General features: G+C 35.7%; 5 protein-coding genes, 1 long non-coding RNA gene and 1 other non-coding gene across 37 annotated transcripts in view; 4 read left to right on the top strand and 3 right to left on the bottom strand.

The window, feature by feature from the left end:
• Positions 1 to 11,540, bottom strand: part of LOC127832279 (protein-serine O-palmitoleoyltransferase porcupine-like) — a 36,263-nt gene extending 24,723 nt beyond the window's left edge. The window contains exons 1-4 of one of the 2 annotated variants that reach the window (XM_052357679.1): positions 11,475 to 11,540; positions 6,228 to 6,434; positions 4,517 to 4,675; positions 2,204 to 2,417 (exon numbers count right to left, since the gene is read on the bottom strand). In XM_052357679.1, coding sequence (XP_052213639.1) covers positions 2,204 to 2,417; positions 4,517 to 4,675; positions 6,228 to 6,348 — 494 coding nt within the window. In that variant the 5' untranslated portion in view covers positions 6,349 to 6,434; positions 11,475 to 11,540. Of the gene's footprint in view, positions 1 to 2,203; positions 2,418 to 4,516; positions 4,676 to 6,227; positions 6,435 to 11,470 lie in introns of both variants that reach the window. The other variant, XM_052357680.1, reaches the window with a different exon arrangement.
• Positions 11,541 to 23,599: 12,059 nt separating this feature from the next.
• Positions 23,600 to 56,410, top strand: LOC127832278 (poly [ADP-ribose] polymerase tankyrase-1-like). Of its 5 annotated transcripts, none has more exons than XM_052357673.1 (14): positions 23,600 to 23,751; positions 24,392 to 24,536; positions 25,496 to 25,585; positions 25,934 to 26,155; positions 27,369 to 27,497; positions 30,125 to 30,214; positions 32,956 to 33,063; positions 33,701 to 33,820; positions 34,178 to 34,267; positions 41,831 to 42,001; positions 48,620 to 48,712; positions 51,638 to 51,760; positions 52,447 to 52,548; positions 53,132 to 56,410. In XM_052357673.1, the coding sequence occupies exons 2-14, from the start codon at positions 24,492 to 24,494 to the stop codon at positions 53,267 to 53,269; spliced, it is 1,521 nt and encodes a 506-aa protein (XP_052213633.1). In that variant the 5' UTR covers positions 23,600 to 23,751; positions 24,392 to 24,491; the 3' UTR covers positions 53,270 to 56,410. The 5 variants fall into 5 exon arrangements, with proteins under 5 accessions (XP_052213633.1, XP_052213638.1, XP_052213635.1 ...); XM_052357678.1 differs by lacking the exon at positions 41,831 to 42,001 and adding an exon at positions 35,912 to 36,007 and having other exon boundaries at positions 23,601 to 23,751; XM_052357676.1 differs by lacking the exon at positions 23,600 to 23,751 and adding an exon at positions 23,795 to 23,854 and having other exon boundaries at positions 24,083 to 24,536.
• On the top strand, positions 55,238 to 55,319 carry Trnas-aga (transfer RNA serine (anticodon AGA)). The gene has a single exon. It is a non-coding gene; the product is annotated as a tRNA-Ser (tRNA).
• Positions 56,411 to 60,381: 3,971 nt separating the features above from the next.
• On the bottom strand, positions 60,382 to 74,338 carry LOC127832273 (zinc finger protein ZFP2-like). Of its 2 annotated transcripts, none has more exons than XM_052357658.1 (7): positions 74,208 to 74,338; positions 67,312 to 67,875; positions 65,540 to 65,819; positions 64,501 to 64,708; positions 64,162 to 64,274; positions 62,567 to 62,656; positions 60,382 to 62,023 (listed from the first exon to the last, which is right to left on the bottom strand). In XM_052357658.1, the coding sequence occupies exons 1-7, from the start codon at positions 74,265 to 74,267 to the stop codon at positions 61,467 to 61,469; spliced, it is 1,872 nt and encodes a 623-aa protein (XP_052213618.1). In that variant the 5' UTR covers positions 74,268 to 74,338; the 3' UTR covers positions 60,382 to 61,466. The 2 variants fall into 2 exon arrangements, with proteins under 2 accessions (XP_052213618.1, XP_052213619.1); XM_052357659.1 differs by having other exon boundaries at positions 74,173 to 74,315.
• Positions 74,339 to 74,500: 162 nt separating this feature from the next.
• On the top strand, positions 74,501 to 121,061 carry LOC127832257 (F-box DNA helicase 1-like). 21 transcript variants are annotated; one of them, XM_052357606.1, is made up of 20 exons: positions 74,501 to 76,197; positions 78,323 to 78,450; positions 78,833 to 78,956; positions 79,315 to 79,508; positions 80,888 to 81,010; positions 82,397 to 82,494; positions 83,130 to 83,208; positions 84,904 to 84,993; positions 86,617 to 86,836; positions 87,171 to 87,336; positions 90,059 to 90,195; positions 92,818 to 92,917; positions 95,332 to 95,456; positions 98,055 to 98,127; positions 98,555 to 98,743; positions 99,838 to 100,020; positions 115,273 to 115,382; positions 115,969 to 116,094; positions 117,188 to 117,244; positions 117,934 to 118,061. In XM_052357606.1, the coding sequence occupies exons 1-19, from the start codon at positions 74,611 to 74,613 to the stop codon at positions 117,236 to 117,238; spliced, it is 3,903 nt and encodes a 1,300-aa protein (XP_052213566.1). In that variant the 5' UTR covers positions 74,501 to 74,610; the 3' UTR covers positions 117,239 to 117,244; positions 117,934 to 118,061. The 21 variants fall into 21 exon arrangements, with proteins under 21 accessions (XP_052213566.1, XP_052213576.1, XP_052213575.1 ...); XM_052357616.1 differs by lacking the exon at positions 117,188 to 117,244 and adding an exon at positions 117,771 to 117,795 and having other exon boundaries at positions 117,955 to 117,995; XM_052357615.1 differs by lacking the exon at positions 117,934 to 118,061 and adding an exon at positions 117,722 to 117,795.
• LOC127832329 (uncharacterized) lies at positions 87,374 to 89,175 on the bottom strand. 4 transcript variants are annotated; one of them, XR_008026799.1, is made up of 3 exons: positions 89,149 to 89,175; positions 87,983 to 88,035; positions 87,374 to 87,400 (listed from the first exon to the last, which is right to left on the bottom strand). It is a non-coding gene; the product is annotated as an uncharacterized LOC127832329 (long non-coding RNA). The 4 variants fall into 4 exon arrangements; XR_008026798.1 differs by lacking the exon at positions 89,149 to 89,175 and adding an exon at positions 89,096 to 89,122; XR_008026801.1 differs by lacking the exon at positions 87,374 to 87,400 and adding an exon at positions 87,691 to 87,717.
• On the top strand, positions 105,050 to 111,113 carry LOC127832293 (uncharacterized). Of its 2 annotated transcripts, none has more exons than XM_052357705.1 (3): positions 105,050 to 105,635; positions 106,169 to 107,154; positions 107,686 to 111,113. In XM_052357705.1, the coding sequence occupies exons 2-3, from the start codon at positions 106,653 to 106,655 to the stop codon at positions 108,033 to 108,035; spliced, it is 852 nt and encodes a 283-aa protein (XP_052213665.1). In that variant the 5' UTR covers positions 105,050 to 105,635; positions 106,169 to 106,652; the 3' UTR covers positions 108,036 to 111,113. The 2 variants fall into 2 exon arrangements, with proteins under 2 accessions (XP_052213665.1, XP_052213666.1); XM_052357706.1 differs by having other exon boundaries at positions 105,050 to 105,573.
• Positions 121,062 to 126,997: the final 5,936 nt, after the last annotated feature.

Raw genomic sequence — 126,997 nt, forward strand, 5'->3', positions numbered from 1 at the left:
AATCTAATCATAAATAAAGAAGTTATGGCAATTTTAGCAAAATTTAATAATTTGACCTTGAGAGTCAAGGTCATTCAAAGGTCAAGGTAAAAGTCAACTTGCCAGGTATAGTAACCTCATGATAGCATGAAAGTATTTGAAGTTTGAAAGCAATAGCCTTGATACTTAAGAAGTAAAGTGGATCTCAACACAAAATTTTACCATATATTCAAAGTTACTAAGTCAAAAAAGGGCCATAATTCCGTAAAAATGACAACCAGAGTTATGCAACTTGTCCTTTTACTGTACCCTTATGATAGTTTGCGAGTGTTCCAAGTATGAAAGCAGTATCTATGATACTTTAGGGGTAAAGTGGACCAAAACACAAAACTTAACCAAATTTTAAATTTTCTAAGTATAAAGGGCCCATAATTCCGTCCAAATGCCAGTCAGAGTTATATAACTTTGCCTGCACAGTCCCCTTATGATCGTTAGTAAGTGTTGCAAGTATGAAAGCAATAGCTTTGATACTTAAGGAATAAAATGGACCTAAACACAAAACTTAACCAAATTTTTCAATTTTCTTAGTATAAAAAGGACACATAATTCTGTCAAAATGCACACCAGAGTTATCTAACTTTGCCTGCCCAGTCCCCTCATGATAGTAAGTAAGTGTACCAAGTTTGAATGCAATAGCATTGATACTTTCTGAGAAAAGTGGACCTAAACGCAAAACTTAACCGGACGCCTACGCCAACGCCAACGCCAAGGTGATGACAATAGCTCATAATTTTTTTTCAAAAAATAGATGAGCTAAAAAAGTGAAGAAAATGATGATTTTAGAAAATCAGCAGATGACATTTTAGCAGATGACAAATTTCCCAGCATGCAAAGGGTTAATCTGGGAAAATGATTTCTGCCTACACTGGATTTTCTTGAGGAAGGGATTTCTTTTAAACAAAAAAAATAAAAGTGGAAAGTGTAATTCCTGATAAGCTTGTGTGGACTGCATCAGCTAAATTCTGGTTTTCCCCAAGTGTTTCTCATGTATGTGTTAACGAATCTCTTATAGTTGAAGAAATGAAGCAATTCCACCAATTTATGAAACAGCCTTCATATATTAATTAGATTGGAAAAAAATTCCCTAAGATAAAAAAACAATATAGGCACATATCTTTTTTTAAAAGGAAACAGATTTAAGTTTTCATTATAATAAATACTAGACTGATCAGACCCAACTGATCTGATCAGTAATTCAACAATAAGTGATCTAAAAATCATGTGTACTCAATACATTTTGAACAAACTAATCCATAACACACTGAAAGAAATAATAATAATACAAGAAACAAGGGCTGTTTGTAAAACATGCATGCCCCCCATATGGGCTCTAAGTTGTACTGACAGCCATTTTGTAAATATGTTTTTTGTCACTGTGACCTTGACCTTTGACCTAGTGACCTGAAAATCAATAGGGGTCATTTGCGAGTCATGATCAATGTACCTATGAAGTTTCATGATCCTAGCCATAGGCTTTCCTGAGTTATCATCAGGAAACCATTTTACTATTTCGGGTCACTGTGACCTTGACCTTTGACCTAGTGACCTGAAAATCAATAGGGGTCATCTGCCAGTCATGATCAATGTACCTATCAAGTTTCATGATCCTAGGCATAAGCGTTCTTGAGTTATCATCCAGAAACCATTTTACTATTTCGGGTCACCGTGACCTTCACCTTTGACCTAGTGACCTGAAAATCAATAGGGGTCATCTGCTAGTCATGATCAATCTACCTTTCAAGTTTCATGATCCTAGGCATAAGGGTTCTTGAATTATCATCCGGAAACCATTTTACTATTTCGGATCACCGTGACCTTGACCTTTGACCTAGTGACCAGAAAATCAATAGGGGTCATCTGCTTGTCATGATCAATCTACCTATGAAGTTTCATGATCCTAGGCATAAGCGTTCTTGAATTATCATCCGGAAACCATTTTACTATTTCGGGTCACAGTGACCTTGACCTTTGACCTAGTGACCTCAAAATCAATAGGGGTCATCTGTGAGTCATGATCAATGTACCTATGAAGTTTCATGATCCTAGGCCTAAGCGTTCTTGAGTTATCGTCTGACAACCACCTGGTGGACGGACCGACCGACAGACCGACATAAGCAAAGCAATATACCCCCTCTTCTTCGAAGGGGGCATAATTAAGACTCACCAAGCGACTAAATAAGCCACAATAAAGCAAGCCATGGACACGCCACAATAGTCCCTGTTCCTCCAGTTGGTGAAGACAAGAACCAGGTAACACAGGGTGCAGCACAGTACCAGGTAGAACAGGTTACGCTGGAAGAACATGTGCAGGGCCAGCAACCCAAGCATCAGGCTCGACAGGTGTATTAGCCATGGAGGTATGTCTTGGTCATCAGATCCTGAAGAGATAATTGAACTATTAGGAGTCCAAACAACAGGCTGGACAGGTGTATTAGCCATAGAGGGATGTCTTGGTCATCAGATCCTGTAGAGATAATTAAACTATTAGGAGTCCAAACAACAGGCTGGACAGGTGTATTAGCCATGGAGGGATGTCTTGGTCATCAGATCCTGTAGAGAAAATTGAACTATTAGGAGTCCAAACAACAGGCTAGACAGGTGAATTAGCCAGGGAGGGATGTCCTGGTCATCAGATCCTAAAAGGAACACTGAACTATTAGGAGTCCAAACAACAGACTGGATGGGTGTATAAGCCATGGAGGGATGTTCTGGTCATCAGATCCTGTAGAAAACATTGAACTATTAGGACTCCAAACAACAGACTGCACAGGTGTATTAGCCAGGGAGGGATGTCCTGGTTATCAGATCCTGAAAGGAACATTGAACTATTAGGACTCCAAACAACAGACTGAACAGGTGTATTAGCCAGGGAGGGATGTCCTGGTTATCAGATCCTGTAGAGAACATTGAACTATCAGAAGTCCAAACAACAGACTGGACAGTTGTTTTAGCCAGGGAGGGATGTCCTGGTCATCAGATCCTGAAAGGAACATTGAACTATTAGGAGTCGGAACAACAGACTGGACGGTGTATTAGCCAGGGAGGGATGTCCTGGTCACCAGATCCTGTAGAGAACATTGAACTTTTAGGAGTCCAAACATCAGACTGGACAGGTGTTTTAGCCAGGGAGGGATGTCCTGGTCATCACATCCTGTAGAGAACATTGAACTATCAGGAGTCCAAACATCAGACTGGACAGGTGTATTAACTATGGAAGGATGTCCTGGTTATCAGATCCTGTAGAGAACATTGAACTATAGAAGGAGTCCAAACAACAGACTGGACAGGTGTGTTAGCCATGGAGGGATGTCCTGGGCATCAGATCCTGTAGAGAATATTGAACTATCAGGAGTCCAAACATCAGACTGGACAGGTGTATTAGCCAGGGAGGGATGTCCTGGTTATCAGATCTTGTAGAGAACATGGAACAATGAGGAGTCCAAACATCGGGCTGGACAGGTGTATTAGCAATGGAGGGATGTCCTGGTCACCAGATCCTGTAGAGAACATTGAACTATTAGGAGTCCAAACAACAGACCCGACAGGTGTGTTAGCCATGGAGGGATGTCCCGGTCACCAGATCCTGTAGAGAACATTGAACTATTAGGAGTCCAAACAACAGACTGGACAGGTGTATTAGCAATGGAGGGATGTCCCGGTCACCAGATCCTGTAGAGAACATTGAACTATGAGAAGTTCAATGAAAAGTTGGTGTGCCTCAGTTCAGCATATTTTTGTGCAACAGTACACTACAAACCATGACTTGATTTTAATCCTTTACCCCATAGGAAGCAAAGTGAAAATGGCTTTTGCAACCAGCATAAAACTAGAACAGCCTGTGACTTACTCGCAGTCTGTTCAGGTTTTAAAACTGTTGTGCTGTTTGCTGCTTATCAACTACATAAGGGTTAGAAATGAAGCCTTTAAAACTCGAATCAAGTAAGAAAGGTCTTTAATTCAATTTTCTAAGGGACTACAAATGCAACAAAATACGTATCTAAGTGGTAAAGGGTTAAGACATGTTTGAGAAAATATGTCATAGGTTGGTATTGGATTTATAAATAATGCCTACGATAAGTGTTACATTATAACAAAAAAGTAAATGTATAATAAGTTTAACTGAATAGTCAATACAACAAGGATTTAAATAGATTTTGAAAAACGAGATTACAATGAAATTTTCAGGTGAAAAAATACTGAATTATAGAGTTTCCTTCAGCAGAATGATTAAATGCTCTGCAAATGTTACATTGAGTTTTTACATGTATATTACCTTTTCTGCAAGAAAACCCAGCAGCTTGATGTAAAATACTCTTTAAAATAACTCTTTGGTAACATTTACATCCAAACTATGCAAGGAAAATATTTGGTAAAAGTTAAAAGTGAGAAAATTGCAAAAAAAAATGTTTGAAACAAGAAGCAGAATTCTGCATAAATTGAAATCCATGAAAAACACAATTATCATGTTGGTCTCTACCTGATTTTGAGAATGAGCAGATCAATTTGAACACAAAACACAACAGCAGCAGTGGTATCAGGTTCTCAATGGTCTGGAAGAACGTTGGAGAGAGGCAGTTTTCCCACAACTCTTTCACGGATACTCGCGTCAAAGCTTCTGGGGCTTTTTGGCTATAGGCTGAAAAAGAATTTAAAAAATTAAGAATAAAGGTGGGTGGATGTTATATTGAATCATGTTAACATGTCGATAGACAATATCTATGTGCAAATCTACTTGTCCACTAGCAACAGTACAGATCCATAGTATGATAAATAAACAAGAGAACAAAAGGCCCCAAGGCTGTCACATGACACCCAAATAAACTTAACTTTTCCAACCTGATAATGTCTCACTATTGCATAATCAGGAAAGGTTCCACTCCATCCCCAACAGCTCTTGTTTAATGGACTGGGGCCCATTTTATGACTTTTCCCAGAAAAAGACAATTTGTTCTGATTAAGTTTCATAATCAGTGGGCAACAAATGTGACTTAAAGTGTGTTCACAAGATTTTATTTATGTGGTACACGGAAAACTTCACTGTTCCCAAGCAGCCATGTTTTCTATTGGACTGGAACCATTTTCAATCTCAGCAAAGATTATCATGTTTTGAAAAAGTGTAATGTTCATTGAAAACAAAGGTGACATCTACAGTCTTCACTTTGTTTTGCAACAGCCATATAATTAGAACTGCCACATTACCTGGCATCCTTTTTTATAACAGACTGAAACCATTTATTTACTTGGAATCACTTTTTTCTGAGCAAGTGCCATGGTGATTAGGAAAATTTATGATTGAGAAGGTACACAGGACTTCACCCCGCCTGAAGGCCATGTTTTTTAATATTAAGATTGTATGATACTCAGCTTCAGAGTGTTTGTAGACATGCAGTCTGGACGGCAGAACTTTACAAGGTAATTTTTTATATCAAATTCGCCCACACACAAAAATAAATTTTTGTTTGTTTGTGGGGTGGGTGGGTTGTGGATGTAAACAATATATGCACTTTCATGCACTCTTGAATGCTATAAGTAAGTTGTCTATTTAGTTGTTTTTTTTTTACTTGATTGTTAATCGAATGAACAATTATAACAAGAGATTGCCAAGCAATATGGTCCCCTACCGGTGAAACTCCACCATTGTCCGATTTTTTTGTTGTTGTTGCCATACATGTACATGTAGAAACCATTACAAAATGTATTATTGACATAGGAACAAAATGAAATGATGTGCATAATCTCCATATTGCCATCTATCCATGTCTTAAGTTTCATGAAAAAATATGAAGAACTTTTAAAGTTATCGCAGGATCCAGAAAAGTGTGATGGACAGACTGACAGAGCGCAAACCATAAGTCCCCTCCGGTTTAACAGGGAGGGGACGATAAATGAAAGAGCAGGATTCTTAATATATATTTTGTATTCAGTGATTTCAAATGGTGAAATAATGCAACTTATTTCAAGATAGATAAGATATAACAAAAAAACATGACTTCTCTATTATTTCTGCTCACTTTTCCTTAAATGTCAGTCAAGAGAGAAATGACTTCTCCCTAAAATTTGACCCAAGGCCGACCCCTGTTTTCACTACAGGAAAATAATTGTGTTACATGTAGATTTCATTATATTTTGTATGACAAGTATTTTCATTCAACATGTTGTTTCTATGCCAATTAATAGTTGGAACCTGCCTTTGAGCAACTCCTCTATTTCTGGGTTAACAGTATCCCCTTCCAAGTAAGCCCTAAGCACATCTTCATCAATTCCTGATATGTCAGGAAACTCATCTCCATAAAACATCTCATCGTCCATACTTCCTGTCAGCAAAGCAAAGTTATCAGCACTAGTTTACATCACTGCTAAGCCGTGTCCTAAGATCTCACTTGGGCATTACAAACCTGAAAAAGATTTTTGAATAGCAAAATTGTTGCTTTCATAATGCAGTGCATTTATAGGTCATCCTTGCTATGCATAGATTATTATGAAACTGACACGAGTGATTGTTGTTTTTCAATACTACCCTCAAATTTTATATAATTAAGCAAAAAGCAATCAAATATATCTTTTTAAAACATTATGTTTTTAAGCTGATTGTTCAAATGAAATTGGTCCGTTTTGCAAAATGTTAATTGACCACTAACCAGCTTTAAATCAAACTAATGTGTTACTCAATCAGATTCAACTTGTTGCGGTCACACGGTCTTACAAAGCGACTTTCAGAGTAATGAAATAAGCATTTTATATGAGAATAATGAACTGGGCGGAGAAATAACTTATTGGATGACAACTCAACTGATTTGGATATATTTATCATCATTGTGACGTTTATTCAGAAAAAAACTTGAAAGTGCTTGTGCTTTATGGACCTTCTGAATAAGTTGAATCACTATCAGGGCAAGTGAATATCACCTTTTGTCAACCATTTTAATTGGTTGATAACTACACTGTATAGCTTTCTGTACTTAAATGTCTAATGGTGGGTTATTATTCACCATTCGTACAGAAAAAAATCAAAGAGTCAAAAACTAACTAAAGAACATGTTTAAAAGTACTTTTTTTCTAATTGGTGTTGGGTTACAATTGGATACCATTTGAATATTGAATCTGAGGAGGGTTGTTACAATAAACCCTTATTACAAGTATACCATTTAATGAATTATTTTTTGTAAATGAATATGTTAAAAATAATCGCAGCATTGTATAATGATTGAAGATCTGTAAAGTCCAATCCACTAAAAAAAACACACCAAGCTTTTAAAATGAATTTTCCATGTTAAAAATGCAAGAAATATAGTGAACTAATTAGTTTGCAATTAAAGTGCTTCCATATATTGTATTGCCTTGAAGCATAAAAAAAATCAAATTTCACCTTAGTGTTCAGTTTACTCTCAATGTCAAACATCAATTATTTTAAACAATTATTGAGAGTAAAGCAAAAGAAGGCAGTGGAGAAAAAATACTTTCACATTGAAATATTGCTTAAACTAAAAAACACCATAACTGGCATAAGCAAAAAAAATGTGGAATATGGTAGATTCTTGTTGAGTCAAGGGTTCTTTTTAATCGATAAGTAATAAATTTGGTTGACAGTGTAAAACCGCCATCTTTAAAATAATGGTTCTTCTTGAGCCCTGGATTCTGATTATTTATCCAAATTTCAAGATTGCATGCTATAAAACTGATATCAGCGATTTTTTTGCCCAATTGGGGAAGCACCAGTACTAGAATTATTGAGAAAAAATTTGGGTCATGAAATTATCGGTTTGGGCATCATGGGTCTTTTAAAATGCTAGCCTAAGTAATGGTACTTAGTTGCACAAACCCATTTAAATATTCTTTTACATGCCTCTTTGTTTGAAATATTCATTTTTAGCCTTAATTTAAATTGTTCACTTGCAGATAATGCGCTTTTATTAAAAAAAATCACACACCTTTTCTTCCTCTTAGGAATTTTACAGATGGTAATTGGGAATTTTGCTTTTTTTTCTCAATTGGGAAAGTGTGTTTTACTGGTACTTTATAAAGAAGGAAAAAAACAGGGGAGGTTAATAATAATTTCTTGTAAAAAAATGTCAACAGACGTTGAAGCATGGAAAATACTCATAAATAAACGATTTTGTGTTACTAAAAAACACGACATGAGCAATACATAAAGGAGGAAATATTTTATACGAATGTATAGAGTTATGACCAATAAAACTATCTACCTGTTTGTGTCACATTTTTGATCAGCAAAAAAAAACAAGAGCTGTCAGAGGACTACCGCTATTTGAGTGCTTGACAGTATTATAACGTAAGCCATCATGAGGAAATTTTTCATATTCAATAATTTAATAGATGATCTTTCAAAATTAAAAAAAGTGAAAAAAATAAAAAATTTGGGGGGGTGGGGGGTGAGAGAAGGGTATAATGTGGGGTGGGGTCATTTATAAAATGATCTTTCAAATATAAAAAAGGAGAAAAAAATATTTGTTGTGGGGGGGGGGAGGGGGGGGGGGCAGGGATTCTGGGTTGGGGCATGGGGTATTGTTTGGGTGGAATCCATTGTAATATTCAGGTAAGAGTTATTTTGTCAAAGTATTAATAAAATCTGTCCATAAATAAAGAAGTTAAGGCAATGTACCTAAAGTAATATGCATATTATAATGGAAAAAGGGCCATAATTCTTACAAAATGCTTGATACAGTTGTCTGCTCTTGTTTATAGATTGAAGTCATGTTGGTAAAGAAGTTAGCAAAATATGAAAGCAATATGTCAAGGGACATTGAAAATATTTGAGGTGGTACGCAAACTTTAACAGAGATTTATCAATAATAAGCATAGCCTAAGTGGAAAAAGGGCCATAATTATTACAAAATGCTTGATAGAGTTGTCTGCTCTTGTGTATAGGTTGGGGTCATGTTGGTAAAGAAGTATGCAAAATATGAAAGCAATATGTCAAGGGACATTGAAAATATTTGGGGTAGTACCCAAACTTTAACATTTGCTGCATATTCTAAGTGAAAAAGGCATTTGCTGCATATTCTAAGTGGAAAAGGGGCCATAATTATTACAAAATGCTTGATAGAGTTGTCTGCTCTTGTTTATAGGTTGGGGTCATGTTGGAAAGAAGTATGCAAAATATGAAAGCAATATGTCAAGGGACATTGAAAATATTTGGGGTAGTACGCAAACTTTAATATTTGCACGCTAACGCCAACGCAGACGCTAACGCCGACGCCGGGGTGAGTAGGATAGCTCCACAATATATATTTCATATATAATAGTCGAGCTAAAAAGGTCACTGTGTCAAAACTTTTTTCATGCATTACCGGATCAGTTGTAGCCATAACAGATCACGTGACTAAAACTACTCAGGGGGCATCTAACACGCTATTTAAACTGTTGAAACATGAAATGTGTTGTTTACAATGACCAAGTTACATTGCCAGTTATAAATTATATTCATTATTTTGTTATTAATTCTTTTCTATATGAGATCTTGTATCCACACTTTAGGCATGGTGTTCTTGTGTGAATTACATGTATCTGTTGAAAATCCTAAAAAGATCAACAAGATATATGGGCATCTTATAAAACATGTAAATTATTTTAATCATATCTAATTATCGATATTGAACATGGAACATAAATAAAACATTAAGATTGAGACCATTTATTGTAAGAATCAACAAGATTTGCATATATTTAAATCCAATATTTTATCAATACGCATATTATCACACTTGATCCGTTATTGCCCTAATTTTTAATTTCATTTAAGGTGTTGCAAAATCTTAAACATGAATCAAAACTGAAATGGACTTTTGCAGGCAGAAAGTCTACTTAATGGCCTTTAAATTAATGCGTAAAGTTCCTACTTTCCAACATAGTTATAGCATTTGACCGTGAAAAAATGTTCAACCTCAATTTGGAAACGAGACGGAAGTCAACAAAGTGGTATATGTATACATGTCAGCAAAACATGCCGAAATGTTTGACACAGAGTAGCTCCGACTACGACTCAATCAGAGCGTTTTCAAGAACAGTCCTAGAAGATGCTTTAGGTAGAATATAATCTAACAAGAGCTGTCAGAGGACAGCGCGCTCGTCAATTCGAGTGCTTGACAGTAAGCCATCATGGAGGGGGGGGGGGGGGGGGGTATAATGTTGTGGGTTTGTGATCATTTAATAGATGATCTTTCAAAAATAAGAAGAAAAAAAAATGTGGGGGGGGAGGGTTGGGGGGGGAGAGGGGGGTATAATGTGGGTGTGTGATCATTTAATAGATGATCTTTCAAAATAAGAAGAAAAAAAAAATTGGGGGGGGGTTGGGGGGGGGGGGGTTCTGGGGGGGGGGGGGGGGGTTGTGGTGGATGGTTTGGGTGGAGTGCATTGTGGTATGTAAGGTAAGTGTTGTTTTGTCAAACTTTTACATAGATTTATCAAAAATATGCATATTCTAAGAATAAAAGGGGCAATAATTCTGTCAAAATGCTTGATACAGTTGTCTGCTCTTGTTTATAGGTTGGGGTAATGTTGGTAAACAAGTATGCAAAATATGAAAGCAATATGTCAAGGGACACAGGAAATATTTGGGGTAGTACGCAAACTTTTACATAGATTTATCAATAATATGCATATTCTAAGTATAAAAAGGGCAATAATTCTGTCAAAATGCTTGATACAGTTGTCTGCTCTTGTTTATAGGTTGGGGTCATGATTGTTAACAAGTATGCAAAATATGAAAGCAATATGTCAAGGGACACAGGAAATATTGGGGTAGTACGCAAACTTTAATAATATGCATATTCTAAGTATAAAAGGGCCATAATTCTGTCAAAATGCTTGATACAGTTGTCTGCTCTTGTTTATAGGTTGGGGTCATGATGGTACACAAGTATGGAAAATATGAAAGCAATATGTCAAAGGACATTGAAAATATTTGGGGTAGTACGCAAACTTTAACTTTTGCACGCTAACGACAACACAAACGCCTGGGTGAGTAGGATAGCTCCACTATATATATTTCATATATAATAGTCGAGCTAAAAATGTCAACTATTTATCGAGATACGCAGTCTTGAACATCAAAGTGATCCGGTATGGGTAATGATCCGGTAATGGTAACTTGACTGTACCACTTTGACTTTGTGTTTATTGGAAAAGTCAATTATGAACAAATTGACTGTCTTCTGCAGCCAAAGAAAATAATACAGAATAACAGATTGACACTAACGGTTAATCTTCGTAAAAATATAATTGAGTATTTATCTAGCTATATTGATAATGAAGCTCCTCATTTTCATGAAAATGATAAATCTAAAAATAAAAGCCGTGTGTTTAAATAGCAGAAAACGCGATGGCATTTGTGCAACTGACATGGATAAACTCAAACATATATAGTTAACAATTTCAATTCTGTATTGGCAAAAAAATTGGTTGCAAACATTACCAACTTTGCACTTGACAGATTTTCAAAACCGCTTCCGAACTAATTTTGTTTATACATGATTAAATGCCACACCCTACTGTACTGTATTTTAATTAGTGTATTTCACGGTTCGCTCTTATTCGACCCACTGCCGCTTTCTAGGGGTTTAACTAGGCACCTCCAAAATCTAAAACCAAAGCGCTGAAGGCACTGAAAATGTTCGCTAGTGCATATTTTAACACGCAATTCATTTTTCAAAATCACTCGCAAGTTTGAAATGAACACACGCCATTCAAATTTATAAAGTGTGTGTCATAGCGCACGGGTCGAGTTTTGTGTGCACTTTTTATCATCCTTATTATTTCATAGAAATATCTTAGACAAAATAAAAACAACATGGCTTTTTGGACGTTCTGAAAGCATAGATAGTATGATGAAAATGGTAATGAGAACTTAATATAAAGAAAATTTGCAGTCACCATCATATTAAAGCAATATTTTTGGAATAGCAAATAACTATCTCACCAAGAATATAAATTCATAATGAAAGTTCCGTGTACAAAACTTTTGATTTTTGACACCATATACACATTCAAAATATACAATAATCTGCGTATCTTGTATGTGGATGAATAAAAGTATATAAACATTGCTGTTTATGCTTTACTTGTTACCCGAGCAGTTCACACGGTGTCAACAACGCTGACATAAACATAGGTATAGAGCACTAATGCGCTTTTTAGGCATAGCTGTTTTACTCAGTTTTCATCTTAGTGACTTTTACATAACGCCAACAGACACGCATGAATATTTTCAAATATGTAATATGCTGATTCGAGATACAACCTCTGAATTTTTGCTACATCACTGTGTATGTGCTCAATTCAAAAGATGTAGCACTGTTCAGTGTAAGGAATTCCGGACTACTCTCTGTATGCTAAAACGACACAAATTGTGGCCCTGTTACAATTACGCGTTACAATCCATCTCGCAGAATTTCACTTTCGCCTCCAAGATGAGAAATTGTATAGCAAAATAGTATTAGTATTAGTACGATAAGAGAAAATCGTTTAATTATCATACCACAATGTTTGCCGTACTTGGTCAGCACGTCTGGAAATCATTCCTAAATGTGTGGATAGGCTGTCATTATTAACAAGTTTGTTATTTTGAATTCTATTTTGTATCAAAAAGCATTGTTCTTAAATGTGGTATTTTCAATTCGCAATGAGATTTGTAATGACCCTCGTCATGCGAAAATGGGTCTTATTCCATATGCGCCCATCACATAAATAGCCCACTCAGCTACATCTCCGTCTGGTAAGGAGAATCATAACATATTGAGTGATTTTATAGAAAACAGCATCGCCTATGGCCTGACTGCGCAAATGCACATGTTGGGTTTGAAAAACGCTTGCCAAAACGCATAAGACCCATTTTCGCATGACGGCGCTATGGACGTGTGATTTAAATGTGTCGAAAGAAAACTGCGTTTAAATCAAATATCAACATACGATATATTTCGATAGTGAAGAAAGATACTCATAACAAGGCATATGAGGACACATATAAAGTGCTCTCCCGTAGTATATTTTTTATCTACTCACACTAATGTGTGGTTTGACAATGCTAACACACATTTCATGCGGTGAATATGCAACTTACACGTGAAAAACACAACACAATAGTTTAACTTGTGTTTAATTGTATTTATTTATTTAGAAAACTAAATTGCAAATTTTATTTCAAAGTCAGCGTATACGCCGACTACATTTTTAAAAGATATTTATTGTTATAAATATATTTAATATAATATAATTTTTATTTAGTTGTTTTCGGTTTTAGCGATTATAAAGCATTTTCGAGGTAGCTTATAGTATGCCTGTAGTAATTGATGAACTCATATCCAACTGTCTATGTATTGATAACTGTGAATATAAACAAGCTTAACTTTTAACTAACCTTCTACTAATGCGTTGCTAGCACCCGTAAATACAAAAGATCGCCGCTATCTGTTGAGAACCAAAGAACGTTTTCCAGAAAAACCCGCTGTAGTAGCATGAACGAGGTTACGAAACAGGTCATTCGTATTATTATTATAAATTGTTTGTTATATTCGGGTTTAGCGATTATGAAACTTTTTTTGTTTATGTCTATCGTATCGCTGAAGTTATTGTTGAACTTATGTTCAACGTTTTATAAATTGAGAATATAAATAAGCGTAAACTTTTTCCCGAATCTATTAATAGCCTCAATTTACGAATGACCTGTACTACGTCATTGAGGTGTATGTGAGAGCGTAACCTATTGCGTTGTTATTGCCCGTGAACTTTCCTTTGTTTATCGACAGGCGCATCTATTAATAGCCTCATATAATGAATGGACTGAGCAAAAATACTGCGTCATAAAGACGCTGCAGAAAGTGGACTATTTTATTCATTCATAAACAATCTCCTCCGCGACACGTACAGTACGATCATTGTTTATTGCTTTTTTTTTTATAAAAGCACCGTTCGAAACTGTTGCATTTAACACGATATTAATATAATGTTTTTATTTGTGAATGAATAAAATTGGAGAACTCAAACCTCTTGCATAAATTATACAACTCTTTCTCGCGCGGATACGCGTAGTAAGCGGGTATTGGGCTCCTAGTAGCTAAGGCGTATCGACCTGAATTTTAGACTAACCACCTTGGACGGTCGCTAAGCGACCATCTAACAATGATAATTCAGTGTTTATTGATTGTAAAGATAATGAATAAAATTACATGATATTAAGATTTTGACAGTCCCTATTTTGAGCAACAAAGCTTCAACAGTTGTTGTTGTTGTTATTAAGAGTTTATTTACAGGTCCAGACGAGCCCCTTCACGGGGTCATTATGGCTGGACCTGCCCCTGTGACCTTTAAGGGGAAAAATATTAATTTTGAGCCAAAGTAGGACAAATTTACCCCGGCTGCCCGGGTATTCGTCAAAGATATCATTTAGATCCAAATAGACCAGTGCACGGTGGCCAATGAGACCTTAATGTGCACTGGTGGTAGACAATTTCAAGACAAATTTATGTCTGAACGCAGCTCCGCCAAGTGACTGCAGCGGACAGCTCTGCCTTTATGGCCACTCTCGTCGTCAACGGCTGTCGTCTTCATCCCCGAGACGGTTTCCCCAGTGCGTTGAGCGTACTGAGTACCGCCGCCACGGGGTCCCTCTATAAGGCCCTTCCTCGATGTTCATGGGACATGCATCCCCCGCGAAAGGCAAGCCCCAGGTCCGCCCCGTATGTCCTCCACACTGGTGGTCTCGCTGGCCCACTGTTCCCGTCCCTCTACAGACGGGACCTCTGGCAGGTCCGGGCCAGCGAACTCTCGACGATAAACAGCGGGTGACAAGACCGCTGCATCTTGGAGAAGACAGCAATCCCAGAAGTGTGGAAGACGTCCGGCTCGAGGGTGGCGGACTGAGCTGGATTAGCAGAGCCGCCCGCAGAAGTTCCCCTCTATAAGGAAATATGTACAGGTGAGAGAATCTTCTGCGACGACTCTCGCCTCGGTCGCGACGCGCACGCTCCAGCTGCTGACCGAGAAAGCTTCAACAGACTGCTATGAGGCGTAAAAATAGGTCACTCGAGCCAAACTAAGCACTAGAATTCCAGAGTACGTTTCAGTATATTGTCCGTACCAGGGGTACATTTAAGTATACTAAGGAGTACCCGGGGTACATTTAAGTAGTACCCGAGCCGACAATGACCAATCAAGCCAAACTGTTAAAAAACTTGCACCACAGCAGAACGGAGATGAGCTTAATAAAACACTTAATCTGCTAAGCTTTTAAGTTATTTTTGTTGCAAAGTTTGTGTTTGCTTCCCTTTTGCGAAGGCGCTGCGTGGATCGTCTGGATGCCTATAGCACTGTGTATGCAAGTCATTAGGGTTGTACGCAAGAATGGGTGGGGGCAAACGGAAAGGGTGCGGGAGGGGTCTCCCCTCCCTTTTTAATTTGCCACTTTTCAACGTGAATTTCAATATTTAAAACGTTATTTTGTTATATAAATTTATAGAATATAACAAGTGAATAAGCTCCTTTTTACATCATAAACTATTAAACATTAATTTCAAAAATCTTAAACTTTGAACTTTGGTGAAATTCACACCAAAGTTCAAAGTTAAAGATTTTATAAATTTATGATGATTGATGAAGAAGGAAAGCAAACTTTGAAAACCAGAAACCTTCATTAAGAAATGTATCATAAAGTATGACTGACATATAACCATAATAGTATTTTCGCTTTGAGTTCAAACCGCCTCAAAAGTTCCACAGTAAATGCATAATAAAGTGTTTATTATCTACCACACTTTTTTACTTTCACCATCATCAACACAGAGAAACTATCACAATCGTCTACAACTCCAAATTACATTAGACTTTCTCTATAATAACCGTTTACCTGGCGTTTTTTTTACGCAACGCTTTCAGACTCATACAGTGACGTCCGCACGGTATGCACGGTGAGCACATGCTCTGTGATTGACGCCGCATCAATTTGACCGCATGCGACATGGAGTAGCGGTGTTAAAGAGTTTGTTCCCGCGCTTATCGATAATAGCAAATCAAACGTATCTGAAACCATGCAAATTAAAGTAAATGAAGACGAATCATTCGAGAACTGTAGTGAAATAATGTAACTTCCATCAGCCTTTGCTGTTGGGCTAGCTTTTTAGCGACGCGGTTAAAGTGTCTGACTACCACTATGGAGGTCGCGGGTTCAATTCCCTGTTGGAGCTCAGGATTTTTCACTTTAATGGCGACGATGATGAGATATTCAAAAAGTGGGTGTGAATTGTTTAATGGTTTCTTGGTGGGCAATGTGGATGCAAGACACGCCGAGGCGGGCGTGCCTGGGCCTTGAAACATTTAAAGGGGGAAGAGTGTAGTGAAATAAGGTCACTTCCAACAGCCGTGCTGTTGAGCTAGCTCTTTAGCGAAGCAGTTGAGTGTCTGACTACCACTCTGGAGGTCGCAGGTTCAATCCCCCGTTGCTCAGGATTTTTCACTTTACGAGTGGTGATTATACTTGGAAAAAAAGCAGTTGCGATATTATGAAGTAGATGTTGATAATGGCAGGTACTTGATGGTTAGACCGTGTCCGGCTCGCTGTAATTGTTGATCGTAAGCAAAATACGGCTACATAAGACATTTTTGTAAATCTTTTTTTATTTTAAGTGATTGCATTATGACAATACATAGGCACAACCATATACGTGCAATAACCTGTTCATTGCAGGCAAAACAGCAATAAGCAAAAGTTCAATTCAGCTTTCCTTCAATGTAATTGCGAATGTCAGTGGTCCTCATGGAACATAATAAGAACGCTGACATCTTCGTCCCAACACAGAATCGGCATGTTTGAAAATGCATCGTGTTTGCCTTTTCACCAATCAGCATTGTCCTTATCTCCTGCAAGTGCTGCAACGCCATCATCTTGCGGTCCGTCTACATTAGCACCAGCCGTTATATCGGAATGCTTAGTTTGCTGAGATATTGCGCTCCTGGCGTCCTTTCTTGCACATCGATGAAGTCGCCTTTTGCGATCAGCATCGTTAACCCTTTGACGTTTCTTTTCCTTGATTGCTCTCTACTTTTCCCGTCGTTCAATTTTTGCCTTAATTTTTACAGTGTCGTGTGCAATCTCGTCTTTGTCTGTGTTTCTCGTCACAAGAACCCCGCCGCTGTATAGTCTTATTTTCTTTCCCATACTGCGATTTTACTACGAACGGGCGTCTCATACCAGGTGTGGAAGTTGCAGTTATGATTTCAACGTGATGGCGTCGTAAATACATACGTGCCAGACGCAACGTCATAAAAAGGTGAACATCATTTAACGTTTATTTCAATGCTACTCTTTTTAAAGCCCGGATTGAAGATTTTCGAGTACTCGAAAACTCAGACAAGTACACTGAACACTGTAACAACCCGTTTTGCAATAAACCCGTTTTGCAATAAATTTATTGCAAAACGGGTTGGAGTGTCTTATTGCAATTGGATTTTTTTACAACAACCCGTTTTGCAATAAACCCGTTTTGCAATAAATTTATTGCAAAACGGGTTGGAGTGTCTTATTATTTCAAATGGACTGGAAGAGTTAAAAGGGAGTTTCAAGTGTTGTATTTAAATAAAATTGTTATAAAAATAGACAAAACTGCGAGTTAAGACTTAAAATGCATGGAAGATGATGCATTTCGAGATTTAATACTAATTGTTTCATATTGATTTGAAACGGTATAACGGAAGTTTTAAAGTAGTCTCTAACGTAAATATGATAAAACAAGGCTGAATGTTTATATAAAGTGATGTTCACCAATTTGGAAATAAATTGAAGAATACCCAGTAGTGCATAATTTTATTGCAAAACGGTTTGCAGTGTTTTATTGCAATGGGCATTTTTATAACAACCCGTTGTGCATTAATCTCTTTTTGCAATACAATCGTTACACATGAACTTATTGATTCAAATTGATTTGAAACGCTGAAAAGAAAGATTCAAATGTCGTATATATGGAGTTTGTATACATATTATAAGACAGAGGTGTCAGATTCGACCTAAAATAAACAGACATTGAAAGTGACCAATTACATGAGTAAATGTGATAAACAAGCACAGAATGTATATATATATATATATATATATATATATATATATATATATATATATATATATATATATATATATATATATATATATATATATATATAAACAGTGATCTTAACACTTTCATGATTAAGCGAATTTAACCCAGAAATCCAATAATGTTATTGCGAAACGGATTGCAGTGTCTTATTGCGATGTAAATGAAGAAATAAAAGGCCGTTTTTGCAATAAACTCGTTTTACACTAATACATCACACATGTACTAATTGACTCCAAGTGATTGGACACTTTTCGAAGAAAGTCTCAAATGTTGTATATAAGGATTTTTTTTTTCCAAAATAAGACAGAGGTGTAAGATTCGAACAACAAATAAAAGGCAGTTAAAGTGATCAATTTCATGAGTAAATGTGATACAACAACACCGAATTGGTGTATAAAGTGATTTCAACCAATGCAATACTTAATTGAAGAAAATCGAGAAATGCAATAATTTTATTGCAAAACGGGTTAGAGTGTCTTATTGCAATTTGAAATTTCATAACAACCCGTTTTGCAATAAACCCGTTTTGCAATAATTTTATTGCAAAACGGGTTGGAGTGTCTTATTGAAATTTGATTTTTTTTTACAACAACCCGTTTTGCAATAAACCCTTTTTGCAATAAAATCATCACTCTTGTATAAATTAATTCAAATGAATTGGAAGAGTTAAAAGGGAGTTTGACGTGTTTTATTTAAATTAAATTGTTATAAAAAATACACAAAAATGTGCACTAAACTCTTTTTGCATAAACTCAAACACACATGAACTTATTGATTCAAACTGATTTGAAACGCTGAAAAGAAATATTCAAATCTATATATATAGAGTTTGTTTACATATAATAAGAGCGAGGTGTAAGATTCGACCAAAAATTAACAGACATTAAAAGTGACCAATTTCATGAGTAAATCTGATAAACAAACACAGAATGTATATAAATAGTGATCTTAACACTTTGAAGATTAAGCGAATCTAACCCAGAAATCCAACAATGTTATTGCAAAACGGGTTGCAGTGTCTTATTGCGATGTAAAAAAAAGAAATAAAAGCCCGTTTCACAATAAACTCATTTTGCACTAATACATCACACATGTACTAATTGATTCAAATTGATTGGACACTTTTCGAAGAAAGTCTCAATGTTGTTTATAAGGATTTTTTTTCAAAATAAGACAGAGGTGTAAGATTCGAACAACAAATAAAATGCGGTTAAATGTGATACAACAACACCGAAAATGTTTGTAGAAAGTGATTTCAACCAATGCAATACTTAATTGAAGAAAATCGAGAAATGCAATAATTTAATTGCAAAACGGGTTAGAGTGTCTTATTGCAATTTGAAATTTTCATAACAACCCGTTTTGCAATAAACCCGTTTTGCAATAATTTTATTGCAAAACGGGTTGGAGTGTCTTATTGCCATTTGATTTTTTACAACAACCCGTTTTGCAATAAACCCGTTTTGCCATTAAATCATCACTCTTGTATAAATTTATTCAAATGAATTGGAAGAGTTAAAAGGGAGTTTGACGTGTTTTATTTAAATAAAATTGTTATAAAAAATTGACAAATATGTGAGTTTAGACTTAAAATGCATGGAAGGTGATGCATTTCGAGATTTAATACGATAAAACAACACAGAATGTGTTTCGAAAGTGATTTCCAACAATTTAGTACTAAAGTTAAGATAACGCAAAATGCAATATTTTATGGAAAAACGGGTTAGAGTGTCTTATTGCAATTTGAAATTTTCATAACAACCCGTTTTGCAATAAACCCGTTTTGCAATAAATTTATTGAAAAATGGGTTGGAGTGTCTTATTGCAATTTGATTTTTTTTACAACAACCCGTTTTGCAATAAACCTGTATTGCCATAAAATCATCGCAAATTGATTTGCAATTATTTTATTGTAAAACGGTTTAGAGTGTCTTATTGCAATTTGATATTTTTATAACAACCCGTTTTGCAATAAACCGGATTTGCAATAATTTTATTGCAAAACGGGTTATAGTGTCTTATTGCAATTTGAAATTTTCATAGCAACCCGCTTTGCAATAAACCCGTTTTGCAATAAAATAATTACACATGTATAAATTTATTCAAATGGTTTGGAAACATTAAAAAGGAAATTTGAAATCTCGTATTGAAATAATAGTATTTCCAAAAATAGACAAAACTGTTAATTTCTACTAAAAATTAAAAAGCATTGAAGGCGATGCATTTCAAGATTTAGTACGATAAAACAACACATAATGTATATAGAAAGTGATATCAACCAATTTGGAGCTCAAGTTAAGATTGTGTGTAACAAACCGTTTCGCAAGAAAACCATCATATATATGCTCATTGTTTTAAATTGATTTGAAACGGTATAAAGGAAGTTTCAAATGTCGTTTCTAAAATGAATATGATAACACAAGGCTGAATGTATATATGAAGTGATGTTCAGCAATTTGGGAAGTAAGTGAAGAATACCCAGGAGTGCATATTTTTTATTGCAAAACGGGTTGGGGTGTCTTATTGAATTTAATTTTGTTTACAACAACCCGTTTTGATATAAACCCGTTTTGCAATAAAATCATCGAACTTTTATTTGCAATAATTTTATTGCACAACGGGTTTGAATGTCTTATTGCAATTTGATATTTTTTTTATAACAATCCGTTTTGCAATAAACCCGATTTGCAATAATTTTATATTTTATTGCAAAACGGGTTGGAGTGTCTTATTGCAATTTGCTATTTTTATAACAACTCGTTTCGCAATAAACCCGTTTTGCAATAAATTTATTGCAAAAACGGGTTGGGGTGTCTTATTGGAATTTGATTTTTTGGGATGGTTTGAAATTCGCTATGTTAATTAGAGGATCTAGTTATCGATGGCTTTGAGATGAAATGTTAAAAACAGAAACCTGTCAGGAAGAAGCAAGTAGGAGAAATAAATAAATTTCTGAATGTCTCAAAAAGGAATCAGCTAATCGTTAACATATATGATTTGGTGTTTTGTTCCACTGTTAACAAAATAAAAATAAAAACACATTAAAAAACAACAACAAAAAAAAACAACCTTTCAATGGTTTTCGACCTTGACGTGGTTTGCAGGCTTTAAACTAACAGGAAACCAAGACATCCTAAACGTGTGTATGAGTAACTCAACATTAAAGTAATTTATTATGCGCATCTAACAGTATATGCTATGTTTATAGGTGTCTATCGCAACCGTTGTTTATTTTTATTGTTTTCAATTCATTTACACTTATATTTGTTAATGCAGCATCAACATACTAAAACAATATCCCGGAAAGAGTAAAATAATGCATTTGAATATAAACCGTACTACGTTTTGACGCTAGAAATGATTCGATGTACGATGTGATTCTAAATCTAGTTTTAGTGCAGATTCGTACATACGAAACAAAGGCACACATTTGTTTTACGGATCACTTTAATTTCCTTCAACGATATCTATTCATACGACACACGGACACTAACTCCGATCCTAATAGAAAGACAGTTCGCTCGGCTTAGAGGACTGGGACAGTCATGTAAAATATCGAATATAATATATATTTTTTATAAACAACTGGTAGCAAGATGAGTTGCAGATAATAAGCCAGTTACCACATTTTAACTAAATATTTTGACCTGTTATTTTTTTTCAGCTCAATTAAACAGTGACACAATGCGCATAATATCACTTTAAACAAGAAGCAAATGTTTGGACAGTGTAAAAATAAATGTTAATTTTCTTTAAACATGTTTAATATGCATGTTTTGCCAATTGGTATCAATTGACGTGTGATGAGTTTATTTCAAAAAGTGTGTATTGCAAAAAGGGGTTATTGCAAAACGGGTTGTTAAAAAAAGTACATTGCACCAAGACACTGCAACCCGTTTTGCAATAAAATTTTTGCATTCCTGGGTTTTCTCCGCTGAAGTATGACATTGGTTGAGATCACTTTATATATACATTATGTGCATGTTTTATCACATTGACTCATGAACTTGGTCACATTCTGTATATTTAAATTTTTGGTCGAATCTTACACTTCTTTCTTATTATATACAAACTCCTTACAAACGACATTTGAAACTTTTTGTCAGCGTTTCCAATCAATTGGAATAAATTAGTAAATGTGTGATATGTTTATTGCGAAACGATTTTATTGGCAAACAGGTTGTTATAACCTGCAACCCGGTTTGCAATAAAATTATAGCATTTACAGGTTTTCTTTAGTAGTTCCCAAAGTGGTAATAATAAATTTATATAAACATTCTGTGTTGTTTTATCATATTTTTCTTGTAAACGACAGTTGAAACTTCCTTTACACCGTTTAAATTTATAATGTTTCAAATAAATGTGAATCCATTAGTATATATGTGATGGTTTTATTGCGAAGCGGTTGTTACACAACATTGACATTGAATAAGACACTTTTTACAAGTTAAGCAATACATTATTGCATTTCTGCGTAATAACAACTTAAGTACTAAATTGGTGAAATCACTTTTTAATACCTATTATGTGTTATTGAATCGCATTCAGTCTTGTAATTTCACCGCTTCCATGCCTTTAAATGTTTAGTCAAAGCTCACAGTTTTGTCTATTTTTTTTATATAATATTATTGAAATACGACACGTGAAACTATATTTTAATGTTTCCAATCCCTTTGAATTTATTTAAACGTGTGTAATGATTTTAGTGATAAACGGATTGTTGCAAAACGGGCGATTGGACAATTTTCAAATTGCATTAAGACTCACCAACCCGTTTTGCAATAAAATTATTGCAAAACGGGTGTATTGCAAACCGGGTTGTTATACAAATATCAAATTGCAATAAGACACCGCAACCCGTTTTGCAATAAATTTATTGCAAAACGGGTTTATTGCAAAACGGGTTGTTACAGAGCACCTATAACGAAAAAGGAAGTGTAACATTCAAAATAGTTTAACTTTTAATAGGTGATACGTCGTACCGGTATATTTGTATCTTGCAACAAAAAGATATGGGCCTATTGCGGTAAAGATAGTTGCTCAAGTGAGAATGTGGTGAGAATATTTTAGTTCACGTTGTTTTGCTTACTTTGTTTTCACAATAATGGATTTTCGTATGCATCTGGTCTAGTTTTGTTCAATTTACTTGAATTGCGAAAATTGACGTTACTTTTATTAATGGTGTGTGGATGTATATTTTGCATACTTGGCAGGCAAAATTATATGCGATAGAAGGGATTGCTTTATACTGTTCATACAAAACCGCCCAGTCCAACGGACACAACGTTTTTAAGGTAATTGTGTCCACTCGTGTGTTTGATGACACGGGCACAGCAAAATGGTTACACTGCATGATTACTAGATAAAGCGGTCAAGTGGTCATTTATTTGTTTATCTCTGAAGAACACACTTATCAATGCAAAACTGGTTAAAAGAATGGTAAACGTCTATCCAATACAGATATGAGCTCTGATAAGGACATTTAGATACACAGACACATCGCAAAGAAAGTTAACTGCGAAACCCAATGCATAAAATATTTACAACAGAGCTCGCCTGGCTTTAATGTATCGATTTGATTGGATTTTCGTGGGTAAACTGTAGTGTATCACAGGTAAGAACTAACTTCTTATCAAAAGAATGTCGGACATGAAGCGGGTCGCATTCAATGCTTAATCACGCTTTAAGTTTTACCTATAATTGGCAAACAGTTGGCGGTTTGTAATTCATGAAGAGATTAAGGTTTAGTGTAAAATAAAGAGTGGCTTATATTTGGGCAAATAAAGTGTGTAGTGGTAGATATGGTGGGACCACTTTAAAACATAGCAATATTGTAAACAGAGGAGATAAATAGTGCATGAGTTCTTTCAGTTTTATTTTGAAATAGATCTAGTTATATGTTGGATTTATATTACTGTTATATTTACTGGGGCTTTTTTTTACAGAATATTCGTTAAATAATAATATACAAATAACATAAAGACGTTATTAATAACAACCACGACGGCGGATTTTATGGAATTGTAGACCGTCTGTTTAAATAATATTCTTATTTTGATGGTTCCATTTTAATTTGATAAGATGATGTGATATTTGTGTTACATAATTCACTTTCAATATAACATTCTTATTGACTGCATACAAACGACAGACACATAAATAGTATAGAGCTACGTGCAAAGTTTAGTGCATGAAGACTTTTTAATTACATGAACTTGTTTCACGTGCATACATCATTATTTCGTGTTTGTTAGTCTTAGACATGTATGGATATAAAACGAGAACCGGAAAATGACGAAATGGAAACTTAAAGATAGATAGACTTCTGCGACTTACACCCAACCGATTGCCAACATGATGCTGGGAGTTTTCAGCGCGGAAGAGCTCAGTCCTGAACATGTAAGAAACGTCGAAAGGGCTTTTTCGTATGTTAACTAACATCTGCGTAATAATCATGTAATGCAGGGTCACGTATTTAAATAAGGAAATAAGCCATGGAATATCAAATATCGTAATAAACAGGTTCTTGTTCAACACTTAAACTACGAATATAATAAGAAACCATCTTACTAATGATCGAAGTTTATTGTATGCAGTTACTGAAGAGATTGCTGACTGACACAATGTTCATGCATAATTACAAAGGGTCTCACACAATATCTGGTCAGATTTTTTTAATGTTCATATTCAAATCTTATTGTAAAGACAGTAACCCCAACTTGGCCTACGTCCTCTTGACCGAAGCGGTGCCCCTACTGTAGTGATACACGTGCATAGCGTGCTAGACTCAGTCAATACACTCAACCAAACTTAGCTTTTGACATTTAAATTGTAGTTATTTCGACACATCACAATCTCTTGGAACACACGTGGACGCATTTTCAGTTATGAGTAATGTATGTAAACTATACTTAGTGAAACTTATCATTTGTATTAAATATTATACTATTATAGCCATACGAACAATACAATAAATACTTAATTGGATGCAATTGTAATGTTACTTCTTTAGTTCGGTACTTCGCTTTGTGAAGTAAACAACTACATGCCGAGGGATTTAAATGCGAGGTCGAGACCATAAATAACACCATCGGGAACTGTTATCGGCGGTGTCATTTATTTGCATGTTAAGTCAATAATGCAAAGGATCAAAGATCTATCATTTTGATTGGTGGATCTTTTATTAGAGAATGATAAAGCTTCGAATGATTGGATAGTGTTGTGTATTGAAATAGGCACGATTTCCAAATAATTCCTTAGTTATTTGAAGAATGTTAAAATCACAAAAAGTAATCCATACCGGTTTATCAAAAGTATTTTAAATAATGTGTTGTTTGTTTGGTTGGTTTTTGTTTCAGGCGAAGTTATATGAAACCTGTTTAAAGGGAAGCAGAGAGGATATAAGACGCTACTGTAACCAGGGTGGCATAGCATCACAGTTTATTAAGGTTAGTATCTATGTAGACATACGACATGCTAGTAATTATGCGCTGATCAAGACAAAAGATAAGGCTTACTTAGGTAGACGAAAGGGGATTGTTTTATATTATTAACTTTAACTTACAATTAGGCAAACTGATTTCTTTCCTGTCATTAACTTTTGCGGACATTTTCATAAATATATATCAATAAATATTAAATGTTGTATTGAACAATGAAACAGAATAAATTAGTTTGCTATTTCGAACAAAAAAATCAGCAATAAGACCTCCCAATCCCACAATTACGCGCCTCTAAATCGACCAAGCTTCTGAGATCAAGTCCATCATGATAAGTACGTTTTTCTTCTACTTCAGGATGGGATGAATCCGATGCACATCGTTGCGGTGGCCGGCAGGCCGGATGGTGAGGCGATCTTAGGAATAATGCTGGATAGTGGGTTCAACGTGAATGTGAAGACCAGGTTGGGAGAGGACACTGTGATGCACCTCGTTGTGGAACACATAGACGTCAAGGAGGCCTTCCCATTGGTGCTCAAAATTTTAGACTACAACCCGGATTTGACCATCAGAAACAGGGTGAATAGCAGTTCATAACTTTAATTATATTTCATATGACTGTGTCAATGTTTCTATGATAAAGATATGTGTTTGGGCCAACACAATACAACCTGCTGTTAGTTAATATTTGTGTCTAACTATAGAGCTTTTGAAGTGTCAGCCGTACCAATTATATAATTGTGATTGAGTCAAATATATCTGTTTATATTTCTAGTTTCAAGTAAATCCCTTTAGTAGATTTAGAGTTATGCTCTGGACAAAAATTTACCTTGAAATTCAATAAAGGGAGATAATTAAAAAACTTAGGTAGATATAGTTATGGTTCTTAGTCACTGCACTTTTCCTACTTGCCATCTGTTAATATTTCAAGTTTCAAGTAAATCACTTTAGTGGATTTAGAGTTATGCTCCGGACATAAATTTACTTTGAAATTAAATGAAGGGAGATAATTACTTCTTGCCATCTGTTTATATTTCAAGTTTCAAGTAAATCCCGTCTGTAGATTTAGAGTTATGCTCCGAATTTTTTTTACTTTGAAATTAAATAAAGGGAGATGATTCAAAAACTAAGGTAGATAGAGTTATGGTTGTTAGTCACTGCACTTCTCCTACTTGCCATCTGTTTTTATTTCAAGTTTCAAGTAAATCCCTTCAGTAGATTTAGAGTTATGCTCTTAACAAAGTTTCGGACGGAAGGAAGGACGCACAGATGCACAGACGGACGGGACCAATTAGTATATCCCGTCCGAAAAAAAAGTTGGCGGTGATAATAAAGTGCATATCTGAAAAAAATATTGTTGAATTTCATTTACTTATTTAATTTGTTGTATCCATCAATTACGTCATGTTGGGTGATTACATGATAACATGTATATTAAACGATATCAATGCCTTTGCTGTTTCATGGTTGCAGATATTGCTGCACTGTGGCATAAGCGGAGTATAAAAGCATTTTTATCAGACACACCTGATTCCATTATATCTAGGAGAAGGCCTGGATCAAATTGTACTGAAGTGCTTCCTGAGGAAAAACTGAAACTCAAATACTGCGCTGTAGTGTCTCAAATAATTGGACCCCAACGAATTTTGCAATAAAAACAGGGTTGAAGTGTTGGAATGCTCTAGAAATTACCCATAGTTTCAGTTTAGTTACAAACTCAAAACTTCACCTGTGACAAATGCCACAGCTTGTATCCACAATGATTGTTATCATTACTTTATTTTAAATACAGAAATTGCGGACTCCTTATGATATTGCCCTGGCCAAGGGTGAATTTGAGTTGGCAGAGGTTCTAGATGGGTCCATGACTCCACAGCAGGCGCGGGAATATTACACACAGAAAATTGCAGCAATATATGGGGTAAATACTTTGCACATAGCATTGGATTGTGTTTTGTTTTTTTTCAAAATACTTGTTATGCTATATCCTATTTATTGCGGTACAAAGACTATACATTTGAGCCGCGCTATCATAAAAGGGAGTTTTATGCATGTGCGGAAAGTGTTGTCCCAGATTAGCCTGTGCAGTCCGGGACGACACTTAAGGCACATGCATTAAACCCCTTTTTCACAGAGCACGGCCCATTTGTATATTTAGCTCACCTGAGCATGAAATGCACGCGGTAAGCTATTGTGGTCAGTCTATGTCTGGGGTCCAGCCTCTTGTGTTGCTTATTGTTAAGCTCTCTATGACTATAGAGACCAGATTTTATATCCAAACTTTATTAAACTGGGTAAGAATTTTATGTTGACAATATCAAGGCCCAGTTTAAATCTGGGTAACATGCGTTTTTATGACTCAACCTTTATGAAACTTAATCAGAATGTTTATATAGAAAGTAGCTAAGGCAAGTTCCATAAATATTTTTTCGGCGTAAGCTGTATTAAGCCAGCTTTTCACCTTAGCCTGACCTTTGTTAGCGTCCAATAGAATTCAAATAAAACTTCCCGCGGCCAGGTACAGATGAATACACTTCATTGACTGCATTGGCTGATTTGAGAATACGACCAGAACATTGGAAACATGTCCGCGTCTTTGCAACACTGTTTTACTGCGTGTTCAGCATGAAACAATTTTATATCTATTGAAAAGGCTTAATAGATAGAACAGTTTTACACTCAATCTCGACATCAATACAGTTTGTGCGTCCACCTTTTATTTTCAGAAGATTTTCAGCGCGAGAACGTTTGCACTTAAAGGCTATTTTCTCATATTTAGTACTAACTTCCATATTCCTGTCAACATGTTAACATGTTAAAGTGTAGAGAGCAGTGGAAGCGAAGACTCACTAATATTTACCTTTATCAACACGAACGACAACTCTGCTAGGAGAATGTTATCAATGAAAATCAACGAGCAATCTCCTACGCAGTGGCGAATGCCAAGGGAAGTAACTGAAAAATTGAGTTATCTCAATCGGACTGGCTCGGTCTTTTACATAGGTTCCCATTGTGAAGAATTTTTTTACTGGTTATCAAACCTTAGACGACGCTGTTCCAGCATCGTCAATAATGTAAAATAAGCCGCGAAAACTCCGCGTATCATCCCGTACTGCGTTTGCTGCAGCTAAGAACTGCACAGAAAAAGACATTCGCTATCTTTGATCTCATTCATTGAAGTCTTTACCTTTCATAAACTGCAACCACAATCAACGCCGTATATCTTTTTTAAAGATATTTCTTGTTTTTAATAATTGTGTCACCACTTTAGAAGCTACATTTATGACTCAACCTTTTTGAAACTTGATCATATTGATTTGAATGTTTATATTGATATGAGCCAAGGCTGATCAAGTGTGTCAAAACACTAGGTCACTAGGTCAAATCTCAGAAAACCCTTATAACCACTGTAAAATTTACATTTATGTCTTAATCTTTAAATCTTTTAAACATATTAAGAAGTTTCATCTACACATTATCAAGAGCATGTTTGAATTGTGCCAGTGGGGTAAAAAATAGGTCACAAAGTCATCTCTTGACAATTGGCATACCTTAAACTCAGATGAGCGTGCCAGGGCCATCAAATCCTTCTTGTTCTTAAATTTATTTTTGTCACACTAACTTTTTGAAAATCTTAAAGCAAACTTGTTATAATCACTTAAAAAGAGGTTGGTAAAAATGTGATATTAAGTGGGAAATATTTAATGTGTACGGGAAAATGTACTTTTTAGAACCTGAAACGAGAAATGTCCGCAAAAACCAAACGTATCATGCAGGTAATATATATATAGTACACATGTGTGGTTTTGTGGCAATTAAAAGCTAGCTGCATTAAAAATGATATTGTCTTACTTAAGGCAAGTTCATGGAAATTGGAAGAGGTTCTGCAAACCAGCTGCACAAAATAATTGGATATTGGTTGCAAAGTTTAGTTAATTTAAAATGCACTCTGTGTAGTCCCCTTATTTATATTTTTGGACAAAAGTGCAATATTAAATGCTAGAATGCTATGCTAATTTACTTGTTACAAGATTTTATAAAATAAAACAGTTAGTATATTAATGAGTAGTTGTATGCATAATATGCACAGGAAAAACATGTTTTTTCCATTCACCCACTCAGTATGCACACATGTAGACCTATTAGTTTATTTCAATAGACTTCCTAACGTTTAAAAAGGTTGCAATAAACATGGGAGTGTTATGAAGAAATTCTTTTTAGTAGCAAAATGATTCCATTAGATGTGCAGTTTTTACAATCCGTATAAATTTTCATAAAAATTGTGTTAAGACATTCCAAATGTATCTGTTTATGAATTAAAGTACCTAGTCATTTAAGCTCAGGCTTATGTTAACGGTTGCTATAAATTTGTGATGTGATGACTGCCAGCAATGATTAAGAAAATTTGACATGACCATTTCTGCGAAACAACAAATCCTGACTGTTAAATGCATAAATCAATACAGTGAATTTATTTGTTTAAAAAATTCATTGAAATGTTAGGATGCAGCTGATTAAACAAGATTAGAAACCGTCTATGTTGGACAGGCCAAGCTGGTGGATGCTGTGCTGAGAAGTAACGAACAAGACATTCAAGACTACATAAGGCTTGGTGCCGACCCAAATTATGTCAATGAGGTATGTATTCACAAACAAAACCAAAACTATGTCAATGAGGTATGTATTCACAAACAAAACCAACATTATGTCAATGAGGTATGTATTCACAAACAAAAACAAAACTATATCAATGAGGTATGTATTCACAAATAAAACCAAAATTAAGTCAATGATGTATGTTTTCACAAACAAAACAAACATTATGTCAATGAGGTATGTATTCACAAACAAAACCAACATTATGTCAATGAGGTATGTATTCACAAACAAAACCAAGACTACATAAGGCTTGGTGCTGACCCAAATTATGTCAATGAGGTATGTATTCACAAACAAAACCAACATTATGTCAATGAGGTACGTTTTCACAAACAAAACCAAAATAATGTCAATTATTTCAATGAGGTATGTTTTTACAAATAAAACCAACATTATGTCAATGAGGTATGTATTCACAAACAAAACCAACATCATGCCAATGAGGTACGTTTTCACAAACAAAACCAACATTATGTCAATGAGGTATGTATTTACAAACAAAACCAACATTATGTCAATGAGGTATGTATTCACAAACAAAAACAAAACTATATCAATGAGGTATGTATTCACAAATAAAACCAAAATTAAGTCAATGATGTATGTTTTTCACAAACAAAACAAACATTATGTCAATGAGGTATGTATTCACAAACAAAACCAACATTATGTCAATGAGGTATGTATTCACAAACAAAACCAAGACTACATAAGGCTTGGTGCTGACCCAAATTATGTCAATGAGGTATGTATTCACAAACAAAACCAACATTATGTCAATGAGGTACGTTTTCACAAACAAAACCAAAATAATGTCAATTATTTCAATGAGGTATGTTTTTACAAATAAAACCAACATTATGTCAATGAGGTATGTATTCACAAACAAAACCAACATCATGCCAATGAGGTACGTTTTCACAAACAAAACCAACATTATGTCAATGAGGTATGTATTTACAAACAAAACCAACATTATGTCAATGAGGTATGTATTCACAAACAAAAACAAAACTATATCAATGAGGTATGTATTCACAAATAAAACCAAAATTAAGTCAATGATGTATGTTTTTCACAAACAAAACAAACATTATGTCAATGAGGTATGTATTCACAAACAAAACCAACATTATGTCAATGAGGTATGTATTCACAAACAAAACCAAGACTACATAAGGCTTGGTGCTGACCCAAATTATGTCAATGAGGTATGTATTCACAAACAAAACCAACATTATGTCAATGAGGTACGTTTTCACAAACAAAACCAAAATAATGTCAATTATTTCAATGAGGTATGTTTTTACAAATAAAACCAACATTATGTCAATGAGGTATGTATTCACAAACAAAACCAACATCATGCCAATGAGGTACGTTTTCACAAACAAAACCAACATTATGTCAATGAGGTATGTATTTACAAACAAAACCAACATTATGTCAATGAGGTATGTATGCACAAACAAAACCAAGACTACATAAGGCTTGATGCTGACCCAAATTATGTAAATGAGGTATGTATTCACAAACAAAACCAACATTATGTCAATGAGGTACGTTTTCACAAACAAAACCAAAATAATGTCAATTATTTCATTGAGGTATGTTTTCACAAATAAAACCAACATTATGTCAATGAGGTATGTATTCACAAACAAAACCAACATCATGTCAATGAGGTACGTTTTCACAAACAAAACCAACATTTTGTCAATGAGGTATGTATTCACAAACAAAACCAAAACTATGTCAATGAGGTATGTATTCACAAACAAAACCAAAATTAAGTCAATGACATATGTATTCACAAACAAAACCAACATTATGTCAATTATGTATGTATTCACAAACAAAACCAACATTATGTCAATGAGGTATGTATTCACAAACAAAAGCCTAAACTGTGTAAATGAGGTATGTTATGGCAAAAGAAACCCAAAGTATGATAATGAGGTATATATTTACAAACAAAACCAACATTATGTCAATGAGTTATGCTTTCACAAACAAAAACCCAATCAATGTCAATAAGGTGTGCTTTCATAAACAAACCCCTTAGTATGTCAATGAGGTATACTTTCACAAACAAAATCAAACCAAGTCAATGAGAAATACTTTTACAAACAAAACCCATTCTTTGTCAATTATATACCGGTATGTTTTCACAATCAAAAGTTAAATACTGTTATTTTTTTACCCAAACACAAATAAACAAATTTAAAGTTTGTGAATGGTTCAATGTGGAAGTGGCAAGGCCTTGTTTTTAAGTGTGACAATAAAAAATGAATATCCAATTACATACAAATGTATGTACAATATATTGAAAAACCTACAACAATAAAATGAAACCACATGGAATTAAAATATATGTATATATAATATACATGATGTATTATGCATATAAGTGGTTGATTAAGTCTCCTCAGTTTCATTTTTGCTGAGAATTATTTCTGGACAAGTTTGCAGGTAATAGCAACTTGTGTTTGTCTTTTCATGATTTATGAAAAAACTACAGACTCTAATTTGTAATATGTAGGACAATAGTGTATGGTACGGAATAAAAAAAGTGTAAAAACTGGAACAGAACATACAACGTTTTAAAGAAAAAGAGGGGAAAGTAAAGCAATACTTTGAGTAATCTTGATATAACAGAAAATTCTTAAATAGTTGTCCAGTACTGAACAACATCCTAATTTCTTTCCATGCATTTGCAGCATAAAAATGGTGCAATACACTATGCCATAACACACTGTGCCCTGCCACCTAAGAAGACTCTGCAACTTTTGATTGATGGCAAAGCTGATGTCAATCTACAAGACGATGTAAGTGATGCAATGGATATTGGGAATGTTTGATAAATAATATAATACTTGTTCTAAAACTTTTTGTCATAAAACCCACTGTCAGGAGTACCCATGCATACAGAATAAACTGACAAAAAGGATATCAAATATTTGTTATAACACGAGCCACGCATAACGGCTGCCAACTCTTGGCTGCGTTCGCAGTTTTGAATAAATGAAAGCTTGTCAGAAGAATTTTTTTTAGAGGTCACAGTGACCTTGACCTTTGACCTAGTGACCCAAAAATGGGTGTGGCGTGTAGAACTCGTCAAAATGCAGCTACATATGAAGTTTCAAAGTTCTAGGTGGAAGCACTTTGATTTTAGAGCCAATGTTAAGGTTTTAGCACGACACGGATGACGGACGAGCTGGCTATGACAATACCTCGGGTTTTCTCCAAAAACAGCCGAGCTAAAAATTAGACACTTTATAATTGTAAAAATGGTAAAGAAAATTCTTTTGGAAATTCTTTTTTTGGAAGGATTATTACTTTTGTAATATCAGCTTATTATAAATCAGACCAATTTAAGCAAATTGTAGAATCTTCAACAACAATAGAATAGTGTCATTATAAATTTATAATCCTTATAACCTAAATACATTGTCCTCATTCAAGGAAGGGGATACAGCATTGAACCTTGTCATCAAGAGCAGCAAGCTACGGGACAGTGGTCAGATGTACACATGCTGTGAACTGTTACTGAACAATGGTGCTTTGTCAACATTCAAGGACTTGGTAAATGAAATCTCAGTAGTTTTGTACCACGTTTCATCATGCATGATGACATAAGTAATTATATAAAGAAACAAATGCAAAGAAGTATAAGTTTGCATGTAGTGTCAAAATATATAGCAGGCAGGTTACTTTTTTTTATCCAACAACTAAAATTATTCTACAAAGACATCTTAACTGTATGATACACTGTTTCATGTAAATCAAGTCTTAAAGGACACATGTATTATTTTCATTGTCTAAGGCTTAAAAAAATGATTGATCACATAAATAAAAAAAACACTAAGAATTACTGGAAAAGTATTAATAACATTTTAAAATAAGAACAATCAGTCTCATAAATTTCTTTTATTATTGCAGGATGGAAATGATGCACTAAGTTTAGCACAGAAAAGGAAATACGACGACATTGTCAAACTACTTAGTGGGCAGAGGCCAAAGCACATACAGGTATGCCTTCCTTCAGGTTGTCCGCGGAACAAAATTAATGAAAAATGCATACTTTTATTAAATATTTAAAGTAATCAATTTATGAACATATGGTAATGTGTAAAATGTAACTGTTTGAAACATTGTGAATACATACCTCATTGACATAATGTAGGATTTAACTTAATCAATCATAAACACATCTACTCCTTTCAATGCTTTTTCAAACTTCTTGAACCATTATGGTATAATAGATAATGAACAAGACAGTGTTGTATTCATGAATAATGTAATGGCTTATGCAAATGTGGAGTGTTGGTATGGCTAGAGCTAGCTCATTATTTTATTATCATCCCCACGCTTATTGGGGATATTGTGGTTATCTCCGCCGTCTGTCTGTCTGTCCGTCTGTCCTGGCCACTATCTCCTCCTACACTATTAGCACTAGAACCTTGAAACTTACATACATGGTAGCTATGAGCATATGAGCGACCCTGCACTATTTGGAATTTTGATCTGACCCCTGGGTCAAAAGTTATGGGGGTTGGGGTGGGGCCGTGTCAGAGATTTTTACTCATTTTTTTAGGTTATTTTACTATAATTTTTTCATTTCTACACCGATTGTCTTCAAATTGATACTGAACCTCTCTTATGACAATACGGTCAATCTCAACTATGTATGGCCCCATTACCAACCCTGGGTCGCCCCGCCCACATAGGCCACGCCCACCCAAAATTGCATTTTACAATAATTTCTTTATTTCTACACCGATTCATTCAAATTGATACTGAACTTCTCTTATGACAATATGGTCAATCTCAGCTTTGCATGGCCCCATTACCAACCCTGGGACGCCCCACCCACATAAAATTGCCTTTTACTATAATTTCTTCATTTCTACACTGATTCACTTCAAATTGATACTGAACCTCTCTTATGACAATACGGTTAATCTCAACTATGCATGGCCCCATTACCAACCCTGGGGCGTCCCGCCCACATAGGCCGAGCTTACCCAAAATTGCCTTTTACTATAATTTCTTCATTTCTACACGGAATTACTTCAAATTGATACTGAACCTCTCTTATGACAATACAGTTAATCTCAACTATGTATGGCCCCATTACCAACCCTGGGGCACCCCGCCCACATAGGCCACGCCCACCCAAAATTGCCTTTTACTATAATTTCTTCATTTCTACACCGATCATCACTTCTAATTGATACTGAACTTCTCTTATGACAATACGGTCAATCTCAACTATGCATGGCCCCATTACCAACCCTGGGGCGCCCCTGGGTCAAACATGCCGCGTGGGGATACGCGTCGGCCTATGCCGCGCCATTTCTAGTTGTTATTATTTCCAATATGGTAATCATATTCATTCAAGTTATTATTAAAAGTTGTTATTAATTCTTTTTGGGGGCATTTTTGTAACAAAATATTGCAGTTTTTTCCTGAACATGCATCACTGTTATCTTAAAACATTATTACCCAATTTCATGTATAGATATGCATGACACAAACATTACATTTTTCTATAACATCTAAAAAGATTAATTTCAACAGTCACCTGCATGTGAAGCACTCAGGTTACATAAAAACTGTATCATCACTTACGCCATAGACAAATGTTCTGTAAGATTTGGATTATAAAACAAGGATCCCAAACCACTCCTGCTCCCACTTAATGAAGAACCAGAGGAAGATGACCTTGACGACCTTGAGGAACCCCCACCCCCTGTGACCTCCCCGCAGGTACAATCACACCCAGAGTTGGTCCACTTTGGTGTAGGGTCATGGTGGTAGATTTTCCTTTTTGAACCAAGAAATATTTCTTTAGTTCTATTTCCAGCTGCTTGCCTGCACTGCAGTTATCCTCATAGAAAGTGCTTACATTATCAAAACAAGATTATATATGTGTGTGCATGCTGTATACATACATTTAGGAAAACATTCTTTAGGTGCTTGCATGCTTCTTATGTCTTTGTATATTACATTTCCTTTCCTTACAAAACCAAATGATTTTCTTCAAAGTTTACATTTATCCAGAAAACATTCTTTTTTCCTTTAAAACCGTTGTATGCTTCATTATGTACAGGTACTAATATCCTTAAAACAGACATCCAATTTCAGAAAACATGTAAGAGGGCACTAACCTATACCCACTTCTAAGGGTGAACACTTATTATTATAAAAATGTACAACAAATAACACATGCAGTACATGTACTACACAAAATATTAGTTAGGTCTCCCAAACATAATTAGTTACTCTTGAATGTATTTCTATTTGACCTTTCATAATTGCCACAAAACGTAAGGTTTGTGCCTGCAATTCACCTTTGTCTATGTGACATTTCTTTATAACATGTGAATGTAGAGAATAGCCTATTGCATTTGTTGCTACATGCTTACATACACACAAATTCTTAGATCTCCAAAGGTGTCACTTATATTACACCACTTAAATACAAGTTACTAATACATTTGTGTACTTCATATTCAACATACGTTCTTTGGTTCTGGGGTGTGTGTGTTTTTGTTACATAAAGAGATTTGCAACTTTATTTTATTGTAGAAAAAAAGCTTCAGCTAAGTCTTGGAGGGAGTGGTAGCAGAAATATTTTTAATTCTTGTCAACGATCGACGTTTCCATGCACAGTTTTTGTTTTCTTTTATTTCTACATTTTAGTGGTCATTTTTGTAAGTTTATATTTACCAAAATTATTGATTGATTAGTCCCTATGTCACAACATATACTGAAATATAAGCTAGACATGTGTCTGTAGGTAAAAAAGATCAACAGAACAGTCTTTAATCTGAAGCTCCCTTCAATTAATGTCATACAAAACTGAACCTCAAATACTCAGGTGCGCAAGTGCACCTGCGACTTGATATTTTCTTAAAGTTTCGATGTCTAGAATCAATATTTTTGAGCAACACTCGTTAAAAAGGGTCATTAAATCCACAAAAGTCCCAAAAGCTCACATTGTGTCAAAATGTATAAATTATCAGTAGTCAAATGAGCTAAATTACACTTCCGAATAAAATAAAGTGTTACAAATATGATTGTGTAATAGCTTATTAAAGTCATAAATCAAAATCATAAAAATCATAAAGCATTTGAAATTTTTTTAATCTCTTATTAAGCAAAAAGGTGAAATTACCTTTTCATTTTTAGCTAATAGTATAATTTTAAGTTCTATAAATTTGTAAAACAGAATAATTAAAACGCAAATAAAGTACAGTACCTCATTAGTAAAGTTTCCACCTGCTTTACCCAGACACTTTGTTCATTATAGTCTGCATTTACGTTTTTTGTATTTAAAACTGAAATAAATATAATAGACAATATGCAGCCAGACAGCAATTCATCAATCTTCTCTTAACATTGTTTGGGCAAAAACAAATGACAAGAAAACTTGCCTAATCATCTATTCTTGATTTATTCACTTATTTCATGAAAAGGGCATAGCAATTGTGGTTTTGTTTTTGGAATTTCAGGCAATAAAATATTTTGCTCATAACATATTATATATGTTACATGTATATATACTTAATACCTATTTTTCGGCGTAGCTGTATAACGTCACTTTTGACCTTAGGTGACCTTTAATCATCATTCATAAAAATGCCTGCGGCTAGACACAGATGAATAAACTTCATTTAGTCCATTGGCTGATTTGAGAAAACCACTAGAACATTGGAAACATGACCACGTCTTTCTAACACTGTTGTACTGCGTGTTCAGCATGAAACAATTTTATCTCTTATGAAAAGGCATGATAGATAGAACAGTTTTACACTCAACTGTTCACATCAATACAGTTTGTGCGTACACCTTCTTCTTACAAGCAACACAATATTTCATGAAATATATGGGTAAATGAGTGTTCAGCATGAATTTACTTTATCTCTTGTAAAAAGGCATGAGGGATAGAAAAGTTTCACATGCAATTCACTACATCAACACAGTTTACACTTAGAAGATTGTCAGCGCCATAGCGTTTGTACTTAAAGGCTGTGTTCTCATATTTAGTTGTTACTACCGTATTGCATTCTGTGATCACGTATAGTTTAGATAATATAAATATTGTTGTTTCCTATCCTGATTTTAGTTTTGATCAAAATATGTTAATTGTTTTCGAAACACCAAAAAAACATGTAAAAGTATAAAGCTTTGAACAATCCGTCGTTCCAGCAGTGAAATTGTTACCCCACTTTAATGCATAGCATTCCATCTCACAAGGTATAAAGTTCAGTTCGCGGTCAGTTCAAGACTCATTACATAAACTCTATCGCATAAACCCGGTGAACATGACCGGAAATATCTTAACTGCAGATATTCGGCGATATAATTACGGTATGTCAATAAAATATTTTTTCAATAATTCCATGATAAGTTTTAATTAATTTAATAAGAATTATTCCACCATAGCGATCAATTTGTTAAGCATGAGCGCGATGATTCAAGATACTCTTTACAAAAGAATCAGAACTATGTCCGAAAACCCACTTCAACATGTCTGTTCTAAGAACGTGCGCATTAATATTTCAAATATGTACGGTTGATTGTTGTGTGGCCATTGACTCATATATTTTCATTTCATTTTCATTCTTCTTGTGTATTTCTGTTATATATATATTTAGATATATGGTCAATGCTATCTAATAATGCGAAATCTGGCGCAACGCAATATTTGCATGTGATGCTGCTAAGAACTGCGCAGAAAAAGGCATTTGCTGTTTTATTGATTTAACTCTTTATATTTCATCAATCAAAACCACAATCAACGCCGTATATCTTTTTTAAAGATATTTCTTGTTTGTATTGTTTCAATCGTGATGGACTTAAGTGTTAACTTTTATTCTTCAGTGTGTGTTGTTACTTACGCATGTAAGGCAACAAAGTAAGAGATTTAGCACCTAAGTCATAGATTTTCTTTGCTAAGAAACAAATAATAAGCATGGCCTAAAAGTAAAAACGCTTCTGTAATAATAACATTGCGTAATACTCTAGTATTCAAAGCTGCCTATAAATTATTCTGATCTTGTTTTAATTTAGCATAAATATTAGATATACTTAAGACATTAACATATAAATGAATTTGCATGAATTAATTAGAAAAGCTTCATTAAAAAAACTGCTTATTATGAATTGTATTTTAATTAGATCAGTCATAGTGGAAAACAAACAATTTAAGGTGTTTAAAAGCTAATTCAGTAAGCTTTTTTCCTTAATAGTTTGGTGCATTGAAACCTACCTTCATAACTATCTATCAAAAAGTCATACTTTTCCCACAATCGAAGGCAAAATGTACCTTTATGTTACTTTGATGATAACAATTACATGAAAAAAGAAATCAGACAAAAAATGAGACTGAAAGTCATTTGGTTTTAATTAATATTATTTTGAGGTTAAAGAGCTTTAAAAGCAAAATTTATAATTTAGTCCCCTACCGGTTTCACCCGAGGGGACTTATGGTTTGCGCTCTGTGTGTCCATCAGTCTGTGAGTCTGTCACACTTTTCTGGATCCTGCGATAAATTTTTAAGTTCTTTATATTTTTTCATGAAACTTGAAACATGGTTAGATGGCAATATGGACATTATGCACGTCATTTCATTTGCTTCCTACGTCAAAAATTTTGATTGCTATGGCAACAAATAGACTAGAAATACTGCTGAAAATGGTGGTTTTCTGGATCCTGCGATAACTTTAAAAGTTCTTCATATTTTTTTCATCAAACTAGAAACATGGATAGATGGAAATATGGACATTAGGCACATCATTTCATTTTGTTCTTACGTCAAAAATTCTGGTTGCTATGGCAATAAAAAAATATTCTGACAATGGTGGAATTTCTGACAATGGTGGAGCCAGTAGGGGACTTTTATTGCTTGGCAATAGTCTTGTTATAACATAATAATCACAAACAAGACACCACAAATTTAACACAAATCAAGATTATTTACACATTGACCAAAACCTTACTGTCTTGGCATTTTCTCTTACAAGGGGAGGGCAAAATGTAAAATGTAAAATAAACAGAAAATGAGGAGATTCACATCTCCATCAAATGCCGTAGTTGTAAATATTATGTTTCAGACAAACTGACTGCTGCGCCTGGTTGTAAATAACCTTGTATGGTGATACAAATATCAAATTTACATCCATCTTGTTGGGACAGAAATCTTAAGCACAATTAATACAGTGATTTATTGAACAATGGCAGGATTGTTTGAAACGGACAGATATACACTGTATATTTAGACTGTTCTCAACATTGTGACTGTCAATCAAGAGAACCTTTTTGATATCGAGAATATATGAGTCCTGTTCTGAGAAAACTGTGCATAATGGATGTGCATAAAGTGTCGTCCCAGATTAGCCTGTGCAGTCCGCACAGGCTAATCAGGGAAAACATTTTCCGCTTGTATTGTATTTTTAGTTTTAAGGGAGTCCCTCCTTACCGAAAATCAAGTTTAGGCGGAAAGTGTCGTCCCTGATTAGCCTGTGCAAACTGCACAGGCTAATCTGGGACAACACTTTATGCACATGAATTATGCCCAGTTTTCTCAGAACACGACACATATTTTAACTAGATTGAGTTTATACATGTTTCTAAATTGTTTTATAATACTCCTCATCAGTGGCAACTAAACTGTTCTAAATTGTGGAGAAAGAGTCCTCCTCCCCACTTCCATGATGGATGTAGCAAATTAATGGTGGAGAATTAAAGGTAAATTACCCTGACTGCCTCCTCCCCACTTCCATGATGGATGTAGCAAATTAATGGTGGATAATTAAAGGTAAAAGAGTCCTCCTCCCCACTTCCATGATGGATGTAGCAAATTAATGGTGGATAATTAAAGGTAAAAGAGTCCTCCTCCCCACTTCCATGATGGATGTAGCAAATTAATGGTGGATAATTAAAGGTAAAAGAGTCCTCCTCCCCACTTCCATGATGGATGTAGCAAATTAATGGTGGATAATTAAAGGTTAAAGAGTCCTCCTCCCCACTTCCATGATGGATGTAGCAAATTAATGGTGGATAATTAAAGGTAAAAGAGTCCTCCTCCCCACTTCCATGATGGATGTAGCAAATTAATGGTGGATAATTAAAGGTAAAAGAGTCCTCCTCCCCACTTCCATGATGGATGTAGCAAATTAATGGTGGATAATTAAAGGTAAATTACCGTGACTGCCTCCTCCCCACTTCCATGATGGATGTAGCAAATTAATGGTGGATAATTAAAGGTAAATTACCGTGACTGCCTCCTCCCCACTTCCATGATGGATGTAGCAAATTAATGGTGGATAATTAAAGGTAAATTACCGTGACTGCCTCCTCCCCACTTCCATGATGGATGTAGCAAATTAATGGTGGATAATTAAAGGTAAATTACCGTGACTGCCTCCTCCCCACTTCCATGATGGATGTAGCAAATTAATGGTGGATAATTAAAGGTAAATTACCCTGACTGCACTCTTATACTCCTTATTATGCTATTCTATTATTTGCATTTATAAAAGTACGTGAAGACAGAATACATTGCGCCCCGACATGCACTTTTAGTCCCCACAGCCACCAATCACCCAGCCCAAGGTGACACAACCACCACTACCTCTGCCTCCGCCACAACCGCGACTAAAGCCAACAATACCGACGCCGAGGTTTGTAGTTCAACCAGACCTCGTTGAGGAGGAGGGGGAGGAGTCGCCGATACCACCCCCCGTCATGCCACAGGTTAACAGACGTGTTTGGACTCACACCGCATGCCTTGTTGTTTAACATGAACACCCATAACTTAGTTGTTAATGCTTTAAGTTCTAGTTAACCTGCTAATGTGGAATATTGCATGGAGCTAACTAGTGCATAATACTGGTATTATATATGCTGCAATTTATGAGACTTTTTTTCAGACTTAATGTGTGAAGTGTTCCATAATCATACAACCTTTATTGATATGGTACTAACAGCTAACATGGAACTGCATGGATCTTAAAGATACCAATCATATTGTATTCACTGCAGTGTTCAAGGTATTCTCCTCCTTGCCCTTGTTAACCCTTTGCATGCTGGGAAATTTGTCGTCTGCAAAAATGTCGTCTGCAGAATTTCTAAAATTAGCATTTTCTTCGATTTTTTTCAAAGAATACTATCAGAATAGCAAACAGTTTGGATCCTGATGAGACGCCACGTTCTGTGGCGTCTCATCTGGATCCAAACTGTTTGCAAAGGCCTTTAAAATTCAGCTCCAGCGCTTTAAGGGTTAAAAGTTGTGTTCCCCTGATTGTTGTAAAAGCTATGATACATGTAAAAAAGGAATTACAGGTTGATTATATTGAATATAGTGTCTAACTTCTAAACTGGACATGCATGCAGCAAGCAAACAAATAGTAGTGTACATTAAACTGATATTGAGGTTTTTCAGATGCCCCCATGTCTGTTGTTCTATTATAAAAACCCGTAACATGATTTCCCAAATTAGTTAATAATGTGAATTGCTGCTTACATGGAAATGAATTGCATTTACAATTAAGACCATTTTTAGCTCACCTGATTGCTCAGGTGAGCTTTTGTGACCGGTCTTTGTCTGTCGTCCGTCCGTTTGTCGTCCTTCCACATTTGTTCGTAAACACTCTAGAGACCACATTTATTGTCAGATCTTCATGAAACTTGGTCAGAAGATTTGTCCCAATGATATCTCGATTGAGTTCCAAACTGGGTCATGCTGGGTCAAAAACTAGGTCACTAAGTCAAAAAAAAGAAAAACCTTGTAAACACTGTAGAAGTCACATTTTATGCCCAATCTTCATGTAACTGTGTTTGCCTTAATGATATGTTGGTTCAGTTCAAAAGTGGTTCTGGTCCGTTGAAAAACATGGCCGCCAGTGGGAGGGGCAGTTTTCCTTATTTGGCTATAGAGAAACCTTGTAAACACTCTAGAAGTCACAATTTTTGCCCAATCATCATGAAAGTTGGTCAAAATATTGGTTTTATTGATATCTCGGAGGAGTTCGAAAATGGTCCAGATCGGTGAAAAAACATGGCTGCCAGTGGGCGGGGCATTTTTCTCTATATGTATACAGTTCAACCTGCCCGAGCGACCGCCTGTTAATAGCGACCAACAGTCAATAACGACCACACCGATTTTCTCCCGAACGATTTCACTATATATTGAACCTGCGAATAAAGCCCACCTGTCAACAAAGACCAACGACCACCCTTTTACATTCCCAAATCTCCATTTTGATAGCTTACAACGACCACTGCAATCATAAAAATCAACGATTTCGCAACTTTCAAAAAACAAAATGGCCACCAGGACGCTGCGTAGTCATGTGATACACATCTTACCTGTGGATTCGTCGGTCGCTATGGAGATATTGGCAAGTGACAGTTTATTGCACTCCATAGCAGTTGTTTGTTTATTTAACATGCATTGCTAATTGGTAGTCGCCTGCTTCTTTTATGCATTTGACATTTAAGATACCTTTGTATTTAAGTGACTCGCGATTAATGTACTAATTGCCGAAAATATCAAAGACAAATTTGGGGCTTTCATAAACTCATTAAGGAAATTAACGATGCATATTAAAGACAAACATTTTGATAGTCATTCTCTTCTTAAAACAATGGCCGCCATGATGCTGTGATAGTCACGTGATAAACATCTTACCAGATCACTGGTCGGTCGCTATAAAGATATTGGCAAGTGACAGTTTACTTAATTCGATAGCTGTTTTTGTCTATTTAACACACTTTGCTAATTGTTAGCCGCCTGCTTCTTTTATGCATTTGACCTTTTGTCGAAGGTGTAAGACGCTGCCAATTTATTTTAGTGGCTCGCGATTATTTATGTAATAGTTGCCAAAAATATAAAAGAAAAGTTTGGAGCTTATATCAACCTATTGATGAAATTTATGGTTTCGTTACAATTACGATGCCAATTACGCACATACATTTTTTTATTCATTCCTTTCTTAACATTGCTCCATGATACGACATGCATAGATTATAGATAAGTAAATTGTCAGTTAAAGTTAACCATTATGGCATCTAAGTGAAAGTTCATGACGTGAATTGAAATAATACATGTAAATATAAAACAAACTGTGCTTTTCAATCCTTTTTACATTATACATGCATTAGTATTCACGCAATTAAACAATAGAGCACATACACAGATACGGTACCAGTTAAAAACCTACTAGCATATTTTGAAAAGTTTCAATCGACCCTGCAAATAAAGACCACCTGTGAACAAAGACCACAACGACCAAATCCCTTGAGTGGTCGTTATTGGCAGGTTGGACTGTATAGTGAAAACATGTGAACACTCTAGAACTCATTTTTCTTCCAATTTTCATGAAATTTGGTCAAAATGTTTGCCTTAATGATATGTTGGTTGAGTTCAAAAGTTGTTTCGGTCCGATGAAAAACATGGCCACCAGTGGGCGGGGCAGTTTTCCTTATTTGGCTATAGAGAAACCTTGTAAACACTCTAGAAGTCACAATTTTTGCCCAATCATCATGAAAATTGGTCAAAACATTGGTTTTATTGATATCTTGTACGAGTTTGAAAATGGACCAGATCGGTGAAAAAACATGGCCGCCAGTGGGCGGGGCATTTTTCTCTATATGTATATAATGAAAACGTGAAAACTCTAGAAGTCACATTTTTGGCCCAATTTTCATGAAATTTGGTCAGAACATTTGTTTCGTTGATACAAGAGTTGAGTTTGAAAATGGTTCCGGTCAGTTGAATAACATGGCTGCCGGGGGGGGGGGGGGCAGTTTGTAAAAAAAGCTTGCGAACACTCTAGAACTCACATTATTTGCCCAATCATCATGAAACTTGGTGAAAAGATTGGTTTTATATAATGCTCAGATGAGTTTGCAAATGATCCCAATCGGTAAAAAAACATGGCCGCCAGGGGGGTGGGGCAGTTTTCCTTATGTGACTAGAGAGAAACCTTGTGATCGAACACTTTAGAAGTCACATTTTTTGCCTAATCATCGTGAAACTTAGTCAATACATTGGTTTTATTGATATTTGTGACAAGTTGGAAAATGGCTCAGATCGGTGAAACACACTTTTTAGCTCACCTGATTGCTCAGGTGAGGTTTTAGGATTGGTCTTTGTCCGCCGTCCGTAAACACTCTAGCTCTCACATTTCTCAAGCATTCTTTATCAAAGTTGATGAAAGATCTCCGTCAAGTTTGATAATGAGCAAAATCAATTAATTAATGCCATAATTATTGCCCTTAGATTGTTTAAATTTCATTATATCATACAAAATCCTTGTAAACACTCTAGAGGTCACAATTTTGTTTCAGATTTTATGAATCTTGGTCATAATATTTATTTTTGTAAGCAAATGTTGATGTTTGGTAAGGGGGGTCAGCTCAAAATATAGGTAACCAGGTCAAATCTTACAAAAACAAAAACACTCAATACGCCAGTGTTTTGGTTCAATAATGATGAAACTTAACCAGGATGTTTGTCTGGACAATATCTACATGTAGGTAAAGTTTGACATTTGGTAAAGATTGAATAAACCGATTCCTCTCTGGTGAGCGAACAAGGGCCGTCTTGGCCCTCTTGTTTTATTGTTACTTCACTTCTTGCACTAAACTGACTGCATGCTGCACACAATTATTTTTAGCATGGATAGTTGATAAATCAAACACGTTTTGATATCATATTGTAGTTTAGGACTGATATCACATGTTCAACTAAACCTGATGTTACATAGTAGATTGGAACTGATATCACTTTGTAGATTGGAATGGTATCACATTGTAGATTGGAATGATATCATGTTGTAGATTGGAAGTGATCTCACATTGTAGATTGGAACTGATATCATATTGTAGATTGGAACTGATATCATACAGTGGATTGGAACTGATATCCCATTGTAGATTGGAATTGATATCACATTGTAGATTGAAACTGATATACAGTGGAGTGGAACTGATATCCAATTGTAGATTGGAACTGATATCATACAATGGAATGGAATTGATATCACATTGTAGACTGGAACTGATATCATACTGTGGATTGGAACTGATATCACATTGTAGATTGGAACTGATATCCCATTGTAGATTGGAACTGATATCATACAGTGGATTTGAACTAATATCCCATTGTAGACTGGAACTGATATCATACTGTGGATTGGAACTGATATCACATTGTAGATTGGAACTGATATCATACTGTGGATTGGAGCTGATATCCCATTGTAGATTGGAACTGATATCATATTGTAGATTGGAACTGATATCCAATTGTAGATTAGAAATGATATCATACTGTAGATTGGAACTGATATCCTGTTGTAGATTGGAACTGATATCATATTGTAGATTGGAACTGATATCCCATTGTAGATTGGAAATGATTTCATTCATTGAATTGAAGTTAATATCATACAGAAGGTAGAAACTGATTTCCCATTGTAGATTGGAACTGATATCATACAGTGGATTGGAACTGATATCGTATTGTAGATTGGAACTGACATCATACAGTGGATTAGAACTGATATCACATTGTAGATTGGAACTGATATCATATTGTAGATTGGAACTGATATCATACAGTGGATTGGAATTGATATCCCATTGTAGATTGGAATTGATATCACATTGTAGATTGGAAATGATTTCATTCAGTGGATTGGAGTTAATATCATACAGTAGGTAGGAACTGATTTCCCATTGTAGATTGGAACTGATATCATACAGTGGATTGGAACTGATATCCCATTGTAGATTGGAACTGACATCATACAGTGGATTAGAACTGATATCACATTGTAGATTGGAACTGATATCATATTGTAGATTGGAACTGCTAGCTAGTTCATCAAAAAATAATATGAACTTGTATCACAGACCTTTTCCATGAATTGGTTTAATTTAATACACTGCTCTGTCTTAACAAAGTTTCATCACATTCTTTTAGACCATACTACTGGTCATATTTAATTCCATAAAAAAATTCAGGTCATACTTTGTATGTGTGCATTTTTTATTCCATAAATACTTTGTTAGGTCATATTTGTGCTTATGTTTATATTTATTGTATTTATTGAAGTGTTTACCAATCAAATGTGGTACACTTCAGACATACAAATATTCAAAGGCTTACTTTGCAGACAACTACTTTAAATCCTTACTTTGCGGACAACTACTTTAAAGCTTTACTTTGCGGACAACTACTTTAAAGCCTTACTTTGCGGACAACTACTTTAAAGCCTTTTTCAAGAGCTGGTAGTTATGTGATTAATAATTATAGTAAATAATATCTTCATTTTGATTTGACATGTTTGATGGTATATTTTTCTTTTGAATTTCAAGTAGAACACTTCCTTATATGTTATGTGTCAGTTTATTTTAAAAGATGCATTTGACTGTTTTCTAGTATTACATTTTTTTGTACTTTTGTATATTATGTTCACTACTTAAAAAATAATTCATTAAAATTATTAATTAAAAACTAATTATTACTTTTACAGTTTCACTATTCGTTAATGTTTATTCCACTGAGATTCAGATAAATGCAAAATAATGGAACAATAAAAAAGATGTCTTTGCTTTAATTAAATCTACCTAAGATAATTATGATCATTGATAATATATTGCACTAAATGTTACATATTTCTCTTATTATTTAATGCATACCAGTACATGATCTGAATATAACTTATTAAATACTTTCATACATTAATTTAGTATACTTCATGGTACATGTTTGTAATCTTTTACTTTTCCATGTTTTTAAATGTATTTGCTCTTAATGTTAATCAAAATATTTCCATTCATTAATTATTCTGTATGGTACACAATTATAATCATTTAACTCTCTAAAAAATGAAAAAATACTGAATCTTGAAATTCTTGTTAGAAATATTTTTTTATAACTAATGTATCTGATGCAAGTGGATTTAATTCAATATCTGATTCTTCACAGATCAAATGATCTGTATCATTTGAGAATGGGTCTGATGCCATATGCGGCCTGCATTTCTTCAGACCAGCCTGCACATCTACCCAGTTTGGTCAGGAGTTGCCCTGTCTGCTAACAAGACCACAAATCTTGCATCACCTTGTAGCAGACAATATTGCTCCTGACCGGAGTAAGCGATTGTGCATGCCATTATGGCAACATATGGCATAAGACCCACTTTCCCATTACGTGGGTCAAGTAATGGGTGTAATGCTAAGCAATTAATACTAGTAACATGTTTAAAGTTGATTTCATAATGACAAGCTGTGCCTTAATTAAAACAGATTTTATCCACAATTAAATTTTATGTGTGATTTCATGTACATGTGTTATAGGAAGCACTAGTTAAAGCCACAAGGGAGAGGACTCTGGCTGATGTGGACGAGGCACTGTTTGGGTTGCGGGCCGATCCTAACATTCCAGATGATGTGAGTCTAGTGTGAAAACATTTCATCCTGACTCTGTGAAAACGGGGTTAAATTCATGTGCGTAAAGTAATGTCCCAGAATAGCCTGTGCAGTCCCCACAGGCTAATCAGAGACAACACTTTCCGCCAAAACTAGATTTTGGCTAAGAAACTTCCTTTAAATGAAAAATACAATAAAAGCTGAAAGTGTTGTCCCTGATTAGACTATGTGGACTGCACAGGCTAATCTGGGATGACACTTTACGTACATAAATGTATACCCTGTTTTCCCAGACTGAGGCTCATTTATATAATACTTACCTTTATCAGGTTATGTGTAAAAGTGCATTTACATAATACTTACCTTTATCAAGTTATGTGTAAAAGTGCCTTCACATAATACTTACCTTTATCAGGTTATGTGTAAAAGTGCACTTACATAATACTAACCTTTATCAGGTTATGTGTAAAAGTGCATTTACATAATACTTACCTTTATCAAGTTATGTGTAAAAGTGCCTTTACATAATACTTACCTTTATCAGGTTATGTGTAAAAGTGCACTTACATAATACTAACCTTTATCAGGTTATGTGTAAAAGTGCATTTACATAATACTTACCTTTATCAGGTTATGTGTAAAAGTGCACTAATAAATACTTACCTTTATCAGGTTATGTGTAAAAGTGCACTTACATAATACTTACCTTTATCAGGTTATGTGTAAAAGTGCATTTACATAATACTTACCTTTATCAGGTTATGTGTAAAAGTGCATTTATATAATACTTACCTTTATCAGGTTATGTGTAAAAGTGCATTTACATAATACTTACCTTTATCAGGTTATGAGTAAAAGTGCATTTACATAATACTTATCTTTATCAGGTTATGTGTAAAAGTGCATTTACATGATACTTACCTTTATCAAGTTATGTGTAAAAGTGCACTTACATAATACTAACCTTTATCAGGTTATGTGTAAAAGTGCATTTACATAATACTTACCTTTATCAGGTTATGTGTAAAAGTGCATTTACATAATACTTACCTTTATCAGGTTATGTGTAAAAGTGCACTTACATAATACTTACATTTATCGGGTTATGTGTAAAAGTGCATTTACATAATACTTACCTTTATCAGGTTATGAGTAAAAGTGCATTTACATAATACTTACCTTTATCAGGTCATGTGTAAAAGTGCATTTACATAATACTTACCTTTATCAAGTCATGTGTAAAAGTGCTTTTACATAATACTTACCTTTATCAGGTTATGTGTAAAACTGCATTTACATAATACTTACCTTTATCAGGTTATGCGTAAAAGTGCATTTACATAATACTTACCTTTATCAGGTTATGTGTAAAAGTGCACTTACATAATACTTACCTTTATCAGGTTATTTGTAAAAGTGCACTTACATAATACTTACCTTTATCAGGTTATGTGTAAAAGTGCACTTACATAATACTTACCTTTATCAGGTTATGTGTAAAAGTGCATTTACATAATACTTACCTTTATCAGGTTATGTGTAAAAGTGCATTTACATAATACTTACCTTTATCAGGTAATGTGTAAAAGTGCACTTACATAATACTTACCTTTATCAGGTTATTTGTAAAAGTGCACTTACATAATACTTACCTTTATCAGGTTATGTGTAAAAGTGCACTTACATAATACTTACCTTTATCAGGTTATGTGTAAAAGTGCATTTACATAATACTTACCTTTATCAGGTTATGTGTAAAAGTGCACTAATAAATACTTACCTTTATCAGGTTATGTGTAAAAGTACACTTACATAATACTTACCTTTATCAGGTTATGTGTAAATGTGCACTTACATAATACTTACCTTTATCAGGTTATGTGTAAAAGTGCACTTACATAATACTTACCTTTATCAGGTTATGTGTAAAAGTGCACTTACATAATACTTACCTTTATCAGGTTATGTGTAAAAGTGCACTTACATAATACTTACCTTTATCAGGTTATGTGTAAAAGTGCACTTACATAATACTTACCTTTATCAGGTTATGGGAAAAAGTGCACTTACATAATATTTACCTTTATCAGGTTATGTGTAAAAGTGCACTTACATAATACTTACCTTTATCAGGTTATGTGTAAAAGTGCACTTACATAATACTTACCTGTATCAGGTTATGTGTATAAGTGCACTTACATAATGCTTACCTTTATCAGGTTATGCGTAAAAGTGCATTTACATAATACTTACCTTTATCAGGTTATGTGTAAAAGTGCATTAACATAATACTTACCTTTATCAGGTTATGTGTAAAAGTGCATTTACATAATACTTACCTTTATCAGGTTATGTGTAAAAGTGCACAGACATAATACTTACCTTTATCAGGTTATGTGTTAAAGTGCATTTACATAATACTTACCTTTATCAGGTTATGTGTAAAAGTGCACTTACATAATACTTACCTTTATCAGGTTATGTGTAAAAGTGCACTTAATTAATACTTACCTTTATCAGGTTATGTGTAAAAGTGCACTTACACCCTGAATTATTGTCAATAGTTTCTGTTTTATGTATGTTAATGATAAAAAAGTATTTTCTGTATTCTCAAACCTTAGTAAGGAGTGGACCGAAGTTTTTTTTATTGAGAATTATATAAATGTGCGCATAAATATTGTACTAAAAGGGTTTTATCATAAAATTTAAAGACATTATTTCAAACAAGTTCAACACAACGTCATGTATAAATTTTTAATTTCCCTTTTCTTAATTCTTTTCAATACAAAATGATAAAATGAAAGAAATTAAAATATACTCTATACTTTAAAGATACATTGATGAAAGAAAAGAAAAAAAAAATAATCGACTATATTCAAAACTGGTCTGAGCTGTAGATTTTAGATACAAAATGATGAAAACATTTTAAAAATTAAACTATTGCAGACTGGTCTGTACCCTATCCACCATGTTCTGATTCGTGGAGAGTTTGAGAACGAGGAGGACCGTTTGAGTATGTTAAGATCCCTCATAGAGGCAGGTGCAGATGTGAACATACAGACTGTCAATGTAAGTATGGACCATTTGAGCATGTTATGATCCCTCATAGAGGCAGGTGCAGGTGTGAACATTCAGACTGTCAATGTATGTATACAAGCTGATGTGCAGTGAGGCAAGCTGCATGTGGATATCAAAGCATGGGAGTGAACCTACAGACAGATCAGCGGTTTAGCACTTCTTCATCTAAAATTACCATTTTCAATAAATCAATTCACAAAAGCTCTCTTGTATTAAACAGTTAAAACACCTGACAGGTCAAGTATACAATAAAAATAATAAGTAGATATACATAATTCGAGTTTCATGGGTAATCAGGAATGACACTTTCTGCTTATATGGAACTTTGTCTCTTCAAAACAAAAATCCAGTCTCCTCATAAAGTACAAAACTTAATTAGCATGTGCAGACTGCACAAACTAATATAAAGACGACACTTTAGGCACATGCATTAACCCTTTGCATGCTGGGAAATTTGTCGTCTGCTAAAATGTCGTCTGCTGAATTTCTAAAATTAGCATTTTCTTCGATTTTTTTTCCCAAAGAATACTATCAGAATAGCAAACAGTTTGGATCCTGATGAGATGCCACGTTCTGTGGCGTCTCATCTGGATCCAAACTGTTTGCAAAGGCCTTTAAAATTCGGTTCCCGCACTGAAAGGGTTAAGAGTGTGGCTCATCTATTTGTGCTACGACAGAGTGAAAGCACCCCACTGCATGTCGCTGCCACAAAGAACCAGGAGCATGCTGCCCAGGTGTTACTGGATACACACAAATGTGACCTAGATATGAAAAACAAGGTATGGACAGTCACGCAGGATTAATAACCAGGCCGCCCTAAGGAATATCAAAGTAGTCATCTTAAGCAAACTATTTAGATATCTCTCAATAAATAACTTTCATCTTAAGCAAACTATTTAGATATCTCTCAATAAATAACTTTCATCTTAAGCAAACTATTTACCGGGGTAGATATCTCTCAATAAATAAATGAAGTCCTATTTTCCTGATTGCATGAAACAAGTTGTCAGTTTAACATTGTGTAAGGTTAACTATTGACATTTTACGCAACTCTGCAAACCATATTTTCACAAAACCATAAAATAAATGCTTATTATGCATAAATACAGCTTGATGCTATATGTCTTATGCAAGTTCTTGATTCGGGGTCAAGAAAATACAAAAAGAATCACAACTTTGTTGGAGAATCACAAGAATGATAAGTTGGTAAAATATCACAGCTGATTTTACGAAAGTAAAGTAATTGATTCATTTACGGAGTAAAACACTATAATAGTATAATGAACACAATTAAAATTGCCTTTTTATAATGTGTAAATCTGACACAAATATGATTCTTATAAAAGAATATTTTTTCAACAGCACGGTAAGACTGCATACCAGGTTGCGGAGGAAGAGGAATGCCAGGAAGTGATGGATGTAATCGACCGACATCGACAGCAAGTTAGGGACCGCCTGAAGAATGCTGCTAAGAAAGCATCCACTTGTACATTACTGTGATTTACCATGCAACTATATAGATTGGCCATCATGTTTCAAAACTGGATTTATGGTCACACCTTTATAGTGATCGACAAGCATCCACAACATTTAATTGACAAAGCGCATGATAAACTGCTACAGTAAACTGCAACATTTAATTGACAAAGCGCATGATAAACTGCTACAGTAAACTGCAACTGCTAAAAATGCTTTTTGTTTTCAATTGTTACCATATAACAAAATTTAATGCCAATCTCAGTACATTAATATTTTATTTATAATCACATTTTTATCATGGTCATTGGACGTCAGCAACAAGCTTTAAAACCAGAGCTGCTTAAAAAGTCACAAAACAATACTGTCATTGACATTCTTGTAAATGTCAACCAGAATAAACAGTTCGCTGTGGCGTAATGGATAAGGTGTCCGGCTAGTGATAGGGAGGTCTCGCGTTTGATTCCCACTGGGAGAGTGTTCTCTAGATCTTCCCCCAAAGACACCAAGTACTAGTTATAGGCCCAGGAAATGGACTCGAGAGCGTTTCTATGAGCCTGAGGCTTTCGATGCAATCAAGCTAAAATAAATAGGTTTAAACTAGAATGAACAGTGAAGAATTATCCATTTATAGTGAAAGAAACGTTACAGAGCGCTTGCAGACATATGATATGCTAAGTGTTTCGTACTATACTGTGTTATGCGACACAAAATGTCAGTTGATAGAGCACAACTTCATATTGATCAAAATTTATTGTCAACATGTAAGGAACTGTATGAGAAAAGTATCTGTTTATAATAAAATCTGCAGCATGATCGGAAACTATTCTTATAATGGTATTCAGTTCAACAGATAAACATCGCTTAGAGTAGGTTTTTATTAGATGTCTCATTTTAACAAAAATTTAAACAAAAGAAGTCAATTAAAACAGGGACCTATACAAACAAATTTGTTTGTATAGGTCCCTGATTAAAATCATTTTTTTCCTGCTATATTACTGAGAGGATATATATCTTGTCTCAATGTACATATCAAATCTAAACAAAAGCTCTAATGACATAAAACCTCACTTTTTGAAAATGCTTTAAATATTGCCAGTCACTATGGATGTGTATGAAATAAAATAACAGTATTATGTATATAACTTAAAACATGTCAGTCATGGAAAGTCATAGAAATACTGTCTATTCCCCACACGAGCCACTGAAGTGGTCAAAGTGGCCGTATTATACAATACATGTAATTATGTCTGTAGTGTTGCATTTATTTTTCCTGTGAATACAAAAAGAAGGAAGGAAACATCAATTTTCTTATCTTCTTGAGGGAATGTTTGAGAAGCTTAAATAAACTGTCGCCTTTTATTTGCAATTCATTAGAAATCACAAAGACATGTTAAATTAGGACCACATATTGAGCTTTATTTATCTTAAAAAAAATCTTTAAACATTGTATATATATGTTTACATCACTGTATAAATAATAAGAAACATAACTTCTTTGAAATTCTGTTCAGCAAACCAAATATGTAAATACCGGTATACATTAAATATATATTTGAAAACATATAAATGACATCAAATATTAACTTGATTTTGTTCATAATATTTGTAATTCTTTTTTATTTTCTTTCATACAAGTGCTTCATTTTGTTTATTTTAGTTGTTGATGTTGTCATCCCCCCCCCCCCCCAATAAGTAAATTGCTATTCAATTAAGGTAGCGCACCTCTAATGATTTCCCGCGATTTATTTTACGATCATTGCCGATCTTCAATGATCGCTTATTTCCGAGAGATGCATTTTATTTTTTTCAAACTTCGAATTTTGATATATGTTTAACTTATTCATTTAGAATACATTATTTTCACTATAAATATTGACTTTGATCCAATTATCATCTGAAAAATACGATTTCGCGATTTCTTCAAAGATCAAGCGAGCCTTTTTACCTGTTTACTTATGCATATCTAATTTAAGGTTGCTCCGATGTGAAGTTGTCGTGGCCGAGTGGTTAAGGCGATGGACTAGAAATCTTTTGGGATCTTTCCGCGCAGGTTCGATTCCTGCCGACATCGCATACTTTTTGCGACGCGTTTTATTTCTTTTCTAACGTAATTTGATTTAATATAGCACATAAGCTATGTTTATTGTTAAATATGTTGAAAATTGTATGCACATCCTTCAATTTTAAAATTAAAACAACGTTATGGCTAAATTGATTAATTTACTGCTGAAAATACGAATGATGCATGTTGCATTTTTATTTTTATTTCAAAAAGTAAACGGTAAATCTGTCTATTTTTTGGTATTTTTGCTGTATATAGTGTTTCTACAAAAACTAAGTTTAAAATATAACTTAAATGATACTATTTTGAATTTTATGACACTTTGTTTTCAACCGACCCAATTTTTACTTGGCTGAAATCACTTACATTTCATGGCGCTATTCCATAGATTAAAATTTGTAAAAAATAAATGTCTGTAAAATAATACTTATTTCATCTTGTTTAAACTTTAAACACCTTTACTGCATCTGTACACACCAACTGCATGCCCATATTTGGAAATTTGAATGAATTATGGAACTTTTATATACCCCAGGGGTGAAAATAAACTGGACAAAAGCCGAGCGTGAGGGTGGTTTTGAAAAAATCGATATATTTTTTTAAAATGCATGGAAAGCCTACCTACAAATTTGCATGTAGTTCAGTGAAATGATGCTGATTAGGAATATAATTAATTAAATTATATTTGGATATGTGCCCATTAGAGGTGCACTACCTTAATATGTGAATTGTGTTCCAAATGGTTGAATTTTCTCTGTTCAAGACATTATCTTTTGGTTTGCTCTTCAAATATTTATTTGTAAAACAAGCAAATGAATGTCAACAGAAAAAGGAAGATAAAAAGAATGTATTGTTATTATTGGCTGGTCCAATTTGATATATGCATGCCATTGTTTGATATTTTGCTATTTCTTCGCAGTATATAAAGTGTTGATTTAAAGGGGCATTATCACAGATTTTGGCATGTATTAAAGTTTGTCATTAAATGCTTTATATTGCTAAATGTAAACATTGGATCTAAAAACCTTAAGTAAAAAAGCAAGAATACAATTTAAAAAAAAAAAAAAGTAACCATCAACAGGGCTTGAATCACTAACCCCTGGAGTCCTGGAGTAAAAAGCCTGCCACTTAAACCACTCGGCCATCCGTGCTCATACAATGATGGATGTATTTTTTAAATTTATATAAGCAATCCTCGTAGTTTCACAAAATATAAACGACAACAACATAACTCTCCAAATTATTCAATTGTTTTGCGTTGCAACGCTTAATAATTTTCAGGTTTTAAAACCGTCATAAGATGCCTATAATGGCTATTTTAGAGCATGGTAAATGTTCAGTATTACTGTTTCCTCACAAATATCATAACTAAAACGAAAAATTGCGAATTTGAAACAACTTTTTTTGATTTTGTCAATTAACCAAAACGTGAAAAGGCCCCTTTAATTAGTTTGACAGAAAAGAGGGCAGTGATGCCAAGAAATTCGGTTAAAGGCCTGAGGACTTTACAATAAAGATATGTTCTCAAAACAGTGCACTGTACAGTGTGTCAGTCTTTTACAAAGCATGTGTATTACGCAACATCAAACAACGAGTCCTTATACTTTGTGTGTTTGTGTTCACCTTGATATTTGATATCACTTCAAATACTACATTCTGTTTTCACATATTATTTCCATAATTTATTTTCAATACACGATGCTCATGGATTCTACGTACCATAATTGGCTGTTGACGGGTTGATCACAGAATTAGAAATACATGTACCAATAGACATATAAGTACAGCCTCATTTATTTGTGTCAATAGTTCGAATGAACATTTTTCAAAGGAAGAATTTGATTTTGTAAAAAATGTTAAAATTTCGTCCTTTTGCGAAATATACACAAATGACAAAGATCTAACCGTCTTCATTATGGTGTTAATTCAAATCTAAGTATAAACTGAAAAACCAATATTAGAGATGCTATTGATGTAGTCAATACTTGTGAATGTTTTTACTGTCTATATATTTTATCAGAAGCATCAACTTACCATTAGGAAGAGAAATAGAAGTCCAGTTCTATACTGTTATTTTTCATAAAGACAAATAAATTTTATAATAATTTGTGATATTAAACACACACACAAGTTGAAGGTATGTTAAAAATATACTATTACAGAACCAATCCATCCTGACAGTGTTTACCGTTCTTCTTAAATCTCGTTTATACCTAATAATTTTGTAAAGTGTTATTTTTATTTTATAGTTTTCTTTTAATATATATTATATTGTATGTTGTTATTGTATATGTTGTTACACAAATATGCCAACAAATCTAATGTTTCTGTAAGTAGATGTATAAGGATTAAAACTACAAACAAAGCTAAGTGTTTTATATTTTTATTGTCCGAATGGCATCATATTCATATGAGGTCCATCAGCAAAATAAACAAAACGTAAACACTACAACAGGCATTACATCTGCCATAAAAGTTGAATGACATTTTATTCAAATGATAATTTCTGGATTAGATAAATTCACATTTCAAAATAAATAGACAATATACAAAATAATAATATCATGGGTTTGATTTAAGAACCACATAATGGGAGGCAAATGCCCTAACCCTCTTACAGGGTTCCACTAAACTCTTCATTTGTAAATAGATCCAGCAGTTTATTTGTAAACTTAGTTTGACACTGAAAGAGAGGAAATCATAATATACATAACAATAATATCATGGGTGTGATTTAACCCTTTGCATGCTGGGAAATTTGTCGTCTGCTAAAATGTCGTCTGCTGAATTTTTAGCTCATCTATTTTTTGAAAAAAAATTATGAGCTATTGTCATCACCTTGGCGTCGGCGTTGGCGTTGGCGTTGGCGTCGGCGTCCGGTTAAGTTTTGCGTTTAGGTCCACTTTTCTCAGAAAGTATCAATGCTATTGCATTCAAACTTGGTACACTTACTTACTATCATGAGGGGACTAGGCAGGCAAAGTTAGATAACTCTGGCGTGCATTTTGACAGAATTATGTGCCCTTTTTGTACTTAAAAAATTGCAAATTTTGGTTAAGTTTTGCGTTTAGTTCCACTTTTCTCAGTAAGTATCAATGCTATTGCATTCAAACTTGGTACACTTACTTACTATCATGAGGGGACTGGGCAGGCAAAGTTAGATAACTCTGGCATGCATTTTGACAGAATTATGTGCCCTTTTTATACTTAGAAAATTGACAATTTTGGTTAAGTTTTGTGTTTAGGTCCATTTTATTCCTTAAGCATCAAAGCTATTGCTTTCATACTTGCAACACTTACTAACTATCATAAGGGGACTGTGCAGGCAAAGTAATGTAACTCTGACTGGCATTTTGACAGAATTATGTGCCCTTTTTATACTTAGAAAATTGAAAATTTGATTAAGTTTTGTGTTTAGGTCCACTTTATTCCTACAGTATCAAAGCTATTGCTTTCATACTTGCAAGATTTATGAACTATCATAAGGGGACGGTGCAGGCAAAGTTATGTAACTCTGACTGGCATTTGGACGGAATTATGGGCCCTTTATACTTAGAAAATTGAAAATTTGGTTAAGATTTATGTTTTGGTCACTTTACCCCTAAAGTATCATAGATATTGCTTTCATACTTGGAACACTCACAAACTATCATAAGGGTACAGTAAAAGGACAAGTTGCATAACTCTGGTTGTCATTGTTACGGAATTATGGCCCTTTTTTGACTTAGTAACTTTTAATATATGGTTAAATTTTGTGTTTCGATCCACTCGAAGTATCAAGGCTATTGCTTTCAAACTTCAAATACTTACATGCTATCATGAGGTTACTGTACCTGGCAACTTGAATTTTACTTTGACCTTTGAATGACCTTGACTCTCAAGGTCAAATTATTAAATTTTGCTAAAATTGCCATAACTTCTTTATTTATGATTAGATTTGATTGATACTTTGATGAAACTACTCTTACCTGACATACCACAATAGACTTCACCCAAACCATCCCCCGTGCCCTCCCCCCCCTCCCCCCCTCCCCCCCCCCCCTAATTTTTTTTTTTTTTTTTTTTTTATAAGATCATCTCACAAATGACCACCACACCCTCACACTATACCCCCCACCCCACCCCCCCCACCCCCCCCCCCAAATTTTTTTTTGATTTTTTTTTTTTTTTTTTTTTTTTTTTTTTAAGATCATCTCACAAATTATCACCACACCCTCACACTATACCCCCCCCCCCGATTTTTTTTTTTTTTTTTTTTTTTTTTTTCGCTTTTTTGGAAGATAATGTAATAAATGTCCACAACCCCACACTATACACCCCTCTTCACTCCACTCCTCCCTCCTTTGTGATTGAAAATGAGAGTCCCTTCACCTTTAAAAAGAAAATAGATGAGCGGTCTGCACCCGCAAGGCGGTGCTCTTGTTAAAATTAGCATTGTCTTCGATTTTTTTCAAAGAATACTATCAGAATAGCAAACAGTTTGGATCCAAATGAGACGCCACGTTCTGTGGCGTCTCATCTGGATCCAAACTGTTTGCAAAGGCCTTCGAAATTCGGTTCCCGCACTTTAAGGGTTAAGCACCACCTAAGGGAAGGAAGGAAAATGCACTACCCCTCTTACAGGGTTCCACTAAAAAAGTCTTCATTTGTAAATACTGGTAGATGCAGCAAGGTTAATTTGTAAACTTAGTTTGATATTGAAAGAGAGGAAATCAGGTGAAAGGAGAAGGAATCACACCCCTCAATATCAAAATTATTTAGTGCTAATTAACATTTCTGCAAATACCTAATTTGGGAGCACTTGTTTTGAAACTGGGTACACGGTAGTTGTTGGTTACTTGCTCTCATTTACAATCTGATTACAGGGGATGAAATAGATGCCTTGTGCCGCAGAGGTCCCCTTTTTGATATACATTTAGTGAGCAATATCATATTCTAAAGACAGGAGGCATCTGTAATTCTCAGGATAGAGACTCTAGAGTGTCTCTATAAGCAAATGGCTTTCCATGATATGCTTTTCTGTGGCATATAGAAATGTATACTATTGGTGAAAGAAAATTCGAAGTCAGTGGATATTTACAGATTATATAATTTTCACAGACCAAACATTTTATAAAAACATATCTATCAATTACATCAATATACCAGTTTGTTACTTTTTCTAACAAATATAAATCCGTGTAGAATATTCACAAAAATGTTTATATCATAAATCCATGAAAGATATAGATAAAACTTCATTAAACGCCGCACAGATCATGACACTTGTCATAAAGCTCAACCTCCTGCTGTTGGTGGTCTTTACAGTATAAGGTGCAATACAGGACAACTTTCATCTTAATGTCCTGGAATGGCACTTGTGAAAATATCTTTCTGTATAACCGCTTGTGAAAAAATCAATCATTCACTGGTTACTTAATGAAAAACATTGACTTGTACACAGTTGTTCATCAATAAAAGTGTTTACCACTTATGGGTTACATTAAACAAGAACCTTTGCAATGCCATGAAAGGGTTTTCAATATTTTAGTTAGGTATTTAAATGATTGTTCAATCCCAAGCAAGGCTTGCTTGAAATCTATCAACACACACAATGTTCGCGCAATTCATCCATCCGAACTGAAGTTATTGAGAGGGAAACCGTTTTTGTATTTTAAGTAAAATTTTAAGTAATTTGACCTTGATCCAACTTGTTTCAACTGAAAGTAAGCTACAAACAAACACAAATTTGAATCATTACATGCATAAAAATGAAAACTATTGTGCAGAGATTTTCAATATTTAAAAACACTTACAGTGACCTTGATCTATACCCAACTTTGACATCCCAAGCTGGTATACATATATATATTACCTGCACAATAAATTTCAGGATAATTACTATGCCAAAAGATAAAGTCGTTGAGCACAAAACATTTTTCTATCTTAAGAAATGGTAAACTTGACCCTTTGACTTTTTTCCCCAAATGAAACTACCGGGTTCATGCTTGAAGCAACCCGCACACAAAGGGTGACAGCCTGGTTAATGAACAATTGCACATGGCTGTTATTTACTTAAAATCCCTGAACTAAGAATCTTGAACAAAAATTAAGGTTGATAATTGTATATACCCACAGGTCTATTTTGTCTTGAAAGTGCAAGGGTAAATATGCAGTCTATGAGTTCAAGACAATGGAAGCATCGTCTGGGTCCTGAACCTGACCTAAGACCTCCTGAGTATTGGGGTTAACACAGTACACCTGGTACAACGGCTTGCTGCTGTCCGAATTGAGAAGTGAAACATCAGCATTCATGGCTGCAGAGATCAGCTGAAATTTCTCAAAATCCATCCCGACATTGTCACCTACAATTATTTTTACTGGTTCCTGATCTCCAAAAGTCATTAATTGCTTACTCTCGTTTGAATTTTCTGTTGTCAGATACACTGTCTCGATGCCAGACTGGCTGAAAATAAAGTTTTCATTCACCCCACCCACTTCCTGCATCTGACTGGTTACCACAAAATCCCCATGCAACTTCCTGTGAATAACAAATTCAGACTGGTTCAAGAAATTCTGATTGCAGTCTGTGCACTGATATATTTGAGTAGCAGTCAACTCTCCATGAACGGAGAAAAGATGCTGCTGCAAACTATCTGTTGAATTGAAGGCAATATTGCACATTTCACAGGTTGTTTCAACATTATGAATCGCTTCGTGTTGCTTCAAGGCATCTGTAAGGAAAAAGCATATACTTAATACATGCAAAACCCAGTTTGACTACACAAATCAAAGAAAAACACTTGTGGTTACTAGGAATCAATGTCTCAATATGGGAATCAAATCAGTGATTTAAATCTACAGTGGGCATCATATCAAAATGCCGTGGGAAACTAGAGTTAATCACAATAGTTAAGAAGAATATCCTCCACCCCGCATATTGCAATATTGATCCTGATGTTACAGAATTTGTCCCTTTAAAAAGGGCCTAATTTTTAACAGGAGGATACAAATTGCACATGCATGTGATACAATTCCTGTAAGTTAGAATGTTTTACTTTGTAACGTGTAGAAATACATGTAATCTACATGTGTGTATGCCAGACAGAATATTACCATATGGCTATCCTCACTTCTAATGTAAATGAATTTTCCAACTTAACATTTAGTAAATTGTAAATTTTGTTTGATCACGTGTAATTGAAAATTTATTAACATGAAGATTAGAGTTAAAAAACCTTCTCTACAATTGATGTCCTTCTTTCATAGACTCTTACTTTTTCCTGAGAAATACAGTCCACAAGTGGGACACTGCAGCCTGAGTTCGTTCTCATGTCTGCGTTTGTGAGCCTTCAGGTTCGACATGGCTGAAACATAACGTAAGACGCTGACGATCACCCATCAGGAAAAAATGGGCTTAATGCATGCGTATAAAGTGTCCTCCCTGATTAGCCTGTGCAGTCCACACAGCTGTGCAGTCCACACAGGCTGCAGTCCACACAGGCTAATCAGGGATGACACTTTCCACTTTCATGTGTTTTTTTTCATTTAAAGGAAGTTCCTCCCTTTTGAGCGAAAAATCCAGTCTAGAGTAATCTATGAACTATTGAATAGAAAGACCAGACATTTTATTCAGACTTATATATAAGTACATCATCTTAATAGTTAACCCTTTGCATGCTGGGAAATTTGTCATCTGCTAAAATGTTGTCTGCTAAATTTCTAAAATTAGCATTTTCTTCGATTTTTTTCAAAGAATACTATCAGAATAGCAAACAGTTTGGATCCTGATGAGACGCCACGTTCTGTGGCGTCTCATCTGGATCCAAACTGTTTGCACAGGCCTTCAAAATTCGGTTCCCGCACTGAAAGAGTTAATAAATACAATATAGAAGTAAGTATGTCACGTTTCCAATACATTAAAGTTCAATACAAATGAAATATATATGCATATAGTAAACTGTCAAACATGAAGTCTTAAAATGACAGACAGATTTTGTAAGTGATACTGGTTATATGGTATAATTGATCCAATGAAGTGCAAATACAAATGCTTCTCTTATATATTTACACAACTTGACAAGTTTTTTCCCCAGATGAAGTCAGTAATTGGTGATACTTAAACACCGATGGATTAACATATACAATATGTTTAAGGTATTTTTGTCTTAAAACACTAAAACAGGGAAAAATACAAACGCAGTGAAACTTATCCTCAATGTCTCTACTAATGCAACATAAACAGTATATTTTCCCATCATGTAGCTTGGAATATTATTTTGGGCAAACCTCCCTGATTGGATTCTAAATGGGTGTACAGATATTCTTAGTTTGACAAAGTGAAAATGCAAATTCCTTTGTAACAAATCAAAATCAGGTTCGCATACTATTAAACGTTTGAAAACTCTATACATGTCAAATACAGGACTGTTACTTAATGTACAATACCATTGTTGTTTAAATGTATCTATAAGTCTGTTTGTAAACTGTCATATAAAGGAAGAAACACATACAGAGCTACATGTACGACTATTAAAAACATATCCATAGCCATAATCGGCAAACAACTTTTTAATTTATGAGACCCAATTAATGTGTCCTTTATGACACTCTTTAACAAGCATATTATACACAGTATGGAGAATGGAGTAATATTATTACTAAATCGAATTGTAAACCAATATTTTTACATTCTCATAAAACGATTCATGTAAAGTGGGTATCTACCCAACTCTCCATAAACACTTGTATAACAACTGTTGAGTCTTACTTGCAGCATATGTTAACAAAAAATTTAATAGATACATTCTATTTCTTTAGACTTTTTTAAACCCCGTACTTGAAGGTATCAGTTTCTATAGACTTCACTCACTTCTGAAGTACTGGCCACATAGGTCACAGAGGTGTGGTTTGACTCCCTCATGAATCAACATGTGCTCCTTCAATACACCATTCTGGTTGAAACATTTGGAGCACTCGGGGCAGCTGAAATGTATCAAAATACACACAATACATTTTATGTGGTAAAAACTTTCATACATTGCTCTTTCTTCCCGGACAATCTATGAGAATAACATATAAGTAACAGAATAACATATAATGAACAGTTCAAAGTATTTTGCAAAAAATCATTTTAAAATTTGACTTCACAGGCTTCTCTGTGCAACACTCTACACACATGCATCAAAAGAGATTTTAAGATTTATGTTACCTGTATGGTTTTTCCCCAGTATGGGTTCTCATATGGACCTCCAGAACTTTCTTCTCCTTGAATGCCTTGCCACAGCTCTCACATGTCCAGGGCTTCACCTCGCTGTGGGTCGTGGACATGTGGGCCGTCATGTTGCCCTTCGTCGTAAACGTCTTCTGGCAAATCTCGCAGGCGAACGGGCGTTGGCCTGTGTGGGTGCGTGTGTGCACTGTTTCAATAGAACAAAACATTTGAGTCTCCTCTGTGAAAAGGGGTTTTAATGCACGTAAAGTATTGTCCTAGATAGGTCCGACTGTTGTCCCAGAATAGCCTGTATAGTATGCACAGGTTAATCAGGGTCGACACTTTCCGCCAGAGCTGGATTTTAGTGAAAAACAATGTCAAAAACAATCAGGGTCGACACTTTCCGCCTGAGCAGGATTTTCGTGAAAAACAATGTCAAAAACAATCAGGGTCGACACTTTCTGCCTGAGCTGGATTTTCGTGAAAAACAATGTCAAAAACAATGTTCCTATAAGGGAAACATGCAATAAAAGCGGCAAGTGTTGTCCCTGGTTAGTCCAGTTATCCCTGGACTGCACAGGCTAATCTAGGATGACACTTTACACACATGCATTGCATCACCCTTTCACACGTACAGTATGGCTCATTTCAATTGCAAAATACTGTAAACTGAAACATCAATTTTCTCTATTAATTAAATAATATATTTTGTGTTGCATTTGGACACTAGTTGCGCTGATATATAATCTAGTAAAACCAAAAATATTGATATTGCTGTCATTTTGTGCTTTTTTCCTAAAAGAGTATAATTTGCATGATGTGCATGAGAGAGATCATGAAAATGTGAGTGTTTTTTAATAGTATATTTCAATATGTACAATTCAGGATCAGGATTCAAAATAATGGATATTTCCAATAAATAATATCATATTCCTGTTAAAATAAATTAATAAACAATACTTAATAATTATGTTTTAATCTAGATAATATGTCTACAAATAATAATCTTGCAATAGACTCCAGAAGTCATGCATACCAAGTAATGAATGGTATGTTTTCAATTCGAGCTTGCAGACTTCACAAACGTGAACTTTTTCACCTTTGTCGTTTATCAAAGGCTCTGGTAGTTTTCCTGTACAAGGTCGACCTTTGCCTCGTTTGGCCTTGTTACCTAGCAGTGATGGTTCATCGCTATGCGCAAGGTCATCACCATCTTCAGTACTATGTTTGACTTTCCTTTTTGATCTCCTAACAACAGAGCCTAAATCTGCCTCCCCTGCTTGGTTGCTGTTGTTAGCAACTTTTTCTTCAACAATCTAAAAAACAAATACAGGTACATTACACATAGTTATAAATTTGACAGGAATTATTCGTCCTCTTTACCATATATGTTTCACAGTCTCCACAAAAATCAGCCTGCCTTCAGACAAATCCAGAAAAACTGCAAGAGGTCAAGGATTTTTTTTCAGAATACTGGCCCTTATTTGGAGAAAAAAAATTGTAGCTGACTGGCCAGTAGGTAAATTGGAATATACACCAGTTATTGTTATGACATTACCAGACCTTGTAGCCAGTAATGATTTTTGGTCTTTCACAGAGACTTTATCATGCAGATATAATTTTACCCCTGTGTTTGGTGTATTTATTGCATTAAAATTACAAAAAGACATGTTACAAATCATAAGCTTCTGTTTGGATGCACAGAACATTGAAGGAGAAAAAACATGTGGCAAAATTTATGTTGAAAATGCCTTACTTCCTATATGGGCTGTACTGGTACAGTTAAACCTACCATAATTACTCTAAGCTTTCGGACACTTATACATTTTTTATTTTTTTCGTGTCAGAAAATTTATATATGAACAATAATCCAAAATTACAAGTGTCCAAAAATTAAGAGACAAAACTTAAGGTGTCCAAATATTATAATTATATTGAAATAAATAAAAATAAATCAATTTTCAATAATCTTCTTGTGATTAACTCTTCATTTTTTGCTTGAAAAAATTAATATAACTTCAAAGCTTTGCTAACTCTTGCCTGAAATGAAAAATACAAAAACGTGAAAAACTGAGAACATTCTGCTTCCTTAATAGTACGACACTGTTTCAAATGCTGTTGGGTGAATCCATTACTTCCTACTGGTATACATGGTTATTTACCCATTAACACAAATGTAATGGTCCATTGCCTTCAGGAATGAATCTGCAAGGTTTTATGACCTTAAACCTGTTGTAAAAAACCATGATCAAAGTGTCACAAGATATGCAAAAACAGGGCCAAAATCTGTAGAAAAGCGCTGTAAAATATACTGTCCGAAAATTAAGAGACATTAATTATGGACGAATACCCATATATCCGAAAATTAAGTCGCAAAAAATAATTATTTTTGCTAAAAAAGAGGGTGTCTGAAAACTTACGAGTGATTACGGTATGCTGTGCAATGCAGTAAAAGGCGTGCAGCTAGGTGAACAGTCTGGGTAATTTTTTTTATCAAATTGAAACTTTTGGTTTCAGTACTAGTTTTAATAAAAAGTAATTTCAAAAGTAAACATACAATAACAGCAACAATGTTAATTTAATTTTATAATATTAAATTCTATCACTAAAGTCTAACATCATTAAATATCTATGTTTGGTATATTCCTCATCATTCATTTAAAGTCATGCCAATCTGGACTACTGAAATGTTTCGAGCAGATATAGGAAAGACACTTAATGCACCTTCACCATTTTTTGAATGACACAGGCAAAACATTATTATAAAACATTAATGTAATGAATAGGTGAATGCTTAAGAAAACTAACCATCTGATAGGCTGACCCATCTGAAATCCGAATGAACTCAAAAGTGATCTTTTCATCATTTCTGATAGTCTGAGAATTATCATTTGTAAGCTCTTGCTTACAAATTGTGCCGTCACCATCTTCTGACAAATTATTTTCCACAGGCAGCCATGGAGTTGAAATTTCCGTACACTCTGGATTGTTTATGCAAGGGTCTTGCCTCTCAATATTTTTGTGTATATGATGGTCATGCTCATATTCTGCAATTTCAACCCTAAATTTGTTATTATTTGCGTTAAACTCATTACTAATGACTTTGTCCTTGGCAGAATCATTGCTGGATTTTCCTTCCTCCACCTCACTAAAAGATCCATGCATGTCATGCTTTGTTTTTTCAGCATCATGTTTTTTCAACGGAGGACAATTTTCTAAATTCTGGATATTGCTTTCAGTAGATATTTTTTCAATTGTGTTTGCATTATCGAAGATCATTAAAATAGCTGTAAATGCATTATTGAGCAATGTTCTAGCTAGGATCTTGTTGGAGGCATCCATCCTCTCCACTAAACATTTCAGTTCATCAAGCTGAAAAATATTTACATGATATCAATATTGTATAATAAAATATACCATATCAATGGATACATACAAGTATATTATGCATAATAATTAAAAAAATAAATAATATAAAGCTATTCAAACACCAAACAAGTGAATAATTTAGACAGTTTTTTTGTTTTAGTATATATTTAAACAAGTGGATCATGTATATAAAGTGTAACAGCTAATAACAGACGTCCCAGTAGCCGAGCAAACTTTTCTTCAAACAGACACTAGTTCAAGTCCTGATACACATATTTTCTTTTTATTTCTCTGTTTCAATTCTATTATTGTTCATATATAATTGATCTAAAGTTCAGATGTTGAAATATAACAATTTTCGGCATTTAATGAGAAACTTTAAACATGAAAGGCCCAAAGTCGCTCATCAGAGATACAAAGGAAATGACCTACTCAGATAAAGCCCAAAGATATCATTAGAACAAATGTTCTGACCAAGTTTCATGAAGATCGAGTGAACTATAATCTATAAATGTAAATTTTAGAGTACTAACAAGGTTTCACTATAGCCATATTAGCATAAATTCCCCGACCCCTGGTGGCGATGTTTTTCAACAGACCTGAACTATTTCCGAACTGATCCAAGATATCATTCAAACAAGAGGGCCTGATAGGCCCAAAGTCGCTCACCTGAGATTCAAAGGAACTGACCTGTTCTGTGCAGCCCAAAATGTCATTAGAACAGTATTTTCTTACCAACTTTCATGACTAGTGAACACCCTGGCAGCCACGTTTTTTAACAGACCAGAACCATTTTCATACACATCCAAGAATCATTAAAAAAAATTTACTGACAAAGTTTCATAAAGATTCATATGTCTATATAAGGAAAAATGCCCCGCCCACTGGTGGCCATGTTTTTCAAGCAACTGGAACCACTTTCGAACTTGTCCATAATATTGTTTGGAAAAATCTGATGACAAAGTTTAATGATAATCGTACAATAAATATGGCTTCTAGAGAGTTAACAAGGTTTAACTATAGCTATATAAGGAAAAAGGCCACGCACCCTTGGCGGCCATGTTTTTCCACCAACCGGAACCATTTTCGAACTCATCCAAGATATCATTGGGACAAATCATCTGACCAAGTTTCATGATGATCCGACAATAAATGTGGCCTCTAGAGTGTTAACAAGGTTTAACAATGGCCCTATATAGCCATATAAGGAAAAATGACCCTGGTGGCCATGTTTTTTAACAGACCAGAATTTTTTTTTAACTCATTCAAGATGTCATTGAGACGTATGTTCTGACCAAGTATCATGATGATCGGACCATAAATTTGGCCTCTAGGGTGTTTACAAGGTTTTACTATAGCCAAATAAGGAAAAATGCCCCACCCAATTGCGGCCATGTTTATCAACCAATCGGAACCATTTTTGAACTCATCCAAGATATCATTGGGATAAATCTTCTGACCAAGTTTCATGAAGATCGAAAAATAAATGTGGACTCTAGAGTGTTAACAAGGTTTTACTATAGCCATATAAAGCCATTCCAGTCTGTGGAAAAATGCCCCAAACCCTGGGGGCCATGTATTTCAACCAACCAGATCAATTTACGAGCTCGTTTAAGATATCACTAGGACAAATCTTCTGACCAAGTTTCATGATGATCAGACAATAAATTTAGCCTCTGGAGTGTTTAGATGGTTTTACTATAGCCATATCGGGAAACATGCCCCAACCTCCTGGTGTTCATGTTTTCAACCAACCGTAATTTTTTTCAAACTCGGGCAAGATATCATTCGGACGAATCTTCTTAGAAAGTTTTATGAAGATGGGACATTAAATGTGGCCTTTAGAGTGTTAACAAGTTTTTAATATAACCATATATAGCCATATTAGGAAAAATTCCCGCCCCCTGGCGGCCATGTTTTTCATGAAACCCGTAACCGTAACCATTTTCGAAATCTTCCAAGATATCATTTAGAACAATCTACTGACCAAATTTCATGAAGATATTAAATGTGGCCTCTAGAGTGTTAACAAGGTAAATGTTGACGTCGCAGGACGCACGACCGACAAAAAGGCGATCACAAAAGCTCACCATTAGAACATGGTGCTCAGGTGAGCTACAAATGTTCCAATCTATGAATAAGTCCCTAAAAGGGACCTTTTCATGTTTTGGTAAATTCACACAATTAAAAAAATGTTTCAGATTCGCAAATTTGCATTGTAGTTATGATATTTGTTAGGAAACAGTAATACTGAACATTAACCATACTCTAAAATATCTATTATAGGCATCTTTTGACTTTTGAAAATTATAAAGTGTTGTAACGCTATACGATTGAATAATTTGGAGAGTTCTGTTGTTTTATTTTGTGACACTACACGGTTTGCTTAAATAAAAGTATAAACAATGGCTGTTTGTAAAACATGCATGCCCCCCATATGGGCTGTCAGTTGTAGTGGCAGCCATTGTGTGAATACTTTTTTTGTCACTGTGACCTTGACTTTTGACCTAGTGACCTGAAAATCAATAAGGGTCATCTGCCAGTCATGATCAATGTACCTAAGAAGTTTCATGATCCTAGGCCTAATTACTCTTGAGTTATCATCAGGACACCATTTTACTGTTTCAAGTCACTGTGACCTTGACCTTTGACCTAGTGACCCTAAAATAACTAGGGTTCATCTGCCAGTCATGATCAATGTACCTATGAAGTTTCATGATCCTAGGCGTAAGCATTCTTGAGTAATCATCCGGAAACCATTTTACTATTTCGAGTCACTGTGACCTTGACCTTTGACCTAGTGACCTGAAAATCAATAGGGGTCATCTGCCAGTCATGATCAATGTACCTATGAAGTTTTATGATCCTAGGCCTAAGCGTTCTTAAGTTATCATCCGGAAACCATCTGGTGGACGGACGGACCGACCGACATGTGCAAAACAATATACCCCCTCTTCATCGAAGGGTGGCATAAATACATATCACTGCAATTTTTGTATGAGCACGGATGGCCGAGTGGTTAAAGTGTTAGACTTTTACTCCAGGGTAAGTGGTTCGAGCCGAGTTGAGGGTTACTTTTTTCTTTTGTAAATTTTATTTTTGTTTCTTTTACTGGAGCTTTTTAGATCTAATGTTTACATTTATCATTATAAAGCATTTAAAACAGACTTCAATACATGCCAAAATCTGTGAAAAGGTCCCTTTAAAGATACATTTTTTATAAAACTTGAATTACTCTTTAGTGTTTAGAAAATTCTATGATATTGTTTTTTGGTCAAAAATGTTAATTTTCCATTTTGGGAAAGATAAATTTTGATTACAAACTAGCAAAAATTTCTTCCTAAGTTATTTGTCAATATTTTTTGAAAATATTAACTTTTGAACAGGAATAACGCCCTTAATTGAAAGACAATGGTCGGCTCTTCAACGAAGCCAAGGATAAGGCCGACATCCTAAACCGCCAATATTCTTCTATCTTCACTAGAGAAGACCAGACCCATGTACCAGAACCGACAGGACAATCATTTCCATCCATGAGTGATATTGTGGTGACAATAGAAGGAGTTAAGAAACTCCTTGACAAAAGCAACCCTAACAAAGCCACAGGGCCAGACCAGATACCAGCTTGGATACTAAAAGAATGCTCTGCAGAGCTTGCACCTATCCTGACGTTGGTTTTCAATGAGTCATTACAGCAAAGCGAGGTCCCAGAAGATTGGCGCCAAGCCAACGTCACAGCCATCTTCAAGAAGGGCTCAAGATATGATGCCAGCAACTACCGGCCCGTATCTTTGACCAGTCTCTGCTGTAAACTCATGGAACACGTCATTGTCAGCACCACCTTAAAGCACCAAGACCAGCATAACATCCTCACCAACTGCCAACATGGCTTCAGAGCACGTCGAAGCTGTGAGACCAAGCTACTTACGCTAAGTCACGAGCTCGCGTACTCACCTGACAAAGGCATCCAGACCGACAAGGTCGTGCTTGACTTTAGCAAAGCGTTCGACCGGGTCCCACACCAGCGCCTTCTAAAAAAATTGGGCCACTACGGCATCCGAGGAAGCACCCACAGATGGATCTCATCATTCTTGTCCAACCGTTCGCAGCAGCTCATTGTGGAGGGTGCCACCTCCGATCAGGTTCCGGTCGTCAGCGGCGTGCCCCAGGGTACTGTCCTTGGGCCGCTGCTATTCCTCCTCTTCATCAACGACTTACCAGACGGACTGAAGTCATCTACAAGGCTGTTCGCTGATGACTGCATTGTCTACCGCCAAATCAGAACCAAAGAGGACTGTGACACCCTGCAGAACGACTTACAAACCCTATCTGAATGGGAGCAAACATGGGGTATGGAGTTCCACCCGGAGAAATGCAGTGAACTAAGAGTCACCCGGAAGCTTCGTCCAATAGAACACACATACCTATTGAAAGGAACAACTCTAACCGTGGACAAAACAACAAAATACCTTGGTGTGGACATTCACTCTACGCTTTCTTGGAACACCCATATTGACCGAACCACCAAGAAAGCTAACAACATGCTGGGCTTCCTACGCAGACAGGGTTTTTTTTGGCCCGATTTTATAGCCAAAATTCGGCTATGTTCCCAATCCCAAAAAGTATACTCTTTTCCCAAAATCTGGCAAAAAAATCCCAATTTCCCCCCCCCCCCCCTACATTTATTATTTTTTTTTTAGAAGTGTCTAATGCGTTTTTTGATCTCAATTTTAATTCAATTACATCTAACAAAGTATTATATGATTTTGTTCTTTTAATTTGAATGATTATAAAGAGTTATATCAAATTTAGTATTTCCCTAATCAGTGGACTTTTCGTGTGAAAAACAAGGCTAAAGAAGTGTCTTATGCGTATTTTATCTCAATCTTAATTCAATTACATCTAACAAAGTATTATATGATTTTGTTCTTTTAATTTGTATGATTATAAAGAGTTATATCAAATTTAGTATTTCCCTTATCACTGGACTTTTTGTGTGAAAAACAAGGCTAATGAATTTATTTTCCCAATTTCATGAAAATGCCAATAAAATTCCCAATTCCAAAGCCATGGGCTATCTTCCCAAAAAGTGGGGAAAAAAACCTGGCAGAAATCTTCGGCACAGTCTTCAAGCCACAAAAGTCAATGCTTATAAGACACTAGTCCTACCCCACCTAGAATACTATGCATCAATCTGGAACCCTCACACAAAAGAACAAGTAAAGAAAATTGAAATGGTCCAAAGAAGAGCAGCACATTTCGCCACCAACCGTTATCGCAATACCAGCAGCGTTACGGATATGCTGCAATTACTTCAATGGGAGACTCTTGAGGACAGACGCACGAAACTCCAGGACAGACGCATGAAACTCCAGCTAGTGATTCTGTACAAGATTATACATGAACTTGTCGACATACCAAGTCATGTCTACCTATTAGAAGCACCAGTACGAACACGTCGGAACATGCATAGCTTGGCATACAATCATTACTCAACATCAGATGTCTTCAAGTTCAGTTTCTTCCCTAGAACCATCCCAGTGTGGAACAGACTACCAGCCACAAGAGGCCCCCTCTTTGGTATCCTTCAAGAGGGAGCTAGCGACGCTGCATTTTTAACGAGGGGCTTCACTCCCAGCTGGTTGTACCACCAGCTGGGATTATCTCTCTTTTTCCTTCCTCTTACCATGTATCTATTCTTATTATTCCTAATTTAAATATGTAGTATTGTGTTCTTTATCTGTATTATCTCTTCTAACATTATATACTCTGAATATATACTATTATATTGTACTTAATTTGTATCACCTCATGTAGTCTTTATATAATCAATCTTTCTATCCATCTTTTTACTCTTGTATTAAGCGCCACTACCCGTTGAGTAATTGTCAAGTTTGACTGGTCAACATACCCATGAAGATGAACAGTATGTCTGTGTTAAGGAGTGGATATTTTTTTTATCATTTATATGAAATTTAACAAAAAGTCAAAGTGTAATCCTATCTAAGGGATGAATAAACAAATTTATAGAAAATGATATGTATGAATCAGTGCTTCGATCTACGGTAGGTTGCCTTCCAATCCAAGCATTGTCCATTTCCTTAGGAAACCTGATTTTTAGTTTATTTTTACTTTTATAGTAGTACAGACAATTTTTCTTTGTATGCATATAATGCTCTCATTCTCAAAAAATATAGTTAACCCTTAATAGGTTGAATATATATGAAACAGGAAAAATAGGTATTTATCCAAAATTATGCATATCCGAATATACATGTATGTTCAGTTAAATGTTCGAACCGTTTTGTTTTTTAACAATGACGTTTAATACTAACAAGAGACTTAAATTTAAGCAGCTTATGATCTGTGTACGATTTCTCTTCTAGTGCGTCCATGAATAGATCGCTAATTTGAGCACAAAAGTAGATGTCCTTAAATATTATAATGATCGAAAAATTTAGTAGGGACGCTCAGCGCAATACGAAAACTAATAAAATAGATCTATTTACTGACATTTTTTATTGAAAACTAATATTGCATAGTTGCATTTGAATCATTTAAAAATTATTAATTACACTATAAAATTAATAATCTTGTAAAATACTCGCAGCTATTTTGTTTTACTAAATGTTGTTCTAAGCGACTCATGGCACGAAACGTCCAACCCCTTTACAAACAATGAAATAAAAAAATAACGACTTTTTAGAAAATAATTTATCATGGGGACTGTCTTAAATTATGGGAACCTCGCACATTTTAGACTTGACAGTTGAATATATAGAATTTCTTGTTGTGCAATTTATAAGATTTTGTGTATTCCTTATTTCGTCGAAGCATGAAACAAGTATTGTCGCAAATATGGGTGACAAATCAACTTTAGAGGAAGAGTTTGGTGAATGCATTGAAAACGTCCATGATTATAGCTATTGTGAAAGTGTTGATATAGAAATTGGTAAAGTCCACTCATCAGCTGCTAAAAGAAATAGCATTGAAGTAGCCCGCAATTCTAAAAGAAAACGCTTGCATATGGACAGTTCCGAATGCTTTGAGCAAGGTAATAAGTCGTTAGCAAGTGGTTCCCCAGGTTTATCGCTTTCTGTCAATAGAGATGCCAGCAGGGGATTGTATCCTGTCATCAGAAACAGAAAACGAAAGGTTGATGTGCATGATGAAAGACACAACTTTGCAAGAATTAATACAGAAAATTCAACATTTGCTAATGCCAGAACTGGGTTTGTGGCTGCAAGTGAAATGTATAACATTGCTGTGAACAAGTCTCCAATAAAAGAAACACCTGACAATTTTGATAATCAGTCATTTAGAAAAGTACCAAAACAAATTAAGCAAATACAAAATCAAGGGAGCATTTTGAACTTCTTCATGCAATGCCCATCTAAATTAGAATGTCCATCAGGAACCGTCTTCAATACTTCAACTAAGCCTATAACCCAGGTTATGAAAGACAGCATGGAATCCACAACGTCCATTGATGCAATGGTACCAAAACTAAACATTGAAATGAATAATGATAAAATACCAGCCTCGGGAAGGTCAGTCCTGTATTCGCCCATAAAAAAAGCTGGGAATGACTGTGACTCCACCTGTATTTATATCAGTAACGATAACATACCAGCCTCGGGAAAGTCAGTCAAGTATTTGCCCGTAAATAAAGCTGGAAATGACTGTGACTCCACCTGTATTGATATCAGTGACGATAAAATACCAGCCTTGGGAAGGTCAGTCATGTATTCGCCCATAAAAAAAGCTGGGAACGACCGTGACTCCACCTGTATTTATATCAGTGACGATAGTGATTCAAACAGTCGGTTCTCCTCACAAGGAACCAACAAAACTTTGCAAAATCCTAAAAGTGATGTTGTAAAGCAGCTGTTTAATGCACAAAGGAGTTTACTTAAAGATCCCAAGCACAAATCTAAAGGGAAGAAGCAGACATCAAAATCATTTACCAGTATTTCAAAAACTGAAATTGAAAGTGTAAAGAATGAAGCTGCAAAATATTTTCTTGGTGACAGTTTTGACATGAATTCAGTTTTTAATTCTGAATCTGATGTGGAAGGTACTTTAAGTCCCATTCCTCAGTCTAATGTCAAAACAAAAGTGTTGCCAAAAGCTGTGATATCTGATAAATATGGCCTCTTAGGAACTGGTAATTATCCAAGAGATGTAGATGAAAAAATAAATTATTTTGAGCATCTCCCTCCAGAAGTTGTTGAAAATATTTTTTGCCAGTTACCAATGCTGGACTTGTGTCTAAACAGTAATCGTGTATGTTTGCAGTGGAATCAAATAATTGGAAGTGAAAAGGTATAAACAAATTTAGAAGTAATTCTTGGAACAGCTCTTTGGTGTTGTTGATTTTGATCATAATTATTGCAAAGACCCTTAAAGCTATTTGTATTCCTGGTCGATCAATTGTTTGCTGATTATCATGTCAAAAGTAAAACTGCCAGATTTAAACTTTAATACGTGTACATGTATATTTTTGTAGAGTAGTCATATGCATTGATGATAGAATCATGAATGTTTTTATTGCCATTTTTCTGACTGCAATATCTCACATTGATATTCAGGGCTTTCCTTAGACCTCCAATCTCAAGAGTCAATGACTCTTGGGACCAAATTTTCAAGAGTCAAAATCAAATTTGTATGAGTCATAATAATAACGCAGGAGAGTCAATGATCTTTTGTACTTAAAGCGAATTACTGAGATATATATATATATATATATATATATATATATATATATATATATATATATATATATATATATATATATATATAAAGCAACAAATTTACAAATATCTAAACATTTATTTCTTAATATATTCCAGTCAATAAAAGAGATAATGCAAACATACATTGTGACCAACATTGTGAAAAATACACTCGCACTTGTGGTGACATACATGTAATATATATCAGGGGTGTAAATTGTCCCAAATTCGAAATACGGAAAATTAAGCAGAGATTCAGAGACCGTAGGATAAAGGGAATAGAGAGCAGAGCCCCTCCAGCCCTTGCTTATTGTTATTCTTTAATTTCTTTCTATGTGCAATTTCTTGCGAGTACAATGCAAAATTTTATCAATCAGACCATCCGTAACACCGCATGTGTATTTGTCATTCTATAAAAAATGTTATAAAGACCGTTGGAAATAAATTAAAATTGACGAACCATACCGTATCCGAAAACGGGTAGAGATACGTCGTTTGCGAATGAAATAAAATATGTGTTTTGTTTGTCTGCAGAAAATGAAAGCCAGTAATAAGTAACCTAGCAAATACGCAATTAATATATAATTCGGTTGACATATTGTTTTAAGTATGATATTGCAGTGCTTTACTTTGCTAATAGATAATTTATAGTTGGCGGACAACTATAGCAACGTTCGTAGAATGGTACGGTTTTGGGAAAGTAGCGAAGATGTTTTAAAACAAAACAAAAAGATGTTTCGTCAGTTACTTCTCATGTCAGTGCCAGCCGTTTACCATCAAAATACCACCTTAAACTAACTAATTGGATTTCCTATCATCTCAAAATCGACCCTGGACGGCTCAAATCCGGATTTAATTATTTCATGTGCCATCTTTACCGAGGACGTGCGACAAACACGCCGATTTTCTATGCCGTCTCAAATGGTCAATTATTACACCTATGTTGTAATCAATTAGCAGATGCAGCATCCAAATTTGTCACTTTGCCACACGGTCAGTTATACCAGTTCTATGGTTATTATTAGCAACTCTGATGCAAAGCGTGTAAATTTACTTTGTAGCGAGTACATATGCCAGCATAACTTTCGCGCGTCTTTGAACGGAGCAAACATGGAATAAAACAGGGTTGGGTACACTGTATTCAGCATTGGAAATACATTCTGACATATTGTGGAAGTATTTCTCAAAATATTGTGGATAGGGATGTTATAATTATATATTGGATATTATTAAAACTGACGCGCGTGAGTCCATTCTGTTTTGGTGGGTTGGATACATGTCGTTTCTGCAAACAGCTGATAACAAACGCTCAGATAAATAATGGAACGTTGATACACGCGTCATCGAACCAGCAGTGTTTAAATTGGGCATTATTAGATTTCTCAATGGGCAAAACTCCGCCTACTGGGCGGACTTGTGCTTCAATGATTGGAAACAGGCGATAACGGTTAGCGTCTACCAAAAGATACTCCGCCCCAAGCCAATTATCGATTACTCTTAATAACTTTTGATCTCTTTGACGCAAGTCGGTACATTTCCCCGGGTCAAATGTGACGCATGGCGTAATTTTCTCAAGAGTCAAACTAGGATATTCTGTAATGTTCAAGCGTCAAAACCCGGGAGCTCGGGTCAAAGGAAAGCCCTGATGTTGTTGATGACATCCCCTAATGTGTAAGTCCCATAGTTTCACAAGGACTGGTTGTGTTGCTCTGCAGTTCGTGCCATGGAAAAAGCTGTATCATAAGCTAAAAGCTGACCATGGGACCAGCAGGGTAGAGGTTCGCCAGATGATGGTGAAATATGGCATGAAATTCCCATCCAATTACTTAGCAGCTTTGATAAGGTATGCAAATATGACTTTGTTTCACAGAATTCTCAGAACAGTAGATAACAATTAACATACTGCATTTTTTCTGTTCTGATGATCTACAAGCAGGGCTCTGTCTTATCAAGCATCTTATGACTTAATGTTAGCTTGCAACAAGTTAACATTTATAATCAATACATGTATGTAATATGTGACAGGCGACTCAATCTGTGTGTATGTTTCAACGTTGTTCAAATAATTTTCAATACCTAATGCTCTACTTGTGATTAAATTGTTCTTAATAATTCAAGATGCTTCAGGTTGTTTTTACTTTTTTGAGACTTATTATTATTATGATATATTAGATTAGATATATATATATTAGATTGATCGCCACAGAAAATACTTGACATCTTAGGTACATGAAAGACTTCAAGCCAGTCACTGCTGCCAACATGCTGGAATGTTTGTCCAAACATCGCAGATACAGCCTTGCAGGACAGCTGATAGATGAACGCTTGGAAGACTGCAAAACTCATGGGGTAAACAGTACTAAACACTGCAAAATGTAAAGGGTTTTCACCTTTGGTGCTTTCGCATAGTGACATTTATACTGGTCCTATGATTTTCTTAACATATCACCATTAGATTATGTCGAGCCTAATTTTCATCATGGGCTTTAGTTTTCTTTCTTATAAATACATGAACCAACAAACGCTAGGATTAAAATCAGAATGAATCATAAATTAATTGATATATTTACTAAATTATTCGATATTGTCATTTTGTTTTTGCTAGAGGTTAGGTCCATGAATAATTAATTATACATTTTTACAGGCATATTGACTGATAAAGGATGTAAAGATTGGTAAATTACCAGTATTGTTATGATGACTTCAGGCACCCAACCCATGGTGTGTGATCAGCCTATTGGTGATACTGGCACATAGTGTGGAGGAGATACAGGAGATCATAGGCTGCCTGTCCTGCAGTGTGTCCCAGTGTACTTCATTAGAGATACTGGAATGTCTCTACTGCATTTCCACATTTCTCTTTGCCTTCAAACTGGCTCAGAAAGGCCAGATTTGGAGTGGGTAAGGACTTACGCATGTGTGTTTGCTTGATTACAGAAAATCAGTTAACATGGCTGAATGTTATTTTAGAATGCACTTCAACATGTCTAACTAATTTAAGGATGCAATGTAATGTTTGTAACTGATTTCAGGATGAACTATTGTTATGTCAGAATGCACTATAATGTGTGTAACTTATTTCATAATGCACTATTGTTATGTCAGAATGCACTATAATGTCTGTAACTGATTTCAGGATGCACTATTGTTATGTCAGAATGCATTATAATGTGTGTAACTTATTTCATAATGCACTATTGTTATGTCAGAATGCACTATAATGTGTGTAACTTATTTCATAATGCACTATTGTTATGACAGAATGCACTATAATGTCTGTAACTGATTTCAGGATGCACTATTGTTATGTCAGAATGCATTATAATGTGTGTAACTTATTTCATAATGCACTATTGTAATGTCAGAATGCACTATAATGTGTGTAACTTATTTCATAATGCACTATTGTTATGTCAGAATGCACTATAATGTGTGTAACTTATTTCATAACGCACTATTGTTATGACAGAATGCACTATAATGTTTGTAACTGATTTCAGGATGCACTATTGTTATGTCAGAATGCATTATAATGTGTGTAACTTATTTCATAATGCACTATTGTTATGTCAGAATGCACTATAATGTGTGTAACTGATTTCAGGATGCACTATTGTTATGCCAGAATGCACTATAATGTGTGTAACTTATTTCATAATGCACTATTGTTATGTCAGAATGCACTATAATGTGTGTAACTTATTTCATAATGCACTATTGTTATGTCAGAATGCACTATAATGTGTGTAACTTATTTCATAATGCACTATTGTTATGTCAGAATGCACTATAATGTGTGTAACATATTTCATAATGCACTATTGTTATGACAGAATGCACTATAATGTTTGTTACTTATTTCAGGATGCACTATTGTTATGTCAGAATGCACTATAATGTGTGTAACATATTTTAGGATGCACTATTGATATGTCAGAATGCATTATAATGTGTGTAACTTATTTCAGGATGCACTATTGTTATGTCAGAATGCACTATAATGTTTGTAACTTATTTTAGGATGCACTATTGTTATGTCAGAATGCATTATAATGTGTGTTACTTATTTCAGGATGCACTATTGTTATGTCAGAATGCACTATAATGTGTGTAACTTATTTCAGGATGCACTATTGTTATGTCAGAATGCATTATAATGTGTGTAACTTATTTCAGGATGCACTATTGTTATGTCAGAATGCACTATAATGTGTGTAACTTATTTTAGGATGCACTATTGTTATGTCAGAATGCACTATAATGTGTGTAACTTATTTCAGGATGCACTACCGGCTGTACTATGCTCTGTACCTGTATGAGAATGCGTCCTGCTCCAGTGCAGGAGATCTACAGAGCATTATGGGCCAGAACAAGGGAGGGCAGCAGTCACTCATGAAATACAGGTAATGTGGGAGCTTGGGGTGAATTCAGAGGTTAATGTTAGGGTTCCATCTGTTGATCGGCTTGTTGCCAATTATGATGACATCACAAAAATGGTGTATATTGATGTCTTGTCTGAGTATTATTTACTTAACTGACAAAAGAAGCTTTATTAAGCAGCCAGTTTATGGCAGTAACTTAGTGGACCAGATTAAGCCAGGCAAACATTGTTTGTGATCAGATCATTAATTAGCCGATTGTCGCTGATGAGAGCGGTATGGTGTGAAACTGAAACCTGTCCTGATATCACATCAGTTTTCTGCTAGTTAGTCACTAATCATTGAAATCTAGCTTAAAACTTGGGACTTTTAACCATCTGATAAGTTATTATATTAGTTTTGTTTGCAAAAGGCGAAGTCTTAATTCAAAATAATAAAGCAAATAGCATAAAAAAGCTAATTTATTAAATTCATTATAAAATAAGACTGACGTAAGAACTGTTAGCCCTGAGGCAAATTGTGCCAGCATTTATTTAAAAAAAAAAAATTACTCCGTGTGTTCTTACTAATGATGCTTTTTATCATGAATAATTAAACCCACAGTTATAATACTAACAAATATGGATTGGAAGGAGGATCTTTGAATAATTTAAGAATCAAATACACTTCACAGAACAAGATAGATGAATGAAAAATAAGATTTTATATGTTATCATTGCATATTCTAGAAAAAAGCACAATTCCAATGTTGTACGGGTGTGTAGACTTGTTTTTAAATACGCTGCTCTAAGGTTTTGAACATTAAAACTTTTTTATTTCTTCATAGGAACTACCAGATAATTTAATGTGATACAAGTATTAAATAAATACTCTGTTCTGATAAAAGTTATAACACAATTTTATTAATACTTTTAAATGTATCACTCATTTCATGTTGAGCGATTTGACTTGTGATTTCATATTTATTTTTATGCCCCCGGTAGGGTTGCATATAGCATTTGAACTTTCTGTCCGTCTGTCTTTCCGTCCGAAAACTTTAACATTGGCCATAACTTTTGCAATATTGAAGATAGCAACTTGATATTTGGCATGCATGTGTATCTCACAGAGCTGCACATTTTGAGTGGTGAAAGGTCAAGGTCATCCTTCAAGGTCAAAAGTAAAAAAAATACAATCAAAGGGAAGTAATAAGCTTTTAAAGGGAGATAATTTCTATACCTGCCAAATGATATATTTAAATTTTATTTCAAAGCTAGGAAAAGGGGGCATTGTGTTTCTGAAAGACACATCTCTTGTTTATACATTAACTCGTGAAACAAAAATTATATATGATAAAACGTTTAATATGCTGGTTGACTCATTGACTGTCTTACCAACATTTACAAAAACCATGAAACATGAAACTTTCAGCTCTTCATCCGATTCTGTGAGACTTACCCATGAGCAGATGAGAATCGTCAAGTACATGGCCCGCCCTGAGGAAGTTATCAAAATTGTGGCTTTTGCAGGTAATCATTTCAGAGTCGTTGCTTTTGCTGGTTGTATGGTTTAAAAACACTGATTTTGCAGGGGGTCATTTCAAAATTATCTCTTTTTTTTACAGATTGAACTGGTAGCTGATATATGCTGATTGTTCAGTTCAAAGTATTATCATTTGCATGAGGTTTGTGACAGTCCAAATGCATTAAAAATATTTCTAAATGAAAATGACAAAGATCATAGGTATTAATAATTTCCAGAATTAAAGAGATAATACAAAAGTGGCAGTAACTTAAAAGAAAAAAAGAATGATATTAATCCTTATTTACCTTCAAAACGTTCAATCGTTCATGTTTTTCACTTAGCTTACAAACGACTATACAACGTTAAAACTTGATAATTTAGGCATAATGTACCAGTATATAATTGTCTGTGCTACAAAAATTTAATTGAGATAGGTAAAACACAAACCTAGTAAATTGCATTGAAAAGTATGAGAATATTTTCAGCCTTCTTTCATAATTCAAACAAAGAGTCAGGAAAAGGTGAAAATATTATGATACTGACGTGTTTGCACTTAATTTTTTTATAACCATCCTGTCCCTCAAGTCTGTTGTTTATAATATTCATAGTGCAGATAAACAAGTCACCCATTTATCCCCAGGTACTGGTAAGACCACAACACTGGTACGATACACCCAGTTGAGACCTGGCAAGAAGTTCCTACTGGTTGTCTATAACAAGTACGTGTGACTATGAAATGATAAACATCTGGGAGTCTGAAACCACCATGGGTTTTTAGCTCGCCTGAGCACAATGTGCTCATGGTGGGCTTTTGATATCACCTTTTGTCCGTCGTCTGTCGTGCGTCGTCCGTAGTCAACCTTTTGCCTTGTAAACACTCTAGAGGCCACATTTATTGCCTGATCTCCATGAAACTTGGTCAGAAGATTTGTCCCACTGATATCTTGGTCAAGCTTGAAACTGAGCCACGTGAGGTAAAAAATAGGTCACTAGGTCGAATTGAAGAAAAAGCTTGTTAACACTTTAGAAGTCACATTTATGTCCAATCTTCATGAAACTTTGTCAGAACATTTGTCCCAATACTAATTTTGACGTATATGTGTATATATCTGCTGAAACATCAAACCCTTTCTTTTTTCAAAACAACGTTAACAAACCTTGCTTAACATTCATACTACTCAGGTGAGCAACCCAGGGCCACCATGGCACTCTTGTTTTATGTTCTCTACGATATGTTTTGGTTCCAAAATAAATAATCTTTGTATGAATTTGGTCACCCATTATATGGAATCTGACCTAATACGTGTCCAAACTTGCCTTCAGATTGAATACACAGACTGACAACAAAGCATTCTCTTTGCAGTTAGCAAAGCAAGTATTTAATAAATATTTGCATTTTCAGGTAATATACCATTTATTCTCAGGTTATAATTTTGAGTAGGAATGGAGTTGTTTAATTTTGAGTGGGAATGGAGTTGTTGAATTTTGCATGGGAATGGAATTAGTTCCTCATGAGAGTTTGAAATTGGTCCAAAGAAATACCTGGCTGCTTGGAGGTGATGCAGTTTTTCTGATATGACATGATGAAAAATAATCTGTATACCAGACTTTTATTTGATACTTTAAAAATGGTGTACCAACCAAAAGCCTTATTCTTTGCCTAATTTCAAACTTGGTCAGAACATTTTTCCAATAATGTAACTGCCAACATGAAATCTGTGTCATAAGGGATAAAAAGCATGGTTAGAAGTCAAATTTATATCACAATCACTGAAAAGCAAATCATATAAATTAAGTTTTTTTGGGTCTCCGGTTAGATCACCAGCTTTGGCCCTCTTGTTTTATAAAAGTTACAAGTTTGAAGTGTTTTGTAAGGAGTGGTTAAGAAATAACATGCTTGAAATTTATAGATATGATAATCATATGAAATAAACTTTAATTTCAAATGCAAAGTTTGTCACAAAAATGGCTAGCATGAAGTAATAGTTTTATTATGCTCCCCCAAAATTTATTTTGGGGGGAGCATATAGTCGCCGCTTCGTCTGTCCGTGTGTCCGTCCTTGCACAATTTTTGTCCGGGCTATTTTTCAGCAAGTAATGACCAGAATTAAATGAAACTTTATGGGAAGCTGTACAACCAAGAGGACAAGAGATGTGCATATTATCAGCGGGTTCTGGTCAGATGATTTTTCACAGAGTTATGGCCCTTAAAAATTTTCTATAAAAAAATTATTGTCCCCCCAACTACTGTGCCCTCAAGACGTTTCCTTTTATCTAAATATATAGTGCAATATTTTGACAAAAAAAACTTTGGGGAGCATCACCCCTTGTTTATATCCAGTTAAAAGCAAGGGTTGAGACTGAAAAGACATGCATTGATATTTATTGCTTGAACCATTAAATATTTTTTTCAGGTCTGTTTGTGACTATGCAAAAACAAAGTTCCCTCCAAACGTTGAGTGTAGGACTGGCCATTCATTGGCCTTTGGAGCAGTGGGACGAAGGTATGTGTAGATAATCAAATAGTCATATCAAATCAGGTACCATCAGTTTTAAAATTGTAAGTCTGCAAGTACATAATATTGACAAACAGAATGTTAGTGGAGTTTATTTCATACTTCATTTGCCACTGGTAGGGTAGCATGTAGTAGTTGGACTGTCTGTCTGGCTTTCCGTCTGAGTGTAACTAGCATTCCATTTCCGAAGTATTTTTCCTTCATGCTTTGAGATATTTATTTTTGTTAAGTGAGTCTAACTGCATGAGTTACAGATCAACTTCGAGTTTTGTTCTGGTCCAATGAATTTTGGCAAAGTTATGGGTCTCTGACTCTTTTTTGCTGAATGCTTGCAGATATCTACCTGATTTTTGGTGTGTGAGTCTATCTACATGACTTACAGATCAAATTTTGTTCTGGTTCATTGATTTTTTTTACAAAGTTACGGGCCTTGGACTTTAAAACAGTCTTTAAAACAATACTCCCCCCCCCCCCAACAAACTCTGCAATGCTCTGAATATTTACCTTGTTTTTGGTGTGCGAGTCTACCTGCATGAGTTACATAAATTATCAAGTTTGAGTTTGGTTTCCGTCCATTGATTTTTGGTAAAATTATGGGTGTTGGACTTAAAAATTTCCTCTACAATAACAGTTTTCGGGACTTTTGTTTTTACACTTGTGTTTTTTTACCTGACCATTGGTGTGTGAGTCTATCTACATGACCTGCAGATCAAGATTTTTGGGGTTTATTGATTTTTGGCAAAATTATGGACCTTGGACTTCAAAATTTCTTTAAAACAATACTTTTCCACACACAAAATACAAAATGCTCTGAATATTTACCTTGTTTTTGGTGTGTGAGTCTAGTACTACCTGCATAAGTTACATATCAAGTTAGAGTTAGGTTTCCGTCCATTGATATTTGGCAAAATTATGGGTCTTGGACTTAAAATTTCCTCTACAATAACAGTTTTCTGGACTTAAGTTATTAACACTTGAAGTTTTTTACCTGACGTTTGGAGTGCGAGTCTATCTACATGACTTAAAGATCAAGGATGAGTTTCTCTGGTCCATTGATTTTTTACGAATTTACAGACTTTGGACTTAGGAATTTACTCTGAAGTTTTACTTTTCTGTATTTTTTTTCAGAAACATTTTCTAATACTGACTTTATTTTTTGTATGTGATCTACATGACCTACCCATCAAGTTCAAGTTTTGTTCCGATCCATTGATTTTTGACGAAATTGCGAGTCTTGGACTCGACAATTTTCTCTGAAATAACACTTCTGGATTTTTTGCTCAACACGTTCAGATATTTACCTGATTTTGGATGTGTAAGTCTTGCGAGCCTAACATTAAATTTTATTATTGTGTATGGAAAAACCAGCAGTTTGTGAAAACCGTTTTTTTTGTGATTTGTAAAATGCTTTGGGTAACTCTTTGAGACATTTTACAATTTATGACGTAATGTTGATATTGACAAGTATCAAGAAATCAATGATAAATGTATGTAACCACAAAGAGCTTTTTACAATAAAGTTGAATTTTACCTTTAATAGGAATGTTTTCACACATCATGAACAAAATAATGAAATTTGTACAAAAATAATGAAAAGTCCACACACTTCAGATACACAAAAAAGCTAGGAAATCTGAAGGTGTACACTCTGACCCAGACGTTGAGAGCACGCAAGGGAGAGAACCTATTCCTGCAGGCCAAGTTTGTGTTGTCTACCCTGGAGGCATTCTTTGCCTCGGCAGATGATCACATCTCTGTGAGTCATGTCCCAAGTACAAAACTAAATGAGAAGACCGGACAGAAGGAACAGATAGACATTCAAACAAAACAGGTTGGTATTTTCTAGTCAGCCTAGTTTGCTGATGTATCAGGGCCTTTTTGTTGAACTCTTGTTGGAAAATGTATTCTTCACTGTACACATGTCTCTAAGTCTTAGGCTGTTTCATATTTACATTTGTGTATGTGCAGTTTGATGTTTAAACTCATAAATTGGCTAGATGTTGTGTCGACAGTTTAGAATTACTGACCTTGTAAGTGTCCATATGAAAGACTGAAGCATTTGGTGTCTGACATGAACCTTTTTTGGTACAATTTGTCAGAAATCATGTTTAAATATGAAAATGTGACAATTCTTGTGTTACCTACCAACTCATTTTTTGTCGCAGAATTTGGTTTCTGACGCTAATATAATCTGGGCGAAGATGAAGGATTTCAATGAGAATAGTGTATTTATGACGCACGATGGGTACCTGAAGCTGTACCAGCTGTCTAGGCCACGCCTCTCCAAGTATGACTGCATACTCATAGATGAGGCTCAGGATCTCACACCAGGCAAGTGTCACCTAGTTCACAGGGAATGGTAAGGGCTGAGGATCTCACACCAGGCAAGTGTCACCTAGTTCACAGAAAATGGTAAGGGCTCAGGATCTCACACCAGGCAAGTGTCACCTAGTTCACAAGAAATGGTAAGGGCTCAGGATCTCACACCAGCCAAGTGTCACCTAGTTCACAGGGAATGGTAAGGGTTCAGGATCTCACACCAGGCAAATGTCACCTAGTTCACAGGGAATGGTATGGGCTCATGATTTCACACCAGGCAAGTGTCACCTAGTTCATGGGGAATGGTAAGGGCTCAGGATCTCACACCAGGCAAGTTAACCTAGTTCACAGGGAATGGTAAGGGCTGAGGATCTCACACCAGGCAAGTGTCACCTAGTTCACAGGGAATGGTAAGGGCTCAGGATCTCACACCGGGCAAGTGTCACCTAGTTCACAGGGAATGGTAAGGGCTCAGTATCTCACACCAGGCAAGTGTCACCTAGTTCACAGGGAATGATAAGGGCTCAGGATCTCACACCAGGCAAGTGTCACCTAGTTCACAGGAAATGGTATAGGCTCAGGATCTCACACCAGGCAAGTGTCACCTAGTTCACAAGAAATGGTAAGGGCTCAGGATCTCACACCAGGCAAGTTTCACCTAGTTCACAGGGAATGGTAAGGGCTCAGGATCTCACACCAGGCAAGTGTCACCTAGTTCACAGGGAATGGTAAGGGTTCAGGATCTCACACCAGGCAAGTTTCACCTAGTTCACAGGGAATGGTAAGGGCTCAGGATCTCACACCAGGCAAGTGTCACATAGTTCACAGGGAATGGTGAGGGCTCAGGATCTCACACCAGGCAAGTTTCACCTAGTTCACAGGGAATGGTAAGGGCTCAGGATCTCACACCAGGCAAGTGTCACCTAGTTCACAGGAAATGGTAAGGGCTCAGGATCTCACACCGGGCAAGTGTCACCTAATTCACAGGGAATGGTAAGGGCTCAGGATCTCACACCAGGCAAGTGTCACCTAGTTCACAGGGAATGGTAAGGGCTCAGGATCTCACACCGGGCAAGTGTCACCTAGTTCACAGGGAATGGTAAGGGCTCAGGATCTCACACCGGGCAAGTGTCACCTAATTCACAGGGAATGGTAAGGGCTCAGGATCTCACACTGGGCAAGTGTCACCTAGTTCACAGGGAATGGTAAGTGCTCAGGATCTCACACCAGGCAAGTGTCACCTAGTTCACAGGGAATGGTAAGTGCTCAGGATCTCACACCAGGCAAGTGTCACCTTGTTAACAGGGAATCATAAGGGCTCAGGATCTCACACCAGGCAAGTGTCACCTAATTCACAGGGAATGGTAAGGGCTCAGGATCTCACACCAGGCAAGTGTCACCTAGTTCACAGGGAATGGTAAGTGCTCAGGATCTCACACCAGGCAAGTGTCACCTAGTTCACAGGGAATGGTAAGTGCTCAGGATCTCACACCAGGCAAGTGTCACCTAGTTCACAGGGAATGGTAAGTGCTCAGGATCTCACACCAGGCAAGTGTCACCTAGTTCACAGGGAATGGTAAGTGCTCAGGATCTCACACCAGGCAAGTGTCACCTAGTTCACAGGGAATGGTAAGTGCTCAGGATCTCACACCAGGCAAGTGTCACCTAGTTCACAGGGAATGGTAAGGGCTCAGGATCTCACACCAGGCAAGTGTCACCTAGTTCACAGGAAATGGTAAGGGCTCAGGATCTCACACCAGGCAAGTGTCACCTAGTTCACAGGAAATGGTAAGGGCTCAGGATCTCACACCAGGCAAGTGTCACCTAGTTCACAGGAAATGGTAAGGGCTCAGGATCTCACACCAGGCAAGTGTCACCTAGTTCACAGGAAATGGTATAGGCTCAGGATCTCACACCAGGCAAGTGTCACCTAGTTCACAGGAAATGGTATAGGCTCAGGATCTCACACCAGGCAAGTGTCACCTAGTTCACAGGAAATGGTAAGTGCTTAATGCATGTAGGTGCACAGGTTAATCAGGGACGACACTTTCAGCCTTGACAGGATTTTTGCTATGAAGAGACTAGCTTTAAACAAAAAATGTCATAAAAGATAGTGAGGACTGCACAGGCTTATCTAGGACGACACTATATGCACATGCATCAAGCCTAGTTTTCCCAGAACAAGGCTCAAATGGTAAAAAACAGGGAATGAGAGAACCTGAACAATTTTAAAGATCTAGAGTAAAATGTGAAATAGTCTGGCCCTCGACCATACACTGTTTTGCCCCCCTGCTACCCCTCCTGTCTTATTAACGCAGAAAGTATGTAAATCTTTTTAAATGTACTATAAATTTATAACAAGTGTTAGATCAAAATTGAAGGTTTGAAGAGTTTCCTGACTTACCAAACTTTCCAACTTGTCCCTATTTAGCAGCACCCTCTGCCTTTTGTGACACTAGATCTTTCACTTATGGTAAATGCACAAGGTTTATTACATAAAGATAACCAAATTATTTACAGAGTATTGGCAAGTACTTTGATTATTATCTGTAATATAAGTGTTGTTTTTAGTAATTATGTTTTCTTCACTGTTTTCTCAAGAAAAAGTATTACAAATTGACTTGGAAATAGAGCATAGAGAAAAATAGAGCTTAGAAAAAAAAAGAATAAGTCATATAGGATGCTCTAATAAATTGTTCCTTGAGTAATTTGTGTTGTTCATGTATTTCTCCAGCCATAACAGACATCCTGTTGGGGCAGCCCCAGGGCAAGATCCTGGTAGGGGACCCCCACCAGCAGATCTACTCGTTCAGAGGGGCTGTCAACGCCATGGAGATGATTCAGGCTGACACGGTGTTCTATCTCACACAGGTAGGCATAGAATACAGATATACACTAATCCATATTTGAACTTTTGTTGCTAATAAGTATTACTACTTGATTGTTTAAACTTTACACATTTACTTATCAGCAGCTGAACTTTCTTATCTGGGTAGTTTGGTTCATTTCTGAAAACATGAGATAAAAGTCAATTTTGGGAGCATCCATGCGCTACAGACATATGTCTGTTTTTGTTTTGTTTTTCCATTTTTTTTGTAATTATCAGTATTTAAGTCAGAGAACAGCATTTGGTGTAATTTCACAATTTTCTTGAGCAAGCTTAGCGTTTATCTAAGCATTTAAGTAATAATTAGTGCAGATCTTTATGCTGGTAAGTAACAACGACCCTTTTTAAAGGGACCTTTTCAAGTTTTGGTAAATGGACATAATTTTTTAAAAATTGTGGATTTATCAATTTAAAGCATTTTTAATAACAAACTTCAAAACATGTCAAAATCTGTGAAAAGGTCCCTTAAGATCATCAGTACCGGGAGGATGGCCATAGCTATGACCATCTAGCTGGACTGGGCTATGGAGTACCGGGAGAATGGCCATAGCTATTACCATCTAGCTGGACTGGGCTATGGAGTACTGGGAGAATGGCCATAGCTATGACCATCTAGCTGGACTGGCATCAGTACCAAGAGAATGGCCATAGCTATGACCATCTAGCTGGACTGGCATCAGTACCAGGAGAATGGTCATAGGTATGACCATCTAGCTGGACTGGGCTATAGAGTACCGGGAGAATGGCTATAGCTATGACCATCTAGCTGGACTGGGCTATGGAGTACCGGGAGAATGGCCATAGCTATGACCATCTAGCTGGACTGGGCAATGGAGTACTGGGAGAATGGCCATAGCTATGACCATCTAGCTGGACTGGCATCAGTACCGGGAGAATGGCCATAGCTATGACCATCTAGCTGGACTGGCATCAGTACCGGGAGAATGGTCATAGCAATAACCATCTAGCTGGACTGGGCTATGGAGTACCGGGAGAATTGCCATAGCTATGACCATCTAGCTGGACTGGGCTATGGAGTACCGGGAGAATGGCCATAGCTATGACCATCTAGCTGGACTGGGCAATGGAGTACCGGGAGAATGGCCATAGCTATGACCATCTAGCTGGACTGGGCTATGGAGCAGTACCGGGAGAATGGCCATAGCTATGACCATCTAGCTGGACTTTGCTATGTACCGGGAGAATGGTCATAGCTATAACCATCTAGCTGGACTGGGCTATGGAGCAGTACCGGGAGAATGGCCATAGCTATGACCATCTAGCTGGACTGGGCTATGGAGTACCGGGAGAATGGCCATAGCTATGCCCATCTAGCTGGACTGGGCTATGTACCGGGAGAATGGCCATGGCTATGACCATCTAGCTGGACTGGGCTATGTACCAGGAGAATGGCCATAGCTATGACCATCTAGCTGGACTGGGCTATGTACCGGGAGAATGTCCATAGCTATGACCATCTAGCTGGACTGGGCTATGAAGAATGGCCATAGCTATGACCATCTAGCTTGACTGGGCTATGGAGCTAGAGAGAATGGCCATAGCTATGACCATCTAGCTGGACTGGGCTATGGAGCAGTACTGGGAGAATGGCCATAGCTATGACCATCTAGCTGGACTGGGTTATGGAGCAGTACCGGGAGAATGGCCATAGCTATGGCCATCTAGCTGGACTGGGCTATGGAGCAGATCATCAGTACTGGGAGAATGGCCATAGCTATGACCATCTAGCTGGACTGGGCTATGGAGCAAAACCTGTATTGGTAGTCTTTGTTCTTTATTTTACCTGATTGGCATGCCAAGCAGACTTTCCTAAAATATTTTACCTCCAAATAAGGTTATGTTCTTTCTCCAGTGTTGATTTGGCAGTAGGCTACACAATTATTAAGTGACAAGTTTAAACCTTTTTCATTTTTGATTGTTATGTAAGCTGAAGTTAGGCTGAGAGACATATTAGTGAGGCTGTTTCTTAGGAGAACCAATGTTTAAAGTCTTTGAGAAGATGTTGATGATGCTGCCTTAGTGGTGAGCAAATCTTGGCACAACACAAGATCTCACAGTTAACTCTTTGCATGCTGGGAAATTTGTCGTCTGCTAAAATGTCGTCTGCTGAATTTTTAAAATTAGCATTTTCTTCGATTTTTTTTCAAAGAATACTATCAGAAGTGCAAACAGTTTGGATCCAGATGAGACGCCACGTTCTGTGGCATCTCATCTGGATCCAAACTGTTTGCAAAGGCCTTCAAAATTCGGTTCCCGCACTGAAAGGGTTAACAGACTTGGATGAAATATTCTTCAAAGGTTGAAGAATAGATAATGAAGACTTCTGTGTTGCTATCAAAAGTGCAAAAAAAGTTATAGGATTTTTCAAATTGTTATATCAGAATAATTGGCAGCCTATGTTGTGGTCATTCAATGAGTATATTCTTGCTTTCTATGGTAGTATAAAGTTTATATTTTAAAACTGGTTCACTATTTTTCAGTTGCATGATTCATGTATACTTAAAAGTCATATTGGTTAAAGATATGTGCCAAGTAGTGTTGGGTTCTAAGAACTTTATGTAAGCCATATTCTTGCATATTTTCAGTCGTTCAGATTTGGACCAGAGATTGCACACGTTGCCATGTCTTGCCTCGAAGTGTTGAAGAAGGAGACAAAGAAAACACTGGTGGGAAGTGGCAAGAAAAGTGGGCGGAACTTGATGTAGCATTTTGTTGTAGAAAATATATAATTTCCAGATGATCAATTATTAAAAATTGCAAAGGTGATGAAGGTGATCATGAATATTTTGATTATGATTCGAATGATGATCATATTAACATTATATATTTGATTATGAAAATACATTAAACTTGAGTTGTATGTTTAATGCCAGCAAAAGAAAATTTTCTTGTCTAAAATCTTTTTCTTTGGCTGTGGGTTTTAGTTCAATCCTATTTTATTTTAGCTTGATTGCATTGAAAGCCTAAGGCTTATTTGAAATGCTCTCAAGTTCGTGTTTCCTGGGTCTAGAACCAGTCCTTGGTGTCTATGGGGGAGATCTAAAGAATGCTCCCAACGTGGGGATCGAACCGTGAACTCCCGGTGGCAAGACGGACACCATATCCACTACGCCACGGTGACCTTGGGTTTTGAAGCTACATTTTTGTTTGCTTCATAGTTCGGAGGCTATAAATAAAATAAGAAATGCAATATTATAACACTGAAGTCAGTTCCATTATAAAATGCTTTGTTTTTATTTGATGATTGATAAGACATTAGCAGGAAAAGGTTGAGTTATTGAGAATATCAAATCTAATTTTTTTCCATATTATAAAACAGTTCTAGTATATTCACTTAGTATTGCAGCATGGCTCTTTCAATAGTACTTATAATCAGAGATCATATTTTTTTAGGTTTTGTCGGTCCTAGACTGATTGGGGTCATGAAAGACAGATTGAAAATCCTAAACAGTCGGTCCGATTCTGTCCTGACATTCGTAAAAAAGATGTTAAGTCTGTAAGTTCCCAATAAAATTCGCTATTCAAGCTCTGTCTGGCTAAAACTTACCATCCTTTATCCCATTATTGCCCCCCATTAAAATCCCGGTTCTGCTACTCGAGTGCACCAGTGTTGTTTTTGACACCGTATTGGCGATTTTATCAGGCATTCACACCACAGTGTTTTTATGATAGGGGTCTAAGTTATAATGATCATGATCATAAAAGATCCAAGATCAAACACAAGATCATAAGATAGAAAGAGCCTGTGGTATTGATAAGAAAGGTAGCAAGATTGTTGTATTTTAAGGCACAGTGGACGGTACATCCTTGGGACAGGTGGCCATCATCAGTCGCTGTAACTTCACAGTGTTTTATTGTTGTATTTCAAGGCACAGTGGATGGTACATCCTCGGGACAGGTGGCCATCATCAGTCGCTGTAACTTCACAGTGTTATATTGTTGTATTTCAAGGCACAGTGGAGGGTACATCCTTGGGACAGGTGGCCATCATCAGTCGCTGTAACTTCACAGTGGTATATTGTTGTATTTCAAGGCACAGGGGAGGGTACATCCTTGGGACATGTGGCCATCATCAGTCGCTGTAACTTCACAGTGTTATATTGTTGTATTTCAAGGCACAGTGGACGGTACATCCTTGGGACAGGTGGCCATCATCAGTCGCTGTAACTTCACAGTGTTATATTGTTGTATTTCAAGGCACAGTGGATGGTACATCCTTGGGACAGGTGGCCATCATCAGTCGCTGTAACTTCACAGTGTTTTATTGTTGTATTTCAAGGCACAGTGGATGGTACATCCTTGGGACAGGTGGCCATCATCAGTCGCTGTACATTCACAGTGTTATATTGTTGTATTTCAAGGCACAGTGGAGGGTACATCCTTGGGACAGGTGGCCATCATCAGTCGCTGTAACTTCACAGTGTTATATTGTTGTATTTCAAGGCACAGTGGATGGTACATCCTTGGGACAGGTGGCCATCATCTGTCGCTGTAACTTCACAGTGTTATATTGTTGTATTTCAAGGCACAGTGGACGGTACATCCTTGGGACAGGTGGCCATCATCAGTCGCTGTAACTTCACAGTGTTATATTGTTGTATTTCAAGGCACAGTGGATGGTATATCCTTGGGACAGGTGGCCATCATCAGTCGCTGTAACTTCACAGTGTTATATTGTTGTATTTCAAGGCACAGTGGATGGTACATCCTTGGGACAGGTGGCCATCATCAGTCGCTGTAACTTCACAGTGTTTTATTGTTGTATTTCAAGGCACAGTGGACGGTACATCCTTGGGACAGGTGGCCATCATCAGTCGCTGTAACTTCACAGTGTTATATTGTTGTATTTCAAGGCACAGTGGACGGAACATGCTTGGGACAGGTGGCCATCATCAGTCGCTGTAACTTCACAGTGTTATATTGATGTATTTCAAGGCACAGTGGATGGTACATCCTTGGGACAGGTGGCCATCATCAGTCGCTGTAACTTCACAGTGTTATATTGTTGTATTTCAAGGCACAGTGGACGGTACATCCTTAGGACAGGTGGCCATAATCAGTCGCTGTAACTTCACAGTGTTAAATTGTTGTATTTCAAGGCACAGTGGACGGTACATCCTTAGGACAGGTGGCCATTATAAGTCGCTGTAACTTCACAGTGTTCAGTGAGGCCGTGAAGAAGTGCTGCTACACGCAGGAGGAATGCAAAGTGGCGTTCGTTGGAGTATGTTGAACTTCTGTCAATCTGAATTATTGTAATTGTAAACTGTAAAACATCTATTGACTGTTTGTTTAGTTCTGTGACTTGTAAATATATGCATTGCTTAGGCGACCAATGTTTGATATCCTTTCCTGGGGCAAGTGAATGTTGATGGTCACTCTACTGGATAGATGTGCTAAATGCCTCAGTCACAAATAATCCGGTCGCTGGCTGATGTGTCCGATCTCCAGGCATCGGGAAGACTGGACACGTTGGAGCCGTCCGCCGTCTGATGAGTGACAAAGTTTAAAACCTCAGTCACAAATAGACACGGATCACCGTCCGATCAGCGGCCGGCGGTTTTTTCCGCTCATCGGATGGGGCCGGCCAATGATCGCACGCACATCGGGCGGCATCCGGATTAATTTTTTATATCACAGTTTGTTTTACACGACATCGGGCCCGGGAAGATATTGAGTTGAGATAAAAAAAGATCGGATGATCAACGAACGGTTATCTCCCGGCGTGCGCCGACATCGGATTCATTGTACGAGTATCATAACGAGCATCGTCTGGCGTCTGTCGGAAATTGTGCGGAGGCCCTCCGGCAATCAGACGGTCGCTGGCCGATGTATATATCTCTGGGAAATACCTTTACTTTTCCGATGCACGTTCAATGAATCCGATGTCAGGCGATTGCCGGGCGATACCCGTGCGTTGATCGTCTGATCTTGTTTAGATCTTAACTCGATTCCTTCTTGGGCCCGACGCTGGGTAAAATTTTAAGTGAGACTTAAAATTAATCCGGACGCCGCCCGATGCTACAAATTGGCCCGGTTTCCGTGCGATCATCGGCCGGTCGCCAGCCCGATGAGGGGAAAAATATGTCGGCCGCTGATCGGACGGTGATCGGTGTCTATTTGTGACTGAGGTATAAGTTAGAGTAAGACAACATCAACATTAGAACATACTTCAGTATGCACTAAACAGCTGAGGTATTGCAGCTTCATGAGAAAAAAGTCCCAACTTTTGTGGATATAGTAAATTTATTAGTTATGAATGCTGGGACACAGTCTAGATTTTCACATGATGCAGCCTCAGAAGCAAAAGAATCTCATTAACTTTGAAATATAATGTAACACACATCAATAGAATACATGTACAATAAAAAAGGTTATGCCAAGTTTTGGGTAGTTTCTCAAAAGATTGAAATGCTTATGTTTGAGATATGCTTAAATTTATTACACAGATATTATTGATGATTAGTAACAATGTCATATTTCATTTAATGAATGATGTGAATTTATCTCATCTGCAAAACTTAAATGATTCAAAACTACATAATTCTATTTTATTTCAACAGACTTAATTTGTTTAGTTTGTTGATTTGAACACATTTAAAGAACATGCATGCAGAGTGTAAAATAAATACGGAATATAACGCTAGTCAATTGTTCCAAGAGTTTGTATCACTCGAGTGGCTTGTGTGATGACGTATCACACGAGAGGCGGAGCCTCGAGTGTGATGCAAAATAGCACAAGCCACGAGAGTGAAACAAACTCTTGGAACAATTGACTGGCGTAATATTCCTTTTATTATATACAACAACTAACGAAAACAGTTAACAATTGTATTTTTTACTTTAACAAAACTGACATAACAAAACTGACAAAACAATGACTAAAAGTTTGGTATGCCATTTAAGTTTATTTAAGACGCGTATGAATACAGTTTATGTAAATTTACGTGTAAACATTCGAACCGGGAAAACACAGGTTTCTGAAACGCTTACCTTAATGCCATAATTAATCCAATGTTTATAACAATTAAGTTGACAACTTAATCTGATGTTTATAACAAAAACGTTGAAACGATATGCACTTCTACTTCTATCTGCCATGTCTTTATCGAAACTTAGTTTAAACCACACTATTTTATTGTATTCCTATCGAAATATACATTTATGCATGATAAACACACACTCCAAAATACGTTTTGAATTCGTTCTATGTTTTTAACAAATAGTTTACTGTTAAAAAACACCACGTCCGACATGTCCTTAAATTCCAGAGAGTTTAGATAAAACCATTGTGTTTTGCCACAAAAATGACGTCACACGATGTACTACGTAATATATTTCGTAATATAAAATATTTCTGTTTTCGGTGCGCGTAATGTGACGTCGTTAAATGGGTCGAAGTAGTCCGGCTAGTATGGTAATACTGAATTGGAAACAGCGAGTAGTGTAATACGGGATTTTTTATTTCAACATTGATACAACCTGTATTTTGTAAAAAGCATTAAACAGGTATATAATAAAAGTAATTAACTTAATGGTTCCATGAGTCAAATGTTATTTACTACAATTAAATTCATATCTAGCAGGTAACACTGATACCACATGTGTTCTCGTTTTGGTTTTGCATAAACAAAAATAATGTCATTTATGAATAATTTACTGTTCAAAAGAAAATTATTTGCAATGGCATAAAACAATATGATGTTCTTGTGCAACTTCAGTCTAGATTTTATTGTAGTTTTGTATTCTTTAATGTTAAATTTGAAAAAATGTGAATAAGATCTTATATACTTGCTTTAATCATACCATATTGTATTTCTAGGGCACTGACAATTTTGGTTTTCCGATGTTGATGGACATGTATTCTTTGCTGTGTCCTCAAAATGGGTCAAAAGGTTGGTAGAAGAGTTGGCATAATGTTGTTTTGGTGACAATGTTGATTTGAAGGAAATATTGCTGCTATTGTAACATTATTGATTTATCAGGTATATAAGAACACGAGAGTGGTAATTATGGTGGTTAATTAGACATGATTGGCGCATTCCCAATAATCCCGGTGGACAATCAATAGTTGATTTTGATCACATTCAGGCCCATGTTTGGCTATGTTGATTTTTTCATAATTTCAAAACCAAAAAGAGATGATATACTTTTTACAAAGAAGCTAAACATCAAATTTGAACTTAAGTTATGTCATTTGTAACTATTCTTTCTAATTCCGAAAACTGTATTTTTTTAAGTTAAATATATATGACATTTTTCTGAAAAAACAACAAACTTTGAACAAGTTCTTTTAACTATAATACCTGGTTTTCTTTCTAGAGGGCTATGAGATCAAGAACAAGTTCATCAAGATGTTCCCAAACTTTAAGGAGTTGGAGAAGTTTGCAGTAAAGTCCATGGACGTTGAACTTCAAGGGAAAATCAAAATTGTGAAAACCTACCACACCAATCTGCCCATCTTGATCAGGAAAATAGACAGCAAATGTGTGAAAGATGAACGCACTGCAGGTAATTCTGGGTACAAACTTCTACGAAAATGTAACACGTCTCTTTATTATGTGGTTCATGTTCCTTCTTCACCACATTATTTCTTGATAATTGCTTAATAAAATTGTATTTATATTATATTTGAGATATTCCATGGTTTTTAAACTTGTAAGTTAGCAAACAAAAATATGATGTGAATTTCATGAAAACATAACATATTATATTTCTAACTAGAACGATATAGTTTCCATAAAAATGATTTTGTGAATGAAATATCTTGATACGTCCTGAACTAAGTATAACCAAATTATTCATGAACAGTGCTGAAAGAAATCTTGATTTGTTGCATGTAATCATAAAATATAGTTCTTATTTCCATTAATAATTGCTCAAATATTTAAAAACAATCTTGTGTGAATCAAAATAATATACACAATATAATTTATATTAGTTGATAGTTTTGTTGGCATTCTGATGCCTGGACTAACACTCAAGACGTGTCTGGACATTAAAACTAGAATATTTTTTTAACCCTTTCAGTGCGGGAACCGAATTTTGAAGGCCTTTGCAAACAGTTTGGATCCAGATGAGACGCCACAGAACGTGGCGTCTCCTCAGGATCCAAACTGTTTGCTATTCTGATAGTATTCTTTGAAAAAAATCGAAGAAAATGCGAATTTTATAAATTCAGCAGACAACATTCTAGCAGACGACAAATTTCCCAGCATGCAAAGTGTTAAACAGTATATTAATGTATAATAAATAGATAATCATATAATGACCCTTGCATGTTTTCCGCATCTCTTCTAGAGATGATTATTTTCTCATGTAAAAACACTCAATATTTGATTTTGGTAATGTAAATCTAACATCTTTTCTTTCTTTGAAAAAAATCGAAGAAAATGCTAATTTTAGAAATTTAGACATTTTAGCAGAAGACAAATTTCCCAGCATGCAAAGGGTTAAATTCACAGTCACATTAACAGCTCTAAATTAAGAAAATTCTTCATTATAATTATAAATAAAAAGCAGCCTATCTGGAATGCACAAAACTTGGGGTTATTGGACTTTTATGCATCTCGTCTCACTTCTCAGCTTGCTCATTTTGTCTGTAGATTATGTGTTCAGCACTGCCCACAAGGCAAAAGGTCTGGAGTTCAGCACAGTGAGACTTACAGACGACTTCATGGCAGGCGATCAACAATCCATGTTCGTAACCTTGCAGAATCTGGGCCTGGATATGGAAGATGATGAGAGGGAGGAAAGGGGAATGCAGGACGTGATAGCTGTGAGGGCTGGTGGGTGTTTGATTTGGGCTTGTTTGAGGGTAGTATGATAGGTGAAGTTTTTATTGTGTATGTTTTCCTTCTAGTTCACTTAATATGCTGGAAAACAGAATGCACAGTAGCAAAATGTAATGATTTATATACCAGTAAACAACAATTATTACTAACGATGTGACACTAATTTGTTATTTTTATGCCCCCCTTCGAAGAAGAGGGGGTATATTGCTTTGCACATGTCGGTCGGTCTGTCGCTCCGTCCACCAGGTGGTTTCCGGATGATAACTCAAGAACGCTTGGGCCTAGGATCATGAAACTTCATAGGTACATTGATCATGACTCGCAGATGACCTCTATTGATTTTGAGGTCACTAGGTCAAAGCTCAAGGTCACGGTGACACGAAATAGTAAATTGGTTTCCAGATGATAACTCAAGAACGCTTAGGCCTAGGATCATGAAACTTGGTAGGTAGATTGATCATGACTCCCAGATGACCCCTATTGATTTTCAGGTCACTAGGTCAAAGATCAAGGTCACAGTGACCCGAAATAGTAAAATGGTTTCTGGATGATAACTCAAGAACGCTTAGGCCTAGGATCATGAAACTTTAAAGGTAGATTGATCATGACTCGCAGATGACCCCTATTGATTTTCAGGACACTAGGTCAAAGGTCAAGGTCACAGTGACCCAAAATAGTAAAATGGTTTCCGGATGATTACTCAAGAAGGCTTATGCCTAGGATCATGAAACTTCGTAGGTAGATTGATCATGACTCGCAGATGACGCCTATTGATTTTCAGGTCACTAGGTCAAAGGTCAAGGTCACGGTGACCCGAAATAGTAAAATGGTTTCCGGATGATACCTCAAGAACGCTTAGGCCTAGGATCATGAAACTTCATAGGTACATTGATCATGACTCGCAGATGACCCCTATTGATTTTTAGGTCACTAGGTCAAAGGTCAAGGTCACGGTGACCCAAAATAGTAAAATGGTTTCCGGATGATAACTCAAGAACGCTTATGCCTAGGATCATGAAACTTGATAGATAGATTGATCATGACTTGCAGTTGACCCCTATTGATTTTCAGGTCACTATATCAAAGGTCAAGGTCACGGTGACCTGAAATAGTAAAATGGTTTCCGGATGGTAACTCAAGAACGCTAATGGTTACGATCATGATACATAGGTACATTGATCATGACTCGCAGATGACCCCTATCGATTTTTGAGGTCACTAGGTCAAAGGTCAAGTTCATGGTGACCCGAAATAGTAAAATGGTTTCCGGATGATAGCTCAAGAACGCTTATGCCTAGGATCATGAAATTTCATAGGTACATTGATCATGACTCGCAGATGACCCCTATCAATTTTGAGGTCACTAGGTCAAAGGTCAAGTTCACGGTTACCCGAAATAGTAAAATGGTTTCCGAATGATAACTGAAGAACGCTTATTCCAAGAATCATGAAACTTGATAGGTAGATTGATCATGACTCGCAGATGACCCTTATTGATTTTCAGGTCACTAGGTCAAAGGTCAAGGTCACGGTGACCCAAAATAGTAAAATGGTTTCCGGATGATAACTCAAGAACGCTTATGCCTAGGATCATGAAACTTGATAGATAGATTGATCATGACTTGCAGTTGACCCCTATTGATTTTCAGGTCACTATATCAAAGGTCAAGGTCACGGTGACCTTAAATAGTAAAATGGTTTCCGGATGGTAACTCAAGAACGCTAATGGTTACGATCATGATACATAGGTACATTGATCATGACTCGCAGATGACCCCTATCGATTTTTGAGGTCACTAGGTCAAAGGTCAAGTTCATGGTGACCCGAAATAGTAAAATGGTTTCCGGATGATAACTCAAGAACGCTTATGCCTAGGATCATGAAATTTCATAGGTACATTGATCATGACTCGCAGATGACCCCTATCAATTTTGAGGTCACTAGGTCAAAGGTCAAGTTCACGGTTACCCGAAATAGTAAAATGGTTTCCAAATGATAACTGAAGAACGCTTATTCCAAGAATCATGAAACTTGATAGGTAGATTGATCATGACTCGCAGATGACCCCTATTGATTTTCAGGTCACTAGGTCAAAGGTCAAGGTCACGGTGACCCGAAATAGTAAAATGGTTTCTGGGTGATAACTCAAGAACGCTAATGGCTAGGATCATGAAACTTCATAGGTACATTGATTATGACTGGTAGCTGACCCATATTGATTTTCAGGTCACTAAGTCAAAGGTCAAGGTCACAGCTACAAAAAACATATTCACACAATGGCTGTCACTACGACGGAGAGCCCATATGGGGGGCATGCATGTTTTACAAACAGCCCTTGTAGTTCAATATGGAGCCCTGTGTTCTCCCAGACTTTTCAGTGTTATTTTAATTCAATATGGAGTCCTGTGTTCTCCCAGACTGTTCAGTGTTATTTAAATTCAATATGGAGTCCTGTGTACTCCCAGACTGTTCAGTGTTATTTTAGTTCAATATGGAGTCCTGTGTTCTCCCAGACTGTTCAGTGTTATTTTAATTCAATATGGAGTCCTGTGTTCTCCCAGACTGTTCAGTGTTATTTTAATTCAATATGGAGTCCTGTGTTCTCCAGGACTGTTCAGTGTTATTTTAGTTCAATATGGAGTCCTGTGTTCTCCCAGACTGTTCAGTGTTATTTTAATTCAATATGGAGTCCTGTTTTCTCCCAGACTGTTCAGTGTTATTTTAGTTCAATATGGAGTCCTGTGTTCTCCCAGACTGTTCAGTGTTATTTTAATTCAATATGGAGTCCTGTGTTCTCCCAGACTGTTCAGTGTTATTTTAGTTCAATATGGAGTCCTGTGTTCTCCCAGACTGTTCAGTGTTATTTTAGTTCAATATGGAGTCCTGTGTTCTCCCAGACTGTTCAGTGTTATTTTGGTTCAATATGGAGTCCTGTGTTCTCCCAGACTGTTCAGTGTTATTTTAATTCAATATGGAGTCCGGTGTTCTCTCAGACTGTTCAGTGTTATTTTAGTTCAATATGGAGTCCGGTATTTGGCCCCATATATATATTATAGCATATTAAGGTAAAACAACAAAACAAATTTCTGAATTTTCCCCAGCTGAAAAATGGGAGGTAGTTATAGAAATTATATAGGTATTAATATAATTTTTTTTTCTTCTATGATCATGAGTGAATTAAAATCGAAATTTCACCATATTCAACAAATATTCTTTATTACCCTAAAATTTGAGATTTTTATTATGGTTACCTATCTATCTATATATACTGCTAGACGCCAACAATTAGCATGTCAAGCAAGCGCGTGTCAGTGCTAGAAAATTTAAGGAAGAAATGTATAGGAGATAAAAGTAATACAAAATGTATTGGTGAGACTTAGAAACAAAGATGAAAGTGTTAATTAAAAGAAGAAATATACAGTTAAAAGGTTAAAAACAGCCAAGCCGCTTAGAAACTGTGGTCTTGTTTAGTCACCCCCGGCCTAAACTGGTCCAGGGTAGGTGCCTGTACAATATTGGCTGGCAGGGAGTTCCATAGGATGATAGTAGCTGGATAGAAGGACAATTTATAATAGTTGCTGGGAGTGGGAATTTGAATGAGAGAGGGTGCTGGTGTCTAGTGAGCCAGGTTGGAGGAGTGACGAAAGGAGGCATTGGTACAGCAACCAGTCCGTGGACAATTTTGTAAAACATCAGTAGCCAGGAGTCATACCTTCTGTTCTCAAGGGAACACCACCCTAATTTTTCTATCATATGTGTGACGCTATTGTGGTATGAGTAGTCATTGGTGACCCATCAAGCAGCCCTGCGTTGGACCATCTCGATCTTGTTGATGTTGTATTGTGTACTGTATGTGGGTTCCACACTGAGCTACTATACTCAAGTTGTGGGCGGACAAGGGTTTTGAAGGGAATTCTCTAATGCGTGGATTTTTTATGGGAATGTTGCAATTAATGAAGTTTAGTGTTTGACTGGCACAAGCGGATTAAACCATAGTATTTCATGATATAATGTTATAATGTGTTATTCATAACCCTATCAAATATCTTGATTTTCCAAGTTATTAGTCTTAGCAATATGATGGTTCCCAATCCAAATGCTCTGGGCCCCATTATTCTAAATTGAGGAATAAAAAACTGGTTAGATTTTTATGCCCCCGGTAGGTAGGTATGTTATGCACATCATTTAATGGTTTATTCAGGTTCCTTTATTCTTTGAAGCATTTTCATAAAATTTGGCTAAAAGATCATTGAAAAGATTTTCAGAAGGTCACAGGTTTGTGTCCGCTCGTTATATCCTATAATGATTGAAGGATGTGCATGAAAAGTTTATGTCATGGAGACAATGTGCAGAGGGTCAAAGGTTTGTGTCCACTACCTATCTCCTATAACAATTGAAGTATGAACAATGTGCAGGAAGTATTAGTTAAACCACTTAAATAAATAAAAGGTCCAGAAGACCACCTGAAGGTCAGAAGGATGGCAGAATGGAATATAGCTGTCTGCCTTATTTCAATAGACTGCCTTATTTCAGTAGAAAAGTAAACTTTGTTTAACCTGATAATGTATAGAAAAGTGAACTTTGTTTAACCTGATAACATGAAAATAAATCCAATATGAAACAATCATGAAATATATTCAGTTTTAAAATGGACTTTTATCATTTTAACTCTCTCAATGCTTATCCTGCTGAAGTCCATCTTTTCAGAATAGTTTAGTTCATTTTGCCTATTAGGTGAGCACCTTAGGGCACATGGTCCTCTTTTGATACTGTTCATATAACTAATTATCTTTAATGCAAACCAATTACATGTATTTCTTTTTGATTTTAACAGAGAACATTCATCACAATTTTTAAGTCCAATATTGGCCTGTTATCAAATTAAAGTACATGTAGTTCATAGATAAACTTTCTTGTTGATTCTCATGTTATCAAGTTGGCCTCATTGCTTTATTGATTGAGTTGTGATACTTCCTCTTTGTATGCACACATAAACTAGTTGTTAAAGCTCTGTGGGCCAATATGGTTTTATCTTTACCATGTCACATGACTGGTGACATTAATACTTTGTTTGCTGGAGATATAAACTTGCCAACAAACAGAAAATGATATTTATTTAAATCTGTTTAGCTGAACATTAAGTGTTGATAGACATTGGACATTATAGCTAGATGGAGTGTGTTTTTTTTTGTTTAATTGTCAATGAGCCTAGATGCCTTATGATTTGAGTTAAATCAAAGATGTACTGAATAAAATATTCGGTGGTCAGCAAAATGGCAGCTTTTTCGCAATCCACCATTGAAAAAGGAAATGACTGGGTCCAAGACTTTTTGTGTTCGGCGTGCGAAGACGAGAAACTGGACGAATCTGCTGATTTCTACTGTGACTCTTGCGAGAAGTTTTACTGCCGAAAATGTATTCACATGCACGGCCATTTGTTTAAGAAACATTCCACTCATGGAAGGAGTGATATGAAGAAATGGCCAGTGGTCAAGAAGGTGGAAGATTTTCTTCTTAAATGTGATGTTCACAAAGAAGAAAACCTTGTAAGGTTTTGCAAAGACCATAGCAAGCTGTGCTGCAATACTTGTGCTTTCCATTATCACAGGTATTTATATGATATTTGTTGTAAAAACTTTTAAGACAAAAAGTGTATTGTTTTAAACTACTTTGAAATGAACTTAAATACTCATTAAAAAATCAAGTAAATAATATTAATAACACTGATGTTATTTTAAGATTATGGACATGTATATTTAAGTTCTGAGTTAAGTTAGAGGTAAACTAAACCAGTTAGATCGTCCAGTGATTTAATTTATGTGAAATTTGACACTTCCAACATTAATGTCACTTATATACTTATTAAATATTAAAAAAGGAAAGAGATCATAGAAGCCATGACGTTTCAATACTTGTCACACTATTTTGTATGATATGAGCCTTTAAAGTTAATGTATGCTACAAAATAACAAAGATTCACACATCATTTACCAAATACATGTACATAATCAATAAATGTGTCTTTTTTACCAAGCTTTTTTTTATCAGATTTACATTAATTTTATCAATCTGTACAAAATTAGTACATTTGCATCATTTTTGAATTATTGCTTTTAACAAAGATAAAATGTTTTCTTACAGGCAATGCAAAACGGTGATGCTTTTATCTGACTTGGTTAAAAATACCTCCACAGACCTTAAACAAGTATCAGTTACTATCCAAACTACTCTGGCAGAACTGAAGAAGCTTCAAGACAATCAGGAGGCTAGCATTAAGTCTGTGCAAAGTTCATATGATGAGCAGTTACACAAGATACAGGAAAGTCGGCAAAAAATACTTGCAGCCTTAGACATGCTTGAAAAGAAGACACTGCAGGAAATGAAAGATACTCTTACCAAACTGCAAGCCTCTCTAAAAAGTGATGTTGACAAATGTATCACTTTTCAAAAGGAATTAAAACAACTTGGAGACGCTATTTATGACATAAGTGATAAAAGCAAACAAGAATTATCTTTTATAGCCAGCATTTAATGCAAGGACAAAATACAGCAGTTTGAAAACTATCAGAATAAGAACTCTGCTCAACTAAAATTTTCAATAACTTTCCAGCCTAATAGTGAAATAATGCAGTACCTTTCCCAGTTGTCAGGTCATGGGAAGATTGAACACTATGCCCAGTCATTGACTGCAGTGGAAAATGCAGACCGAGTAATGAGGATTGATGGGAAGTCTGAGTATGGTGTATGGGTAAAGGGTGATTCAACTTGCAGTATCACAGACATATGTGTTCTCCCAAGTGGACAAGTCCTTGTTGTTGACTGCGGTAATAAGAAAGTCAAGTTGTTGAACAAGCAGTACCAGGTTGTGAGTCACTGTAGTGTATCTGATTTGCCTTTGGGCATATGTCAGATCACACCCGGTGAGGTTGGTGTTACTGTTGGTAAAGAGGTCCAGTTTATCAAAGTCAGCATCAGCCAGCTGGTGAAAGACAGAAAGCTCAAGTTTCAACATGAATGTTTGGGTATTGCCTCCCACCAGGCAGACCTGTTTGTAACCTCTGGTACTGAACTATACAACTACTCGCTGGATGGTAAACTAGTCAGCAAACTTCACAAGAATAAGTCAGGTAAGAATCATATTGGATTTATCTCTATGATCAAGAACATATCATTATAGCAGCAAGACCCTTCAAATTCTGCAGTATTACTCATACAAATAGTTATTAATATATATTGACTGTCACTTCATGACAGGTCTATGAAAAGAAAGTGCAAGGCTGTGAAAAAACAGTTTTTGACCTGTTCTTTATATTTCGTTCTTATCAAATGAACATACAAGTATAATATGCTATGTAATTAAACTTATTTCTATATATTATATGCAATAATGTGTCCTTCATTGATGAAAACAACAAGCAAACAAGAATAAAAAACTACACTTCATGTATGTGATTATAATTTTAGCACTGGTTGCTTTTGTAACTGGTTGAAAAATTTCATGATTGTTTTTTTTTTCTACATGAATTTATAGTCCTTAAGTAAAAGTTACAAACGCAACTTAATTCATAATATTTTACACATACATGTATGCAGTATGTTTTTGTGATTTTCACTCATAATTTTGCCAAAAGATTGTAATCATGTATTCTGTTTTGCAGTACGGTGTTGTGCAGTGAGCCCAACAGGTGACAAGTTGTATATCACAAACTCCACACAGAACAAGCTCCTCACCTTGGCCAGGGATGGATCAGTCCTTGACACTTTCAAGGACCTTGAACTGACATGGCCAACTAGTTTGTATGTGACACCTGAAGGCCATGTGATGGTGTGTGGAAATGATTCCGATGCTATCCTACAGGTTGACAGTAGTGGCAGTAGGAAGCTGGCCACTCTGGCTACAAGGAGAGATGGGCTTAAGAACCCATTGTCAGTCTGCTACAACAGCAACACTGACTCTGTTATTGTGGGACAGATTAACAACAAGATCCTGGTGTACAAAGTGAAATAGCTTATAATTCTTGTATCTGTTTTGTGTAATAATAATAATAATAATAATAATTAGTATAATAATGATACAAATTACAAGTGCTGTTAGTCAATTAGTGCTTTGGTACAGTGCAACAATTTTAAAAAAATAAATAATTATACTGTACATGTGTAGGAATAAGTGATCTAAATGACAATAGTTGTTTTATGTAATAGTGATATGCTTCAACGCAAAAATGATTGCAAATGTGGATACTTATATTTTTATGCGGTTCTGGGGGCATATTAAAATCGCACCGTCAGTTAAGTTAGTTTGTCTGTCAGAATCAGTTTTCGCTCAATAAGTCAAGCAATTGTCATCAGATCTTCACTAAACTTCATGAAAATGTGTAAGGCAATAACATATAGGTCACGTTGGATATTCTGCGAAATTAACCCAGACACTCCTGAGTTACCGCCCTTGAATCATCTGAAATTTGGTTTTTCTCATTTCCGCTCAATAACTCTAGCAAATTTCATAGGATCTTCGCCACACTTCATGAAAATGTGTAAGGCAATAACATCTAAGTCAAGTTCGATAATGGGCTAAATTGACCCAGACACTCCTGAGTTACGACCCTTGAATCATTGAAAAATTGCGTTTTTTCTTGTTTCTGCTCAATTACTCCAGCAATTGTCATTGCATCTTCACAATACTTCATAAAAATGTGAAAGGCAATAACATCTAGGTCAAGTTTGATAATCAGCCAAAATGACCCAGACACTTCTGAGTTATGGCCCTTAAATCATCAAAAAGTTGTGTTATTTTCTAGTTTCCACTCAATAACTCGAGCAAAGGTCATAGGATCTTTACCACACTTCATGAAAATGTAAGGTCATAAGATCTAGGCCAAGTTCGATAATCAGCAAAATTGACGAAGACACTCCTGAGTTACGGCCATTGAATCATAAAAAAAAATAGTTTTTCTCGTTTCCCCTCAATAACTCAAGCAATTGTCATCGGATCTTCACCACACTTTATAAAAATGTGTAAGGCAATAAAATCTAGGTTAAGTTTGATAATCAGCCAAATTTACCCAGGCACTTTTGAGTTACGGCCCTTGAATCATAAAAAAAATTGTGTTTCCTCTCAATTACTCAAGTAAACCTGGGTTTCATGTGGAATTGGCCAACAACTCTGATGGACTGATATTGTTTTAAACATTTTCCTGAGTGATACAGTTTCAATTGTTGCTATCAAATTCATTCTCAAGAGTTGTTAACTACCGTAGGTTTCCACGTATAGCGCACAGTGTTTTACCTCCTAAATTCAAATTAAAAAGCTGGTGCGCGCTATACATTGATACAACGCTAACCTAGCTGCTAAATTGGTAAAAAATATGTTGTGTAATCGTAAATAATCAAAATGGCCGCCATGTTTTTTTCTAGAAAACTACCACCCTATAATCGTACAGACTGAGGGGCCATTGTCGAAACAACAAGAAGTTGCTACTGGTAGATATGAATGCGGTAGAAGAAGATTTGGTCAAAAATAAATTTGTTTGAATAAACTTGCGGACATTTCTTTGTTTGTGTTTTTACACTTCTTTATTGATGAATTCCGATGGGGATTGTTGTCGACATTCCGGAGAGCAGGCAAGGGTAGGTGCGAACGAGGTCTTTTTTGCGGGTAACGGTAGGTGTGAAAGGGGGTCATTTTGCACTTCGTAATTGGCAGATGTTATTGAGTAATATGTGCCACGACTTGTTAAGACGCTAATTGACATTTGAGACACTAATTGACACTTGAGAATGTGAAGATATGCAATTGCATTTTGTGTGTATAAATATTGAATGTTCAACAGTGGTGTACCTCAATAACTGTATCCCCGTCTCCCATGCGACATTCAAATTTACCGGTAATGCCCATGCTTTTCCCGAGGAAAAATCACACGATGTACACTAATTCTTATTTTCTAACGTTTCATGAAATGCACGTGTACTGTTAATCTTTTGCTAGAAAATTACAAAATTGTCAGAAAAGTATAGTGCTATGCAACCCATGCTCCTAATCATAATGACGCTTCCTATTTTGAATGCTTAATTAAGCTTTCCAATGCCCTGGATTATTGGATTGTGCAATAGTAAAATGGCGGCAATTTTCGGTCCGATTTGGTGGTTTTATTGTCTTTAAAGATTTTTTTCTTCATTTTTGCATTTAAAAAACAGCCTGCGCGCTATACACGGGAGCGCGCTATACGTGGAAACCTACGGTAGTCAAAAAAAGATGATATGTGAAGCTTACATGTCCATATCACATAATGGGCCAAATGTAAAATATTTGTCAAATATATAACCCATTTATAATGGTACTGATATCATAAATAACTGACAAATATCCCGTTTTAACCTAAGGTTTTCATCAGAACATCTTCTGGGGCATGTGTCATCCTTCAGAGACAGCTCTTGTTCCTTAAATAATGTTTTTACTCGTGGTATGTTTAGAATTTGATTTATTAGATTTGTAACAATTACTTGATATATTCCTTTATTTGCTCTTTAAAAGGCTCGGATAGAATTTAGTCTATGGAAAAACTTTTCAATTGATAATATTGGCTGATATAATATAGCCAATATTTTGTAATTAACGGATAGTTTTCAAATTTAAACACTTTTTAAATCCATTAATTAATGTGATAATTTTACAGTTTGTATTATTGTTTTCCATCATTTTGTGCTTTGTTTTGATTATCATAATTGTGTTCCATCGAGAGAGAGAAAAACAAGTTACTGCCTGTTCGTTTTGTATGATATCAGGCAAGGCTTAAAATAATGTTGAAGCTTGCCAAACCTTAAGTTTATTCCCACCAAGCCTGATATATTACAAAACGATCAGGCAGTTGTCTGTTTTTCTGTTTATCATAATTTTGTCTCCATTTTAAAAGAAATAATGAAATATAATCGCTTAAATGCTGCATTTTTAGTTGGAATAATTATAATTTTTGACATTTGACGTGTCAATGATGACGTCTTTAACACTTGCACTTAATACTTGATAAAATATGTGTTTTGCTGTGTTTGAACATTTTTGTGTAAAAAATATATTACACCTTTTATCCAATTGTTTGTTTTTTTGAATCTGATTATATTGTACCAAAAATGATTATTGTTTACTTTGAGTAATATTACCTATGTATATATGTCCAAATATTGGCTGATATTACAACTTTCTTTTGATATGATATTAAACAATATAGCAGGCAGCGTTATATCAGGCAGATATCAATGTAGTGTATAATAAAGAGTAAAAAAGAATCAGTAATGTCCCAAATTGGGATGATGTATTCAATTCAATGTGAAATCATAACTCAAAACATAACTCTGCGAGCAGTCACTCCAGACTTGAACCAGTTATTTTGAAACTATTTATAATCCGGGGCTGCGAAGCGAGACATTGTATTATAGTCATTTCCTTAATCTGTTCGTAATACTTTTGAGTCCGCAACACTTTTGTGCCTGTGATGTTTTTCTGATACCTTTGATGGATGTTCAACAAACTCACATCAATTGTTGAGGTCATGAAGCGATGTACAAGAGGGCTAAGTCAGTCAAGCGAGGTTAAGTTCAAAGTCACACTTCAAGGTCAAAACCCTGTCTATTTTTGTGTCTGATCCAGGTTTCATACACAGGTGGTTAGCAGGTGGCTATGATATTAATTAGTGAAAACATCATTTTGAATGATAAATAATCATATTATATCGAAAAATTAACTTTTCTAAAAAAAAAATTCACAATCAAATATATATATAACAAGGTATGCAACTCAAAATCACCCCAAACGGGGTGCATCGCTTTGAACAGCCATATCTTCATCAATTGTGCAGCGATTTTCACGATCTCGGTCTTATTCAACGCAGAAATGAATTTCGTTTCTGGAAATGTACGTCTTGCAATATTTTTACAAATGCTGGGTCAACTTTCAAGAAATAACACGATACACAACTCGCATGACCCAGTTGACAATGATCATGCAGTCTTTATGAATGAAATCTCCAGTTGTAAAGACACACCTCCGCATTGGACCAATGAAATCACTCGTGTGTTTGAAATGTCAGTTAGTTGAAATGTATGTAAACAAAGGTTTCAAACGGCGCTGGACAGTTAGTCTTGATGCATAATGTAACGACAAGAACGGTTATAATGTTTTTTCATACGTTTTATTGAATTATGGTATCGAGGTACATGAACTTTGTTGGGAAGATGCCCTTTACTCCGTGAAGATTTCAGTCTTCAAAGTTGAAAATTTGCTTATATAAGGCCTATTTTGTGAAAACTTTAAAAAAATTCTCATCCATAAGCATTGCGCCTAGGGCTACCAAATATAGTATGAAGTGACATCTTATAGTCCTCGACCAAGTTTCTTCAAATTATGCCCCTGGGGTCAGATTTGACCCTGCCCCGGGGAGTCAAAAAATTGAAAATTTGCTTATATAAGGCCTGTTTTGTGCAAACTTTAAAAATCTTCTTGTCCATAACCGTATGGCATAGAGCTACCAAATTTGGTATGTAATGACATCTAATAGTCCTCTACCAAGTTTGTTCAAATTAAGCCCCTGGGATCAAATTTAACCGTTCCCCAGGGGTCACAAAATTGAACATATGCTTATATTGGGCCCATTTTGTGCAAACTTTAAAAAACTTCTTGTCCATAACTATTGGGCCTATTTCTACCAAATTCGGTATGTAGTGACATCTAATAGGTCTCTACTTAGTTTGTTCAAATTATGCCCCTGGGGACAAATTTGACCCTGCCCCGGGGGTCACAAAAATGAACATATGCTTAAATAAGGCCTATTTTGTGCAAACTTTAAAAATCTTCTTGTTTATAATTATAGAGCCTAGGGCTACTAAATTTGGTATGTAGTGATATCTAATAGTCCTCTACCAAATTTGTTCATGACTCGCAGATGACCCCCTATTGATTTTCAGGTCACTAGGTCAAATGTCAAGGTCACAGTGACCCGAAATAGTAAAATGGTTTCCGGATGATAACTCAAGAACGCTTGATCATGAAACTTCATAGGTACATTGATCATGACTCGCAGATGACCCCTATTTATTTTCAGGTCACTAGGTCAAAGGTCAAGGTCACGGTGACCCAAATTGTAAAATGGTTTCCGGATGTTAACTCAAGAACGCTTATGCCCAGGATCATGAAACTTCATAGGTACATTGATCCTGACTCGCAGATGACCCCTATTGATTTTTAGGTCACTAGGTCAAAGATCAAGGTAACGGTGACCCGAAATAGTAAAATGGTTTCTGGATGATAACTCAAGAATGCTTATGCCTAGGATCATGAAACTTCATAGGTACATTGATCATGACTCGCAGATGACCCCTATAGATTTTCAGGTCAAAGGTAAAGGTCACGGTGACTCAACTTAGAAAAATGGTTTCCGGATGATAACTCAAGAACGCTTACACCTAGGATCATGAAACTAAATAGGTACATTGATCATGACTCGCAGATGACCTCTATTGAGGTTCAGGTCACTAGGTCAAGGTCAAGGTCACGGTGACTTTACACAGTAAAATGGTTTCCGGATGATAACTCAAGAAAGCTTATACGCCTAGGATCATGAAACTTCATAGGTACATTGATCATGACTCGCAGATGACCCCTATTGATTTTTTGGTCACTTGGTCAAAGGTCAAGGTGACAGTGCCAAATAATGTATTCAAACAATGGCTGCCACTACAACTGACAGCCCATAAAGGGGGCATGCATGTTTTACAAACAGCCCTTGTTAAGTAATAAAATCAATCCAAACCGTGTGCAAACCACACTGTCACTAATTTACATGCTACACTTTGTGCCATAGCAAGCTGCGAAATATAGGGTGTTAATAACAAGCTTGAACTGGTTTTTGCTTAAATTAGCGAATTCTCATCTGTCATTTAGTAATCAAGCTCGTCAGATTTTTTGTAGCCATAGCCCCAGGCGCGATATATTGGATATAGCGATATATCTGACTGAGATATATTTGAGTTGCATTGCATGCATTAAGAGAACAATACCACCCTTACATCTGATTAAAAAAGGCAGTATTCAGCAACTAGTTTGGAATGTGCACTTAACTTGGTAAACAAGCTTTCCCATGAAAAGGTTGAGAAGGTTGATTGGCAGGCTTAACCTTTTGCATGCTGGGAAATTTGTCGTTTGCTAAAATGTTGTCTGCTGAATTTCTAAAATTAGCATTTTCTTCCATTTTTTTCAAAGAATACTATCAGAATAGCAAACAGTTTGGATCCTGATGAGACGCCATGTTCTGTGGCGTCTCATCTGGATCCAAACTGTTTGCAAAGGCCTTTAAAATTCGGTTCCCGCACTGAAAGGGTTAATGTGATTGAAATATGTTGAAAGCAGGGGAAAAATCCAAATAAAAATATAAATGTATAACAAATATAGTTGCTGACTGGCAGTAAAGCATTTCTAGCATTTCTAGCTGCTTCTGTCCTGGTGAATTAAGCTTTAAATAGACTTGACTGTGTGTTTTTTCATCAACAGCAAGAACCTAAATTATATGAGCAAGCAAGCAAGTTGCAAATTTGGGACACTTATATTATATTATGAATGTTTCCAATGAAACTAAACAACCATATTGAAAAATAAGTTACATATACTGCTCCAAAGTCAGATCAATATTGTATGTGTACCACAGCTGGAATCCGATGTTTTGAAATATCTTTACTGTTGTGAACTAAATTTGGGGTTTTAAAGGGACTTGCTCACATATTTTAATGTTTTTACAAAAGGTCTTTAAATGGTTAAACTAAGAAATCTATAATATTTGGAATAGACTCGTATAATAATAGCAAGAAAAAAGATTACTTAAAAAGATTGCCCTCACTGTGATTTGAACAAGGGACTTTTTGATTCAGAAATCTAACACTCTACTACTAGACCACTCATACTCTTGATATTAAAAGTGTTATTAAAAATCAATGTAAGTAGTACACATATTGTTCACATTATCACTGGAAAGTATTTTATATGCTGTTTAATTTTACTGATTTTGTTTGATAATTTTTAATAAAAAATCTATATTTTTAACATTTTTAAACTTATTTGTTTATTTTTACATAACAAAGACATTCTTTTATGAACATATGCCTTTTTTTCATATAGCAAAACTGTGAACAAGTCCCTTCAAGGAAAAACTGAAATGACAGTTTCTATCTTTGACGAGATAATCCATAAAAGGTTTCATTTTCAGACAAACAGATATCTGAAGATGAGAACAATCTCCTGTATGTGGCTGTAACCCGCGCTAAGAATGCCCTGCAAATGTCAAAAACTCTGATGTCAGTGCTGAAATTAGCAGGGGTACAGTATTGTCGTTGTAATATTCAGATTAATATTGTGGCATTTAACAATAAATTAACCATTAAAAATGTATGTGTTTCTTGTTGACTTTATTTTCATGGCATAAAAAAAAAATCTTATTAAAACATAATAAATCAATCAATGTTGCAGTTGTTTCTATTCCATATGAGAATATAGAACACAGAAATATGAGAATAAAGAACACAAAAATATGAGAATATAGAACGCAGAAATATGAGAATATAGAACACAGAAATAAGTACATAAAAACTATATAAGTTTGAGTCACTATTTATTTTTTTAAACTGACAGAAAAAAGTGAATCTGAAGATGAAAGCGTAGAACAGAATACACATAGAATTTTTCAACATTTATCTAACATTAAACTAATTGTTTACCAGATTGTGTAATAATTTCATTGAAATTAAAAGTGTTTGAAGGAAATTGTTTATTGAACAAAACAAAAACAAAATATTTTTTTGTAAACTTATATGATTTATGTGCTTACAAATGACAAAATCATATAAATTTTAACAATTTGTACAGTTTTAAAACATTTTAATGCAAACATGATTTTTTTTTTCAGGAACAGTTTGTGTATCCTGTAGCCAGTGACAAGCTGCGTGAGTCAGGGCAGGTCTTCAGATGTCGAGGGACCCATGCAGAGTTCAAGCCACACTGTGTTACTCTTCAGAAAAAGGAGATCACTTTGGTAAGTATTGTTCTCTGGGTAAATGTAGATGGTTTTGAAGTATAATCTCGTTATCTTGTTAAATTTATTTGCATTAGAATTTTTGAAGATACTAATTAAGTGCCAACTTTACAAATCATAAGTGTGCCTTTTTAAAGTCAACATATCTGCCTTGAATCTGAAAGTGAATAGACCAATAAATTGTTTTTGGCTGAACAATATTTTGCAAAAGTATGTTTACTCGTGATAATGTACAAATTGTTAGGGAACATGGATTTGTTTTGCATATGAGACACCTTATAAAATCAGAAAACAGCGCTTAAAGGAACTTTTGAGAACATACATTATAATTGTAATATTTATTTTATAGATATTAATGTAGTAGATTTTACTTTTTCCATCCAGAATGGGTAAAACCAATTGTAAAATGTCATAATCTTATAAACATTTACTTTGCTGTTATGTAGTGAATTTGGGTATCTGCATAGACATCAGGGTATTCTAGGTCATTTATTCACAAGATACAAGGTTAATGGCTATACCCACAAATGGACTCAATTATGTCTCAATAAGCCATATGATTTGGATGTAATTGAGAATGTCTATATGCAAACAGCATAAAACCAGAACAGCAGTGTAATTCGCAGTCTGTTTAAGTTTTTTTATTGTGCTGTTTACTGCTCATCTGTATCTGAGGTTTTCAAAATGAAGCCTTTAAAACTTGAACCTATTAAGGAAGGTCTTTAATTTAATTTGATTTTTTAAGGGACTACAAACGCATCAAAGTATGTATCTGAGTGGGAAGTGGTTAAACTATATCGCCCAATTGGTACAAAAGGTACCATGTGCCTTTTTTTCAATGTCACATGGTTCCTTTTTGCACCAATGGGGAAATATTACTATACAATCATATAGCTGCTGTTGTAATTGAAGGAGATGGTGTGGTAATGGAAGTTTAAAGGAAGTCCCTTCTTAGCAAAAATCCAGTTGAGGCGGAAAGTGTCTTCCCTGATGAGCCTGTGCAGACTGCACAGGCTTATCTGGGACGACACTTTAGGCACATGCATTAAGCCCTGTTTTCCCAGAGTAAGGCTCATATTGCTTGTACTTGAAGGGAGATGGTGTGTTGTTGAAAGGAGGCCTGTATAGTCCTGCTTGTACTTGAAGGGAGGTGGTGTGTTGTTGAAAGGAGGCCTGTATAGTCCTGCTTGTACTTGCAGGGAGATGGTGTGTTGTTGAAAGGAGGCCTGTATAGTAATGCTTGTACTTGAAGGGAGATGGTGTGTTGTTGAAAGGAGGCCTGTATAGTCCAGCTTGTACTTGAAGGGAGATGGTGTGTTGTTGAAAGGAGGCCTGTATAGTCCTGCTTGTACATGAAGGGAGATGAAGTGTTGTTGAAAGGAGGCCTGTATAGTCCTGCTTGTACTTGAAGGGAGATGGTGTGTTGTTGAAAGGAGGCCTGTATAGTCCTGCTTGTACTTGTACGGAGATGGTGTGTTGTTGAAAGGAGGTCTGTATAGTCCTGCTTGTACTTGAAGGGAGATGGTGTGTTGTTGAAAGGAGGCCTGTATAGTCCTGCTTGTACTTGAATGGAGATGGTGTGTTGTTGAAAGGAGGCCTGTACAGTCCTGCTTGTACTTGAAGGGAGATGGTGTGTTGTTGAAAGGAGGCCTGTATAGTCCTGCTTGTACTTGAAGGGAGATGGTGTGTTGTTGAAAGGAGGTCTGTATCGTCCTGTTTGTACTTGAAGGGAGATGGTGTGTTGTTGAAAGGAGGCCTGTATAGTCCTGCTTGGACTTGAAGGGAGATGGTGTGTTGTTGAAAGGAGGCCTGTATAGTCCTGCTTGTACTTGTAGGGAGATGGTGTGTTGTTGAAAGGAGGCCTGTATAGTCCTGCTTGTACTTGAAGGGAGATGGTGTGTTGTTGAAAGGAGGCCTGTATAGTCCTGCTTGTACTTGAAGGGAGATGGTGTGTTGTTGAAAGGAGGCCTGTATAGTCCTGCTTGTACTTGAAGGGAGATGGTGTGTTGTTGAAAGGAGGCCTGTATAGTCCTGCTTGTACTTGAAGGGAGATGGTGTGTTGTTGAAAGGAGGCCTGTATAGTCCTGCTTGTACTTGAAGGGAGATGGTGTGTTGTTGAAAGGAGGCCTGTATAGTCCTGCTTGTACTTGAAGGGAGATGGTGTGTTGTTGAAAGGAGGCCTGTATAGTCCTGCTTGTACTTGAAGGGAGATGGTGTGTTGTTGAAAGGATGCCTGTATAGTCCTGCTTGTACTTGATGGGAGATGGTGTGTTGTTGAAAGGAGGCCTGTATAGTCCTGCTTGTACTTGAAGGGAGATGGTGTGTTGTTGAAAGGAGGCCTGTATAGTCCTGCTTGTACTTGCAGGGAGATGGTGTGTTGTTGAAAGGAGGCCTGTATAGTCCTGCTCTGCTCACTGAGGATCACCACAACTTTGCAGAGCTGCTTGGACTCACTGCAGCTGAGAAACAGAAGCAGAAAAAGGAACAGGACGCTTTGTGATGACAATGGGAAGAGTTTGGGTGAACATGGCATCAGTATATATGTGTGGTGATGTGAATAGCTGACTGTGATCCTTATCATAGAAATGTGAATAGCTGACTTGAAGACTTATCATAAAAATGTGAATAGCTGACTTGGAGACTTATCATAGAAATGTGAATAGCTGACTTATCATAGAAATGTGAAATATGAATAGCTGATGTGGTGACTAATCATAGAAATGTGAATAGCTGACTAATCATAGAAATGTGAAATGTGAATAGCTGACTTGGAGACTAATGGATAGGTGATTGACCATCCTTATCATGGAAATGTGTTGCATGAAAAAAATACATAGTTGCCATAGAAAATAAATTTGTGTTAATTTATTCCAAGGTAATATTTGAAATCAGTCGAAAGCTCATTTTAGCTATGTTAACTTAGGGGACAGGTTGAAATTTCAGTTTGTTTTATTGAGTATTTGGCCAAGGGTGACCTGCATGATTGTATTTAGACATTATCAAACTATACTGTAAGTGAAGATTAATTAGGAAAACTAAAAAATTCATAAGTTTGAATACTATATGCCTCGTCATTTTCTTGCATATGCAGCTGTTTTGTGTATCTTTCTTTACATGTATAAAGGTAGGTTTGTATATGATTTGTTTCAAGAACTTAATGACTGTGATGTTGTCTAGCATTTTCTTACGATGATCATACTGAGAATAGTTTAATTATCTGTTGATGTGAAATCTGTTGATATGAATTAGATGTTGATGAGAAAAGAGGTCTGGAACCTGATGATGGGAATGAGCTATACCATTTGTAGGTGGCATGAGCATATAGTTCTCATGGAAACCTTTTAGGATATTGTGTTGTCCGTTGTTCGTCACTGTGTTTGTGCATGTGTCTATCACAGACACATGCACGAACACAGTGACGAACAACGGACAGTGTCTGTCCTATAATAACAATTTTCTTCCAATTATTTCTCCTCCTTTATCGCTGGGCTTATTTGAAACTTCACAGGAATGATCCTTGGCTGACCATCCTACAAGGTTGTTCGAATTGTTCGGGTCCAATGCATATGTAGGTTATGAAGCTTAAAATAGATTTTAGAAATGCAACATTTAAAAATCTCTGAAACCACATGAGTCTGGGCTTTAATATTTGCTGTGTAACATCATCGTGTTGTCCTCTTAATTAGCTTGTAAAAGTCATGCCCCTGGCCACATCCCATGGGTCACAAGGTTTATAGATAGACTGATATAGTATAAAACTTATCTCATATCTTTATAAAAAATATCTCAGACAACACTATGATTAGGGATTTGATATTTGGTGTTTAACATTTTATTTTGGTCTTGCACCAAGTTTGTTTAAATCATGCCATTGTGGTAAAAATTGCCCCCACTATAAGATTTACTGTTTGTAGTCGAAAATTGTATTTGTTTTAAAACTGTCTCAGACTTTTATAAGTCTGTGTCATGCAGTTTAATTTTTTTATAAATAAAAACTACAGTTATTACTCAAACCTCACTAAATCTACACCTAACTGGTTAGTTTCTACATGTCTTCTTAAGCAACTAAGGGCTTTTAAGCCCTCTTGTTATATGTGGTTGTAAAAAGAAAGAATATTTTTTAAAAATTGGAAAGATCTGCAGCACTCGATGTAATTGTGAAACTGAAGATGTGAAATAGGAGTGCTAATGCTGAGTATGTTAATTACAAGCAGTCAGGTATTTTAACCCTTTCAGTGCGGGAACCGAATTTTGAAGAACGTGGCGTCTCATCAGGATCCAAACTGTTTGCTATTCTGATAATATTCTTTGAAAAAAATCGAAGAAAATGCTAATTTTAGAAATTCAGCAGACGACATTTTAGCAGACGACAAATTTCCCAGCATGCAAAAGGTAAAATAACTAAGCTGCATGATGAGGGGAAAGGGAAACTAATGATTCGGTAAATTATTTACTTCAATCCTGGTGCTTGGTACTGAACAATGTGTACATGACAGATTTTAAAAGTATCATTGTTAGTCATAAGGTATCAGTAACATTTTGTGATTTAAAATTGGAACTAAATATGTCTTCTCTTGCATAAGAACATGACTAGTAGTGTCTGTGAATGTGTGTATTTTCAAGTTATATGCTAGTTTTGCAATAGATGCATGAAGTATTACAATAATAAACAATGGTGCAATTTTATGTATTTAGTAAACTGATGCTGGTCATTAATACACGTACGTTTAAATAATAAGCCTTTTGTGTACGTGATAACAAGGCAGCATAGTTGGACAAATAATTGAAGCAATTAATGAGTTATTAAATTCTATGTAAAAATATTACATTCAGCAAATACTGTATTAATAGCTTATTGATTGCTGTTCATATGTTTTGTAATTCATATATGTCATTATGTATATCCCTTGCATGTTTTTTTAAAAGTGATTTCCTTTGTAATGGAAATAATAAAAGCATGCATGATACACAGTATTTTTGCATTTTCTGTTCATCTAGTTTAGCATTTTAGTAGTTGATCCAGAATGGAATGTTTAGTTACTCAAAGATACAAAGACATAATAAAAACTCATTTTTTAGGGATAAAAAAATGCAGATGCAACCATAGGACTTTGCTGCCCCACCTTTGCAACCTTGTCTGTGATGTAGCATGCTCCAGACAGTATCTATGGCTCTAAATCCATAGGGGCCCCTGGAAAATAGAATACTGATGATCCAACAGAGCAGACCACCCTTACCACTATGTTCAATCCCTCTACAAGAAGTAAATTTCTACCTTTGTGCAAGTTTGTGCTTAAGGATTTAAAGTTCATCAGTTGGAATAATTTGATACCATATACTACTTAAATATGAATAAATAATTGTATTAATTACAATGCATTCCTGGACTGTCATGACTCGTGGGCATGTAGACCATATCTTGTTTGAATTCACCGTACTAAATGGTACAGAATGTAGGAATGGCCAACAAGCAGTATTGGGACTCACTGCAGACCAAACAGAACATTTCTGAAGCCTTGTTTGTTTCTCCAGATTCAAGGAAATCAGCATTTGCTTCAGTTAGCAAGATGTGTCAGGTCCATCACAGTTTGGCTCTTTGCTGAGATAGACTTATTAGCAGCTCCTGTGTTACCATGGTATTCACATGTAGGCACTGAGAATGACGTGTTGTATTGCAGGCAGATTAAAAAACCTCTGCTAAAAGTGTCTGTCCACAGTCTTTAATCACACGGAAGCATACAAGATTGAAATCTTCTTTAATATTACCTTGTTAGGATACAATATTTAGTGCTAGCTTTCAAATTTGAAGAAAACAGACTTGTACTGCCAAAAGACAGGTAAGACTTTGAATTTTTTGTTGAAGTTCAAAATGTAAGCACTTATGGTAACTAATTGTAATTATTTAGAAATTACTGACAGAAAATCATATTCATGCAGAGATGTATGCTGAACAATTAAATCGATTTTTAAAATTGTTATTTATGTTAATAAACAAGACTCTTGATTTGATAACAAGTCATATTTCAATCACTAAAACTCTGTAGACAATTAACAAAATGATAAGCTTAAGAATGAATTAGTCTATTTATCATTCCTCTTAAGAGAATGATCCTTGAATTCTACCTAAGAGGTGATTTAAATCATACTCTCTCTCTCTAAAGAGGCTTCCAAAAATGCAATCATTTTAAAATTATCTTGCAAAATAATCCATCAAATGTGGACATCACAATTTAAGTGGTTTAACCATTTCATTGAAATGATTACAAATGTCATGTAGTTTGTTACTTTCACACAAGGTCATAAAGGAAGTTTGTTATTTTTGAAGAATGAAAAATACTACTTGACAATAAGTAGGTAGGAACTTAGTTTTCATGTCAAAAATGTAAGATCCATGTTTTGTATAACTGAATTGCAACTTCCTGTTTACTTATTTTGTAGATAACGTAAATTCCCCATTAAAGAATGAACGTCACACAACGGAACCAAGACTTCCCTGAGGGAAAGCTCATCTCAATAGCCATTGCAGCCATATTTGTTCTACTCAGCCTGCTTTTGGCCTTGAAATCACTGCGATACTCAACCAAACTGCCAGGCCCTTACAAAGTGCTGGCGTGCTTCTTGCTCACTTCTGATGCATTTCTTGTTCTCGCATTATTCTTCGACATTTTGATGCACGATGTGTTAAAACAGTACGACGCTGATGTTGAAAGTCTAGGCTGGACAATGGTGAACATTGTGATCTGTCTGATGACCTGTGAGCGTCTGTTTGCTCTGAAATGTCCGCTTAGATACCTGTTGTTCAGAAACAGCCACAAGGAAACTGTGGTCCTCATTGTTCTGCCATTACTCACTATGGTGGTATGGTTCACAGTTACTGAGCTTGTTCAAACTAGTCAAAAGCACAATACCCCAATTTGTAATTTTTTTGGTGCAAATACCTTTCTTTTCCTACTGTCAACAATTTGCTTTATCTTCATCATTTTACACATTTTGGCCAATGAACGTGAGCTATCAAGAACAATCAGGCAAATGGGATTGCCTCTAAGGTACATGCAAAGTATATCTGAAAGACGTAATTCTGGAATGCTGTTTTTTCTTTACCCTTTGCAATTGCTGTCCATGGTTCTCTTCCAAGTTTTACCCCACTGGAATATAATGGAACAACAAAGTTCTGGCGCAGTATGTTTATGCCTTTTGAGCGTTCTTATTCATGGTATTTTATTCAACGTATGGTTTGATGAAGCTCGTTTGCATTTCCTTACACATTTTACTCCATTTAGCAAGTTAATACAAAGGCAGGCCACAATTCTGAGAATCAATACCTACAATATTGTTGTTTCTCAATCTGCTGTCAGTAGCCAAATTTTCTCGAGCCCCTCAAAACTGTCCCAGGATTCCCAGAATTATCCAAGCTGTGTGATGTCCTCCACTGCTACAACTACAATATCTCAGGACAATTACATCTAGTCTGATGTCCTCCACTGCAACAACTACAATATCTCAGGACAATTACATCTAGGCTGATGTCCTCCACTGCAACAACTACAATATCTCAGGACAATTACATCTAGGCTGATGTCCTCCACTGCAACAACTACAATATCTCCGGACAATTACATCTAGACTGATGTCCTCCACTGCAACAACTACAATATCTCAGGACAATTACATCTAGGCTGATGTCCTCCACTGCAACAACTACAATATCTCAGGACAATTACATCTAGGCTGATGTCCTCCACTGCAACAACTACAATATCGCAGGACAATTACACCTAGGCTGATGTTGGCACGTTGTTTTTATAATTTAAAATATCTGAAACTTGGTGACAAAAACAATGGTCAAACAAATGAAGTAAATAGCAAATATAATTTCAACAAAACTGTGCAAAAAACGTGGCATTATGTGAAGTTATGGATGACAAACAAAATGCCAGGAAGTTATATTTCTTACTTCTTACAGCAACAAATGAGTGATAACTGGACAATCGGAAAGCCTTTAAGATACAAGCACATATATGTGTATAATCATAGTTTAATGAAAATATTCTGCTTGCAAACATTAGAAAAAAGCTGAACTAAGTGTGACTGAATGTCCAGCTTCACTTTGGTGATGTTTCTGCACAAAACAACAACATAAAACAACAAAAATAATGATACCAACCTATGGTAGTGGAAACAAAATGGAATCATTTTTTGATATTCAGTTATTGTCTGTGATGCCATTTATCTTAATCTGGTAATATACCAACAAGAACTGTGTAAACTCATTCATAGCTGGAATGTACTCATAGCTTATATGACGCTTAGCTATTTTAGCATAGTTTTGTTCACCTTGTCCATCATTTACACAGTTTAGACTTTGAAAAAATCATTACGTTGTTGTTGTTTTTTTAATAAATCATTATGCGTTTAAATCATCACATATCACATGTTATGAGTTTCAATTTGATCGCTTGAGAAATGTACTCAACAAACTTATAACATTTTATGCTCCTGGTAGCCCATAGTTACTGGTAATTTCAAGGGCACATTAGTCAGGAATGTGTGGATAATTCGGCATGCAAAAAGTGTCTTTTACATCAACTCTTCATGGTGATGACATATTTGAAATTTTAATTTAACAGCTTAAGAAAATTGTATGCTCCAGCAACTTATTATATTCTATGATATGGCAATGTAAGTGGAAAGTTCAAGGGTACATAAATCAGGAATTCAAATGTGTGAATCATTGAGAATGAAAAAGAGTCATGCATATACAGTAGACTCTCTGTAAACCGGATGGTCTGTGGACTGGCCTGATCGTCCGGTTTTCAGAGAGTTCCGGTTTACCAAGAGTATGCATATTGCCGAAATATACATTGTGTACAAAATCATATAAGAATAAAACAAACCATATACATTTACATGTACTATGTGATAACTGCACTCATGTAATGTTTATGTTTAAAGCATTCTTAAAAAAATGTGTTTTTATTCGAATAAAACCAAAAAGCATTCCATACCAACTTGTTTTGATTAATCCCAAAGTGAGCCTGGTGCTTTATACATGTACATACGTGACATTTGTCATATAGGCGAGTGAGTTGTGTTCGAGTTTGCTATAAATGGCTATGAATTAATTAAACCTCAAAGACAATTTTGACGAATAACGACACAAATACGATTGTTGTGGACACATGATTTATTATTCAAGACATAACACATTTTACAAAACATACACACCCACACACACTCGCCGAAAGCCTTCTGAGATGATTTTGGTTGAGAAGTTGATTCCTTGGTCAGCTTAATCTTCTCCTCTAACGTAAGCTCTACGCGTCTGCGTTTAGCTGGAGGCTGTGACATTTTACATTTGAGAAGACTTGTAGATTTGAGACTATATATGCTGAAGATGCATTTGAAATTACGAAAAGGCAATGAATGAATTTGCAGACAGATGGATGAATATTTAACGGTAATATTTCTCACAGTTTTATCTGACAAACAAACAACAATTCAAGCTTTAAAAACATGGCTATAAGATCTTTTAAACTACCCGAGAAGATCACAAGAAAGTGATCTTCGCAACGGCATGCATTAATTTTGTAATTAAATTGTTTATCATAAGCTTAATAAAACGATCGAGTCAATCACTTTTTGGTGTTACTGCACGTCTATTATAGACATTCACAGTTTGTTTTAAATTATTTAATCTTTATCGCGGTAACAAATTGACACCTTTATGGTATGTTTAATCGGATTATCAATAATTGCACGAGCAAAATGTGTGACACCGCACGCGCTGTGCTGACTAGGTATTGTAATTTTCACGCCTAGGGCATCTTGAGAATTTGGACCGTCCGGTGTACTCAAAGTATTTTACGTTGACAATGACCAAATTCACGGAGATATCCGTTTGGCTACCGGTTTTGAGAGAGTTCGGTTTATTCAACATTTTTTAACAAAGAAATAGAAGGAAGAAATACGGGACTGGCCCGACCGTTCGGAATCGGGAGAGTTCCAGTATTCAGAGAGTCCGGTATTGGCAGAGTACACTGTATACATTCCAGGACATATGTCAAGTCTCAATTCCATCGCTTGAGACAAGTGGAAGTATTTCGGTCTTCTTACTTGTAAAATTATATACAGTGAAAGGACCAACGAACTGAAAGAGTGACTCCTAAAAGGCCATATACCCCATATTAAACTTCTTTCGCAGCGGTATAATAACTTAAATGTACATAAGCATAATGTCTAGCAAATACATTTTGTGTAATTACAAGCATTTTGTGAAACATATTCATCTTTTCTATGCCCGGCATCTACTGTTGGTGAGGCATACATGTATAGGGATTGGCCTGTAGCTTCCTTCATTCTTCCGTTTCTAAGAGGTTAAACCTATATGACAGGATTCCTACAACATCAACAATGGTTCCTACAAAGCTTTGGTACTTTCATTTATTTACTTTATGAACACTTTCAACACGCCCACATCACCTGACCTCATTTTAACCCTTTCAGTGCGGGAATCGAATTTTGAAGGCCTTTGCAAACAGTTTGGATCCAGATGAGACGCCACAGAACGTGGCTTCTCATCAGGATCCAAACTGTTTGCTATTCTGATAGTATTCTTTGAAAAAAATCGAAGAAAATGCAAATTTTAGAAATTTAGCAGACGACATTTTAGTAGAAGACAAATTTCCCAGCATGCAAAGGGTTAACCCTGACATCGACCTCCATTTGGACTTATTCAGAAATGCCAGTCTTTGATAAACCTTTGTCAACCTAAGATTATGTAATATTGCATCATCAGTACAGATTGCTAAAAAGCTTTGCTACATGCCTTGATGATGTCTTTGAACACTCAACATACCAACATAACCTGACCTTGTATTGACCTTGACTTAATTTTAGACTTATT

This window comes from Dreissena polymorpha, chromosome 5 (assembly GCF_020536995.1).
Source record: "Dreissena polymorpha isolate Duluth1 chromosome 5, UMN_Dpol_1.0, whole genome shotgun sequence".
NCBI lineage: Eukaryota > Metazoa > Mollusca > Bivalvia > Myida > Dreissenidae > Dreissena > Dreissena polymorpha.

Excerpts from the sequence above, each read along its gene's own strand:
- LOC127832257 (XM_052357602.1), top strand. The coding sequence starts at position 74,611 with ATGGGAACCTCGCACATTTTAGACTTGACAGTTGAATATATAGAATTT. Across the intron at positions 87,337-90,058 it reads GGCTCAGGATCTCACACCAG|CCATAACAGACATCCTGTTG; the intron begins GCAAGTGTCACC and ends GTATTTCTCCAG. Across the intron at positions 94,049-95,360 it reads ACGGTACATCCTTGGGACAG|GTGGCCATTATAAGTCGCTG; the intron begins GTGGCCATCATC and ends TCCTTAGGACAG.
- LOC127832293 (XM_052357705.1), top strand. The coding sequence starts at position 106,653 with ATGCAGTACCTTTCCCAGTTGTCAGGTCATGGGAAGATTGAACACTAT. Across the intron at positions 107,155-107,685 it reads ACTTCACAAGAATAAGTCAG|TACGGTGTTGTGCAGTGAGC; the intron begins GTAAGAATCATA and ends TCTGTTTTGCAG.
- LOC127832273 (XM_052357658.1), bottom strand. The coding sequence starts at position 74,267 with ATGGACGCACTAGAAGAGAAATCGTACACAGATCATAAGCTGCTTAAA. Across the intron at positions 62,657-64,161 it reads ATGTGGCCAGTACTTCAGAA|CCATGTCGAACCTGAAGGCT; the intron begins GTGAGTGAAGTC and ends GTTATGTTTCAG. Across the intron at positions 62,024-62,566 it reads ACTGTATTTCTCAGGAAAAA|ATGCCTTGAAGCAACACGAA; the intron begins GTAAGAGTCTAT and ends TTTTCCTTACAG.
- LOC127832278 (XM_052357673.1), top strand. The coding sequence starts at position 24,492 with ATGATGCTGGGAGTTTTCAGCGCGGAAGAGCTCAGTCCTGAACAT. Across the intron at positions 27,498-30,124 it reads AAATTGCAGCAATATATGGG|GCCAAGCTGGTGGATGCTGT; the intron begins GTAAATACTTTG and ends TATGTTGGACAG. Across the intron at positions 42,002-48,619 it reads CACCCCCCGTCATGCCACAG|GAAGCACTAGTTAAAGCCAC; the intron begins GTTAACAGACGT and ends CATGTGTTATAG.